Below are 134277 nucleotides of genomic sequence, written 5' to 3' on the forward strand. Positions count from 1 at the left end.
GCTTCTCAAACAATGGAAAAAGCTGCTACATGCTTCTATTTTCATCTGATTAAGGACAGAGTGCTTTGTTTCCCACACACAGAGATATGAATATTCTGTCCCCAAATAGCCCAACAACCCGAGCTGCAAAATGACTCCGTGTTCGAAGAGGCTAATGCAGAAAAAGCCAATAATAGACAAACTTTATGTGCTGGGTTTGCGTGGCAAGGTTTTGGTAATGGTGGGGGCTACAGGGGTGGCTTCTGTGAGAAGCTGCCAGAAGCTTCCCCCGTGTCCGATGGAGCCAAGGCCAGCGGCTCCAAGATGAACCCGCCGCTGGCCAAGGCCGAGCCCATCAGGGACGGTGGTGGCACCTCTGGGATAACGTATTTAGGGGGGAAAGAACCCAACAAACAGCAACTTCAGCCAGAGAGAGGGGTGAGACTGTGTGAGAGAAACGCCTCTGCCGCCACCAAGGTCAGTGCAGAAGGAGGGAGCAGATTCCCCGGCAGCCGTGCCCTGCACCCAGGGAGCTCCCGGGGGAGCAGATGCCCACCCGCACCCGGGGAGGGCCCCACGCCGGAGCAGGGGGATGTGCCCGAAGGAGGCTGCGACCCCGTGGGAAGCCGGCGCCGGAGCAGGCTCCGGGCAGGACCTGCGGCCCCGTGAGGAGAGGAGCCCCGGCTGGAGCGGGTTTGCTGGCAGGAACGGTGACCCCACGGGGCACCCACGCTGGAGCAGCCTGTTCCGAAGGGCCCCGTGGAAGGGACCCACGCTGGAGCCGCTCGGGAAGAGCTGCAGCTGGAGAAGTTCGTGGAGGATTGTCTGCTGTGAGAGGGACCCACGCTGGAGCAGGGGAAGAGTGTGAGGAGTCCTCCCCCTGAGGAGGAAGGAGCAGCAGAAACAGCCTGTGGGGAACTGACCACAACCCCCGTCCCCTGGGGGGGAGGCGGCAAAGAAATGGTGAGCAAAGCTGAGCCCGGGAAGAAGAGAGGGGTGGGGGGAAGGTGTTTTAAGATTTAGGGGGTTATTTCTACTCATTATCCTCATTTCTTCTCATTATCCTACTGTGATTCGATTGATAGTAAACAAATTTCCCTAAGCTGAGCCTGTTTTGCCCATGACAGTAATGGCTGGAAGATCTCCCAGTCCTTATCTCAATCCACGAGCCTCTTGTTATATTTTTCCTCCCCTGTCCAGCTGAGGAGAGGCCGAGCTGCTTTGGGGGGCACCTACCTCCAGCCAGGCTCAGCCCAGCACAGTTTACCACCCAGAGGCGACGGCAGGTTGCATTAGCATGCAGCAGCGCTTGCTTGCCACAACCCACATGTGATGGAGGAAGCTCAAAGCAGCTCAGGAGCTAATGGATTAGCGTAATTCTGCCAGTGGCATTATTGTACATCACACCTGAAATGCAATCTGCCTCTGTCGCTGGCAATTCAGTGCCAAGCACGGGCGAGCAGCGTTTGCTCCCCGGCCACGTCACATCCCTCCGCAGGGTCCCCTCATGTTACACCGACTCCACACGTTGTGCTGAGTTCAAAAACTGGTGTTCCCACAAGGATGGAAATCAATGGCTCTTATTTATAAATATAATTAGCTCAGTATGTTAATGAAGTTCTCTCTGCTGGTCTGGGAGGTTTTTGCTGTGGACTCGCAGCCAGAAGAGGTGGTGATGCAAAGAGCTAGTGAGCACCAACAAGTTGCCCTGTACCCCAAAGGGGAGAGGAGACACTCTTCCCAGGACTAAAACCCACTAAAAATTCACCAGTACTCCTGAAGTTATAAAACCCTGTAAGTCTCACACTTCAGCCTGACACAATGACAGTCAGCACAATTTACAGGGGAAGCAGTAAATGAAATAAGATGATCTGCAGAGTTTATTCGCTACTGCTTTTCTCATAAAACACAGTTTAAATTTCATTTCACCTGTGTTCTTGCTTAAATGAAGCCTCGTCTTCAGCTCCGATCTAGCTAACATCCCTTTTTCCACTTATTTTTTACTACTTTAAACATTTCTCTCACCTTCACTTATGTGATGCCAGTAAAAATGCTGGAGAAGCACCTTCAGGGAAAACTTTTCTCCACTAAAACAGGTTGATATGAATCAACCAGAAGCTTCAGAAAGTTCTGCAGGAGCTTACCTGCACCCCACCTTTGCTGGAGTCCCATCAGGAGAAGGTTTAATCAGAAACTCACTCAAAAACCACTACAGTTTTATGGATGAGTTCTCAAACACCTGGGGCATGGGTGGTCATGAGCAGGGCTGGGTTGCACCAAGCAGAGGATGTGTAGGGAAGAAACCCTGTGTCCCAGGACACACAATCCAGAATTGTTTTGCTGGAAACATCCAGGTGAAATGGGGTTTTGCTCCCCATGGCCACGACCTGGTTCCCACATTGCAAGATGCACTATGCAAATCCACTCCGGACCCACCAGACCCAAAATCCTTCACTTGTGCTCCCTCTCTTTGCCTTTATGACCACTTACACCACCACCTGTTGGTTCAGCCTCATCCTTCCGGTGGGACCGTCTTTCTCACACCACATCTCTGCTAGTGATCTTACAGGTGTAGCGCTGTCTACAGAGAGTCGTTAGCAAACAGCCCTAATTACTGCACAGATGCCACATGCCACCTGAGGCTAGCTACAAAAAAAAATATCCCAGCAGCAGCCAAAGTGGGCAGGGCACGCTCCCAAAGACAGCTCAGCTTTTGCAAGCAGGAGGCTACAACTAGGACTGTGTTTGTTCCCCAAAATTGGGACATGCAGCACTCTGGGGAAAACCGCTCTTTGCCAGGGAAGGGAGAAAAGAAAGGAAAAAGAGAATTGCTACAGAGGAACAGCTCCCTGGGTGTTTGGAGGCTCAGGCCTGGGACTGCCTTCCTCTGCCTGCATGGATGGCAGAACCAGCTGCTTCGTCTCTTCTCCCATCGCTAAAATCCCTTCCCCACTAGAAATCCCACCCTTCCCCCAAGTCACTGCTCCAATTCCCCCTCATTTCCCCATGGGGACCCTTGTCCATTCATGCAGGTCACCTCCATCCCCCCACCCAAGCAGTGATGGTCACCCACCTATCACCTCCTCCCCACATAACCATCTCCCTTTAACACCCCACTTCTCTACAAGCCACACCTACACCATGCCTGGATTTATTGCATTTTTCACCTCCTGCTTGCAAACTTCAGCCCAAACTTGAAGTCCATCCAAGCAAGACCCTAACACAGCACTGATGTGCCTCTTACTGTTATTTGCAGTGTTTCTTTGCTTTATAGCAACACAAATAAGGCCTTTTATCTCATTTGCAGCCACACTGGTACCCTTAATGCTGAGCCAGCCCTGCCTGGAGCATGCACCTCCTGCCTTGGATTAATCATCGGTTTATTGACAAACATATACACATTTCATTTGTTCTGCATCACTCTTCTATCTGTTGTTTGATGGCAACCCGGGGGTTAACTGCTTGGAGCTCTGCACTTGCAGGTGCAAGCAGATGCACCTCCATGCAAGCAAGAAACATCAGGACACTGTGCAGCCACGTGTAGGTCCACGTCCTTCAAAGCAGTGCTCAGAAACCCTCCTCCAGCCCTTGAGGAACTGCTTTGGGAGAACGTCACGACTGCTGTCCCCTGCCCAGGGGTGTCTCCATGTCTGAGCTACAAATCAGCATTAATTATTTCTTTGGAGCCTTTCTAAGAGTTTGGAGTAGCACCTAAATCCCTTGGGAAATGCATCCTCTTGAGAAAGCCCACCAGCCCTGGGTGGCTGCAGGATGGTGTCCACTCCTGGGATGTTGTCAGGATTTTGCACCTTTAATTGTCTTTTAATATAACCAGGAAAGTTCAGGTAGAAGTTTTTTTGCTTCTTAGGTGTTTTTTGTTTTTCTAACACACACATTTGTTTCAAAAAAATCAAGATCTTCTGCAGAAAGCCAGTTTTTCCAGGAAAAAAAAAAAAAGGAGAGATCATCAGGAGCTCCACACAGCCCTGACCCCAAGCTCTTGTTGGTTTTCTTTACTGCAAGTGCTGAATAAACCCAGTCTTGCTGGATATCATCTTACCTAACCTGTCGTAGCTGTGACCAATATTCAGTAGCTGCATAAAACACCGGCCTTTTTCAGAAAGGTCTTACTTGTGCTGGAAAAAACCTGAATTTTCTGGTCCATCTGTCATCATCTACTGCACAAATAATAAATATTGGATTTTCATAAAGTCAGAATCCTGCAACAAATGAATGTCCTAAAGTCCAAGGTTTATCCTCAGTGGCCTAGAAACAAAATGCATCAGTGAGCTGGCCTTGCTGGAAACATCTGCAGTATTCAGAAAGCCTCAGAAAAAAAAGTTACTGAGACGCCACAGCTGAATCCACAATACTGGGTGGATTTACTGCCCCTCAGTATAAAGAGAAGCACCTGGATTTACAGTTCCAGTTATGACAAGTCATCTAAGAAGCAGCTTCTGATGTTTTAGTAGTCCAGAAGTTTTCAACTTTCCAGCAAAACATAAAGCAGATGCTTCCTAGGGGAAAGCAAATTATTTAATAGGAAATTAGATCTTTCCATTAAGAAATGTTCAGTGGACGTTGGGCCTGCCTTAACTGGTTAACGTGAGTTTCAGCTGAAACCCCATGCCCAGACAAATTATTCCTTTTGAAAAGACTCACCGTGAGGCTCCTATCTGTAATACCATACCAACACACATTTCATTAATGCCTCCTCCACAGAGGAGGTTATTTCAACCATTAGGTACAAGCATCGTAAATACCTGATGAATTTTTACTTACCTCCAGGAACTCAGAAAACGTTCCTTTCATAATATTTCTATCCCTTTATTTTCCTTCTTTTTATTTGTGTGGTAGGAAAAAATACACAGCTGAGCTGTATTATTTGTTATTACCAAACAAGACATTCAGACTATGCATTTGTATCACTACTCTGTTAGCCAAGCTAACCCCAAGAGCTAGAAAACCTGCTGGCAGCCTGCCGTGGGTTCAGTAGGGAAAAATTTGTCCAAGACAAAAAGAATATTAACATGACAAAAGTAGGTATTTTTTGCTTAAAATCATAGGCGGGGTGAGAAGTGCAGAGGCTGGAGCAATGCACACAGAGTTCCCACACAGAAATACTCAAACGGAACAGGGTTGCTTTAAACAGCCTGCTCCATTTTTTCTTTTTTTTTTATGAGAAAAAAGAAAAAAGCATCTGCTTCATTCAAAGATCCTATAGCACAGGACAACCAACTTTCGCACCTCCACTGCTAATCCCATGCCCGGACTGACAAAGTGCTTCAAGACCCTAAGTTATACCTCCAACACATGCTACAAAGCAAATTATTTCAGGAAATCCAGCTGCTCCCTATTTACTCCTCAGCGCATGCTCTGCTTGAGGCCAGTGCCTGGTTTCTGTGCAGAGGAATAAAAGAAAGGAGCAAAGGGCAGCCTGCGTTCACGGGATGCAGCTGAACTTTTGGAAATGTTTTACCTTACTTTCACCCGCCGATTCAGCTCTTAATAACAGGCTTGTCTTGCAATCCATCCCGCTTAACAGAGTTGCTGAAGCCAGAGGTACAGAGCGCTGGAGAACTTACTGGGCGCCATAACATTAAATGGCTGTGGGAGAACTGGTGCGGCTGCAGATAAATCCCCCAGCAGCCTGGAGGAAGGGTTTGCATGGCAGCCTGTGATGGATGAACCCCAGGGGCACAGGAACAGGACAGTGCAGTGGTTGCTCTGCTCTTTGCAGGGGCAGGTACAAATCCAGTGGGTACATCCAAAGCTTCTGGGGGTTGGGGAAGAAAGATCTGGAGAAATACGAAATTACTTGAGGATGATTTGTTAAGTTTTACTTATGATGGCCGAGAACAGAGTAGTGGAAAAACAGAAAAGGAGTTTGTAAAAGATTTAAAAGAGAGCCAGACCTGTGAATACATATTTTAGAAGACTCTCTAATAAAAACCAGAATGCCTTGAGATGTAGCATTAAAAAAACCCCACACAACCTTTAAGCAGTTTCTTGGGGAGATGAGTATGATGCCAGGAGAAGTAATCCGTATATACCAAGGGCTAAAAATCCCAGAAAGACAAATAAAGCCTCAGGGATAGTTTGAGCTGAAAAGAAGCAGAGTTTTGGTTCATCCATGCCCATCTGTGAGTTCAGACACTGGGCACTTGCACTTGCCTGTGTCCTGAAGAGGAAACCCAGGGCAGAGTTTGGGGCACCCCTGGACAGCCCCACACCAGCCTTCATCATCAAGGCCCCTACCTCCAACACTGCTCTGGGACCTCTTCCTCCACCTGGCAGGTGTTGAGCCCAGACGTCTCTTCTCTGGAGAGGATATTTCAGAGGTGGCAGGAGATGTGCTCTCTTTGCTGCTGCTCCACTTTGCAAAAAGCACTTATACACCCATTTGAACAGAGAGCAATCTTTGCTCTGACTTGCCAAGGAGCTTCCTCAGCACCACAAACACATGCACCGTTTCTCACCCCTCTTGTCCACATTGGACCAAGGACATTTGCTTAAAAAAGTTCTCTATCCAGCAGAAGTCTGAAGGCCAACACCACCAAGCAGAGACCACCCAGCCCAAGGCCTATATACCCTTTGGGGAATGCCCAAAAAGGATGGGGCTCATTGGAAATACACGGGATGGATCAGTGCTGGTCCTTACACAGCCTGAGAGCATCTCCCCACCTGAGGCCACGCAGCCCAAAGGCAGTGGGAAAGTTTCACGCAAATCCTTTGCTCTGGCTGTGCCATGGTTGGGCTTGAACTCAGACCTCCTGCAGGACATTGCATCTCCTGACTCCCAAATGGAAACTGAAAAGTTTCTCTTCTGCCCAAAATAATTAATTCCTTTCAGTGAGGGAAAAATAAACAAATGCATCCTCATTCGGATTCAACCAGAGATTTTTCCCAGATATTTTAGTTAGAAAAGCAATTGTTCTTGCAGAACAATGTAATTGTTTACGGCTTCCAACCCTGCCAAACCAGCAAGGGGGAATGGCAGAGCTAAAGGAACGAAGGAGGGGGGGGTGACAGAAATAAAAGTGTTGCAGGATGGCAGCAGACAGCATCAAGTCAGCAGGTGCCCGGCTTTCAGAAGCTCTCATAATGCCAAGCATTGTGAGGAAAAGCCGACAGTGCTTATATTAAGAGCAGGAAGGGTTTCTTTGAATGGTGTGGAAGAGCTGTTTTTCAATTCAGGAATGGCTTTATGGAAGCTGCAGAGATTGTATAACCAAAATGCACCCTGATGGCTTAGACGTGGTCTGTCTGGTACCACTGAGCCGCATGTCGAGACACAAACTGAGAGGGAGTGATGAGAAGCATGCAGAGGAGTGGTAAGAGGATGGGCATGGATGCTGAGGAGCAAGGGAAGTGGGAAGACAAGAGCTTGTGGCCACACAAAGAAGTGAAAGATCAGTTTCAGCCCTACACCCAAGCCAGGTTTTCTCTTGGAGCCATTCAGCCTTGTCAACCACACAGCCACGGCTGGATGGGATGTTATCCCCCGACAGCAGGCAGAAGGGCTCTGCACCTTGGTGTGCTCGAGAAGCTTAAACCCTCGCTGAATTCACAGGAGAGAGATGGGGACCTCCTGGGGGAACATGACTTCTCCCCCCAAGGAGCATAAAAAGGGAGATCAGGTCTCCCTTCAAGGCTCTAGAAGGCCCAAGGGACTAGAAAGTCCAAGATTTTGGTTTCATCATCAATGACCAAGTCAGCTCCACCAAGAACTGGGATACACGAACACATTTCAGGGCACAGGTGGGAGAAAAGACTTGGTGAACAGAGTGTAAGTCTCCCTTCAAGGTACCTGAGAGCCTCGAGATATGAACAAAGGGAGAACAGACATGCAAGATGAAAATAATTCACAGATTTACCCTGTTATTGATATGGAGACAAACTGGCACTAATGTGGCAATGCAAGGATTCCTGTCTGTCCCCAAGAACTAGAGGAGCAACACAGATATATCATGCTCCATCAAAGAAATCTCTAGTATAACGTGATAATTTGGTTTGTTACAGTTTTCTTTTTAATTATCAGTGTTTTACCTGTGCTCTGCAGTCCTCTATAGGAAGCACAGAAGGGACTCTTCTTCCTGCACAGGGTGTTGTATTGGTTGGGTTTCCCAGGGGATCAGCAGTGCTGGATACAGGAGAGGGGAGCATGGGGCAGAGCAAGCCACACTGCTAGAGGAAGGGTATAAATCATGCTGCCTTATTTTCAGTTATTTTCAGTTTTTCCTAAAGCATCAACCTTAATACTGATCTCTGTCACCAGAAAGCCAAGTGCACAGTAGGCGAAGGCAAAGTCTTTCACAGCTAAATAGGCAGAAGTGCCCTAATGCATGCTCCAGCAGAGATATTGGGTCTGCTTCAGACTCACGCTGTAATATTTAAGCTTGATTCAGACATTTTTCAAGTCTGTCCAACCCTTCATTGCTCCATTACTACAGCAGAACTGTTGGACCTTTTTCTGAGAGTAACAACTTATACCCTCCTCCCTGTGGGATGGGGAGAACCCTGCTACTCTCCTGTGCATAAAGCATCCACCAGACCCCCCCAGCAGCCGTCCCCCCCCCTCCCAGGCCCGCTCTGCATGTTGCCAGCTGGCTGTTTTGCTCTCAAAACATGCTCCCAGCTGGAAAGCAGCTCGTATATCCCTGCAGACACCACTCACCCACATCCTGAGACCAAGCCCAAGACCCTTGCCCCACAGAGGGATGCTCAGCCTCACAGACTCCTTCGTTTCCCACTTTCTGGGGATTTGAGGAGTGAGCAGAAGTGGAGGCACCTCTGTTCATCTCTGCTGGTAACCCCAGGGAAGAGCGGTGCCTCTGAGCGCCTGCACTGATGCTGGATATCAATCGATCACCAGCCGGCTTCATTTACTCCTCTATCTAGTGATTTATCAAGTGGCTAGGGGACAGTTCAGAGGAAGCAAATGGATTTCATTAGTGCGGAGCTACCAATTTGGCACTTTAACAGAAAGAAAGAAGTATAGGAAAATATAAGTGGTGAATTCCCCATGAAGCTCTCATCCCACCTGCCCACAGGGCTGACAGCGCAGTGGATAATGCAACAGTCGTTGCTATGAAAGGCTGTGTCTGAAGGCTCTCATTTTTAAGAGAGCTGTTAGCACGTGAAAAGACTTGAAATTTTGGTTAATTCCTTTATTTGCAAGAGCTTATTATGATTTTTAGGAAACCCTAAAGGATGTAATAAAGAGAAGACATCTTTACTTCTGGAGTTGGCCAAAAAGTTTGGAAGGGGCCCAGCAGAGATACTGGGACTTACACAGGAATGGATGTTCCTGATGGGCCCTGGGATAATCCCATCTATAGCTTCATACCCATGAAGTGCAGAGCTAGAAGGTGGCAATAGATGCAGCCTGATATCAAGAAAAACACTGCAAGCCAGTCAGGGTGACCACCACCATCCTTCCCTGGAAGAGATGGGAATTGCTGGATCCGGGCTCATGGGAGCATGGTCCGCAGGGAGGTGGACCAGCCTTTCCGAGAGATCTCCTTGGCCATATTTTGCTGATGGCACGGTAAGCTGAAAGCCCCAGTGACCTTCTTCACTCGTATTTGGACCTTGACAAAGTTCGTCTGAAAGGGCTGGACATGACCAAGCTGGGAAGATGGGACTTGGTACTACAGAGATGTTCAGTGGACTGGCAAAGCTCACACTCCTGAAACCACTGTAATAATTAAATCCTCAAGCAGCCACTTGGATGCATAATGTAAGTGTAGGTAGATCCATCCCATCTGGATCCCCAAGGAGAAGGAAAACGGGAACTTGGCAGGGAAGTGTCTGCTTCCTCAGGCTCTCCTGCAAAAAGTGCCAAACTCGTGGCTGTGCTGATGAATTGCACAGGGGCAGCCAAACAAGTTTCTTAGTTATTTAAGCAAAGTCATTAAAAAGAGCAAATTGTATTGCAGGGGGAAAGGGCAGCTTGGATCTGCAGGGCTCTGTGGCCTCCTCCTGAGCTGCAGTGTTAGGGAGAGCAAGTTGTGTCCTTCTCCCACTGCACTTAACCCCCCTGCTCCTGTGCTCAGCCTACCTCCCTCAAACCTCTGAGAACATCCACCCAGTCACCTAGAACTATTTTTATGTGCAAAAACTCAAGAAAAAGGTGTCTAAAAACCTTCCATTATAGTTAATAAGGAACAGCTGCAAGATTCACATAGCCAAGGGGAATATTAAGGACTATTCCCAGTGCAATTTAAGTGATGCTGCAGCAATAGGAGTGACAGCACTTTTGTGGCCAGGAACAAGGAAAAAAATCATTGGAAAGTTCATAATGTCAGTGGTGAAGTGAGAACAGCCAGGAGCCAAGACTTTCCAAGCAATGAGGACATGGGTGGGAGCCAGGGATGTCTTGATAGCTCAGGGCAATAAGATTTAGAAAGACAGAACAAGGCAAATAGAGGATGGGCCATGCCTTGTTCCCTGCACACTCCTGCACTCGGTCTGTCCTTGTGGCCACAAACACATCTCCAAGAGGCCACCAGCGTCCTAAAGTTTTGCGTGGCCAGCTTAGTTTGGCATGAGCTCAGCCCCCAAATCAGTATTGTAGGGACCAAAAAGCAGGTTAGATGAACCTCCCCTACAGCCTGCAGGGATGGCTAATGTAGAGAAAGCAGAAAGGAACATGTCCACGCATGTGATAAAAATGTTTCTTCGGAGCACTTTATTCAATGCAATCATCTTTAAATTGCAGCCCAACTGACTGTGGCTGTGCAGCCTCGCAGCAGCCCGACGCACTCGCACCATTAACGCGTCCTTCCCTCCCCTGCTGTAAGGATGTTTGCGGCAGCTCTCCGCTCTCTCTTTATCTCCAGTAGCAGAGACAGGAGAGGGCACAATCCTGCCCTGCTCCCAGCAGGCTGAGACTGATGTTTCGGCTGTCCTTTCCCGCAGGGCGCTGGTCCCCAGCCGTGAGGTTAGGACACTCATAAGCCAGAGGAGGAGAGCAGCTGGTTCCCATGTGCTGACAAACCCTCCGCTGCCGTCCCCGCCACTCCCACCCTGACCTTGGTGACAGAGATGGAGAAATAATATCAATGTGCTCAACCTCCCCCTCTCTCTGCTGTTTTCACCTTGCTGCTATGGCAAGGAGCTTGTTAGCTTTAAAGGGACTTGGCCGAGGAAGTGTGAAGGACAGGAGAGACCCTGTGAAATGTTTTCCCAACTCTTTGTAACAGATGTAGTGAAATAAATGCTCAAACACACACACACACACACACACACACCCCCGCCCAGTCTCCCCATCTTGCAGACTGGATTCCTTCTGGCTTTGAAGTCTGAGCTGGTCTATGCCTGGTTCAGCACTGGTGTGCAAGGGGCTGTTTCATAAGTTTTCTCCCTTTAATTCCCTACCAATTAACAAATAATTGCTGGAGCTAATGACGATTACCTCTAGAGTGAAACCTGCTGCGTCCTGGTACTCTCCACAGGATTTCCCAAGCCCTTCTCTCACAAGTCAAGGCTACGATCTCCTCCCAGCCCCTGCTCACACACTGTCCCCTGCTCTTCCCTGCAGCAGGATCAGTTTTTCCTCCTCTCCTTCTGTTCTGGCTGCCCCAGCCAGCCCCAAAACATCCCTACCCTGTTATCCCACAAGTGCTGTAGAGACAGCATGGGCAGCACTGTCACCAGGAAATGAGGGGGCAGAAGCATCACCCCCAGCATGCTGTTTGCTATCCCAAGGGGGATGAGGCACCTCTCCAGCCCTTTAGTGATAAATTCACCTCCATGGGCAGGTTTGATCCCCTGGGGAGCCCAATCAATAAGGTTATTGGGAAATCCAGAGCGATAGCAAAGTCTTGGCTGTTATAACTCGTGTTCCCCCTTGAAGAGCCAGACCTCCAGGGTCTGGTCTCTCTAAGAGGCTGCCCTAGGTCATGGAGAGGTTTTAGCCTGGATTGCACCTCAGTGCAGAGACAAGAGGAAAAGAAAGAGAAAAACAATCCCAGGCTCCTCATCTGCTGCACAGGGGTCATTTCCCCAGGGAAACCTTTGCAAGGCAGCAGTGGTCCTGAAGATGTGCGGTCTGAGATCTAACCTTGCTCCTATTGCAGTTCAGTGCTGGCTGAATAGGAGTAGCTTTGTGTTCTAGTGAATCCAAAATTTATTTGTTTTCTGTTGTCTTCCAAAAGAAATTGTCGCTTTTCCGTTATGACCTATCTACCAGCCCTCTGTACTAAAGGTCGGTTCATTTTTTTATTGTTTTCTCATCCCAGTGAGTATTTTCATGTTCTCATGTGAGGCATAAATTCCTCAGAAGAGCTGACTCGGGTCACAGATTAGTCTCATTATTATGCATTTTATCAAATAGGGTTTATTGTGGATGGAAACTCAGTCACTGGGGTGTTTTCATGCAGTGAACTGGTTTTGCTGAGAAATTAATGAGTTTTGCTGCGTAAACTGACTCCTGAGGTTAAATTTCTCCAGCTGGATCTATACAAATCTGCCAGTACTTACAAGAGCCCTTTGAAGGCCTTCAGAGCATTAGTAATTCATTTATGTAATGCCTTTTGAGCCCAAACGGTTCTGAAACACTTTGCAAACTCCTTTCCTTAGCTGGTGGCCCAACACAGGAAGTGTTGGTGGCCCACTGAGCCACTCTGAAGGCACCCTACGTCCAGGGGATGCTCCTCCAGACACGGAGGCATTTCCGATGGTGCCTACAGCTTTCCTTCCTGCCACCGCCGTGGTTCTCTGCGTGGATGGTGTTTCCTCAGCGGGAACATCAGAACCGTGGTGTGTTGACTCCAGCTGTGGCCAGTTGTGCTGCTCTGGCTGATGCAGCTTGGCATACACAGGTTAGGGTAGTCACCTGCTCCCTGATCAAATGTAGATCCAAAAGCTCTTAGATCATGTAATAAAATTTCCTTCTTATATTCCTGGGGACAGAAATGTCCACTCCTGAAGAACGTGCATGAAACCATAAGACAGAGCTGTGATTCCACCTGTGTGCTCCCATCCCTGCAGAGCTGTGCTGTGACTGACCCACCATGTCCCAGTGTGTATAAAAGCAATGTCCAGCTGTCCAGCTATAGGTCTCATTTTTCTGCATTAAATTCATCCGGATTTCCAGCAAAGCTGCAGTAATCATGATGAATATCAGGGAAATTCAGTAAAGAAACACTTCATAAATCAAGACAATTTAAAAAACATTAACATTCAAAGCATATATAACCCCGATTTTACAACACGCTCTGTTTTTTTGGTTGTTTGTTTGCATGCACCCTGAAGACAACAGCTATGCACCAAGGACATTAATTTTCGTTATAAAGCTCCAGGCAGTGAATCAATTTTACCTGGGTTATGCTCAGCTCCAAAACAGGAACAACAGAGCAAACTCTAACTGTTGCACGGGCGGGTGGTAGAGAGCTACCCAGCTCTCTGCCATCCCATCGCAAAGCCCCTCACCATAAATACTTTTCTCCCCTCAAAGGTGCAGGTCTCTCATGACCTGCTTTATACCCATTTATGCTTCAAGAAGCTGCTTTCAGCTCTTTAGGGGCTTAAACCCTTGTTTTGCAAAGAGTTTTTCTGTCTTTGGTATAGCACTGGTTGTTAGTGCAAATCCAGCCGTGCAAGGTGAGAGAGCTTCTTCCAGAGGTGTTGGTGGCCTTGGCTGGAGCACACTGAGCTGAGAAGAGCCTGTGGCTTTTGCATCTGTTTGACTTGTCCCACAGCCCAGAATTCAACCCTGTGAACAGCCGAGGCAGTTTGGGCTAATAAATCAGAAATAAACCAGTTCATGTATCCTAAGATATAAAAGGCAGAGGTGAGTTAAAGATGTTTAGGCATGACTATGTGTGAGGACGGACAAAATCATCATAACAACAGGCAAAACCAATGTTCTGGAGAAGGAAGGGAGGAAAGAACTTATATGAGGTTGCACCAAAAGCTTGTGATTTTGCCCCATTTCTAGAGCACCCACTACTTTCTTGGGATCCTGGTGATAAGGGGGAGAGAGCAGGGACTTGTTTCAGAAAGTGCCATGGTAATAATTCTCTTCAGTTGTGCCACTAAGGAGAGGAAACCCCACCGAATGTCTGGCCTGGCACTGGAGCTGAACCCATCCCTCCCACCGGGCTGCTGGTTCACAGCTTTGACACCAGTCTCAGGAAACAAGCCTGGTTCTTGAAATCCCAGTTTCCAGGATCTCACCATTTCATGGGAACATCAGCACTCATTTTTACTTTAAGCAGGTTTCCAGCTTTCCTGGAGTCGGGAGAGAAAAAAACCACATTGAAACAGCGCTCAAGGCTTCGATCTAACGAAGGAATAAAAGGGACCTGACATTCCCATTTGAAAATCTCATGTTTTTCAAGTACATCTTGATCCAGGGATCTGAGCTCGTGATCTCTGCTTGCCCATGGACGCTGGTACAGTGGGAGTGGAGCAACCCTGAGAGAGATGGGATGGAGCTGGTCCTGCAGCCCACGGTGGGTGGGGGCTACTCTTGTTCCCAAGAACCAGTGCTCGTCCCCTCTCTAAGCACAGGAGGAAAAAAACCCTAAAAATCAAGGACTGAATTTCCATTCCCGGGAATTAAATATTTCTTCAAAGGCACTCAGCTCATGGCCTCAGTAATACAGCGTAAACATGCAAATCCCAGGAAAAGCCTCCCCAAGCAGCATGCAGAGCTTTCATACCCTCTCAAACCCATCTGTTTTTAAAGGAAAGCGCTGCTAAAGCACGCACATCTACTGAGCCCAGGGAACTGCCTCTCCAGGTGATCAAACCCATCTCCCGGCCGGGACCAAAGCAAATCACACTGAACAAGACAAGTGCAGATGGCAGCTTTATAATGAAGCTGATGTTCCTATGATAAAACAGTGAGGGCACATCAAGGGGCATTCAGCAAGCCCCAAGGATGGTTCCCAAGCTCGCAGCATCTTGGCATAGCTGCTGAAGGAGTGTTGCTGTCTCCATGCTCCTGGTGAAGCTGGTGGCAAATTTTTTCTTCCCAAAGCATGGTCTGACTGCAGGGAAACAGCTTTTTCCATTTTTATCTGGTCCAGGCCAGTGCCGATATATTGCACAAGACTTTTGCTGGCCTGGAAATACTGCAAAAGTGTGGTGCTGTGGAAAAATGCCTCTCTTGACCCCACGGTGCAGATTTGGTGGCTTGTTCCCATGTGCTGCTCTGCTGGCAGCCCCACCTGGGTGTGAAACACGAAAGCAAGGGCAGGGGTGCTTCACTGTAGGTAGGAAGAGGTAAGGGAAGTAGGCAGGACATGGAAGAGCCCAAATTACACCATCTAATTGAGAAGGACCCCCTGTCATATCACTCCAATTCACCCGTGCACCCTGTTCACTGTGAGCTCCCCCAGTGTCCTGCTTTCTGCTTTGCTCCAACATAAGAGACCTGAAATGAGCTTGAAGCAGTGGAAAATCAACATATAAAGCTGATGATTTATTCTGTCAATGTTCGAACCGATTACTGGGGAGAAAGAAAAAAAAAAAAAAAAGCTGGGATTACAGTCTTAATAAGGGCAAGCGCTTATTCTGGTATCTCTTATTCTCTTTGTAACAGTCGTGCTGGTGGAGCTCTTAGGGAGTTACACCAATACTGGCCTTACAGCTTTATCCCCCACAGCAGCATTAGCAATCCCAGTGGCTGTATTAAGTGAAAATCTCTCTTGCTGATGGCAGGGCTCAACCATGTGCTGATCTCTGACTACAGAAAGCTGCCCATGCATGGCGTGAGGAGGAAAACACATCTGCTGCCAACAAGGTATTGCATCCTTATTAATAACCCCCAGGATCTTCCCCTGGTTGCAACTGGCAGTGCTTGAGGAAGAGAAACTCCAGAGAGCTGCAGCAGGTCCCGGAGCTGCCAGGTGTTGGTCCCATCGATGCAAAAGCCCACCAAGCTGCAATACAGCCCTTGCAATTTTTTAGTCAGCTTGCAGCTCTCTTGGGGACAGGACTTATGTTCAGGCTCTGCAGTTTTGGGTAAATTACGGTGGCAGATGATGGAGGTGCTGGGATGGCTCTGCCTTCCTCCAGCTCTGCCCCACTCCAGCACCACCACACCCAGCACCCCTGCAGCCAGCCCTGCACCCACTCGTACGTCACATTTGGGTGCTCGTGACCCACTTGTGAGTCGAAGGAGAAGCCACCACTGCGCAGGACAGCCCAGCTCACCAAGGCGCCTCAGCACCAGGACAAACAGGCAGCTGCCAGTGGGCTGCGATGCTCCCACCCCCTTTCATCAGCGTGGTCCTGCAATTATCCCACTCTTTCCATGACAATAGCCAAGTCCCCGCCAGTGCACATGACATTTTCTAGCAATTCGCGCTTGGCCGAGTTGAACGGTTTACTAAAAATCAAGATATATGAATATCTACCGCCTTCGCTTCGTCCCCTAATTTAGCAATTCTATCAAAAATGTAATTAAGTTTGTCTAGCATGATTTGTTCTTAATAAACCTGAGCTGCTTGCAGTTCTGCTATTCTCTTGGTGTTTATAGCTATTAATATTTGCCCAGCAAATTTGCTGGGATTTGAAATAAGATTCATATAAACTTGTATATATTATCTAATTAATAAACAATACTAATACACAAGTAGAAGTAAATGAGCAGTGCCCAGCGCTCACGCTTTGCTAGTTAATTAATTCTGCCACCATTTCTGCAGGAGCAGGCTCAGCTCCCCAGCGCAGCCACGCGGATGCTGGCAGGGAGGCTCCAACATAGTCCTCGGGCCAAGAAGGGATGAAGTCAGAGGACATCAAAGCTGCTTTCATGCCCCAGACCAAATCCCCCCCATGTGCCCTTGGTCCATGGAAGCAGGCATAGCCTGGGGAAAAGGAGAAGAGGGGGGATGTCCCCAGCAACCCTCCTCCTGGCTCTGTCACCCTGTGGGTGGCTGGTCGGGGGACTCCCCGAGCCACCGGGCAACCCCATACCATCTCCTCTGTCAGCCTTGTCCTCCCCATCTCCTGCTCTGCCATAGCCCCTCTTGTTGGGACCATGAGCATTGCCCGCCCTGCTCTTCTCTCTGCTAGATTAAAGCAACTTTTAAGACTCGTGTTTTCACTGTGAAGATAATTAAGCACCTCAGTGAGATTATTAACAATCCTCTTTTTTTTGTGACACCAAACAGTCTTTGGCCCAAACACTTTTAGGAAGTGCCCTGTGGAAGTTAATTTCCTGTGGATGTGTGTCTGTTTTCTGTCCCATATCTCACATGGGGACATGATCCCATACTCTGGATTCCTGGGTCTTCTCCTGCACCATTGCATACCCAAAACATTAGGGTCCCTCCATCTTCTGCCATGCAAAAAAAGTTTCCTTGAGCATCTTTGGAGCTGCAGCAGCCAGAAGAATATTTATAGAGAAATCAAACACATTGATGGCCAAAAGGCTCTTGTCTATACAAATGATTAGCTCAATAATACATTAAAATAAATGTCAGTCTTAGGTCACTGCATATTGTGAGGAGAAATGACACAAGCCAGTTGCCCCCATCACCTCTGCATGATTCTTATCACACCCTTTAAATAATCTCCAGAGAAGAGTTTAAAAGAAAGGCAGGGATGGCTGAAAATTTAAATCAAACAACTTCTTTTGATGGAAAATTGGGATTTCAGCAGGATGAAAATGCTCACAGAAAACAGAAAGAGAAAAAAAAAAAAAAGAAAAAAAGAAATTGAACAAAATACAGGAGAAGATCTTGGTTTCTTGGAAGTGCTTTTATTTTCTTTTCCAGTTAAAAATGCACATTTTCTGCAGACATCATCCACATCCAGCCTGGTGCTTGCTAGAGGCTTCAGACATGCCCAGCCTGAGATGGGGAAGGGGATGCTGCACCCAGTTGTATAGGCTGTGGGTGACTGGTTTATAGCACAACGTAGATGTTTACAATTTATAATGGTGTTCCAATTATGGACTGGGAAAGAGCCTGGAATTGAGCCTGTCTCCATTATTTATGGGCAGTGTAATCCTAACCCAATAGATACCTCTCACAAAGAAAGCTAACATTTTTCACTGGAGCACTGAAAGCAATACTTCATGCTAATAGAGTCTGTTATCAGAGGGAAATAAGGCTGCACAGCCAGCTCGCTGGCTCCCCAGAGAAGAGCATCTTAAAGCGCAGGAATGCAGAGGCCTTGATCAAAAAGCAACAGGCTGCTAAAAAATGGAGATCTGCTTTTTGGGTGCACCCAAGAAAGCAAAAGATGGGACTGGGAGGAGGAGCAGGGATGTCCACCTCCCACTGGGTGCAGGGATGGAGACGGAGGAGAATTGGGCAAGATCCTCATCCTTCCCGTGTGAACAGTGTCCCTCCTCTTCCCTTGTGCCCCATGGGGCTCAGCTGGGAGTATCTGCATTTGGAGATTGTTTTGCACCTCTGTGACACCCCAGTTTTATCCAGAGCTTGCTACCTCTTTCTCCAAGAGGAGCTAGCCCTCAGGCAGCAGGGACAAGGGATGTTCAGGCTAGTTGAACTAGGACACAGTGCCAGGTGGTTCCTGGGACACTTAGGACACCCAAAATGTGAGACACCACCTGACTGCCTTTTCCTTGCCTATAAGGGAGGACTTGCCTGCTGGATGCTGACACCAGGTCTCACAACACTACTTGCAGACTCTCGGGAGAGCTGCTCCAAAGCCCGCAGGTCTCAGCCACATTTCAGGGGCAGCAAACCTTGTCTTGGTCTGTGTCTGCACAGAGCGCTCCATGGCAGACTCCTCTAAGCATCCTTGTCCAGGATGCACAGGCTGAGAGGCCTCTAGCACGGTGACTAATGTATATATAAAATATAGTTTTGGCTCATTAAAGTCCACTGGGAGATAAATTATTGAATAAACCCTCTCCACTCTCCTCAAATATCTCCCCCCACTCTTCTCCCAAGGGTGCACGCTGGGATGTGAGAATAGCAGCGGTAGTGGGGCAGTCATCTTCATTTCAATCTTGATGACCTTGATTTTGCATGACAACCTGCATACTTAATTAATTAAGAAAAAAACCCTCCGTTCCTTCTAAAAGGCCATTATTTTAATTTTGACAGGTAATTACAAGAGAAGAAATGATAAATCTTCCTGAACACTGTTTGTCTTTAGCAGAGGCATTAATTATGGATGTTTTAAAGCTGAGGCTGGATGTAGCTGAAGACATGTCAATGAATGAAGAAGTGCTTGAGACCACCTTGAGTATGACTCCTGATGGGTAGCCCCATCACTGCATTTCTTCCCACACTGTAGGAAGGATTGTGCTCTTCTGAAGCTCCATAGCGGGAGCAAGGAATTGAAACAGCTAAATAAAATTCACTAGAGAAACTCATAACGGCATGACACACTTGGCCTCTGGAACTCATTGCCATCATATATCATCTGACAGCATTTAAAAAGGGATCACCATTTTATGCAGATAATAAGAAAATCCAGAGTTATATCAAAGAAAAAAAAAAGAGAACCAAGATATTCTTGAACAGTGAAAATAAGAGATCCGGATTTCTCATGCATTAGTGTGCTCAGTCCCTTAAATGTGCACCTCACAGTCATCTCAGCTCGTGCCCATGTCCTGCAGAGGAAGAGGAGACCACCACCTTGCTGGCTGGAGAACCAGCCACTTCCAAACTCACCATCTAATGGCCAGGTGCTGCCCACCTTCCTCCTGGGCAAGGCGTTAATCTGGGTCCCTCTTCTCTGTTCAACCCACGACCCCCACAAAGGCTGTAGGATCTCCACCAGCCCTCAGACCACACTGTGGACAGAGATGAGACATTGTTGTCCTTGTGCCCCCATGTCCCGAGGGTTGCCTAAATGCTGGCATGCCAGCAAAGATGGTGCTTTTTTAGGCTGCCATGGCTGAGTTATTATTTGCTTATCACATCACCTGCTGCAGTTCTAAAAGGTGATTCATTTCGGTAGGTGATGAACCCAAGCCATCAAAACACCAGAGGCAGCCAGAAAAGTGCTTTCACTCAGACCTCACGTGGAAATAGCAGCTTCAATGAGCCCAGTTCAGCCTCGCTTCTGGTCATGAGCCAGACCAGCCGCTAACATGCAGGTAACATGGCGGGGTCCAATTAAACAGTCATTAGCATTTTCTGAGGCATGAAAGGCATTTACATCCCCCAGCTGAAGAGCTCCACACACAGCTGCCGCGCTGCTGGTGGGCAGGATGTGTTGCAGGGCGCTGTGATGGGGCTGTGGGAGGATGCAAAGAGTCTTGGTTCCACCAGAAACACAGATGGCTCCGAAAACATCCTCCTGTACCACTGCCCCTTCCTGGCAAAATATTAGATCAGTAGAGATCAAATTCCCTCTTCTTGGTTTCTATTTCAGCTTTACAATTTTTTCAGCCCACAGAAAAAGGGCTTATCCTCTCCACATGTTGATCCAAGGAGCACCCCTGTGCTGGGACTCCCTGGGAGGAAAGTCCACACTCTGCTCCCACTCCATGGGACAAAGCCCATCCCACATCCGAGCCCAGCAAGGAGGTGCAGCCGGACGGAGCAGCAGGTGGTGGGATACTGGGGACAGCCGCTCGGAGAAGGGGTCCAGCCAAGGAGATGACGCTCTTCCATCCCACTCTCACTCCTGACCTTTTGGCTTTAAATGATTTCCTGCCTGGCTATATGAATAAGCAAAGGCACTTAGTACATCTGTAAGTGTCATTAGCAGGGTAATTTGCACACACTGTAGTTGTAACTATCATTAAGAGGGTGATTTGCAAAGAGCAGCAATAAGTCAATTAGAGTTGACGTGATATTAAAACCAGTGCCTGTCCGCAGAGGGTGGCTGACAAGTGGGTTGGACCCCTCGATGGTGGCTACCTCCTGCTCTTTCCAACCTGCCCGTAAAGTCCAGATTAAACAGAAGGATTTAGGTGATGTTTAGCTACCCAAGCTGGCAACCGCTCCCGCAATTAGTCAGTGCTAGACTAAAGCATGTGGCGGGGCCCTGAGTGCTCCAGGGGAGCGTTGGCGCAGGAATAAAGGACCCAGCAGCATCCCATTTCCATCGACTTACTGAGAGGGGCTTGGGTGGGGGAGCTGGTGGACCACGCGCAGGCAGGAGCCCACGGCACACTGCCACAGGCGCCTTACACCAGGGTTTGCCCCAGCTGCACTTTAGAGGAGGATTTATCTCATCCTGGAAAAAGCTGCATTCAGCTGAGAGAAGCCAGCTTTTGCAGGCTGACAACACATCTGGGTGCAGATCAGGCAAATCCAGGCTGATGGAAGGTGCAATGTGGCACCGTAACACGGTGCTCTCACCCCTTTCAGACCCCTCCCTGAGCTGTGGTCTCAGCCTGTCTGCAGACTCATGCGGCTGCCTTTGTGTCCCATTACCACAGAGGGTTTTTCCCCTGGTAAGGAGTGCTGGACTCCCATTTTTGCTGGAAAGCTGAACTCCCCATCGCCCCAGATGAGAGGCTGCTGCCCTCCAGCCACCCCCAGCCCCCCTGCCCCTCCATGTGCTCTGTGGAAGTGCAGGTTTCCACCCTATTTTTCCATGCTTTTCTTGCCAAATGGCAGACATAACATTAAGACATCACAGGAGCCCCCAGAAGGCTGGACTGGAGCCAGGCTCCCACATTAAACACAAACCTTGTCGATGAATAACCTACGAGGTACAAAAGGCTCCATAGCCCAGCTGTCAGGCACATGCATCTCTTTAGCGTTTGACTTTGCCCAAAGGAAAAATCCAAAATTCACTGCAAACCACCGTGAAGGTTTTACACATGCCCAAGATGAGCCCATCCCGAGTACCTAAAGATGTTCCCTGGGGACACGTCCTGCCCTCACAGGTATTACTACACTGATGGACATGCCGCCCAGGGGAGCATCTCTGGATGCTTGTTCTAAGCCATAATCACACTGGAGTCACTTTATTGTTCTTTGAACAGCCTCAGACAGAAGCAAAGAATAAATCCAAATTATTAAACCTCTTAATCACTTCTTGTCACCAAGCACAGAGAGAAGGGTTGAGGGTGTAAGCACCATCAGTGGTGGAGCCAGACAAGAAACACTGCTGTGGGGCTGAGCAAGGGTGAAGACTCACAACTGTCAGTCACCTCTGTGCTGAACACTCACCTGGGTGACCACACCAAGCCTTTCAGGGGCTTTTTGGTCCCCACCTCACTTGAGCTTTTCATTCTAGTGCCTCCCTCCGCCACAAGTAGTGTGGGGACAAGTGTTCCTCTCCTGTGCAGGGACGTTACAAGGATAAGTGCAGTGAAGCCTGTGAGATGGTGAGGCACATTACTATGGTAACAGGAGTACCACATACCTGAGACAGACCTGGAGGAGAATGCCTCAATAGAAAGAGCAGAGTGGTGCAGAAGAATGGGAGACTTATTCTAACCCTTGCCAGCTGGGAGCAGGCACCATGCTGTCATCCAGGCCGATGAGCGCGGACACTCAGAGATAAAACAGAGATGGGAGAGGCAGATCAGCTCTGCTGGGAGCCTCCTCCCTGCTCAGGAGAGACAGATGGACACGGGACCACCTGCAGCACCCACTGGCTAGGAAACCAGGAAAAAAGCCAGCAAGTTGGCCAACACTTAAGGAGATGATGTCCCCAAGGTCATCGACTGCAGAGCACATAAACTAGCCTGGGCACCACGTCTGTGGCAGGGAAGAAGAATAAGGCAAAGGTGTGGTGAGGGAAGGATGGTTAGAGACCCATGGGTACCTTGGAGGGTCTGGGGACGATAAGGCTTGTCTCTGGCATGGAGACAACTGCAGACACATCCCATGGTTCCTATTCCCACCTTACTCCTCATTCCTCCTGCCACAGATTCTCAGGCACACCCGATTTTCAATCATCGAGACCAACCTTCTCAGCACTACAGGCCACTTCATCTCCCCCAGTTCCCCAATAACTTCTGTGGGAACGAAACATCTCTCAAACCATCCAGTCTCTGCAGGAAACCCCACCTCTTCCTTAAGAGGTTTGCTCACATGGTTAATCACCCTGCCTGCTTGAAGCACAAGCCTCATTTCTCATCCAATTCTCTCCCAGCCACCACTTTTATCTTGTACCCTTATTCCACTGGATGTTTTTCTCTTCCAGAGATGCTCACACTGGAATAAAGCCACCTCACAGTCTTCTTTCTGAGGAGCTGAATAGCACAAACTGTTTTTTCCCCTATCAGACATTTTCTCCTGTTCACATATCACTAAAAAAAATAGTGTAAAAGGACCTTCCTGCATTGCTCCCAAAAGGTGATGCTTAATAAGTTGTTTTTATTCTCCTCACCTACACAAAAATTGCTCACACAGGTGCTTCAGGGCTTGCAAAAGGGACATTTTTATCATTTAGTCATTGAAGGTTTTCAAATCCCTTAATTATATGCAATTCATAGCATTTTGAAGAAGCTGAACAGCATCGGCAACTTCAGTAACAATTGACACAAAAGCATCTTCCAAGTGTCTCTTTTATGCGGTTTTGCCCATAATCATGGCAGAGAGATAAAGTTCTGTAATTTATTTCCACTAATATAGTCAGGCAGCAATTGATGTTTTTTATGAGGGTGAATATGTCTGTGGGATGTACTAATGTTTATAGGCTGGTAAATTTGATTTATATGGAATCGTCAGTGTTGCTATTGGTAAAGGCCTAGTGTTTCTAGGAGAGTTAATATGATTTGCATTGATGAGATTAATACCAATTAAGTGCTCCCAGATTTGCAGAATGCAGCTGACTCATGATTTCCACCAGCTCTCACCCCAGCAGGTGAAAGGGAGGTTTGCTTTGCAGGCAGCGAGCGGGTGTGTGACCCCAAGAAGCACAAACCTCAAAGGATTTGGTTGCTCTTGCTGGTCCCAGCTCTAGAAATAACAGGTCTGCTCTTGCAGGAGGGGGTGCTGGCTCCACTCGGCTCCTGCTCCCCTCATCTAAGGCAATGTAATGGAGTGGGAAGAGCACAGCCTGGACATGCACACCACAGCGTAGGGGCAGGAGCATCCTCTGGATGTGTCCGCTCACTCCTCCAGGTACAGGGACCCTGCGAGCCAGGGGAAGATGCAGAAGGGACTTCATGGCTCCAGCAGCTCTGTCTGTGCGTACCAACTGTCCGATCGTAATGGTGTTTCAGTGCCCTCTTGTGCCCAAGCACAGAGGGTTTATAGAAGGGCTGAGCCCAGAGAGATGCTGATGCAAAGGTCTCCTCGGTGGTTTTGGGAAGAGGGATCAACCGGGATCAACCCCCCCTGATCCTGATCTAATGCCTGAAATCTGTGAAGAGATAAAAACACATAAAAATTAGGCTTAATACTTTTAAATACCAGGTGCCTTGGATCACAAAGGAGGTCACCCATAGCTGGCAAGGCAGGGGGGACTTGGGGTGACTCCCTGTGGAGACGGCATGTCAATGGAAGCCCATCGCTGCTGCAGAGGCATGGGAAGAAGTGGTGGGGCTGGAAATGATGCCGGGGATCTGCCAGGAGAGCCAGCTCACCTGCTAGCATGGGTGCAGCTTCCCAGCATGCTGTACCCAGGATTTTCGGCATTAACAGGCCATCTTCAGCCAATTCTGCTGCTGCTTCCTTCCCTCTCAAAAGCATCTTGGCTCAGCTAGAAAACACGGGATTTGTCCCAGCTCTGTCACACAATACCAAATGCCACATGAGACACCCACCCTTCCAAGCCCAGCCTTTGTCACCTGACCCATAGGGATGGAGGGGACTGAGAGGGATTGTCCCCAGCCTCCAAGCAACACAGCCTATCCTGAGCCCATCACACAACCTTTTAGCGGTGGATGGAGTTTGACAGGCTCCAGAGTGAGCCTGAAAGCTTACAGCCGCCAAACAACAACAGTACAGTGAGATGACAAACTCAATCTCATTACAGCTCAGAGAAGGTTAAACAGGAGCCGTCTTGCCAGCATTGCTTTAACTCCTCCTGACAAGAAACCTTCCCTACGCAGGTACATAATTTAAAACCTGAGTTATCTGGCTGATAACTCAAAGTTTAATCATGTGCCTTATGTGAGGTGTCAGGCAGAGTTGTGTCACAGGCTGGACCCAGATGGGGCTGGGATAGACCAGGGTAGGCACAGGCTTGCAAAGACTCTTGGTCAAATGAAGATTTTGCAGCAGCCAGCCTGAGAATGACATGAAAAGCAGACAATTTCCTTCCAAAAGAAGAAACACAGCTGCTCAGGTGGAGGGAGGGATGTCCTCTGAGCTTGGCATCTGCTTGCCCCAGGACCAGCATCCACACCACTAGGAGACTTCCACCAGCAATTAGCTCAAGCTGTGGAGCCCTGAGATGTTGAGGGGCAGCATGAAGCCAGTGGTCCTACAGCTGGGAGGGGAAATCATCCCTAGTGATGTCACCCTGCCAGCAAGGGAAAACCAGGGGCTGTCCATGGAGCCGTGGGCTGCGGTTGCAGCTGCCCTGGAAGCAGCAGGGTGATGGATGGCTGAGATCACATCCAACACATCTGCAAGACACAACGTGGTAACAGCCGGAGGCTGCTGGCGGGATGAAGCATTTCAGGGTTGTATCTGGTGGTGGTGGTGCAGTCCCACACATGGTGAAAGTGGGCTTGGTATCTCGAGCTCTCTGCTGTGAAATGTCCCTATCCCCCAAGTGTCTGCATCTCACGAACCGAAGCCATCTCCATCCCACTATCTCCAATAGCTTGTTGCTGTTGTGGGCTCTTGGTAGCCACTACTGCCTGGGAAGGAGTCTGACGTATGGAGAACACATCCACAGCTTGCACCAGACCAACTACTTCAATCCCCCAGGAAATAAAACCTAACAGCGGTGGAATCTGCAAATGCCAGATTTTGGCTGGTGATTCTCTGGTGGTTCCCCTTGGTCCTTTCTCTGGAGCACAGAATTTTTCTGAGATCTCCACAGCCACCTTGGCCCCGGGGGCTCTGTGCCTTTCCTTGACGTGGTCAAGGCTGCTCATCAAATGATATTGGTCCCTGCTGCCTCCTCCGCCACCCGTGACTGTCCATCTGGGACATTTTTCCATCTCCTGTGAGTGTTACAGTGACAAGCTAAATATCTCCTTTCCATCCCCAAAGTATGAATTGGCCACTGGCATGGATTTGCAATTTATATGTTAATTGTATCTGCCTCCAGGGACTGCGCTGACCTCCAGAAAGGGAGGTATAATTGAAAAATATGCAAAGGATACTCCTGACTTTTCATCCAGAGAGGAAGTTTCCCCTGGTCCATGCAGACAGCTGAGAACAAGCAACCTTTCCAGAGAGGCACTGAGCCTCACCTCTGCTGATGAATGGGGTCTTGCTAATTAGGTTCAGACTGTGCCACATAATAGAAGAAGCAGCCTAGCTGACAAAGAGAAAGTCCTTTAATCGGCATCCTCTGGGCTTTGACCCCTGTGCTAATGATCTGGCACATGGTGGGATGCTGGAAAAGTTCAAAATTTTCAGAGGAACTCCAGGAAAGTAATCTTTGGGGTCTCTATACTTCCAAAAATGTCACGAGGAGATTAAAAACAGCATCCAGCTAAGTAGAGCAGATGGTGTGGTGCCTGGCGTTCCTGGGTGCTCCAGACTTTCTGCATTAAGGGAAAAAGGAAAGTAGGAATTTTCCCAATCACCTGCAGATCTCTGGAGATGGACTGAATCAGAGAGGTACTGCTAAAGCTGCCAAAGCTCCCAGACAACAGAATGATTGCAAAGATGCACCCACTAGGGACTGGAAACACCCATGGAGATGTTTCTGCACAGCCTGGCTCTGCTTTCCTGCTGTGATTTATTGGCAACCTCTGCCCCATGCAGAGAAATCTCCTACCAGCAGCAGCAGGACCAGGCAGGTTGGGACGGAGCATTTCCCACTGCAACAGGGGTGGGAAAATTGGGGAGAAGGGAAAAGAAGCAACTTGCTGAAGGACATTCAGTAAACCAGGGATGGGAGGAGTACGCGGTGTCCTGGCTGCTGACCTGTGCTTGTCCTCAAGTCTTGGGAACCTCCAATGCACTCACAGTCAGACAACAGGAACAAAAATGCAGCTGGGAAAGCAATAAAGCCCTAATGCTCACAATCCTTGCCTTCTTTCTCCGAAAGCCCATCGCTTCTGCAAGGGCCCTGCGGCATCGCAGCAGGATGCCTTGTACCTACCGACTGCATTGCAGAGCACACACGCAGGCAAATTCAATTGCTGTTGTGCTGGCATTTCTTCATCTTAAGCCTTTTGTTTATCTACCATATTTCCAGAAGTTTATTTGGGTTTAGGAGCATCTCCTACATTTCAGCAAAAGAAAAAAAGCAGGTGAGGAATCACTGGTTTAGATTTCTTTGCTATCTATGAGTAGGGAAAGCAGATCTGCACCCTGGAGAATGGTTTTCCTGTGGAAAAGGAAACTGGTGCCCAGCACAGCCCACTCTGAAACAAAGCAGGAAAATCATCTCAACAATTGCACGGATGAATGGCAGAGCCCCGTGTGTCCTCCACAGGAATGAACACCCATGTCGCTGCTGTCCCACGGAGTGGAGAAGCCACCAGGAATGACACTGGGACAAAGTCCTGCTGAGGACTTAAGCCCTGTAAGATGCAAAGGGCTGAAATGAGCCTTTTCTGACTCATTAAGATGTAGGAATTCTGCTGAGGGGAAGGTCTTCAGTGACAGCTGCAATGAAAAGAGGCATCACTATCACCTTTGGATGGGTTTCGCCTCTGCCTGGTGCCTGGTGAAGCCGCTGGAGTGGAAAGACAACATCACTACTACTACCCATCACCAGACAGGGACTACACAGAACTCAGATTGCCCCCAAAATCCTAGAAACCTCCCCAGAACCACTGGCAAACTTGCTGGGATGGCAGAGAACAACTAAATCTGCAACCCAGGGAGGAGGGAGTCCCCATCCCTGGGGGGGTTTAAGGGCTGTTGGGATGAGCTGTGGGGGATGTGGGGTAGGGGAGAACTTTGTAGAGTCGGGCTGAGGGTTGGACTCGATGATCCCGAGGGGCTTTTCCAATGAATTATTCTGTGTAATTTTGTGATGCGAGCCCAGAGATCAACTCATCAGGCAAGTAACTCCTGGGCATGGAGCACAGTCCCCGAGCACCTCTCGCTGCCCTGTGCCACCACTGAGAAACCTCCGTGCTGGAGCAATATTTCAAACTTTTGTGGGATTTCCTGAAGGGTTATTAGCAGCTCTACCACTGGAGCAGGGTTTTGTGTTCTGCTTAATGAATTGTCAGTGCTCTGAAGGGCAGATACGTGTTTTAATGATGGTTTAAAGCTGCAGTGGAAACACACAGGTGGGGAGGGAGAACCAGCTGCTTTGGAAACCCAGGTGAGGGCTGTCCCCAGCATCAACTGCCCCAAAACTTCATTTCATCCCCATTTCATCCAGGCAGGGGGGTCCACCTCTGGCACAGAGTCAAAGAGCAGAGATGCCTATGTAATATAACAGGAAAAATTGCTTTTTCGGTGCTTTGCTCCATCTAGTGCCCATGAAGTGAGGCTTGAAGGGGACACGGGTGTCAGTGGTACCTTTAGGAGCCCTTTCAGGAACCTGCCCCCAGGGAAACCACCTTGTCCCATGGACCTTCACCCCTGGTGTTGTGGCCCCCCCTGCTCTCTCGTGGGGGGGTGGTAGCCCTGGCTTGTGTAGTCTCTGCAGAGGAATGACCCTGCTCCCAGCTCCACCGGATGAATAATAAACTAAAAATATACCCAGACACACTGGTGCAGCTCCACATCCCCAGCACGGGGGATCATAGCAGCCGCAGAAGGCAAGCCGGCAAGACACGGGGTAGCTTAAGGATGCAGCAGGTTCCTCTGGAGAGCCCCGTGCCCCCCAGTTCAGAGCCAGCACCCACATCCCCATGCTGAGAGGTGCCCTGGGTAGCCCTGCCCCTACCCCTGTTCATTGTGTCTCATGTCCATGGATGTAGCCCCCCCAAACCAAGGAGTTGTGGCATTTTTAGGCCACCCTGTGATCAGCCGTGGGGTGCCCCACACTGCTGCAGGTGGGAGCTGCAGGAAGACCCCATCCCCCTTGGGGGAATCTGCTTAGCAAACTTCTACTTTATTACTCCTAATCGAATGCCAGAAGATAAGAAGTCTCCTTTGCATCTCATCTATGGGATGGGTGAGCATCACCTTCCCCCTCACAGCACGTCCTCTGCTGCTTCTTGTTCCTAAAAATGAACTTAGGACAGCAAGAGTCAGGGATGCTCCATGGTCTGGTCCTGGTCCAGCACCCAACATGCACATGGGAGACAGGAGCACCCCACAGCACCCCACGGTTTCTGCAAACAGCTTGCGAGGAGAAAGCAGGCAGAGCTCTGCTCTCATCCCAGTCCCTGCACGGGCAGGCAGACTGGTTGAACTGGGCACAAGCAGGCACCCTGCCACCCCAGGGCTGGGGCAGGTCACTGAGGGACGGGGCTCGGAGCTTGTGTCCTGCCTGGCCAGAAAAAAGGGGTGGCAAAGAGGGAAGGGGGGGTGCGTCTGTCTGAGCAAGAGGGTCGGCGGCCACAAGGTGACTATTCTGGTGGTGGAAATGGAGCAGCAAGCAGGCAGAGAGGAAAAAAGGCAAAAAGGATGTAAAGAGAAGAAAATAGGACTGAGTCAGCTGCAGCTGAGGGCCTCGGAGCCAGAGCTGGGGAGAAAGGAAAAGAGGGGCAGCTAACTTGTCCCATCTTAGGTGGGCTCTGCCTGACTGAGAGGTGGCACTCAAGGCTGCAAGGGCCAGGGCACCACCCAAGGTAGGGGGGACAGGGACCGTGACAGGTCCAGGGATGCATCACCCAGCTCTGGGCCATGACCCCGGTCAGGGTGGGGGGCAGCGGGGGCCGGCCGGGAGGTGTGAGCGGTGGTTGCAGCCCTTGGCGCAGGGCAGGCGGCCGTGGGGCTGCGTGCTGATGTGCTGGCGCGGTGGACGGTGACTCGGAGCGCTGCAGGAACCTGCAACTCACCCCAAGGGACGTGCAGAGCCCAGGGCCGAGACTGCCTGAAGCCTTTGACACATGGGCAGCACCAGCCAAGGGAAAACTGCAGACACTGAGAGGTTTGCCCAGCCCGCAGGCACCTCAGTGGGTTGGAGCCAGTGCCTGGGCACTCACAGGGCGTCTGTGCTGGGGGAGGACGGGGGACACTGGCCCTGCACACCCCCTGCAAGCTGGGCACTGCATGGGCTCCCTGGGGGCCAGGGGACATCTGGCAGCCTCCACACAAGCAGGGGAGTTTGCAGTGAGGCGAAGAGATCTTCAGCGTCCTGGCAGCCATGGGGCGTCTGCTCCAGGACCCTGAAGGCTTCTGGGGGGCATCGATCGCCCTGGCAACTGCAGTCCTCCTTGCACCCAGACCAGAGGCTTCTCTGACCAAAGTTTCAGAGGGGCTGGAATGTCATAGAATCCCCAAATCATCTGGGTTGGAAAAGCCGTTGAAGCTCCTCCAGCAACCACGAACCTCACCCTGACCGTTCCCAACTCCACCAGATCCCTCAGCGCTGGCTCAGCCCGACTCTTCAACCCCCCCAGGGATGGGGACTCCCCCCCTGCCCTGGGCAGCCCATTCCAACGCCCAACAGCCCCTTCTGCACAGAAATCCTTCCTCAGAGCCAGCCTGACCCTGCCCTGGGCAGCTTGAGGCCATTCCCTCGGGGCCTGGCGCTGGGGCCTTGGCTCCAGAGACTCATCCCCCCTCTCTTCTCCCTCCTGGCAGGGAGTTGCAGAGGGCCAGGAGGTCTCCCCTCAGCCTCCTCTTCTCCAGACTGAACCCCCCCAGTTCCCTCAGCCTCTCCCCCGCAGACCTGTGCTCCAGACCCTGCACCAGCTTTGCTGCCCTTCTCTGGCCACGCTCGAGTCATTCACTGACTGTCCCAACGGCTTCCCCACGAGCCGGTGTGCTGGGCGGCTGTTGAGGGGCTCCCTGTGCGCCTTTGAGGCCCTGCTGGCAGGCCTGGGCTGGGTCCTGCTCTGAGCCTTGGGGGACACTCCCCCTGGGCACCCCGAGAAGGTGCCCCATGCACCCACTGTCACTGCACCACTGTACCAAGGAGCATCTTTTCTCTCACCATCCCAGACCCGCTGCCTGCTGGAACTCAGAGAGAGAAACTCTGCTCAGGGGGAAGGAGGACTGAGGGGAAACCCTGGTGTCCCTGCTCCACCAGCTCTTACCTCTGCCTCGGGGGCCCTTCACAGCCCTCTGGCACTGCCAGACTCTCCCATCCTGCTTCTGCTCCTTCCCCAGCTCCCGCAGCATCTTCTTCTCCCAGCTCTGGTGGAGGGTTTGCAGGATGGCCTTCAGGGGCTTCTGGAAATTGGGCAGAGACAGCCCCAGGCACAAGGGGGTTGTTGCCAGACCCTGCAGCGGCTCTGTCTGCCCCTGGGGAGGCTTTGGGTCTGCATCCGGGAAGCATCAGAAGCGACGATGCTGGGAAAGGGATGTTAACACAGAGCTCCTGCTGCTCCCCAGGGGAGTGACCCCTCCGTGGGGCTGTCACCTCCCTCTTCCCAGCCACCAGCAGCTCTGAGACTGCCAGGTTCAGAGCACACCAGTGACAACAGGGCCGTGGTACGGATACAAACCACCACATGACAGCAAACAGAGAAAGATTTTTCCTTGCTCATCCCCACCACAAGCACCAGGAGCTACAGAGGCAGCTCAGGACAGGGCAGAACTGTCGTTCCCCGAGCGTGGTATAACACATCTCTGCTGGGCACACAGAGACAAGTTTTGGCAGAGATTTATAAACCAAGCTCTGCGTGGCAGCCAGAGGTCCTGTAAAGACCCCCAAGCCTGCTTTGGGCTGTGAAAACGGCAGTGTTGACCTCTGAAATGCTCGTGAGAAGTTAGCAAGAGGCACAAACCAGGGATAGTAACTGCCAGCACGTCCCTTCTGCTGCTTCCGCACCCCGGGGCTGGGCCAGGGCAGGTGTGAGAGGCCTCATGATGGTGATCTCCTCCGCTAGCAGAAAACAGAGCGGGGATTAGGAACACGCACAGAAATGACAATGTTTCTCCTTCCCAGCTCCCCTCTGTGCAGGACACCACAGATAAAACCTCCACAGGAGCCTCCTCTGCTTCAGCACAAGACCAGTCCCTGCCTCGAGCCAGCAGCGTCCCTGCAAAACCCCAGGATGATCCCCAGCTCCAGGTGCTTCTCTCCGAGCATCCCGTCCTGGCTGCCCGGGGGTGATGCCGACCCGTGACGCTGCGGAAGGGCCCCATGACCCACGCTGAGGCCGGCCCGGCCACTCCTCCTGGTGGAGGGAGCTGGGACACGGCTGCGGTGGCTGAGCCGACCTGTCCCTGCAGGACAAGGAGAGGGGTTACACCCCGGCCCTGCCCGAAGCCCCACGAAGGGATGTCGCAGTCACCGCCGCGGTCCCAAGGCGCAGCGGCGCGGGGGGGCTGTTGCTCAAGGAGCTCCGGCCGCACAGGCGGGCTGCGGGGCCAAAGCCCACCCGGGGCCGCTGCTGCGGGGCCGCACGCAGGGAGGTGGCCGGTGGCTGCCCAGCACCGCGCCGGGGGCTCCGCTCCGGCCTCCCTGCGCCTGCCAGGGAGGGACTGGGGGTCACACCAGTGCGGGCCACAGCCCCGCACCGGGCCCTGCCCCGGGTCCTTCCCAGCCCCACACGTGGCCCTGCCCCAAGGCGGGGCGGGGCAGTGGGCGGGGCAGTGGGCGGGGCGAGCCGCCGGAGCCGGCGCTGTGGCGCCCCCTGGCGGTCCCGCCGCGGAGCCGGCGCTGCCCCCCGCCACCGCCGCGGGGCTCCCCTGGGTCCTTCCGCCCCCCCGCCGCGTGCGACCGCCTGCACACGCGTGTGTCAGCGCCCCCCGCCCTGCACGGCCGGGGGAACACAGAGAGAGAGAGAGAGAGAGAGAGAGAGAGAGACTGACACACACTCACACACACACACTCACACACACACACTGACACACACACACTGACACACACACACACGCACTGACACAGACACACACTCACACACTTGCACACATTCACACTCACACACTGACACACACACACACACTCACACCCACGCGCTCACGCTCCGCCACTGGGAGGCGGGGCCAAGATTGGGGCGGAGCCTATGGGGCGGGGTCGCGGCGCGGGGGGCGGGGCGTGCCGGGGGAGGGGCCAGCGGGCGCCGCGCGCTGACTCCGTCTCCGGGCGCCGCCGCCGTTTCCGAGTAAACACCGCGGGCGGGGGCCGCCCCCCCGCCATGGCCGGCCGCGGCGCCTTCCCGCTCAGCCCGCTGCCCCCCACCGCCGCCCCGCCGCCCCCGGGGCCCGGCCCCGCCATCCTGCGGGGCCCCAGCCCGGCTCCGGCCGCTGCCGCCGCCCCGGGCTACCGGCCCATGGGCCCGGCCGCCGCGCAGTACCAGGTGAGGCGGCCTCGGGGCGAGGGGGGGTGGGGGGGGCGGTGTGAGGGGCGAGGGGGGGGTCGTGGAGGCCCCCTCGGGGCCCCGCCGCCCGGGCCGGAGCCGCTGGGGGGTGGAGGGCGCTGGGCCGGCCGTTGGGGCCTTCCCCGCGCCCGCGGGCCCGCGGCGGGTCGGGGCAGCGGCAGCCCGGCCGCCCGCTCCTGCCGTCACCCCGGGGCGTCCCTGCCCGGAGCCCAGCCTCGCCCGGGACCGCCGGCTGAAAGCCCGGGCACTCTTACTTTCCTGCCATTTTTAGCCGGGACACCTCCACGCTCTCCGTTCCCCCCCGCTCTCTCGCTTTCCGCTCTCTCCAAAACCTCCATAAAAGTTCCGGCACCGCCGCCGAGCCCGTCCCCTCGCTCCACTGCCCCCGGCATCCGGCGGGACCCCGGCGGGCACCGGAGCGGAGGAGGCTGAGCCGCCGGCTCCGCAGCCATTTCCCGTCTCACGGAGCTGCCCCGAAACCCGTTTATCTGCGTCTCCGGCAAAAGCGGAGGTGGCCGTTGGGTGCTGCAGGTGCTTCTCTTTAAGAAGCAGCCGAGGAGCTGGTTAAGCGGCGGACAGGCGCTTCCTAACGTTGAGGGAAAGTAAATCTGAACAGGCAGCAGCCCTCAGAGAGCAAATTACTCGCTTTCCAGCCTGAACACTTCTTATAAAAAGTACATGCTGACACACACTCAAGTTTCTGCCTCCCCCTTGCACACGCAGCTTGTCAGTTGGCTCTTAGGCGCGGGGTTGTTATTTTGGTGAGTAGGTTTTGGGTGTAAAGCAGAGGCTTCCAGGCAGGCTTGAAATGGAGGAGCCCAGTTGTGCAACACGTTCTCATCTGCCGCTGATCGCCTTCTCCAGAGCTGCCGCCTTACTTGCGTGAATTAAAACTTGAGAAATAAATCAAGCCGAGGGAATTTCCAGCTTGTAGGCTTCATTAATAGAAGATGAGGAAATAACTTCCCACTGCAGCCTTAAAAACGCCAAAAAGCCTGGCGCTGAAAGCTGAGATGGCGCAGCCGAGGCTGGTCCGGGCGTGAATCGATGGTAACTTGACTCGGAGGCGTTTCAGGCCGAGCGGGCGCTCGATCGCTTGCCCTGACCTTCCATGCGGCGGGTTGCAAAATCTGGTTGAGAGCCGCTCGCTGCTGGGGGGTAAAGGAGATAACATATGCTTGCTTTTTTCTCCTGCTGCTGAGCGTAAAGCTGTGGCGGTGGCAGGTGTTGGGAGCGCACGGTGATGTACGCAGAGTGTTTGTCACCACGGGACCTGGCACCGGCGAGCCAGCGCAGGAGTTGGCTGGGTCGGCAGGGCCGGTGGCAAGTGCTGTGCCTCGCGTCTGGCCACTAGCTGCGTCTGGCTGGCAGCATGCTGGCTGTGGGAAGGGAGCGCAGGCATGGGCCAGAGGGTCTGCCCTTTGTTTTGCAATTCCCAGGCTGGGGAAGGCAGCCCCTCCCCTCCTGGTGGCCATCCCTGCCATACCAGAGGATTCCTCCGCTCAGTTATGCCCTGGCTTAATGAAGAACTTCATTAGTTGGGCACTAGGAGACACAACAGGCCTCAGCCATGCCAGCAAGTGCTTAGGAGCTCTTTAATCACTGGATTATTAAACATATGCTCATCCTCTTGACATCCTTGCATGCCTGCTGGTTATTTACTGGCAGCTCAAGCAGAGAATTCAAGAAGATAACTCCTCTTAGGACCCTTTTGGGACTCTTTTGGGATCTGATGCCGGAGCAGGAAGGAGAGGGTTTTTTCCAGGAGGAGGATGATCAGCTGAGCTGTTAGGCTGCTTGGTGGTGGGTCTGCAGGCAGAGCCCCCATCCCAGTCTCTGTCCTGTGCTGGCGGCAGCACGGGTGCCAAGGCTGCATCCTAGCCCCCAGCGTCCAGGTTGTGCTGGCCGATGTAAATTCAGTGAGAGGGAACTTTTCTTTTGTTTATTCAGGTGCCAGTTTCAGACTTAGGAGAGTTTTTTTTCCAAAGTTATCAGGTTGATGCTGTGGCAGGGAGCAGGCTTGGCTCTGTGTGGTGGAGATCACGCTGTGATCTGGCATCAGAGCTACCCCGTGCTGATGCCTCGCTGGTGCACAGAGGTGGCAAAAAGCAGCATTTGTTAGGTGCCCCATTAAAAGGGTTTTATTGGTACTTGCTAGTGAAAAGGGGCCTGGCTTTCATGGGACAGGAGGGCTGCTGCAGTCCAAGCAGCTCCTAACCCTGAAAGCAGCTGCGGCTCGGTGATCCCGTCCCTGGGCGGGTGGCAGTGTGAAGGACAGAGGAGTTGTGCTTTGTGGAGAAACCCGTGGAGGAGCTGGAGCAGTGTGGGCTGCTGGTATGGAGCCAGGTGAAAGACGGGGTGGCCTGGACATGTTGGAGAGGGTGTAGTGTGGTACAGGAGAGATCCACCCAGTCTTCTTGGGAGCAGAAGAAAACAGTGTTCCTGCTCCTTGGGTGATTGGGGTTGGCTCAAAGGGGGCCTGGGGACAACAGCCAGGGCTGGAGCTGGACCAGGAAGCTGCACAGAAAGCTGTGATGCTGCTTGGGCTGGGTGACCCCACCCTTCCCAAGGGAGATGGTTTCCAAGGCAGGTTTCATCATAGACTGAGCCTCGACTTAAGTGATGATACAAAGCAGATGGACGCTGTTCTCTTGGAACACGAGGGGGGAAGGCAGCAATGGAGACCATGGCACCCTTTGTATCTCTTGGAGAAATGTGACAGTGAAGTTCCAAGTGGACAACATCTTCAGAACTTGCTGTTGAAGGCCCTCACTCCGTCTTCCTCCACAGGACCTTCTCGGGAGCCATTCCCTGGGCAGTTTAGTACCGCCAGAGGCAGTTGTTTTATGCCAGGCACCTATCTCTGCTCCTCCCATGTGTGCCTCCACACTGTGTTAGCAGCTGCTGGAGTTTCTCTTTCAAGATGGAACCCAGCACCTTTGTTCCTTGTTCCTGCTTGCATTAGTGCCTGTGTTATGATTTGAGTCCTTGTGACCTTTCCTTTCTCTGACCTGTAACATCTGCGGCTTCAGATGTGAGGCTGCAGACAGGCAGGTTTTATCTTGACCCAGACGTCTCCACTGGTGCTTGAAATGTTGCCAGCACGTGTCCTAAATCTGCCCAGTGTCTTTGCCTGTCGCTTTGCCCTTCTCTCTTTGAATTACTACTTCCTCATCTACGGTTTTTAGCTGAGAAGCAATCTGACTCCTGGAGCTCCTCCTGCATCAAAATGCGGCAGGTCTTCCAAATTTGACGAGCTGTGTTGGGGCAGTTTGGGGGCTTGCTGGGAGCAAGGAGCTGCGTGAGAGCTTGCAGAGTGCAACAGCACCTCAATAACACCACCACCTCTCGGATGAAGATCTCTGCCAGCATGAACTCAGGCTCTTCCTGGCATCTTCCCAAGAGGGACTTGCTCACAGATAAGACTGAACAAAGAGGGGGTGAAAAACACCCTTTTGGGGTGTGCTGGGTGGGGAGGCTCAGTTGGTCCCGATCCATGCAAAGCCCTGGGTTGAGCAGTGGCTTTAGGCAGCTGAGCTTTCCTTGAGACCAGCCTGGCATGGAGCTCAAATCCTGTTTAAACAGGGTTTGGGTCTGCGTCTGTCTTATTGGGAAGCGCTGCCTCCCGGGCAGGCGGGGAGGAACTTGCAGGAAGAGCTGGCGTCTGTCCAGGGCTCTGCTCCCAAAGCCCCGGGCGAGGACGCATGTGGGTTCTCGTTCCCTGACTGTTAGTGTGTACAAAGTTGGATCGCGCCTTTCTGGATGGAGCAAACCAGGACGGGTGTCAGGAAGAGCCTTTCCCCCTCACTGGGGAGATGCAAGGAAGGGCTGTGGTCTTAGAAGGAAGATCAAGAGGCTCTCGAGCTGTTTCCTGAACTGCTGCTTTTCTTCAAGCTCGCTCTCCAGCTCAACTCCTTCTTGCAGATCCATCCTGCGATTTATTGCTCCTCTTGTTTCTCATTTCTGCTACCAGCCTCCGATTTCTGGCCTGCCCTTCCTCAAGAAGGGGCCTTTGGCAGGCAGGGAGGCTGCTGTCATGCCAATGAATGTCCATCAGGCTGTTTTCCAGCCTCCCGTTGGATTCAACTGAAACTGACTCTCAACAGAGCTCCCCAAACGCAAGTGGCCTGTGCATTGACCTGGGATGAACCACTAAACCACAGCCAGCCCCATTCGTTCCTTCAGCTTTGGCAGGGAACAGAAACAAGCTGTTTTCTGTCCCGTTTCCAAACGGCTCTGCTCGCTCTCCGCGGGGAAGGCTGGACAAGGTCCAGCTTGTTCCTCAGAGCTGAGCTTGCAAGGTTTGCCCTTTGTCCACCCCACTGGCAGGGGCGGCGGGGCAGGGAGGGGGGGGGCGAGGAGGTACCAGGAGGGGATGGGGCAGCAGTGCTGCCCTGGGTGAAGAGGGATGGACAAGGGTGTTAGGAATGAGCTAAGGAAGTCCTCCTTGGTTTGAGCTGGTGTAATAAAATTTTCTGGATTTAAGCCCTCTTGCATCGTGCTAATTTCCAGAGCTTCTGAACGGGGATGGAGGCAGGCTTCACCCCACCGGGGCTGTAATGCTGCTTCGTGGCTTAGCTGGAGATTTAAGGCTGCAACATGCTTGCGTGAGTTGGGTCTTAGGAAGCTGCAGCCTTCGGCAGGAGGCGAGGGGGGCGAGGCAGTCGCTGGTTGACACAAGGCAGAGGCAGGCCCTGCTTTGCCAAGAGGCTTCTCCATTAGCGCTTTACAAATCTTGAGGGGAAACTGAGGGGAAAAATAATCCACATGAAGGATTCTGCCTTCCCTTTTTTTGTTCATCCAAGTGGTCAGATGCGAGTCCCTGGTGGGCTGGAACTCACCCCCCGGCAGCTTAGCTGTGGCTGATGGTTCTCAAATGTTTGTGGAGGTGACGTTAAAGTCTTAAGTATGACAGATCTGTTCATCCTTGCGCTGAATCTCTCTCTGCTGACAGAATTGTCTCTGCTTCTTGCAACTGAGCAGTCTCTCGCCCTCCAAAGAGCAGATGGACACGTGGGAGACCTTGCACAAGGTGTTCCTGCTGAAGTGGAGCTGTCAAAGACTCTCGGCTGGCTTCAGCCGGCCTTCAAATCTCATTTCAGAGATAGATCAGAAATGTGACCCATGGAGTGACAAAGGGAGGTAGGAGATACCTCAGGGCACGATGGTGGTAAGAGCTGCCCTGGCTGAAGGATGGCAGCTGGTCATTGCCTCTTAGCCCAGGCAGGCTGCTGACAGTGTTGCGCTGTTGGCGTGTGCAGGGAAGGGGTTGAATTGTCATACACTGTCATGTAGGGAACCTCCCTGACCTTCAGACCAGTTTCCCTGTGACACTGATCTCCTGTGTGGGCTCGAGAAACACCCAGGGGCAGAGGTTTCCCCAAAAGCCATCTGTCTTCTCCACGTTCCCAGTGGCTTTCGGGAGCTGTAGGTGGCTGTTTGCAGCCTCAGCACTACACAGATTTTCTTGGGGCTCCCAAATTTCTGATGAAGTTTTGCAACTTCTTCTCATGGCTTATCTGCTCTCCAGAAGCCCTTGCAGGTGAAACAGCACGGTTGTGGGAGCACAGTCCTCCTGTAGCCACACTGTACTGGCAAACAGTATTTACTCTGTACCTGTGTGTTTTAATTTTATAAAGGGTGTGGATCTTGGTGCTGCCTCTCCTCCCAGCCCTGCCATGGAGGATTTCTTGATAAACCCGGAGAAACTGGGTTCTTGCCTTGTGATTGTTGGCAAAAGAGGAGGTGCTGCTGGCCGCGGCCGGCTCTTGGCGATGTCTGTGCAGTCCTGCTTGTCACGAGGAATTGCGCAAACGTGGCCGATCAAAAGGAGAGAAACATCTGGGGGCTGTTAGGAGGGAGAAGCAGACTCCTGCCTTGTAGCAAGGGCAGGTTAGCGAGCCCAGGCTCTGGAGGTGCTGCTTCAAAGGAAGGCTGAGCAAACGTGGAGGCAGTATTTGGTTGTGTAACGGGCTCAGCTCGCTCTTTGTCTGTGTGTTTTTGAATCTTGACGTGTGGCACTGATCCTGCAACCCGCTGCTGCTTGACTTTGCAGCCGCAGTGTGCTTCTCCATGCGGTGCTTGGGATGTTTTCAGGATCTCCCACTTGCAGAGACACCTGTGGCCTTGGGCTCCGGAGTGGGAGCAACTCAAGCTCTTGATTTTGTGTTTACCGGCTTTTCAGGGAGGAGTTGAGTGTGTTTTGGCTCCAGCTGCCATCAAACCAACCCCCCCACGACAGCTCCGAGCCTGCCTGTAAAAGCTGCAAAGGTGGTCTTGTGCTCCCAGCTCACCCCTGCCTGGGGTTTGCACTGAAATTAATGCCCGTATGCAGATAAGCTTGTAAGTTCGTGGTGTTGCCTTGCTGGGCTCCTTTGGGATAACGAGGTGGCTTCGTTAGCGCTCTTCCGCAGCATGGCCGTGTGCCCTGGCAGGGCGGTGGGAGGGGGGCCGTGGGGGATGTCCTGGCACGTTGAGGAGCCTGCGGCAGGGGAGAAATGTTGCTCTGCTGGCTTGGTGGCTCTCCCAGCCTCCAATCTTGGCAACAGGGAGCTTGAGGATCAAAGGATCCTGTTGGCTCGGCGGGCCGGTGAAGCAGGCTGGAGCACGTAGGGGCAGCCAGTGGGTTGTGGGGTGCTGTGACCCATTGTTGAGGGCACTGGGGGGATGTGTGGGGCGTAGACCTGGTGGCATCTGCGAGCCAGCAGTGTGGGTGCTAGCTTGCAAACCGCTCTGCTCCAAGGGATGCAGAGGGGCTGCGAGTGCTGCCCTGGGTCGGGACCCCTTGCAGGAGTGGTTAGGTGTTGCTTTGTGGGTTGTAAATGCCCTTTCTGGGCCCCCGGAGGGGGAAGGATGGGAGCTGGCGCGCTGGAAGGGGATGAGCTCTTGCCTCCATCCCCTGCGCCTGGCGCTCGGCTGCCTGCCTGCCTGCCAGCCTCAGGACCAGTGCCGATAGAAAGTGGGATTGCCCCGCTCCCCTCCCAGGCCTTGCGCCTGCCAGCACTGCTGCTTTCCGGAGAGGAACCCACGGCACAGCCCTGCCGCAGCCCCTGCTGTCCCCAGGGTGAAGGCTTTGCAGCCGATGACCCTCGTGATGGGACCTTGTGATGCTCCAGGTCCTGTGGCATGCTGGTGGCTCCGGGCCACAGTGGCTTCGGCTTTGTGCCGGCTGGCAGCCCCGGGCTTCCCCTGCGGTCAGTGGCTTCTGCTGGTCCTGGTTCTGCTTTTTTGTCACTCTTCCTGCAGCAAGGAAGGCTGCAGCTCCTGATGTCCTTCTCCCTGGCCTGCACCTCGGGGTATGGCCTTGGGAATCTCTCCTGGGGAAAAAGCGAGAGGGCGGGTGGCATCTGCTGGCCCCCAGCCACGTTCAAGCCCCCTCGCAGGGCAGTGTCTAATGCTCACACTTTCTCCTTTTCCCCACTAGCGCCCCGGGATGCCGCCTGGCAGCCGGATGCCCATGGCAGGGCTGCAGGTGGGACCACCAGGAGCCCCCCCATATGGAGCAGCCTCCCCGATGAGACCCGGCCTGCCGCAGTCCATGATGGACCCCTTCAGGAAGCGCCTGCTGACCCCCCAGGCGCAGCCACCGCTGGCCACCCAGAGGAGAGGGTAAGGGGCTGGCACCCTCCTGCGCTGGGATGGGCACCCACAGCAGGCTGGAGGGGGACGGTTTGACCCGCTGGGTCCCGGTTGTGCTTTGCCACAGACGCCCACGGCTGCCTGCCCTGCTGCAGAGGGGCGAGCTGGGGACAGAGATCACACAGCTTGCAGCTTCCCTGCGCTCTGAGCTCCATGCCAGTGACTGAAAAGCCTCATTGCACGCGTTTGTGCTTGCCAGAGACCCCAGCACCAGCTCCTCAGGGTCTTTCCGCTTCTCACAGGGGTTTGTGCTGGCTCTGGCGGGCACAGGGCTGGCAGGTTGCAGAGACGCTCCCTGGAGCTGCAGTCTCAGTAGGATGGTTTGTGGGGCTGGTCTCATTGAGCCATGGGGCTCTGCCAGCAGCTCCTTGCTTGTTTACAACGCTGCTAATCCCTTTACTCTGTGTCTGTTTTCCACAAGGGCTTCTTGATTACTGGAAGCTGTTTCTCAGGGCAGAGTCCCTTGGCCCCAGTGGACGCTCAGGTCCCGTTCCCTGCCCTGGCTGTGTGGCAGGGCTCACTTGGCTCCGTGATCCCTCCGCAGGGCATCACAGCCCCTGCACAGCAGCTGCACATCCCTTCGCTGCCCCAGAACCAGCTAGGGATTAAGGACAAGGGGCAGCTTGCCACTGAGCAAGGACGTCAGTGGCCAGATAAGGCTGCGGCTCCGCTCCCGGGGGCAGGCTGCGTGGGATCAGCCGTGCTCGGCTGGTCGAGCATCCCTGCTCCCGGCTGGCTGCGGATCAAGGGATTGGGAACTGCCAGCTGCTAATGGGGTGGCCAAACCCTGCAGGGCAGGAAGCATTTAATACAGCAAGAAGAGCTCAAGAGAAGCGCTCTGACCACCCCACCCCCCCTTAACTAGGGCTGCCCTCCCGAGGTGTCCTCCTGCTGGAGCAGCCCTGGGGCAGCTGCTGTACCTTGGACACCTCGTGACGGCAGCATGGACGCCCACATTTGCTGCCCTGCTGCTTCACACGCTGCCAAGGGAAAGGGACTTCCCTTTGCCCACTGGACTCTGCCCCAGCTTTTACATGTGCAGCAAATGGGAGGAGAGTGTTTTCCCATTTATCCAGGCATTGAGTGTGAATTTAATGGGGCGTCAGGGTGGGCTCAGGCTGACAGGGGCTGGGGGGGTCAGGAGCCTGCAGGATGAAGTGGAGGAGGACAGCCCAGGGCTCTGTTGTCTGACGGGGTACTACAAGCTCGGAGAGAGCTGAAATGGCTCTTGAGCGAGGCTGCAGCTGTGCTGTGGCTCTCAAGGCCTCTCTGCTTCCTCTGCCCATGACGATTTCAGCCCCACTGTGGCAAGGTTGGTTTGGTTTGAGCTGTTTCTAAGTGAGCTCCTGGAACTGGGCTTTGGTTTGTAGCGCTGGGAGAATTTGATGGCCACTTCGTTCCTGAATTTCCTCTCTGGCTGTCCTGCAGCCTCAGCTTTGCCTTGTACTACCTTCTCCTTGCTCCTGCCCTGTGGCACCTTTAGTGAGCAGCAGCAGTGAAGAAAACTGAAGCCAGGGACTGGATTTTCTTCCCTGGTGATAGGCTGTAGACATCCAACACCTTCCCCTGTGGAGTCATCTTGGCTTGCGCACAGGGATATATTCTCTTACCCATTTGCTTTCTGGCAGTGATCCAAGGTCTTGTGGTCTAGATGCTCCTACAGCCTTTCTTCGCTCCCCTCCTGCGAGTCCAGAGTCCCTGTCACACAGAGCAGCCCCAAAGGGGACCTGTCCCCCCAGACCTGTTCACTGCAGCAGGAGCCTTGAGCATGCAGCAGCCTCCCACTGGGCGGGCAGCAAGATGTCCTGTGAGAGCTGAAATGTCACTTTTTTTTTTTTTTTGCCCATGTCTGTGCTTTTTGCAGGGTGAAAAGGAGGAAGATGGCTGACAAGGTTCTGCCACAGAGGGTGAGTGCTGCCTCGGTGTGTGGTGAAGGAGCTGAACTGCTGGGGGGAGGTGGTGCATCCGTGCTGCCTTCCCAGTGCAGCTGGGGTGATGAGGTCCCTACAAGGAGGAGGATCTCACTGGGCCACATCCTGCCCGCTGAGCATTGCTGCATAGTCCCAAACTGACCTGGAAGATTTCTGTCTCTTCCTTGGGGGTGGCAGGAGGTTTGGGGTGTGCATAAGTTGGACAAGAAAGACTTTGAGCAGGCAAGGAGGAGCAGTGCCTTGGGGTGGGGACCCCAAGAGAGGACCCTAAGCCTCTCCTAGGAGGTCCCTCTTGACAGTCCAGGGTTAAATTACCTACCTGTGATGCCAGGCAGGCTGCTGGGCACGGTGACTGAGGTCTGCAGTACAGCTCTGTGATTTGGGGAGAGCTTTGCAGGGCTGTAGCCTTTGTTTAAAATGACAGATTGATGCTGTTGTGCTGGACTCATCACTTGGTGACTCCTTGGCGTGTCAGCCCAACACCAGTAGTGTTGCTGGCGCTGGTGTGGGGGGATGCAGCCCCTCCCCAGCACGGATTATTGCTGTTTGACAGATCCGGGAACTGGTCCCAGAGTCCCAGGCCTACATGGACCTTCTCGCCTTTGAGCGCAAGCTGGACCAAACCATCGCTCGGAAGAGGATGGAGATTCAGGAGGCCATTAAGAAGCCGCTGACGGTGCGTGGCAGCCCTGGCTGGGAGGGCGAGCAGCCAGGTGGGGGGGAGCTATGAAGAAGTGGGTGATGCTGTGGGTGCTGGCAGTCACCCTCTCACCCTGAGCATCATCGCCCCCCGCCCCCCCCCCCCCCCCGTTTCCCTATTCCACAGCAAAAGCGGAAGCTGAGGATTTACATCTCCAACACTTTCACCCCAGCCAAAGAAGAAGGGGAGGGTGGTGAGCGTGTGGCCTCCTGGGAGCTACGTGTGGAGGGCAAACTGCTGGAGGACGTAAGGATACGGGCTGGGATGAGCTGGTGCTCAGAGCTGAGGGCCGGGCAGGGGGGCACAGGGCCCTCTGCTTCCTGAGTGCTGGCGGCTATATTGGGGCTGGGGCCCTCCCTGGCTGGTGGGGTCAGGCCAAGTCTGTCCACTCTGTTTTGCAGCCGAGCAAGCAGAAGAGGAAGTTCTCTTCCTTTTTCAAGAGCCTCGTCATCGAGCTGGACAAAGAGCTGTATGGACCAGACAACCATCTGGTGGAGGTGAGACGGGAGCGCTGCGGGGCTGGCTCTGCACCCTGGGAAGGGTGGGGGGGAGCTGTTGGCCCAGCGGGGACGGGGGGTGGCCCTGCCCCTTACCCTGTGGGTGCTTGGCTCCCCAGCCCAGTGCCTGTCCTACTGCCAGTGGGGGCTGAGCGAGGGGCTGTTGGGTGCTGTGGAGCGGTGCCAAGCCCTGCGTGGGGGACCACACAGCCGAGCTTTCCAGGCTTGAGTTTACAGCTGTGCTTTCTTCCTTGGCTGGTGAGATGTCTCCTGGCAGCGACTGCTGCCTGCTCGGCTCTTAACCCCCTCACACCCACAAGTACACAGCTGGAGCTGAGAGGTGTGGGGCTGCAGCGAGGACGTGGCTCTGAGGCGCAGCTTGAGCAGTCCCAGGTCCCACAGATTTGCAAAAGCGAGGCCAGGGGTGGGTGGTGATACCACAGAAAAGCTCATCTCTGCATCCCAGCGCCAGGTGGGAAGGAGGGTCTGCCTGCTGCCCCTCAGCCTGCTGCCTGGCTGGAAGGTCCCCAGGGAGATTAAAGCACTGCCTGTGAGTGGGATCAGACCTTTTTGGGTGCTCCTGCCAGGAGCAGGCTTTCACTGCACCCACCTCATGCTTTTCCCCCTGGGAAATGTTTATTTCTGTGGTGGGGTGAATCCCCTTTACATACAGGATAGTTTGTGCACAGCTCTGATGCGCATTCCCCGCCGTGGCTGACAGGATTGATCCCACAGTGACTCCAGGAGCTGTCTGAGCTCTTCACATCAAGTGCTCAGGGCTGTAACTCCCCCAGCCCATCCCAACTCCCGGCCACCTCTGGGCTGAGCACATCAGCCTGTATCTGTTGGACTGGGTGGGCTCTCGGCTGAAGCACCCCCCAGGGTCAGACTCCCAGGCCCTGCCTGGGGTGAGGTCCAGGCTCTCTGCCTCTGTCAGACCCCCAGCACATGAGCTCTCTGTGCCTGGCTGTGGACACAAAGTCACGGTCCTGGAGCTGACCGGTGTCCCCTTGGTGTCTTGTAGTGGCACCGGCTGCCCACAACCCAGGAGACCGACGGCTTCCAAGTGAAGCGTCCCGGTGATGTCAATGTGAAATGCACTCTGCTGCTCATGCTGGATCACCAGGTAGGGGCCCCGGGGCCGTGCGGGTGCTGGCCATGCCCTTCCTCCAGCACACCTCGTGTGTGTGGGGCACTCCGAGGAGGGGCAATGGGCTTGGGCTGGGGAAGGGCCTTGTATGAGGCTGTTGGGGGGCTGTGGGGGTAGGAAAGAGCACCAAGAGCTCCAGGCACAGACCCTACAGACTGTGGTGACCCAAGGACACTGAGCTCAGAGGAAAGGCCCGTCTGAGGGCCGGGCAGACCCTCTTCATTCACCCTCCGTGTCCCTGCAGCCACCACAGTACAAACTGGACCCTCGCCTGGCTCGCCTGCTCGGGGTGCACACCCAGACCCGCGCCAGCATCATGCAGGCACTCTGGCTCTACATCAAACACAACAAGCTGCAGGACAGTCACGAGAAGGAGTACATCAACTGCAACCGCTACTTCCGCCAGGTCAGCCCTTGCCCCGCGGCACCAGCACGCTTTGCTGGGAGCAGAGCACCCTTCCCACCCCCAGGAGGGCCAGAAAAACCATCTTTTCTGCCTCACAACACACTCCAGTCTGCCCGGGCTCAATTTATGCCCCTTCCCCAGGTTCTGGCTTGCATCCGTCAGCTTGCTACGCACAAACTAGGGCTGGCGGGTTTCCCTACCTGGCCCTTTGTGGCTGGTGGAAGGAGGTCCTGCCACAGGCAGCAACCACTCTGCTTTGCCCCTCCAGATCTTTAACTGCGTCCGCATGCGCTTCTCTGAGATCCCCATGAAGCTGGCGGGGCTCCTGCAGCACCCAGACCCCATCATCATCAACCACACCATCAGGTAGGGGGGAGGGCTCCAGCCCAAAGCAACAGTGAGCACAAATCACTTGGGAGGGGAAGAATCAACCAAACAAATACGGGGGGTTCTTGGGGCAGTCACTGGGGTGCTCGTGTGGCTGTTGGGGGAGTTGACCACCCCTACGGCAGCATGGTGGAGGATGAGGATGTCTTACTCCCCCGTCCCCAACACCCCGTCATCTCCCCCGCAGCGTGGACCCCAATGACCAGAAGAAGACGGCCTGCTACGACATCGACGTGGAGGTGGATGATCCCCTGAAAGCTCAGATGAGCAACTTCTTGGCTTCCACCACCAACCAGCAGGAGATCGCCTCCCTGGACGCCAAGGTGGGGGGAGCCCTGTGAGGCGGGGGGGTGCCGCCCTGCCCTGCAGCAGGGCCTCAGCCAGGGCGGCACGTAGAGGCTGTACCACATGGTGGGGGGAGCTTGGTGTCCTGTTCTGGGGGCACACAGACACAGCTGCCTCTCACACCTCGTCACCGCCTTAGATTCATGAGACCATCGAATCCATCAACCAGCTGAAGACGCAGCGCGATTTCATGCTGAGCTTCAGCAACAACCCGCAGGATTTCATCCAGGAGTGGATCAAATCCCAGAGGAGGGACCTCAAGGTAAAACCCTGGGGTTGGGCAGAGCGAGGGGCTGCAGGGGGAAGGGGGGGGTGTGACCTTGGCCCTCACCCTGTGTCTTACTCAGATCATAACAGACGTGATCGGGAACCCCGAGGAGGAGCGGCGGGCCGAGTTCTACCAGCAGCCCTGGGCGCAGGAGGCTGTGGGCAGACACATCTTTGCCAAGGTGGGCTCCGGGCTGTGCCTGTGGGGTGCTGCAGCAGGTTGGGACGGTGTGGGGGTGTCCTTGGGGCCACCCCTCTCCCTGCCTGAGTGCCCTCGTCTCCTCCAGGTCCAGCAGCGTCGGCAGGAACTGGAACAAGTGCTCGGGATCCGCCTGACCTAAGGGGCCGGCGGGGGCTCGGGAGCTCCTTCTCCTCTCCCTGCCTCCTGAGCCTGACGGTACTTCTTACTGGAATCAAATACAGCACTTGCACAAACCCGACGTGCCTGGAGGGATTCGGAGCCACTAGCACCCCTGGGCTCCCCTCAGCCGGGAAGCTCTAGCCCCAGGCAGAGCACAGCGGAGGGTCCCCCAGTTTCCCACACCCCCCCCACCCCTTTCTGCTGCGTTAACGCATCCTGCTTTTGCATCGTGCTGTTCACCTCTTTCCCCCCCAGCACTGACCCCAGCCCTGCTGCTCGCTCCCCTCCTCTGGCCAAAAGCCCTCCTGGAGTTGCTGCCCAGCAGGGAGAAGCTGCCTGCGCTGCCCGGGAGCCCTGCCTGCCCTCCCTGAGCCCAGCCGCCGCGAAGGCAGGCCCGGCCCTGCCCCTCTTCAACCAAAGTTTTGTCATTCCAAACGCCAGCCCCCCCAAATCCCCGCTGGTGCCCGACGTTTTGCACTATTTTTGTGAACAGGTTTTATAAAAAAAAAGGAAGCGTTTTGTACAGTGGGTTTGTATTTGATTAATATATTGAGTTCCTCTTACTGCACTCATTGCCTCAATCTATGCAGTGGTTTGTGGTGTTCTCAGAGGGCGGCTTGGCCCAAGCTCTTCTTTTTATACGTAACCAAGTTTTTTAGCGTTAAGTTTTTGACAATCAGTTGATTACTCCACCCTCCCCTACATAATTAGCGACTCATTGTGAATGATATGAGGTCTCAGGGGGGCAGAGGGGGTAAGCTCTGCCCCCAGGAGCCTGCAGGCAGAGGGGTCAGTGGGGCACCGAGAGAACTGGAGATACTGGAGAGGGAGGGGACCACAGCGCTGGGGCTGGGGACAGTGCCACCACCGCTGAGGTGCCTTAACCCCACTGGCCCCCTGCCTGCAGGCTGCTTGTGGCCCGGCTGGAGCTGCTCTGCCTCTCTGTGTAGTCACAGGCAGAGGGGGGGGGGGCGTTTACATATTCCCAGGGTGTACGGCTCAGGGGTGCCTGCTCTGCCTCTTGTGTAACCATTTTTTGTCTATTTTGGATATTTTCTAATAAAACCAGTTAGCGGCAGCTCTGTGTGTGTGTGCTGGAGTCCTGCAGCCCCTCTCCCCAAATCAGCGCCCAGGCATGGCCATAGCAGCACTTTATTAGAGACAACGCAGCCCGAGGAGCAGCCCCAGCCTCACTGTTACTTCCACAGCTTCTTGATGGACATGTTCTTCTCACTGTCCTTCTGCATCACCTGGGCAGGGAGGAGCAGACCCTTGGTTCCTATTTGGGTGCTAACCACCCTCCCCCCCCCAGGACCAAGCTTCAGCCCTGCCCAGGGAAGGCACTGCAGCCTCCCATCACCTCCCCAGCCCCTTCCACATCACTCAGGTGGTGACCACACCCTTAACACCATTGTTTGTCCCCAGAGCTGCCCCCCTCCCCTTCAAGCATGGCAGCTCCCAGCACAGTTTGTGCCATGGAAGAATCCACCAGCAACCCCCCCACTTCACCTCCCCCATGGCACTTACCTTGGCAACGGCCATTTCAAAGTCTTCCTGTGTGACGTGCACCCTCCTCTCCCTCAGCGCATACATGCCAGCTTCTGTGCACACCCCCTGCGACGGACAGGGACGTCACCCACCGCTGGCCCCTCCGCCAGCCCAGGTGCTGCCGCAGGGGCCCCGGCTCACCTTGACTTCAGCGCCCGACGCCCCCGGCATCAGCTCCGCGATCTTCCGCAGGTTGATGCCTCGCGTCAGGTTCATTTTCCGGGAGTGGATCTTGAGGATGTCCAGACGGGCCTGGAGGAGAGTGGCAGCAAAGTGGGCGTTGGAATTGCTGCCAGCCAGGGCTGGGGACAGCAGGGGACCAAGGGAGAGCCAGGGCCCAGCACAGGGCACCCCACCTACCTCCTCGTTGGGAGGGGGAAACTCAATCTTCCTGTCGATGCGGCCGGGTCGCAGCAGAGCTGAGTCCAGGATGTCAATCCGGTTCGTGGCCATGATCACCTGCATGGGGAGAATAACTGTCCCCACTCCGGGCACCCTGCTGCCACCACAGGGGTGGTGGGATCCTGCCCCAGCCCCCTCCTACCTTGATGTTCTTGGTGGCCTCAAAGCCATCGAGCTGGTTGAGGAGCTCCAGCATCGTGCGCTGCACCTCGCTGTCCCCACCAGAGCCGCCCTCCAGGCGGGAGGAGCCGATGGAGTCGATCTCGTCCATGAAGATGATGGAGGGAGCGTGTTCCCGGGCCATCACGAACAGCTCCCGCACCATACGGGCACCTGCGGGGAGCAGAGGGCTGAGGCCTGGCACCATGCACAGCTCAGCCGCAGTGCTTCCATCTGCCCCGGACACCACATGAGAGGCCAGTCCTGAGGCCACCCAGCACCACCACAGCCCTCACTGGGGCTCTGACACAAGCAGCTGCCTCCCTCCACACCCTTCTACCTTCACCAATGAACTTCTGCACCAGCTCGGAGCCCGAGACGCGGATGAAGGTGCAGTCGGTGTGGTGGGCCACAGCCCTGGCCAGCAAGGTCTTGCCTGTGCCAGGGGGTCCGTAGAGCAACACGCCCTGCAACAGCCACATGGATGCCTCAGCACCCCTGTCTGTAGCTGCACCCCGACAGGAGACATGGGGAGCACCCAGTGGTGACACAGGCAGCATCACAGTGGCACCACAGAACCCCCAAATACTGACTCCAACCACAGGCCTACAGCAGCAGCACTTGCCTTGGGCTGGGCAATCCCCAGCGCCTCAAAAAGCTCTGGGTGCTTGACCGGCAGCTCGATTACTTCCTTGATCTCCTTTATCTGCTTGTCCAAGCCCCCAATCATCTCGTAAGTGGAATCTGGAACCTTCTCCACCATCATCAGGGACACGAGAGGGTCCACTTTGTTAGGCAGGATCTTGTGCAGCGTGTAGCTGTCATTGCGCAGGGCCACGCGACAGTTCGGGGTCACCTGCAGCAAGAGCAGAAGGGAGCTCAGCATCCCCGCTGCAGGGACGGGGCAGGCAGCGCCAGGCTGCCCCGAGGGAGCGGTCACATCCCCTCCCACAGCTCCAGCACACTCACGTCATTAATGTCGATGTTCTTGTCCACATCCACCACAAATTTCCCCTCCGGATGTACCTGGAAAACAGCAGTTGCCACCATGAGAATTATTTCCCTGAGAAGTCTCATCGTGTGCCCAATACCCACACCAGCTGGAGGAAGGAGCCAGAGAACTCAGTCACCACCAGACACCCTGCGGCCCCCAGGAAGCCCTAAGCCAGGTGCCTCCCACCCTCCTGGGGAAGGTTTGGGCCCAGGAGAGCTGTTGCAAAGTGTTCCTCTGCAGAAAGAACTCTCACTTTGTGTGTTTTGGTTGTTACACCTGCCTAGAGCTCATGCTCACACTTGCTCCAACCCCCATGGGCCAAAGGGAGGATCTGCCAGACCCCACCCCTGCCCCAGCCCCAGTCAGCCTCAGGACAGCTCAGCCTCGTACCTTGACAAGCACTTTCTTCTTGTCCATGGCTCTCACCACTTCTCCCACGTAGGAGCCCTGTTCCTGCAGAAGCTGCAGCTCCTCCCGCAGCAGGCGCACTGCAGAGAGGGAGACATCAGTGCCAGAAGCAGGCACCTGTGCCCTGACACTCTGCCCACAACGGATTGGCAGCACTTGCCACAGTGGCTGTCAACTGGGCCAGGAGCCACCAGCCCAGCAGGCAGGACCAGCCCTAGAGAGGAAGATGAGAGGAGCTGAGCTGTACCTTTAGCGTTCAACTCATTTCTCTGCGCTTGCAGGCGCCGCAGGTTCTGGCTCTTCTCATTCACGATGAGCTGTTGGGAAAAAAGCTCTGCTGAGGCCTCGGTGTCCTGTGCAGCACTTATATGAACACAGGGTGGGCACCAGCACAACAGCCTTTGTGGGACAGGGACCTGGAAGGGGACAGCCCCTCCCAGCAGGACATGGCCTGCCACACACCACAGCCAAGGGCTGGGCAACACACATGCAGCAGCACTGACAGCTCACAGGACTGAAACTCATCTCGTACACCCCCACCACCCAAAGGCTGGGTCCTGCTTGCAGATACCACCCTGGGGAAGTGCTTCCTCCCAAACAGGGAACCTACAACATAGGAAAAGCTGTAGGTGCTCTTCAGGCAAGCGCAGGCACAAGGAAACAGCCACATAGTCTCAAGTAGAACCACAGGGGGCAAGTCAGCTGGGCATCTCCTGTGCAGCTGGGACTGGCTCACCTGCAGCTCCTCGATCTTGGACAGATAGTACTGCCGGAGCCCTGTGCCGCCTTTCCCATCATCCATCTCCATCTGTGAGAGAGCAGAGCTCAGCAGCATTGGCCTTAGCCCCGAGGGACGCCCCATTCCACCTGGAGTCTCGAAGTCCACCTCTACCCCCCAGCCAATCTTCGTGCTGCCCCTCCGGTCCCAACTGCCCCCTCCAGCCTCCCTGGGTCACGTCCTGAGTCCCCGCTGTCCCTCCAACCCATCTTCTGCCTCCCCGGGCCGGTGCCTAACAGCACCCTCGAAGCTTCCGTTCCCCTGCGAGTCTCGCCATCCCCACACACATACCGCTTCCCACTACCCCTCCTAGAGCTTCGTCCCTCATCCCCCAAGGCCTGACCCAGGCCCCGGACGGCCTCCGCCACCTCAGGGAGGCTGAGGCAAGACCCGCCGAGTCACGGCGCCCGCCAGGCCCCGACCAGATCCGCTCCCAGCAGCGCCCCACGGCAGCACGGCGCGACCCGGGCGCGACCCGAGCACCCCCCGGCCGGCGACCGCGGCCGGCGACCGCACTCCGGCCCGGCCCGGCCCGGCCTCACCTGCTCGGGCCCGTCCACCGCCATCTTCTCCGCCGGCATCGGGACCCCAGCGCCTCTCCTGCCGGCACTAAAGATGGCCGCCACTCTCCTTCCGCCGCCCGCCCCCGCGCGCAGGACGTGATGGCGTCACTTCCTCTCCCCGTCGCGCCATCACGACACAGGCGCCGAACACCCCCTCGCCCCTGGCCACGGAAGGCGCATGCGCAGTGCGGCGCCAGCCTGGTAGGAACGCGCATGCGCAATTTGGGCTCGCCTGGGTTGCAGCCTTGCCGCCATCTTGGTGCGGTCAAAGGTGATTTTTCCGTATCACAAAGCACCAGAGGTGCACGGACAGGCCGTAGAGGGTTCTACGAGGGGATTCGGTATTGTTCTACTTCTCCCTACCGCGGCATCCGTCCTGGCACGGCGGCGGGGACGCGCCACTCCCAAGATGGCGGCGGCGGCGAACGGAAGCGGAAGTTGGTCGGCTCGCGCGGGGCACGCCGGGAAGGTGGTGTGGGCACGCGGCGGCGGCGGGACCGGGATCGGGACCGGGACCGGATTGTGCGTGTGTGCGTGTGGCGGGGACAGCGGTGCGGCTGCGGCCTGGGCTGCGGAAGGGGGCGGTGGGGTGTCAGGGCTGAGGGGACCTCGAGCCGGGGTAGGTCAGAAGGTTTCGGGGGAAAAGCGGGGCCGGGATGCGCCTCGGGGGGACACGGCGGCCGGGGAACGCTGAGGGGACGCTGGATTTGGTCTGTGGAGGTCGTGGGGGTCACCGGACCGTCCCTCCGCTCCGCCGCGCCCGAGCTCACCCCGTCTGTTCCCCTCAGGTCCGTGCCGGCGGCTGACAGCAGGTCCCGACCCCGCGGAGGGCCCCACCCGGCGCCGCCATGGGCAAGAAAAGCAAATTGGGCAAGAGCCGGCGGGACAAGTTCTACCACCTGGCCAAGGAGACGGGTGAGGGGCTTGCCTGCTCGCTGCGGGGCACGGGGGGCTGCAGTCCTGGTAACCCATAACCCCGGTAATCCACGACCTGCGGCTCTTCCTCCCACAGGCTTTCGCTCCCGCTCCTCCTTCAAGCTTTTGCAGCTCAATAGGAAGTTCCAGTTCCTGCAGAAGGCCCGGGCGCTGCTGGACCTGTGTGCAGCCCCTGGCGGGTGGTGAGTGGTGTGAGGGCCCCAAGTCACAGCCCGGTGCCACCAGCTGCCCCGGGACACTGTAGTAAAGTGACGTGTGTTTTCTGTTGTTGTGTCTCTGCCCTCCATGCCAAAGCTGATCCCTAACTCCCGGCAGCACAGTTTAAGGCTGGAGGCTCTCCTAGGATCCTGCTGTAGCTTCATTCCTCTCTGTTTTTTCCAGGCTGCAGGTGGCTTCCAAGTTCATGCCAGTTTCCAGCTTGATCATTGGTGAGTGATGGGACATGGCAGGAGCAAACTGGGGGCAGGGCCCTCCACCACATCTCAGGATGTGGTCAGAGAAAGGGGATCCTGGACTGGGGATCCTGGTATGAGGAGAGGGCAGGAGGGGAAGCCCTGTGGGATGGGCTGGAGCCCAGTTTTGAGGGGTTGCAGTGTACATATGTCTTCCTTACACTAGGAGTGGATTTGGTCCCTATCAAGCCTATTCCCAACGTGGTGACGCTGCAGGAGGACATCACCAGTGAGAAGTGCCGCCAGGTACAAACCTGCCTCCCCTGCCCCCGGCGTCACATGCCCGGCTGGCTCTGAGCGGGTCTGTCTGCGATGGGAGCAGGCTTCACCCCACCCACTCAGCTGGGGTTTGCTCTGGGGTGGGACAGAGTCAGAGCTGAGCTGTCATGGATGGGGGATGCTTCTCCTTGATTGCTGCCGAGGGGTCAGTGAGAAAAAAGCACGTGTGTATCCCTCAGGCCCTGCGCAAGGAGCTGCAGACGTGGAAGGTGGACGTGGTGCTGAACGACGGAGCGCCCAACGTGGGAGCCAGCTGGGTGCATGATGCTTACTCCCAAGGTGGGGCCTGCCTGGGGCCAGCATGTGGTTTTGGAGGGGTATGAGGAGCTCATCTCATACCCCAGCAGGGCAGGGTGGCAGTGGTATGCACTGTGGGACAGGGAGCTGGGCAGTGGGGACAGTGACGACTGCTGACTGCTCTTCTCCTCTGCTCCAGCCAACCTGACACTTATGGCCCTGAAACTGGCCTGTGAATTCCTCTGCAAGGGTGGCTGGTTCATCACCAAGGTTTTTCGTTCCCGGGACTACCAGCCGCTCCTCTGGATCTTCCAGCAATTCTTCCAGAAGGTCCAGGCCACCAAACCCCAAGCCTCCCGCAACGAGTCTGCTGAGATCTTCGTGGTGTGCCAGGGTAAGTGGCTGGTGGGACCTGCAACTGCTGGAATAGGGTTGGGAAAAACCTACTGAAAGCTCCTATTTCTCCATCCCAGGTTATCAGGCTCCAGACAAAATCGACAGCAAGTTCTTTGACCCAAAATACGCTTTCAAGGAGGTGGAGGTTCAGACTAAGTCTGTTAGTGAGCTGATCAGCAAAAAGAAGCCAAAGGTATGAGTAATCCCAAACATACAATAAAGGGTCTGGGAGCTGGAGCCAAAGAGATTGTAATAAGCAAAGTTGCTCAGGAAAATGAAAGGTCTGGGGACGCAAAGTGGCGTAAGAGACAGTTTTGGAGAGGTTTACAGCCTTAGAGAGTGGTACAGTAATAGAGAAACGGTGATACAAGTTGTGAGGCTGGGCATAGATCAGTAAAATCCTCCTTACAATGGCTGGCCACTGGATTTGTGTGTCTTTAGAACACGGGACAGTAAAGGTCATGTAAAGTGGCCTCAGCTGGGCATGGAGCTGACACAAACCACCTGTCACTGTCACCATTCTGAGGCTGAGGTGGGACTGGGAGACATGGGAGCTGTTGGGTTGGGGCTGGTAACTTGCTCTCATCCCTAAGTCGTGTGGGCACGTTTAGTGAACGCTACAGCAAGACATGAGTTATGTGACATTAATCTTTTTGGCGTGTTGAAGGCGCTTGTATGTGCCCTGCCACGGCTCATACAGCTCTTTCCTCCTGCAGGCAGAAGGCTACGCAGATGGTGACACAACCCTCTACCACCGCTTCACCCTGATGGACTTCATCAAAGCTCCCAACCCTGTGGACTTCCTCTCCAAGGCCAATGAGGTGAGTGCTTGGAGTGAGGGGGACCTTGGAGGCCCCCGAGATGTCCCGAGGAGCACAGAGCAATGAAAGGAGGGAGCCAGGTGCCCCCCAGAATGGCCCCATTCTTGCTCTTGCAAAGGGGAGGTGAGGCAGGAGCCTGCCTGGAGTTTAGCCAGTTATTCTCCTTGTGTTTTATAAGTTGATTATTCTTACCAAAGAAAGGAATTTAACATACATGCTTAATTTACTTTCCTTTGCGCCATCTAGATCACACTGGGGGATGGTGAACTGGAGAATCACAGTTCCACCACGGAGGAGCTGCGTCAGTGCTGCAAGGACATCCGCGTGCTGGGACGCAAAGAGCTCAGGTACTGGGGGCAACTGGGACAGGGCGCTGTGAAGGGCCCAGTGGGTATTTCTAACGATCTGCCTTCCCGCACAGAGCCTTGCTGAACTGGAGGACCAAGTTGCGGCGTTTTTTGGCCAAAAAGCTGAAAGAGCAGGCAAAGGAGCTGGATATCAAGTAGGAACCACGGGGTTGCCTTAGAGCGCCAGCACAGTGGGATGGGCGTGTGACCACGAGAGATGGTTTGAGCTCTTTCCTTTTGGCAGCCTGAGCTCTGGTGAAGAGGAGGAAGGCAAAGAGGAGGAAAAGAAGGAGAAGAAAACCTTGCCAAGAGCTGCAGATGATGAAGTGGGGAAAGAAGAAGAGGAGGAGGTAGAGCTGGCATTGGCGGAGATGAAGGCCAAGGAGCTGGCGGAGTTAAAGAGGTAAAAAGATTTCACGTGAGGAGAGATGGGGGAGCACTGGGGCAGCAGAGCACAGCGGGGCTCATGGGGAGAGAGTGGGGTAGTGTCAGAGCCTGTCCCTCTGCTGATGGTGGGGGCGGGTGGTGGGTCTGGGCTCTTCGGGGTTGTCTAACCCTCTGGGCAGGTGAAGCATCTGTTCCCAGCTGGCATTGGCACCCCCTTATCCCAGGGTTGGGGACCCCTCAGAGAGGATGACAGTGCTGCTGAAGGAGGCCTGGCTCTGATGTGGCAGTGGATGAGCTACTGGGATGTGTGTGTGGGGAGGGGGGGCAATGTAGCCTCGTTCCTTTGCCTCCTTCAGAAAGAAGAAGAAGATCCTGAAGGAACAGCGGAAACAGCGTGAGCGTGTAGAGCTGAAGATGGACCTCCCTGGTGTCTCCATCGCCGATGATGGTGACACCAGCATGTTCTCCCTCCGGACTATCCACCAGACTCCGGTGTGTGGGGCAGGGGGAGGCCAGGCTCCCAGAGTCACCGGGGCCAGGACTGCAGTGCCCACACGGCTGACAAACTGTGGCCTGTGACTCATCTCACTTGCATTGCAGCTGCTGAACGAGGTGACCCGAGGGGACATGGCATCGGCAGATGCCCTTCTGGAGATAGGACCCGGGGATGATGACATTTATGTCTCAGATCAAGAAGAAGAGGACGATGTGTCCCTGGCCAGTGATCTGGACCCGGAGGAGCTGCTTGAGATAGAGGCCCGTCAGCGCCGGCTGGAGCGGGAAAAGCGAGAGCAGGGTGCAAAGAGGTGAGAGCTGGGAGAGGCCTCGCTGGGACAGAGGCTTCCATTGGAGCAGCTCCAGGGTCCGGCAGTGGGCACACCACATCCTGGCTGGGGGGGCATTGATTCTGCTGCTCTTTGTCACAGGGTGAAGTTTAAGCAGAAGGAAGAGGAAGAGGAAGGGGAGGAAGAGGAGAATCCCCTGCTGGTGCCCCTGGAGGAGAAGTCGGTGCTGGAGGAACGGCAGACCAGCCTGTGGTTCGGGAAGGTGAGTCCCACCAGGCTGGAAATGACAGGGCAGCCTCGGCCCCAGCAGCTCCATAGGCCGCCTGCCGTGGCACCCCTGACCCGCTGCTCCCCATCCCCAGGACGCCTTCGCTGGCATCGAGGATGACGCGGATGAGGACCTGGAGCTGCGGCAGTCACAGATGTTGGCTGAGAGACAGCGCGAGTCTCAGAGAGGTTAGTGGGGGCTGCATCGCTGGGGGGGACACTGGGGGACAGCCCCATGGCCCGCTCTGGGGCACTGGATCGGACCATGGTGGGGCTGCTACTCCGAGCAGGACCGGAGGTCTCCAGAGGTTGTTTCCAGCCTGTATCGTTCCATAGTTAACGAGCTGGTGTTGGTGTAGTGTTAATGATCTGCACCTCTAGAGAAGTGGTCTGCAGTGGGCTCTGCCTCAACCCTTTCTCACCCCGTGGTTCCTGTTCCCCAGAGAAAGCAACAAGGAAAGGGCAGAAGGTGGTACCCCAGGAGGAAGCTCCAGCTGAGCCCCTGCCTGCCACAGACACAGGCCCCAACGCTGGCAAAGCGCAGGATGAGCAGAGCAGCGATGATGACAGCAGCAGCGACGAGGAGAGGTGAGGGCTGGGAGGGGAGCGGTCTTGATGTTCTCCCCCAGCTCTGCAGTCCTGGCGAGCTGGGAGCTGAAGACCCCAGCCCTGATCACTCCCCTCCACAGGCCACTGACACCGGTGGGGAGGAAGCGGGGCCGTGTCGAGCCGGGTGGCTTCGAGGTGGTGCCCATTGAGAACCCAGGTAAGGGGGAGAGTGCTCTCTGTGCCCATGGGCACCCAGTAAGTCCCTCTTTAGGGACAGGAGGCAGGGTCAGGCCATGTTTACCCAGGCTGGTGGGGCTGCTTGCTGCTCCCTGGGTCTCAGCCTGATTGAAGGTAGGCCAATCTTTAATCTGTCCGTACACTGCAGTGAAAAGAGCCCGTGTCCTGGATGCAGAGGGCCTGGCGCTCGGCTCCGTCATCGCCACGTCCAAAAAAGCCACACGGGACTTGATTGATGATTCCTTCAACAGGTACTTGCAGCTGTGGTTGTTGGAGGGGGAGCAGCGTTTGGTCCCCCAGCAGGAGACAGGCCAGGGGGGTGGCAGATGTATTGGTGTGGGGAGCCCGTGTCCCACTCACAACTCACCTGAGTGCTCCCCAGATATTCCTTCAACGAGGACGAGGGAGAGCTGCCGGAGTGGTTCACAGAGGAGGAGAAGCAGCACCGGCGCAAGCAGATACCCGTGGACCGGCAGACGGTTGAGGCGTATCGGCAGCGCTGGCGGGAAATCAACGCCCGCCCCATCAAGAAGGTGGCGGAGGCCAAGGCCCGCAAGAAGCGGCGGGTGAGTGGGGCTGTGGATGTGACCGGGTGCTTTGTCCCCCCTCCCAGGTGCTTTGTCCCTCCTCCCATCCCCCTTGTCCCTCACCCTCGCTGTCTCCATAGATGCTGAAGAAGATGGAGCAGATGAAGAAGAAAGCAGAGGCCGTCGTGAGCACGGTGGACATCTCGGAGCGGGAGAAGGTGGCCCAGCTGCGGCGGTGAGCTGAGATCCAGATCCCTTGTGTTGTGCTGGGCTGGTCCGCGATGGCGTGGCCCTGCAGCCACGACACGGGGACAGCTCCTGCGCGTAACCCAGCAAAGACTGGACCCGGTGTAGGCTGAGGGGGGTGGCAGAGACAGCGAGGGAGCCCTGTCTTTGGGCATGGAGGCCCAGCAGAATGCTGGGACCCAATATTGGTCTTTGGCTACATCTCACCTTTTGCCATTCTCCTGCAGCATCTACAAGAAGGCTGGGTTGGCCAAGGAGAAGCGGCAGGTCACCTACTTGGTGGCTAAGAAAGGCGTAGGACCCCGGGTGCGCCGTCCTCCCGGCGTCAAGGGCCAGTTCAAGGTTGTCGACAGCCGCCTGAAGAAGGACGTGAGGGCTCAGAAGCGCAAAGAACAGAAGAAAAAACGCCACAAGTGATGTGAGACCAGCTCCATCCTCATCGAGAGACTCAGCTGGGGGCACAGGCAGTGCTGGCTCATGTCCTCTTACCACGGCCCTGGAAGCCAGCATGGGGACAGGGCTGTGACTTAGACACACGGTGCTGTTCTGTGCCTTGATGTGACATTGTCTCCTGTTCTCTGCTGGGGCAGGGAGGGTTTATTTGGCCTCGGCACTGCAGCATCAACTCCCTTCCTGCACTTGCTGCATGGCTGCATCTCCCAGTCTCTCACTGTTGCTGGCTCTTCTGGGAAACTTGCTCTCCAGGGATGACACGAGCACCCTCACCAGCCCTCGCTGTCCCCAGAGAAGTTGTGGCTTACGGAATGGCTCCCTGGGCCGTACTTGTCACCGAGGTCTCAGGACAGTGGCTGCTGAGCGCTGAGGCAGGCAGGTGTTGGTGACCTGCACAGAGCAGCTCCTGGGTTACAGCAGAATTAAACCGTGTTCCGAGGCAGCGTCGGGAGGTGTTGTGTGTCCTGTCGAGGTGAGTGGCCTGCGTGGCCAGCAGCCCTGTCCCCTCCTGCACCGCTTGTCAGGCAGATAGGGCTGGTGGGGATGGGTTTTGTGCTTGGGGTGTCCGCCTGCCTCTGCCTGCTTGATTTGTCTCTGGCGGAGCAGCTGCACCCCGATGGACTCGCCCGGCAGGCAGCCAGCCTGACATCCCCCCTCCCTGCCCCACCAACCCATTCCAGAGCAGCCACTCATCCCCGCCGCCCCTCCATCATACCCTGCCAGGTGTGGGACACTGCAAGTTTAAGAAAGACCAAGAGAAAAGATGCAATTGAGCAAATGTATTTATTTGGACCCAGGGCAGGGGCTGCGGGACTGCAGCTTCACTCCATCAACAATCACCTGACTCTTGTGATAGGATTGTGGAGATATCCCCAGGTCCCTCCTGGTGACAGGGGTCCCATGTTAGAGCCAGAGAGGGGACTGGGGTAGCACCGTGACTCCCAGGGAGAGCAAGAAGGGGCGATGGTGGTTGGGGACCTGCTGGGTGAGGGACAGTTGGTCTGATGGGAGGGAAGAGCTCTTGGGAAATGGGGGCGTTTAGTCTAGAGGAGGCTGAGGGGAGACCTCCTGGGCCTCTACAACTCCCTGACAGGAGGGTGCAGAGAGGGGGGATGAGTCTCTGGAGCCAAGGCCCCAGCGCCAGGCCCCGAGGGAATGGCCTCAAGCTGCCCAGGGCAGGGTCAGGCTGGCTCTGAGGAAGGATTTCTGTGCAGAAGGGGCTGTTGGGCGTTGGAATGGGCTGCCCAGGGCAGGGGGGGAGTCCCCGGGATCCCTGGAGGGGTTGAAGAGTCGGGCTGAGCCAGCGCTGAGGGATCTGGGGGAGTTGGGAACGGTCAGGGTGAGGGTCATGGTTGGGCTGGAGGAGCTTCAAGGGCTTTTCCAACCCGGATGATTCTGGGATTCTGTTGGTGCTGGTGCAGGGCCCTGGGGAGGGGAGAGGCCAGATGTGGTGCCGCAGAGCTCCCTGGGGGTGTGGGGGGCGATGCACTGGGGTGTCCCTGTGAAGCCACCACTTGTCTCCTCAGCTGAGGTCAAGTACCTGGGGCAGGGGCTTGCAGAGCAGCACGTCTCTGCCCCGGGGGTCTGCGTCAGCCCCTTGGCCGTGGCTCCGTTGTGTCCTGCTGGGCTGGGAGCTGCGCTGCAGGGAGAAGTGGCCGAGTCCCGAGCGACCCGGGCTGTGCTGGGTGCGGGTGGGGCTCTGAGCGTCTCTGGGCCACGTCCAAACTTCATGGAGGGTCGGGGCCAGGGCCAGGGTGGGAGCAGAGACCATCGGCTGTTCTGGTCCTCGGTGGTGGAGGGAGTTGGGGTGAGTGGAGGGCACCAGCTGCCAGGCTTCAGGCTGTGCTAGAAGTTTTCCTGCTCCTGACTGTCAGCCTCTTCAACAACAAATAAGGGGGTTCTGTGAGAGAAGAGTCCCTCTGCCCCCCCAGCCACACTCAGCTGCCCCTGTCCCTCCAGCTGAGCTCCATCCCTCAGAGCTCAGTCTCATCCCTGTGTGACTCCCAACCTACAGAGAGGAGCTCTGCAGGGGCAGAGGAGGGGAGCCAGGGCTCATGGGGGTCTGAGCCCCTCAAAGAGGCACAGCTCCTCTCTGCACCCCAGAGCCTGGAGGATGGGTTCCCCTGACCTCTGTCCCCCCAAAGTCTGGCCAGCCAGTCCCCACGGATCCCTGGGGCTCCTGGTGGGGCTTCATCCCCACTCTCTGCCCTCCATCCCCTGGGTCCAGGGGCTCAGCACAGCCCAAGTTGGCCCTTCAGGGTCAGAGGGTGCCCGTCTCGGTCCCGATGTTGGGGTGACCCCTCTGCCCTCTCAGGCTCGGCCCCTACCTGAGCTGCAAGGGGCACTGTAGGCAGCATCTGTGCGGTCACCTGCAATGGGAAGGATGGTGACTAATGGGCTCAGAGTGAGCTGCTCCCGTTAATGAGCCAAAGCTCATCAGTGTGAACTGAAAGCTCAGCCTGGCCCCCCCACTCCACAAGCCATGAGGGTTGCAAGGGGTGGCAGCAGGGCCAGACACCCCGGGGCCACATCCCTGGCAGGGCTCACCCGTCTCGTAGTAGTCGTAGAGCGTCACGGTGGCCGGCTGGAGGTTCCTCACTGGGAAATCCTGCGTGGTGGTGAATGAGAAGGTCTCTTCCTCCTTTGTCAACTGTGGAAATGGCCCAAGGGTGAGGTGCAACCATCTGTGATGGGGAGGGATCCCCACGCCCCTGCACGCGGGGTCCTGCTCCTGTCCCCGTGCCCCATCTCACCTGGTCCAGGTAAATGGTCACCTGGTCGGGCTGCACCTCCACCTTCTTGACCAGCTTCTGCCTCTTCAGCTGGAGGGACACAGCTCAGGATGGGCAACAGCAGCTTGGTGGGTGCCCCAGCTGGGGCCAACACCTGGGGTGGGTGCCCCAGCAGGGCAGAGGGGGCCCCAGGGGCAGGGGGGGACTTCTCACCTCCACCATGGAGCTCTTGTCGGGGATGTAACCAGAGGGCAGCTTGGCCTCGATGACAACCATGTTGGTGGTGGGACGCTCCCCGGTGTACCTGCAAGGGCAGAGCCCCGGGGTGGGGTTGGGGTCTGCCCACCCTCCTTGGCTGCTCCCAGCCCCCCTAAACGCAGGGGGCAGCCCCAGGCCGTACCGTGCCCGTAGGAGGAGGCGGAAGCGGGTGCTGGCGTCCCCCGTGCACTCCCGGGGCTCTGTCTCCACGCGGAGGTCGAACGCCCCCACGCTCGGAGGGGGTGGCACGTTATAGCGCAGGGTCACCTGGGGTGACACAGGAGGGTTAGGGCCACCGAGCGGGCTCCACACAAGGATGGGGACCCTGGGCCGTACCCACCTGCACCAGGGCACAGCCCTGCCCGCGGGCTCGCACCCCGTACGTCCCCGGCAGCTCGTGCAGAGCCGCCCGCTGCAGCACCAGCCGGTTGCTGTTGTGCAGCACAAAGTCCTGCGCGGTGCCCGTCGGCGATGTCACTGTCACCGTGAAGTCCCCGTTGCTGCTGTACGTCAGGGCGGCATAGTTGGCCAGGGCTTGTAGGGCCACGACAGTGTCCTGGGTGTGGAGAAAGCACAGAGCCAGGGTCACCCCTAACTGCAGATGCAGGGAGGGGAGGCTTTGGCGGAGCCCCCTGGACCATGGTGCTGGTACCTGCGTGGAGGCGAAGCCCCCGTAGGGGTTTTGCTGCTTGCTGAGCCAGCGGACGATTTGGGAAGCAGTTCCCAGGTCAGCAGAGGACAACTGGGGCTGGGAGAGGTAGGCCAGGAGGACGTAGGCGGTCATCTCCACCTCCGCTGGTGCGGCGGCAGCCCAGGTGGGCTGTGAGGGTGGCAGAGCCTTCTCCTTCCTCTGCCAGTAGAGCTGCCCCTCTGGGAGAAAAGGGGGTGGGAGCTCAACCCCCCCTGCTCCGGGGGTGTCTGGGGGTAGCATGGGGTGACCAGGGTAGAGGATGGCATTGCCCAGAAGTGCCCCTTCCAGTGATGGGTGGTACCTGCACTGACGCTGTGCTGGGCCAGGCTCTGCAGCTGGGCTTGCTGCTGCTCCCTGCGCCCTGCCAGCCCGAAGACGTAGGCGAGCAGCGCCTGAGTGTAGGGGTTGTCCGTGGCTGAAGCCTCCAGGCACTGCAGGGCTGAGCTCACCATCGTGTCCTGGCATGGGACCAGAGTCAGGAACAAGCCCATGGGCATGGACATCGCTCAGAGACCTCAGTTCTGCCCAGTAAGACCAGTTGCGCCCAGGTCGAGCTAGGGGGCGGCATGGAACCGACAGACCCCCTGCCCCAGCACCCTTCCCACCCCACCAGCCCCACCAGGGATGCTGGGGTCATCCTCACCTTCGGCGACAGCCCCAGCTCCAGTATTGCAGCCGTGACATAAGCCGACAGTGAGAGCGTGTCCGAGACACCACCCTGCAAAGGGCACAGCGGGAGACAGGTCGGGCATACGGTGCCATCAGCACAGGGACTCCCCCACTGCCTCCCCATCGGGGACATGCTGGGGCCAACCTGGCCCTAGTTGTGTGTCCCCATGTCCCACCCCACCGACCCACCTGCAGGGCGTTGTTGAAGAGCTTTCCCACACTGCGGAAGCAGCCCGTCTGCTGCTGCTGCTTCTGCAGCCAGCGCAGTGCATCTGTGATGTGCCGCTCCTCGATGGCCACGTAGGCTCTGGCTTGTCCGAAGGACTTGAGGACAAACGCTGTCAGCCTACGAGTCAGAGGGACATCAAAAGGATGGGTGCCTGAAGCTGGGGTGTGCTTGGTGGCAGAAGGACCCCCTAAGCACAGCTGGTCCCCGCAGGGGTGCCACTGCACAGCCTGCCCGAGCCCTGTGTGGTCCCTCACCAGGTATTGCCACTGGGATCGCTCTTCCCGAAGGCGCTGTAAGAGCCATCATCATGTTTATAGAGCAGCTCTCGCTGGTACCCTGTGGGGAGGAGGTGGGGATGAGTCTTTACATCATGGTTTGACCAGGAGATCCCAGAGGCAGCCTAGAACCCAGACCCACCCCGGGGTGCAGGTAGAAAATGGGGAGGGGGGATATGGGGCAGTTGTGTCCCTCAGCAGCAGGGCAGGGTGGGACAGGGAAAGGAGGGGACCGGGAATGCTCACCGCTCTGCAGGAAGCCCTGTGCCTTGGCGCGGATGTCGGGGTGCAGCTGCCCGCTCTTCTCCAGGTACTGCTGGATGTAGATGTTGGGGGCAAAGCGAACCATGTTCTGCTCCCCACAGCCGTAGGGCATGGCCAGGAGGTGGTCCAGGTTCTGGAGAGCGTTGCCCATGATGTCACCTATCCCAGGGGGATATGAGAAGCACCGTCATCAGCTGTGTCCCCTGTGCCCCTCCCATCTCAGCTCCAGGTGGTCTCACCTCCTGCTGAGCTTGGGCCATGGAGCTCTGCACGCTCCCTGCCCGAGGTGGTCCCCTGTCCCCTGCCTGTCCCTTACCCATCACGGTGATGTGGGCTCGCTGGGAGCCCTCCAGGATGTTTGCAGGAACCTCCAAGGAGATTTCTTCAGTGACTGTGGGGATGGAGGGCAATGACAGTGAGGATGCCCATTTCCTGCTGGCCCTGCCCCATGGCGCCCTTGCCCACTCCCTTCCTGCTCTGACCCTCCACAGGCTCAAGGCTGGGTTGCAGCATCTTAGCTGGGATCCCCTAGGGACCCTGGTCCTTGACTTCTGTGGCCTGGTGGCCCTTGTGACCAGTGGCCAAGCATCCTGCCCCATGTTCCCACAGCACTGCCAGACACCCCCAGCCGATCCTACCTTCCTGGCAGAGCAGGGAGTTGTGCGCCTTCTCCACCAGGATGCCCCCGGGCTGTGGGGAAGCAGCACCAGAATAGGTCAGGAGAAGGGACCAGCCGTGTTCCCCTGTCCCACAGGGTCACGCCTGCAGCCCAGGCGTGGAGCTGGGTGCTGTTCCGCTCCTGGTCCTCCCACTGCACCCCAAGGGCTGCTTGGACCCTGTACCCAAACCTAACCCGCATTCCTCCTCCATAACCCATCTGACCTGCACCAGCAAGGGCTTTATCATGGTGTCCACACGCCCCTGAGCCGGCACCACGGGCATCTCGTTGCCACAGAGCTCCTTGGAGCTGAGGGCCTCGGTGCTGATGGTGATGTTCACCTCTCCTGTGAATGCAAGCAGGGCACTCAGTCCCCATGGAGCCCCCCAGCCTGCACCGCAGCCCCATGGGCTTGCATCGCCCCTGGGGCTTTGTGTGGGGCTGGTTGGAACCAGATGGAGGTCACCAGGCTGAGGAACAGTGCTGTGAGGCAATAGGGAGCATGAAGGAAGAGCAGAGGAGAGCTTCCCAGGTAGCACTGCATTTGCTCCTGTCCTCCTTGCCCACCCCATCCTCTGAAGGGATCCCCAAGCAGCAGGGCAGGAGGGTCCTGCTGTGGTCCTGGTGCTCTGTACCCAGGCTGGTGGCTCGCACGCTCCACCGGAATGTCCTCGCTTCGTCTGCACAGATACAACCACCGTACAGCTCATCCGCGCTCGGCGACACCTCCAGCTCCGCTGACTCCACCAACGTCACCTGAACCTGCCAGACCACAGCCAGGGCTCCATCAGCCCCCGCCAGACCCCAGCCCCAGGGCCCCCTCCCCAGCCCCACTCACCCGCAGGCACTGCCGCAGGTAGTTGAAGACGGTGGCCACAAGGGTGAAGGCTTCATGGCGGACCACGGCGTAGGGCAGCGCCAGCTCCACGAAGAAGGGCTTGAAGGCCGTGAGGGTGGTGGCAGGGGCCAGCCCCAAGCCCAGCGGGGATGTGCAGAACATCCCGGCTTCCCACTTGGTGATGGCATCGGGCACTGTCACCGCCACCTCTGCAGAGCCCCCCTCCCTGTGGGATGGAGAACATCTTAAGGCCATCCCACCACGGTCACCCACAGCTGGTGCCATCCCCAGCTGGACTAGCTCTCTCCCTGTGGGAGAAGGACTCATCCTGACATCCTCAACTTCCCTCCATGCAGGAGGAATGCCCTGGGGACCATCCTCACTCACCCCACAGGGATCAGGTCCCACAGCCACGTCTCTGGGAAATATGTCCGGGGTGCTGGTGGCTCTTCCTGGACATCGGCAACAGGGATACCAGGGCTCATTACTTTCAGGACATCAAGTCGTCCAGGCAAATCGGTGACATATAACTTGGCACCTGGAAAAGGCAAAGCAGAAATTAGGATCCACAGGTCTCTGCATCTCAGCTGTACATTGCCTGCAGGCAGCGTGAAGGTGGCCAAAATCCTTTTTGAATCCTCCTCAATCCCTTTGATGTCGAGTAGATTTTCAGGATGGCTCCAAATCCCCCTGAGGACACTGGGCACCAGTTCTTTGCTTTTTTCTCCTGAGAGGGCTCAGCAGAGTGAGCAAACCAAGGGCTGTGCTGACCTCTGGGACCTTGGGAAAGCCGCATCTCAGGCAAGCCGAATATCTTTTTGCAAACATCACTGGTCTTGGCATTGGTGAAAAGTTTCAGTGCTGCGTTCTGTGAAAAAGAAAAGAGGTTGAAACCCAGCAGGAGGAATATCCCCATCCCAGCAGTAAATAGTCACAGGGCTGCAGAAGATGACAAGTGGAGAAGCACCAGAGCCTGGCATTCGTGGGAAAGGGAAAGGGAAACTTTGCCATGAGTGTGGCTTTCATGGGACAGTGCTGTGGTTTCCCAGGACCCTGAGCAAACCACAGCTCCTGGATGAAGAGGAACCAGGAGGCACAGGCAGGCAGGGCCTTTACCTGAAATAACTTGTAGGTGTCCATCCGGGAACTCCTCTGAAAAGGGGATGGTATGTGACGCCTTACTGGAGGGAGAATGTAGTCTTGCTGACTCACTACAAGTGGGCTGACAGGAAAGTCATAGTCGATGGGATAGTCCCAGGGAAATGCTGGACAGGGTGGTGGGTCCTGAATGCTTCTAGGGTAGTCAAATTCGGGGAGTACTTTGTAGACCTGGGAATAAACATGTGTGATAGGTACAAAACCAGCCAGGCACCTACCCCTGCCCAGGATCAGGACTGCCAAGGAGCCAACATGGCACCACGTCTCTGTAGGGGAGGTCCAAGCCAATGTCATCTCTTCCCATCCCCGGCTGGTCCCCAGGACTGCAGAAGGGGCCCTGGGCCCTACCATCACTCACCGCCTCTGTGCTGAGCTCGGCCTCAGGCTTCAAGAGCAGCACACTGCGGTCCACGGCACGGACAGCACACAGGGATCCCGGGGCAGCCTCCAGCTTCAGCTGCAGTGCCGAGCCAGGCAGAGCCCTGTCCTCTGAAAAAGCCATCTTCACCTGGGGAGGGACAGGGATGTCAGGTGGCAAGGGCAGGAGGGGGAGCCAGATCCCATGCAGGAGCAGCTCCAAGCCATGGACATGGAGGTCTCTTCTTGACAAGGATAAAATCAGGCTTGAGGGTCTGGGGATTAGGGCATGGGTTAAGGAGACTGTGCCACTGTGATACATCCAGAGCAGGATGGACTTCAGGGCATCAAGCTATGGACAAGACATGGTGTGTTTCCCCCATCTCCAGCAGCCTCCACTCACCGTGTTGGGGAAGCACTTGTCTACCTTGAGCTCGGTGCTGTCGGCCACCATCTCGCTGTCAGGCAGCACCACGTAGCCCAGCACCTTGGCCCTGGGTGCCAGCTCAGGGCCAATGGGCAGCTCCAGGCTGAAGGATCCTCTCAGCCCTGGGCCATGGGAAATGGAGGGGAGATAAGGACCAGGCACAGAGAGCAGAGCCCTGCACAGCCCGTCCATGCCTCGGGACCTACCAGCCTCTGCAGGCAGCTCTTTCCTGAGGACAGTGGCAATGGTCCCCTTGGCCAGGACCTGCAGAGGGGGAGATGGGAACAACTAAAATGATGCTTTGTGAGGAACCAAAATGCCCTGATGGAGGATGGACCCAGGAGTGAAGGTGTTGGGATGGGTTTTGACCTTGCCCAGTCTCCAGCCCCCACGATGTCTCCCACTGGCATTCAGGTCCAACAGTGCCAGCAGACACCTCTTCTATCAGGCACAGGCCTCTCAGTCTAGCCAGGACAAGACTACTCATTGTCTTGTCCTCAGGGACGCTACCACAACTGTGTGTAGATGTGGATCGTCACACACAACCGCCCTAACGGCCACTGCCCAACCTCCCTAGTCTGGGGCTCACCAGGAAGACCACATCCAGGCTCTCCAGCTCAGTCCCCAAGGCCTCCTTGCTGAAGATGTAGTCCACCCAGAGCTGCTGGGACTGGCCACAGGGCAGCTCCCTCTTTAGCTGGCGGATCTGCAGGAAGCTCCTGCTTGCCGAGAAGAAGGGCCTGAGATACGCATGGGCATTTTCATAGGTGACTGTCGAGCCATCGTTCTGGGTGTGAGCTGTCTCATTGACTTGACCCTGAGCAATGGAGGAAGAAGTCAGAATGGTGAAGCTCTTCAGCAGGCCATGAGGTACTGGTCCTGGTGCCAGCCGTCACTGGTGCAGGCTTGGAGAGGTGCCCAGCCCTGTACTAGTGGAGAAGGCAGCACAGGTACCCCCGATGGGTGGGCCACTTACATGCAGGGAGACCGTGCCACTCCATCCAGAAGTCTCCAGCTCAAAGGAGGCTCTCCCTGATCTGTCTGTCAGGAAGGTCTGTCTTGTATCTTTTCCTTGCTGGCTAACGATGAGCAAGAGCTGCTTCTGTGGCAGCACGGCACCATCAGCTCCCTTCAGCAGCATCTGCACCAGGAGGGAAGGGGAGATGCCCCAGGCTGGGCTGCAGCCGTGGGGCAGAGGGCAGGGGTGGGATAGCAGGGCTGGGGGTCAGAGGGAGAAGGACTGGGTGCAGCAGGGTGCAAGGACCCCCCCCCATTACCGTCCCAGTGCAGGGAATCCCAGGCTTGTAGAAATCATTGATGTTTTCAAAAGTGACAGTGAAAATTTCAGGTAAAATCTTGCAGCTCTTGGTGTTTTTCAGCTCCAGCCCTGTGAAGAGGGAGTGGGGAGCTAAGGGTCTTGTGGGGACACAGGGCACAGCTTAGCTGCTGCCAGCTGTCCTGTCACAGCGCAGAAAAGTTCCTGGACATTTTAGGCTTTCCCTCAGCAGCTGGCAGCTTTGAGCACAGTCTGTACCTCCTAGAAGAGGAGCAAAATCTCTACAGCATGTTTTAGACCTAAAACCAAGGTGCAGCTGGCTGCAGAGACTTCAGAAAAGATGCTCCACCAAAGCACCATGATGCAGGGCCACCTCAGTGCCAGTGGGCCTGGGACAACCCCTGGTCTTTTTTTCTGAAGCCAAGCCACTGGCAGTCATTTCTGGTGGGTGAGGTGGATTATCTCACAGAACAAAGCCACGTCACCAGACTGGGTGAAACTACTGCCTTGTGTCGACTCTCTGCCAGCCGTAGCTTCAGGCAAGCTGTTGGATCTTGGAAAGGTGGTTTTGCCTCCCAACCATTTCTCTGGTCAGAATTAGGAGTATGGCCTGGTTGACCTAGCTCATATCCCTGCCTGAACCCAGTCCCTGCACACATGCACCTCTAAACCACAGCGTTGCTTTTGGGCTTCCCTGGAGAAGGCCGATACACCTGTGCCACATGCATTTGAGTGCACACGGGAATGAACACAAAGCCGCACACGAGCAGCAGTGCCCCTGCCCAAGCAGGAGAACGCCGCCATCCCTACCTGTACCATCCTCCACCAATGACGCCTGGACTTGGATTTGCTTCTGATATCTAGAGTTGGTCAGGTTGAAGGCACTCAACAAAACCTCTGTTGAAAAGCAGCCATTCTTCTCAGTCTGGAGTGAGAGAGTCAACCCCGTTAGCAGCAGTCCTGGGAAGGGGGGAAGGGGCTGTCCCAGCAGCACCCATGCTCCCCAGCTGTGCTCACCTGCCCGCTAACCTCGATGCAGTTCATCTTCTTCTCAGGGGCATCATAAAGGCTGTACACGTACCAGATGTGCCTGGAGGGCTGGCACAAGCTGGCCTGGACCTTCCCCTGGACAGGCTTCCCGTAGGTGTACCTGTCGGGTGGAGGGAGGTGAGGGTGGGCCTGATAGACCACATCACGTTGGATCTCCCCATGCCTCCCTCTTCCTGGCACAGCCTGTTTCAGGCTCACCGTCCACAAATCTCCATCTGAAACTTCTTGTCCTTCTCCAGCACCACAGCAGGGAGGTCAATGGTCATCTCAAACTTGGGCAGCACTGATGGAGAAGCAGAAGGAGAGAGTGTAGTTGCTCCCAGGACAAGGACAATGGTGCCTTGGGGGCCAGGGGGGCCAGGACATGCTGCCCACAGCAACATGCCGAGGTGGGACTCCCACCCACCGTGCACCTCTTGGTCCCACGTACCATATTCCTCCACGCTGAAGGAGTGGCTCTTCCCCTCCGCCTCAATGATGTACGTGCCCAGAGCGGGCTCTGCAGCCAGCGGGAGGGACAGGTCCACGATGCCCTGCCGTGGGCTCACCTCCTGCCACTGCGCGATGCGGTTCCCGCTGGGATCCTGCACACAGGGACATGTGGTGTCAGCACCCTGGGCATCCCAGCACCCCACACTAAAACAGCCCGTGGCTGTGTTATACTTCTCCTCTCCCAGGCATGGTGCCTTCCCAAGCCCACACCGCCCAGGAGCCTCCCTCCATCTCTCAGACTGACCTTCAGGAAGACAAGGGGCAGCTGCAAAGCAAAGGGAACATGGTTAGTGGAGAAATTCAAAGCCCTCCTTGTGGTCTCACCAGGGTGGGGGACATTTATGGAACTGTGGATGGAGTACAGTGAGGGTTATTTATGGGATGCTGTGGACTTCCAACACTTCAATTAGCTTTGGGATTGATTCTGAGCCTGTGGGCTGCTCTAGCTGGGATGAGCTGAGGGCACTGCCAGCATGGCATGGAGAGGTGGCATCTCCTAGTGCCTTCACAAGAAACCAGCAACCATTTAATCTGGGAACCTCCTGTGCTTCCAGAGGCACAAATGATTGCTTGAGGGGCCAAAGACTGAACTTGGATGTAATCCTGGTGTCTGACTTGGTGATATCAACAGCACTTTCCCTGCTTCCCACATGTCATTGCTACATCCCTAACTGAAATTTAAGTGGGTACATTCCCATGTCAAACATGTAATTCTGCTTTGTCTTTCCTTAGCCTGCTGAAGCCTATGTGAATGCCACAGGGCATCCCTGTCCCTGGGAAGCACAGCCACCCAGGCAGAGCTGGCTGGGGCAGGATTCCCAAGAAGGAAGGCGCTCGCTGACTCCCACACCTCTCTCATGGCTTGCAGAGACTGTAGGAGGGCAGTGCAGAGGAGCCCTGTTGCCTCCCCCCTTCCCCAGCCCCGCTCTCACCTTCTTAGTGCTGGGCGCGAAGTCTTTATCCAAAGAGACAATTCGAAACTTCACTGTAAAGAGCAAATAGGGATGCAGAAGTGTTGTGGTTTAACCCCAGCCAGCAACTAAACACCATGCAGCCTCTCACTCACTCCTCCCCACTCCCAGTAGGATGGGGAGGAGAATTGAAAAAAAAGTAAAACTCATGGGTTGAGATAAGAACAGTTTCCTGACTAAATAAAGTAAAATATAATAATAACAATAACAATTAAAGATAATAATAATTGTAATGAAAAGGAATATAATAAAAAAGAGAGGAATAAAAGACAAGCGATGCACAATGCACTTGCTCCCCACCTGCTGACTGATGCCTGAGCAGGGATCAGCCCCTCCCAGCCAACTCCCCCCAGTTTCTGTACTGGGCATGACGCCCTATGGTATGGAATAGCCCTTCGGCTAGTTCAGGTCAGCTCTCCTGGCCACGCTCCCTCCCTGAAAAATTCTTAACTCAGGATAAGCACTACTTAGCAACAACTAAAACATCTGTGTGTTATCAACATTATTCCATCACTAAATCCCAAACACAGCACTGTGCCAGCTACTAGGAAGAAAATTAACTGTGTCCCAGCTGAAACCAAGACAAGGAGTGGGTGCATCTGCAGAGAGGGGGGTTCCCCATGGGGAAGGTGGATGGAAATCCACCCTGAGCCCTGCAGTGGGGCACTTCCCCCCAAGCAACACGGCCTCCAGCACTGCCAGCGTGTCCTGGCATTGCCCTGGACCAGTGCTGGGGGTCCCAGTGCATCCCAGGATGAGCTGTCCTGTTTCCATGCAGCATAGGAGCAAGGCTGAGCCTCCTACAGCCCTCTCCCACCAGGTCCTTCAGCCCAGAGCAGGGTGGTCCATCCTGCCCACCTCACCTTGCTGTCCAGGCTTGTAGACAGCCTTGTCTGTCTGTATGAAGATCCCAGGCTCTAGGGCTCTCAACATCACCTTCTTTGTCTTGGAGACATCCAGGGAATCTCCCTGGATTGAGACACGCAGGTCTACGATTTCCTCCTTCCCTTTGGTGGGAGCTGGAGCCTGCAGGGGAAACACCAGGCACTGAGTGAGGACAGAGGGATATGCCATGGCCAGGATGCTCTGCTCACTCTGACTGACCCAGAGCAATCCTCACCCACAGGGACACCTTCCTCAAGCCAGGGCCTTGGAAGAAATATCCCCCCAACACCCTGTGCCAGTCTGCAGGTCTGCTACCAGGGGATTATTTCAGCTTCCAAATAACTGGGCTGAGCCTGGAGTTGTTTTGCCTGCATGGGGAATGAGATGGGGAAGGCACACTTGCTCCCAGCCCCATGTGGAACTAGAGCTCCATGCTCAGGAGACCTGGGGGAAACTGCTCTACCTGGAGGCAGCATGGTGTCCAGGAGAGCCCCCTCCACCCTTACGGCTGTGCATGGGGTGGCACTCACGGGGAAGGTGATGTTCAAGTACAGTTGAGGCTCCTGGACCATCCTCTCCAGCAGAGTGATGTCATGGGTCCTGTCTTTTCTCTGGAGCTGGACAGTCACCTGGACAGGCTCATGGAGGCCACTGAGATGGACCCACAGCATTGCTGTGTGTGGGTGGTAGATCACAGCTGGGGATGTGACCACGTAACTCCTGTCAAGGACAAATGCTGACATGAGAAGTGTGGCGATGAGGCATATCCCGGTACAGACCCACGGAGGACTTGAAGAGCTCCTGGGCACACAGAAACCTGTGCTGGGGTGCAGGGCCACCTCCTCCAGCCTCCCCGCTCTGCTTCTGGGCTCCCCTTGACTTCTCAACTCAGCAAAGCAAAGGCTCTGCTCACAAAACTGCAACTGAATCAGCACCTGAAATAAACCATCCCAGAACCACCAGCCCCAGCAGCCCCTGAGTGCCAAGTCCTCGATGCTCATGAGCAGGGACAACCCACCAACATAAGCATTTCCATCCTGGGCAACAATGCCATGCATGGGAAAGGTTAGCTCCCACTACGTACTGCTAAAGAAACAAGACTAAATACCCTCCCAGCAGGCACAGACAGACAGACACAGAGAGGGCTTACTGTGCTGCAGATGCCCCAGCTGCGAGGTGCAGGATGAGGAGCAGCAGGACGGGAAGGGCAGCTTGGGACCTCATGTCTCCAGCTGTAACCAGAAGTCAGGGACAGCCGCAGCCTCCTTCTCCAGGTGTTGAACTGCTGTAGACCTGCGTCTGCTCTGCTCCTGGCTCTGAAATGAGATCTTTGCTTTCCATCCAGTGAGCAAACAAGGGGTGGCAGAAGAATCCAGCATGGACCTGCAGATATAGCCAAGACAATGTTTACCATCTGCCCACAGCCTCCTGGGTTCAAGGCTCTGACAGGCTTTTGCAATTTGAGGAAAGGTTCCCATAGGCGATGGAGGTTCCAAACCAGGGGGCAGGATCCACCTACACACTGATTTGCTGGGAAATGATGGCAGGAGGGAGTGGGAATGAGTTCCCCAAACGAAAGTGGGCAGCACATCATGAGAACAGGCTGTGAGTTCATGGCGATTTCCAAGAAGGGCTTGTCTCCAGGTATTTCAAATTTAGCCAGACAGTAGGCATTTGGGCTGATCACAGGTCTTGGTCTGTCTTCTTGCCCAGTTGCCTCCAATTTCATCAAATCAGTGGGCCCAGGAACAGGACAGCCTTGTCCTGTCATGCCAGCTCCTCCCACTCTCATTCTTCTGTGTACCGTGCTGGGGGATGGGCTGAGCTTCCTCTTTCTGTCCTGGTGGGAATTTTGGGAAGCTGAGGCAGCTCCGCAACAGCCACATGGTGTCCTGGGCACATCCCCTGCTCTGGGGTTTTGCAGTCCCCTTCCGTTTGGGGCCATGGGGAGAGGCAGAGGGAGTGCTGTGGGAAGCCGTGGATGGGGCTGACCTCTTTCCCAGGGGCTCTCAGATGAGCACAGCTGCTGTCCCCATGCTTGCCGTGCTTGAGTATTGCTGGATACAGCCCTGGGCTCACCTCCCTGCCCTTCAGGAGCAGCCCCACATGGTGTCGGTGTCTGGAGGAGGCTGGTGCCACCACTCGCATGGACACGAGGCAGGAGCACGGCCCCAAGCCCATCCTGCGCCCCAGGATGTGGGCACAGGTCAGTGCCCCGACAGGCATCCTGGGGACTGATCGATGTGACAAGGAGCTCGGGGCCATTGGCACACCGAGCCCCGCGTGGGCCGGGACAGGGTGCAGTGGGGGCCATGAGCAGCATGGCCAAGGGGAGATGGATTCAGGAGTGGAGGGGACCTGCCTCTCCTGTGGGGCTGCTGAGGGGAAACATTTCATGGAGGGTTTGTCATTTGGTGCTGCTCGTCACTTTGGAGCAGAAGCCAGAGTGAGTTGTCCCCCAGCCCCTCCTGACCAGGCACCACCGACCCCACGTTGTGCTGTTTCTCCTGCTGCCTTGTGTCCCATGCAAGGAATGCTCTCTCTGGGTTGGTCTCAGCTTTTTATTCAGGAAAGCAAAGTGAAGGGATGGCCCCTCTTACACTTCATTAAGGCAGACAGGAGTGCTGAGCCCCTAACACAAAGTGCGGTTTGGGACACAGGGCTGGCTTTGGTGAGGGATGGGGGGAAAGAGCCTGAAGCAAGGGAGCTTTCTTGCAAGAAAAATATCTTGCTACTCCTACTTCCCTTACTCCATTGGCATTCTTCTTCATTTCTCAGCCGGGCTGAGCAGGGACAGGGACAGGGCTGCACTCAGGGCCGCCCTGAGCATCCTCTCCATGCCCAGCCATCAGGCACACACTGATCTCCCAAGGCTTTTTGTCAGCGCAGGGTCAGCTCACCCACCTCGGTCCCCTTTCCGAGGGACTGCACTGGCATTGGCTCAAGGGAAACCATGACTCCAGGGTGGGCAGTAAAGCCGTTGCTCCCTGGGCAGCCCCAGCCCCCACGGGCTGTCAGGGCTGCTGGGGAGTGGGGCTGGGTTTCAGAGTCCTTGTCTCCACCATGTTGCTGCAGGCTCCTGCCAGGACAGATGAAGGGGACGAAGGGATGGGAAAACGCTGCCAGGCCTCGAGTCCGTGGCTGTCTGGAGGGGTACGACGGGGTCAGGAGCAGAGGGATAGCCAGGAAGCTGCAGTTTTCCTTCATGTGGGTCTTGGACGCTTTAAAACCGGGAATACAGCACGTATGAGATGGGGGTCAGAGTCAGCCTGCCCTTCTCCGTGCCAGAAACTGCTCCCCCTCTGACAGGTGCCCCCCTGGAACCCGTCCCCACCAGCAGCCCATGGGCTCTAATGGGCCAGAAGAGCTCAGGGCCACGCGGGCCAAGCCGGGCTGTCCTTGGAGCCGCCCCGTGCACAGTGTCGTGAGGGGAGCAAACAGAACATCCCACAGCCAGCGGCCGCAAATCTACCAATCTCCCCCCAAAAGTGAAGGGAAGGCACCATCCCACTGGTGGTACCTAAGCATGGACACAGACTCTCCCCTCGCTGCAGGTGCTGGTGCTCTCTCCACACCTTGCGGCACCCACAGGCACCGTCCAGCCTGGCCGAGGGACGGGGAGAAGCTCTGCCCCGCTCCAGGGGTGACAGCTGTGGGGTCAGCTCTGCTCCTGCTGCGAGGACGGTGCGAGCCCACTGCCTTGCTCGGCTCACCTGCACCATCAGGAGTTTTGTCTCAGTGTCCACATGCCCCTGGGCTGGCACCACGGGCATCTCAGTGCCGCAGAGCTTCTCGGAGCGCAGGGCATTGGCGATGACGGTGACATTCACCTTCCCTGCAGGGGCAGAAGGGGGATGTTGTTGTGACACTGCCTCAGGGGCTGGCTCTAGCTCAGAGCCATCCTGGGGAGACCGGGAAGGAGGAGGGTGCAATGGGACTGAATAAATGGAGGGATGAGACTGGAGACTGGGGAATGGAAAGGGGAGAGAGGGGAGGGGGAACTGGCAGGGGGAGAACAGGATCAGAAAAGCAGTGACAAACAAGAGGTTTGCAAGGAGTCTCACTGCTGGGCTCTCCTCCTCTCTCCCCAGCCCTTTGCCATCCCCTCTGTACCCAGGCGGGTGGCCTTCACGCCCCACCGGAATGTCCTCGCTTCGTCTGCACAGATACAACCACCGTACAGCTCATCCGCGCTCGGCGACACCTCCAGCTCCGCTGACTCCACCAACGTCACCTGAACCTGCCAGACCACAGCCAGGGCTCCATCAGCCCCCACCAGACCCCAGCCCCAGGGCCCCCTCCCCAGCCCCACTCACCCGCAGGCACTGCCGCAGGTGGTTTAAGACGGTGGCCACAAGGCTGAAGGGCTCGTGGCGGACCACGGCGTAGGGCAGCGCCAGCTCCACGAAGAAGGGCTTGAAGGCCGTGAGGGCGGTGGCAGGGGCCAGCCCCAAGCCCAGCGGGGATGTGCAGAACATCCCGGCTTCCCACTTGGTGATGGCATCGGGCACCGTCACCGCCACCTCTGCAGAGCCCCCCTCCCTGCAGGGCGGTAGAAGATGGATCGACCTTGCAGGCTGAGTCTGACGGGCAGAGCCAGCAGAAAGAGCGTGTCAAACCCCTTTCTCTATGTCTGGGGACCATCGGTGGCCATCACATGCTTGGAGAAGGGCAGAGGAACCATCAGTGCCGTATCTCTTATGGCATCCCCTGCCTACAGAACAGACTGCCCCGCTCTCTCCCAGGTCAGTGCTGAGGTCCAAGGGAAGGGACTGGACATGCCTCAGTGTCACTCCTGCATACATGGACAGATCCGGAGGACTGGGATCTGCACACAGAGGTGAAGCGGATGCAATAAGGGCAGTTCCCTGACTCGAGGTCTGCTAGGGCTCCTTACTCACCCCACAGGGACCAGCTCCCATAGCCATGTCTCCAAGAAATCCATCTGCATCCCTGCATCCTGCCTGACACCCGCCTGCTCATCCTCCTCCAGTCCTGCTCCTGCAAACAGGGGCACGACTTGAATGTGCTGTCGCAAAGGATGGGAAGGGGCGGGACGTCCCCGCCTGTCCTGCTGCAGCCAGCGTGGAGGCTGTTGCAGGCTCTCTCCACTCACCTTGGGGGTATAAAGGTGTTACGTGGCTTTGTAACAGGCTGTTTGGTGCACAGCCCAGCTGAGTGTTGGTGACAATTTTCAAACCTGCGTCCTGAAACATGACACATGAGAGAGAATAAAATGACGTGAAGCCCAGAAATATACCAAAATGTCTTTCTGTCCCTCTTTGAAGCAAATAATCAACATGCACTTAAAGCCCCATGACAGAACAGAGCTCCCCAAGATCAGGACCCCCCACCACACTGTAACAGGTGTGCAGGAGAAGAATATCTGTGCCAGGGGGAGATGCAGCACCAGGGGCAGTTGGGAAAGATCTGGTGGATCTGTTCTGCCCACTCCATTCCCAAACAGCTCCGACCTCTGGGTTTGCTGCCAGTGGGAGACACGCACCCCCAAAAAATCAGGGGAGTGCCAGGCCAATCTATATCTATTGAGTACCATATATACCATAGATAGAGTATAGATTAGAATCTATACCAATCTATACTACATCCAGATTTGTGATGGGACAAGCAGAGCTTAGCCCCGTCGCTGTGAAATGCCGCTGTGCCTGGACTGACAGATGCGTTTCACAGGTCTGTCCCAGGCTGGCGGAGTGAGGGGCAGGGCATGTTACTGGGGCAGTGTTAGAACTTGTTTTGTGAGCTCAGACATGAGCTGGGTGAGGGACCAGGTGCCCCCGTCACCCTGAGTAATCCTTCCTAGGAGGACATGTGAGGTAGGGCTGGAGGGCTCATACCTTAACCAGGATGTAGGAGCCTGTCCGTTTGTCAGACACCGGTACCTCCCTGCGCCACACTCTGCGGAGGCAATTTTCCCAGCTATTCCCTGGCACATCAAAACAGCTAGTGGCTGGGGCTTGTAGTATTATAAATTCATACTCCTTTATCCAGCAGTGAAAGGAATCAGGTTCTTCAACTTCATAAGGATATCCGACATTATAAAAATTTGGGAGTAAGTCATAGACCTAAATGGAACATGTGAACTTCATGTGAGAAAGCTATGAAACACTCCTGGCCCAGCTTCAAGCCCTTTTGCCCAGGACATCACCCCATAGTTTCTGCACCTTCTTGAGCATTGCAGTGATGCTGCTCTGCTGTCAGCCTCAGCCCCTCTGCCCCATCTATCTTCTGCCTAAGATCAGGGGATGCTCCCACAAATCACACATTATTTTCAAGATTTCAACACCAGAAGACACCACAGAGAATTTCTGTGGGTCATCCTCCCCATTCAGTGATGCAGAATCTCCTCTGCAATGTCCCAAAGTCCCTGGAAGCTGGCAGAGGCTCACTGGGGCTCCCAGACACCCACATTCACCATGCAGTGGCAAGGTGCCTACCATCCTCCCGTGAAATGGGTGACAGCAGAAGGAAACTGCTGTCCCCATGGCCCAGCAGCCCAGGACCAGCCCAGCACTGAGGTTCCTCCAGACGCACCGTGATGGGGTTGAGTTTGCCCCTGGCACTGGAGGGCTGCATGCGCTGATCCTTGGCGTAGATGGCACACAGTGACCCGGGGGCAGCCTGCAGCTTCAGGGGGAGCTGGGAGCCCACCAGAGCCCTCTGCTCTGAGAAGGACAGATTCACCTGGAGAGAGGGGAAGCCTTTGGGTTAGGGGAGAGGGGAGCTGCTCCCAGGAAGGGCTCCATGCCACAGTCTGACTCCAAACACTAGCGGAGGATGGGAGTGAGGGCTGTGATCAAAACCAGGAGATGGTTTGCAAGAGTAACAAGAATGGGAGAGGAAGGAAAACCCTCTCTGAAAGGAGAGTCTGGGACAAGGCAGTCGCGGGGGATGAGGAAAGGCTCTGCTGAAGAGCGAGGCTCAGTGCCCACATCTCCCCACCAAGCCCGGCAGGAACTGCCTTGACTTTGTCAGCTTCTGCTCACCGTGTTGGGGAAGCACTTGTCCACCTTGAGCTCGGTGCTGTCGGCCACCATCTCGCTGTCAGGCAGCACCACGTAGCCCAGCACCTTGGCCCTGGGTGCCAGCTCAGGGCCAATGGGCAGCTCCAGGCTGAAGGATCCTCTCAGCCCTGGGCCATGGGAAAGGAGGGGAGATAAGGACCAGGCACAGAGAGCAGAGCCCTGCACAGCCCGTCCATGCCTCGGGACCTACCAGCCTCTGCAGGCAGCTCTTTCCTGAGGACAGTGGCAATGGTCCCCTTGGCCAGGACCTGCAGAGGAGAGATGGGAACAACAAAACCGATCCTGAGCAGGGACATGGCAGAAGCAGATCAGGGAGGGCATGGAGGATGCTCAGGGAGATGCTGTTAGAGTCGCATCCTGCAGGAGGGATGGAACTGGTACCCCAAGACCAGAGAGCACCAGGCTCCATCCCTGAGTCCTGAAGCCAAGAGCAGCTGCCCAGGGCTGGCTGGAAATGGCTTCTGCTGGAGGGGAAGGCTTAACCCCACACCCCGGTTAGCCTGATTGTCCTCCCCTGAGCTCTGCCCTGCAGGCAGTGTCCCATCTCTCCCCAGCTGAAGGCTCACCAGGAACACCACATCCAGTTTCTGCAGCTCTATCCCCATGGCCTTCTCCTCAAACAAATACTCCACTCTGAGCTGCTGGGGCTGGCCGCAGGGCAGCGTCTTTCCCACCTTGTGGATCTTCAGGAAACTTTTGCTGTCCGAAGGGAAGGGATACAGGTAGCCAGGAACACTTCGGACATCCTGGAGCTCACCCTGAGAGGCAAAAATCAAGACTCTTATTGGCAAAGATCAGCTCAGCAGCAGAGCACAGTAGGGGTACAAAGCCACTTTGCAGCTGTGACTGCCACGCACTTTACTGTGACATCCCTGCAGGAACAGCCAAGACAGACAATCCAGATGCACTCAGCACCCAAAAACCAGAGCTGTGTCCCATTATCGGCTTTTCCAAGGACCCTCCAAGGGGTCGCCAGTGAATGGCAAGAGGAGGCAGGCATGGCTAAGCAGCATGTGTGGGCAGATGGTAGGAACTGGAAAAGCATCCCACAACTATCTCTTGTGCCCAGATGGTGGAGGCAGAAAGGATCCTAAAATTCATCAGTGGAGTGTAAAAACAGTAAGGCAGAGAGAAGGAATAAGAGGAAGATCTTGCAGAATGCATCCAAAGTGAGAGTAGCCCCTTTTCCCAGTGCAGGAGGAGCAGGAAGGGTGCCGGGGTCTGTAGGGTCAGACAGGCAATCAAGGTATCAAGCAGGGCTGATAAAGACATGGAACGATTTAGCATAGAATGCTGCGGGTGCAAAGAGACCAAATGGGGTCAAGGGGAAGCTGGAAGATTTTGTGTAAGAAAACTTCTGTGAACTTTACCAAATCCAGGGTGCCTGAGGGGTGTGGGACAAGGGTCACTTACGCGCATGGAGACAACGCCACTCCAGCCAGAGGTGTCCAGCTCAAAGGAGGCTCTCCCCGATCTGTCTGTGACCAGGGTGTTATTTTGCCTTTCTCCTCTTGCTTCAACCACAAGCAGGAACTCCTCCTCCTCCAGGGCAGAGCCATCGGCTCCCTTCAGCAGCATCTGCACCAGGAGGGAAGGGGAGATGCCCCGGGCTGGGCTGCAGCCGTGGGGCAGAGGGCAGGGGTGGGATAGCAGTGCTGGGGGTCAGAGGGAGCAGGACGGGGTGCAGCAGGGTGCAGGGGAGCAATGTGAGGTGCAGGGACACACACCACCATCCCCACCCCCCATCCCCATTACCGTCCCAGTGCAGGGAATCCCAGGCTTGTAGAATTTATCAATGTTTTCAAAGGTGACTGAGGCCGTTTCATAGTTAATCGTACACTTTTTCGTCACTTTATGCCTCATCCCTGCAGAGAGGAGGGGGACATGTGAGAGGTACTTAGTAAATCGTCCTGGTGATTCCCCCCCAGGAACGATGGCTCAGAGAATCTCAAAGACACACCGTTACGCATTTGCTCCCCACTGTTGTCTTTGCAAGTGGCCATATGAGACAAAGCTGTCCCCCTGCAGGCGGTGGTCATGGGCAGGTTTGCACAGTGCAAAAATCAAACTCCTTGGGCAACAAATGCAAAAACAATCCTTGGGTATGATTGGAGCACTAGTGAGAGCAGGACTACTCTCAGCCAAGATCCGTGTTCTACCAAATTACCAAGCTCTACCCCAAAATTCCCCTCTAAATGGCTGCAAGGAAATCGAAAAAGCCCCTCACACCTGCACTGTGATGAAATTGGGCTTTTTTACTTGACCCTAAGGATGTGTCTCACAAGGCCTCCTTGGCAGATAGAGACTACCTGTATCTAGATTGAAAGTCAGAAAGTCTCAATAAGAAAAATAATGACCCTGGTAACTCTCCAGGTGCTAATCAAACACACTAACTAGTCTCAGGGAGGCGGAGAGTGGGGAAGGAGAGATAGATGATGGAGGGATATCTGGGGGTGGGATGTTGTAAGGGGAAGAAACTCCTGATCAGCCTTCAGGAGCTAAAAGATTGCTCCAGCATTGGTGGCCACATCCTCTAGTGCCACCACACCAGGACATCACCGGCTGGCTGCCAGCACGGCTGCACTCACCAGTCCCCTCCTCCAGCATCGTGGCAGAGGCATAGAGCCGTCTCTCATATTTGAAGCTCCTGGTCAGGTTGAAGGAAGATAATGGCACCTCAGAGGAGAAGCAGCCGTTCGTCCCCGTCTGAAGGAAAGAGTCACCCACGTTAGCAGCAGCCCTGTGGCCAGGCCCTTGTGTATCATCTGCTGCCATCCTTGGGCTCCCAGCTGCCACTCGCCCCGCTGCCGATGCTCTCTCCATCCTGTCCTGCAACCCTGGATCCTGCAAACTTCTCCCCCCACGGCTGATAGGACGCTCTGCCATGCAGCTGGCTGTCCCATTCCTGCCCATCCTGGCCCGAGGACCACCCCAAGAGCCTCTGCTCAGCTCCTCTGCCCTCTTTGGGATGACTCCAGGATTTCAGCACTTTCACATCAGAACTGGATCATTTGGCAATGCCCAAATGATGCACCCAGCCACCATCAGCCCAGGCACCTATAGATGGGGAAACATTCCTGGGACCACAACCTGTGTGCCTTCTCCCTCTCCTGCTGCACTCACCTGGCCCCTAAACTCAGCACAGATCTTCACAGATCTCTTCCTGAAAGGACCTATTTGGGATAGGCACAGCTTGACCTCAGCCCTTCCCCAGAAAGTTTTCCCAGAAGGGTACCTGTCAGGAGGGAGGAGGAAAGGGATTAGATGGGTGGGGAGGCTGCAGGGGGAACATCACCTCGGGAGCAGTCAGCCTTGCTGCTGGGGCTGCTCTCCAACTCACCGCCCACAGACGTCCAGAGGGATCTTCTCATCCTTCACAGTCAAGACACAGGGCAGCTGGAGCAGCACCTCAAAGTGGGGCAGCCCTGGGGGAACACCAGCAGGGAATGGCACTGTGCCCGTTTCTTCCTTCAGGAGATTCTTGCCATCCCATGCGACGGCTCCCAAGTACCCCGTGGGGAGCCCAGCCTTTGTCCCCACACACCATATTCCTTCACGCTGAATGAGCTCTTCTTCCCCTCTACCTCGATGCTGTACTCGCCCAGGGCTGGCTCCACACCCAGCGGGAAGGACAGGTCCACGATGCCCTGCCGCGGGCTCACCGCCTGCCACTGCGCCACACGGTGCCCACTGGGGTCCTGCACACAGGGACACGCAGAGTCAGCCCTCGCTCGCGGGTCTGAAGATGGGGTGCGTGGCGGTGGTGGTGGGTTGACAACCTCAGGGACTCAAGTCACTCTGCATCTCCTGGCAAGCAGCAGAGGTTTTGCCCTGCCATCACACTCAGCATGGCCCTGAGGGCATCACCTCTCCAGAAGGAAAATTTCCCCCTGGGGTCTGTATTAGCTGAGCCCCAGCCTGGCTACAGCAGCCAGAGCTGGCAGGAGGACGCTCCAGCGTGGACTGGGAGCTCAGGGGTTCTCCAGTTTGGGTCAAAGTGTCTGTGGCAATAGCCACTGCTCTCTTCCTCTGTGTAACCTGTCCCTTAGCACCATCTCCCCAGAGGAACCTGTGTCTCGCAGACAGACAACAAGCTGGCCCTGACTGGGCTGGCAATGTGCACGAGGAAGCCAAGCCCTTCTCCCCGCTCCTTATCACTCAGCACCTGCAGCGGGGATGTCCCTGTCCCTGCTTCTCATCTCCCACACCAGCCGCGTGCTGGGCCCTTTGTTCCTCCTGAGGGAGCTGACAGGCCGGCACAGGGTGAGGACTCACCTGCACGGTCACCAAGGGGAGCTGCAAAGAAAGAGAGAGGAAGCGTTCAGCAAGACCAAAGCACAGAGCGCTGAGCTGTAGCTGAGCCGGGGGCTGTGCCTCTGGGGTCTGGCTTGGCCCCCACAGGGCTGGTAGCTGGGCTGGGCGCTCAGCAGGGCTCAGAGCTGCTCTCGTTGCTCGGCTCCCAGAGCCCTTGTGCTGCCTTTTCCAGGCAGCGGGACGCGAGCAGCGAGGCTGCATTGTGCGAACAGTGTTAGCTGTGCAATTGGGCCTGTCTGCACCGCGTACCGTCAGGAGTGTAACACCAGCAGGCGTTGTGGTGGTGTGTAAAAGCTACGCCCGAGAGGAGACAGGCAATAGGTGGTGCAAAGGGAATAATTCATCCCCTGCAGCAGTGCCAAAAGCCAGGGGCTGTACCCTGGGCACTCAGGCTGGGAGCGCTGGGAAGAGCTGGGTCCCATCCCCCCCACCCCACCGTCCCTGCGGTGTTTGGGGGGTTCCCTCCCCACACCCGTCTCCTCCACGCTCGGTGACACTGAAGGCTGTGCCACTGCTGCCAAGGCCGATTGTTCTGGCTGCGGGGGGATCCTATTGCCTCTGCGCCCGTCCTGTGCCCTGACCCTGCCTTACCTGCCAGTTGCGGGGAATGAAGTTTTGATCGAAACGGACAATTCGAAACTTCACTGGAGAGAGCAAAGGCAGGAGCAGAGTGAGCACCAGGGCCTGGGACCCCAACCTGGGGATCCCAAGAGCCTGTGAGCTCTTCCAGCAGCTCCTGCCCCTCACCAGTTTGTCCAGGCTTGTAGACATCCTTGTCTGTCTGCACCAAGGTCCCCAGCTCCAGGGTTTTCACCAGTACTTTCCTCTGCTCAGAGACCTCCAGGGAACCTCCCCGGATGGAGACGTGAAGATGCGCAACCTCACTGACCCTTTTAGGAGGGCTAGAAACCTGGCCCGGAGAAACAGCAGAGATGGTTGCAAAGCCTTTATGTTGGATGCCAGTGGGACATCCTACCTGTACCCCATCGCCACCATCCCATTGCCCCATGAAGTCACCAGGGGACTGGTAACATGGGCAGATGATGCAGATAAAGCCCACAAGGTCTCTGTACATTGCCCCATGTCTCCCCACTCTCCAGCTCACTCCTTGCCCATCCAGAATGGACCCCAGGTCCCCTCCCAGTTCCACCAGCCCAGCTCTGGCAGTGGGTAGGGGATGGATAGCCCTTCCTGAGGTCTTTAGCTCTGCCATGGGGGCAGGACTCACGTTGGAGAAGCGGGGCCAGTTCAGCTGGAGGATATCGCTGTGCTGCTCTTCCAGGGTGATGTTGGGGACGCTGTGGCTGCTTGCCAGGTGGAGGGTCACGCGCACGGGCTCGTCCAGGTCCATGAGGTGCACATGCACTTTGCCCGTGTACGGGTAGTAGAACACGGAGGGGAAGAGCACCGTGTAGTGTCTGGGGAGGGGACACATCGGCAGAAGAGGAGACCAGGGAGACCCCACCAAATCCCAGGGCTCCCCTCCACGCCAGACTCTCAAGGCGGGAGGTACTCGGGGTTTTTTCCAGCAGGGCTATGCCACCCAGCCTTCCCCCCATCCACCCAGGGAGGCTGGCCAGTGCACAGGGCAGAGCGCAGCCCCCTCTGCCTAAGCACCTTGGGGAAGAACCGAGGGGATGATCTGCAGAGGGAGGGAAGGCTCTGCTCACCCACCAGCTTGGGTGTGAGGTTGCACCTACACCACAGCAGCCTGGAGACACCAAGCCCTGGTACAAAGTCCTCCATGGGGACAGCCCACCACCCCGAGCACTTCCATCCTGAGCAGCGACCACAGTCTCAGCAAGGATTGTCACAGCACTGAGACAAAGCGTCATCCCACCGGGCGTGGACAGGCAGACATGGGGAGGGCTTACGGCTTTGCAGATGCTCCAGCTGTGAGGGGTAGGATGCAAAGCAGCAGGCAGGGCAGGACAGCTGCAGGCACCATGCTTGAAGAAGCTGTGGAAGCAAGGTGGTCCCAGAACCCCCGTGATGAGTTTTCTTCCTCTCCTCAAGGTTTCACCCCCGCTCTGGCAGCAAGCAAAAGCCAGCAAGGTCTCTGCTGGGCCCCAGCCACCCAGCTCGGACAATGTTTAACTACCAGACCTAGACTTTGCTGGGTTCAAGGCTCTAGGCAGCCAAACCACACCCATGGTGGTGGGCACATGGTGGGACCGCTGAGCCAGCTCAGAGCTGACAGACTAAGCCACACGTAGGGAGCCCTGGCAGGAAGGGAGGGAATGGAGGGGCTTTGTGGGAAATGAGATCCTCCATGTGCAGGCTGCCCTTGACCATCTGCACGTGACGGTTCCTGACCTGCTGAGTTGCTACTCATGGGAAACCTCTTTTCTCTTGCTAATATCTTTGCCTAGTGGTATCTGTCTGGGTGGACAATGGCCACCGATTTGTAGAGTTTCCTCCTCAACGAGCCAGCCACTCCCAAGGGCAGGAACAATGCCAAATCAGAGCGCTTCACCCTTGTTTGGCCAGGGTTTGCCACGGTTCCTTATTTGAATCTGGGAGGTGAAGCCTGCCCACCCTGCTCCCAGCACTGGGGACAGGCACACACTGCATTTCTCCCTGCCCTGCTGTCACCCAGGGGTGGCTGGGACAGGAGCTGCTCAGCTGGGAAGGAGCCAGCAGATGCCCAAAGCCTTTCCTGGGAGCAGGGAACAGGCCAGGGAAGATGGTAGCTGGTGGATGGGTCTGGTGGTGCCGTGGTCTGGAAGCCACAGATCAGTCCATCCTGCTCCAGGTAGGCATAATGCAGACACCTCTGCCCTGTGAGGGTTTGGGGCTTTAATGGATGCTCTTGCTGTGCACATAGTGCTTGTCCCTGAAGCAGGGACAGGTCTACCTCGGGGGCAGACCTAGCCTACGCCAGCCTAACTCTCACCCTGTCACAAGCTCCTCACACCACCCCGCGCTGCACCCATGGAGAAGCTGTGGTGTCCATAGGAATGCTAAACATGCAGCAAGGCAGGCACCCCGTGTGGCCCTAAGGAGATGGATCCCCCTGCCCGTGCTCCCCTCAGCACCCGAGGCGCAGGCAGGACACCGTGCACACACACTGCCAGGTGTGGACTCTTTAATCTTGCACCTTTGTCTCAGAGTTCTTCATCATGGATGCTCTTCTCATGTGTCCATATCCCCTGTAGCCCCTGGACCTCCTGCCCGCCCCCACAAGCCACTTGCTGTGCTCTGAGCCCCTCCCCAGAGCTGGCTGTAGCCGAACAGCATTGCCAGCTTGCAGGAGCCTCTGGAAGAAGCAAGGCAGCAAGCCCACGGGTGAACCCCCAGCGAGCTGCGCAGTCAGGGGTGGAAAGTGGTGCAGTGAAGCCCCAGCCCTGCCTGGCACATCCCTCCCCCCCGCCCCCAGTGTGCAGGCAGGAGCCATCCAGGCAGAGGGGGCTGGCGACCCCAGGGCCAGACACAGCTCTGGGTTTGGGGGCACAGGGGATGCACAGCCATAGCAGGGGGGTTCTGGGGCACCTTGCACTGGTGTTGGGGTGCTGCCTAGTCACCGTCCCACACTGCTCTGCTTCCCCTTGCACCGGGGCACCGTTGTGCTCTGGCAGGTCTGGTGGAAACATCCGCAGGGGACAAGGAGATGTCACAGCCCAGCCGCTGGCTGTGCCACCTGCCTTACACCCCCGAGTGCCTCAGGGTCCCTCTGCCTAATTGCTGGTCGTGGTCGTGTCCTCCTCGCACCGTGAGCTGCCCGTCCCCCTGCCAGCACTGGCCCCAGCACAGCGCGGCAGCGGAGGCTGCTCCGCGTGCTGGTCCCCACGGTGATTTGCAGACATCTCAGCGAGGGCATCAGCCATGGCCTGGCGGACAGTCTCTGTCAGTTCAGGGACATCCTTTGGGCTCAGCCCCTGGGTTTCTACCCTGGGGAGGATCTGGATTGTGCATGTTCCTGGAGGGAGAGAGAGGGGAAAGGCCGGGGATTCTGTTAGACAATCCCAGCAGGAACCAGCTCTTCCCATCAGCTGCCTCCACCACCAGCTGCCGCCGCACACCTCAGTGTCTCGCAAAGAGACCTCCAAGTACCACGAGCCTCATCTCCAGCACAGCCCTGCTTTCTGGCAACAGGGCTTCTTGTCCGTCACTTACCAGAGGTGAATCTCTTTTCCTTGGAGCTGAAGAAGTCCCAGTATGGGGAGATCACGATGGGGAAAATGGGAACCTGTAGGAGATGGAGGGTCAGGGACGTCTTTCATGCAGACACCCTCCCCAGCTGGGACTCCAGCTCCTGCCATGCTTCAGCAGGTCCCCGTCCCCTCCCTGGGTCCTGCACGGCAGGGTGCCTGTGCCTGGGGACTGCAGACCCCCAAAGTCCCTAATGTCCCCCAGTCCGCTGCCCCAGGGTGCACGCCCACCCAGCTCCATCGAGGACAAGTGGAGGGGGAGCCTGCACTCAGCCTCACCTGAGCCTGCACAGCCAAGTAGAAAGCCCCGCGCTTGAAGGGCAACATAGATTGGTTCTGGTTCCTGGTGCCTTCAGGGAAAATCAGCACTCGGAGCTGCACAGGACAGGGAGAGACATGAACATGGAGCCCAACCAGAGCATCCTGGGACCTGCTATGTGAGTCCTCCCCACACCCCCCTTGCCCTATCGATGTTTGCTCCCCAACTCCCCCCCCCCCGCTGCCAGCCCCCCCTCACATTTTCACGCCGCATGGTCGCAGTGGTTGCAAACTATCACAAAGGGCTCCTTGTTGTTCAGATGCTCAGAGCCCCGCACCTGCATCTTGATGCCACAGAAGAGTTTGAGGGGCAGGATAGCAGCACGCAGGAGCCTAGGGCAGAGGAACACATGTGGGGAGCAGATTGACACAGAGGGGGCTGCTGGATTTTTTCCAGTCCTTCACAGTCCCTCAGGGAGCAAGGTGCAAGATGGGCCAGGCTAGATCTGGTCTACGTGAGCAAATAGCGTGTCCCGAGGTGTCTCTGTGTTCAGGCTCAGTGATGCTTTGCTTTTCTAAGCACATTTGTAGCCTGCGTAGCTCAGAGCTAACCTTGAAACCATCCCTGAGGTGAGACCAGCGGCTGTCTCAGTAGTGGAATGTCTGCATTGGAGCCGCTGCTGAAGAGCAGCCAGCACAAGGTGGTGGCAGAATAACCCAAACCAACAGGCTTTTTGATGTCTGGGGATGATGGGAGAGCAAGAAGAGAAGGGATAGGATGTCTGCCTGCAGCCACGGTGCAAATCATCCCATCCCAAGGAGGACAACTGCCTCTGGCCAGGTGAGCCCTCCTGGTGACAGGGGTCCCATGTTAGAGCCAGGGAGGGGACTGGGGTACACCATGACTCCCAGGGAGAGCAAGAAGGGGCGATGGTGGTTGGGGACCTGCTGGGTGAGGGACAGTTGGTCTGACGGGGGGGAAGAGCTCTTGGGAATTGGGGGTGTTTAGTCTAGAGAAGACATTGAGTGGACACCTCATCACTCTCTAATACTCCCTGCCAGGAGGGGGCAGAGAGGGGGGATGAGTCTCTGGAGCCAAGGCCCCAGCGCCAGGCCCCGAGGGAATGGCCTCAAGCTGCCCAGGGCAGGGTCAGGCTGGCTCTGAGGAAGGATTTCTGTGCAGAAGGGGCTGTTGGGCGTTGGAATGGGCTGCCCAGGGCAGGGGGGGAGTCCCCGGGATCCCTGGGGGGGTTGAAGAGTCGGGCTGAGCCAGCGCTGAGGGATCTGGGGGAGTTGGGAACGGTCAGGGTGAGGGTCATGGTTGGGCTGGAGGAGCTGCAAGGGCTTTTCCAACCCGGATGATTCTGGGATTCTGTTGGTGCTGGTGCAGGGCCCTGGGGAGGGGAGAGGCCAGATGTGGTGCCGCAGAGCTCCCTGGGGGTGTGGGGGGCGATGCACTGGGGTGTCCCTGTGAAGCCACCACTTGTCTCCTCAGCTGAGGTCAAGTACCTGGGGCAGGGGCTTGCAGAGCAGCACGTCTCTGCCCGGGGGTCTGCTTCAGCCCCTTGGCCGTGGCTCCATTGTGTCCTGCTGGGCTGGGAGCTGCGCTGCAGGGAGAAGCGGCCGAGTCCCGAGCGACCCGGGCTGTGCTGGGTGCGGGTGGGGCTCTGAGCGTCTCTGGGCCACGTCCAGACCTCATGGAGGGTCGGGGCCAGGTTGGGAGCAGAGACCGTCGGCTGTTCTGGTCCCCGGTGGTTGTACGGGGACTGTATGTCTCAAGCATTGCTGTTGCACCACCACCACGTCCTGGCCTCAGTGTACCCTGGACATGGAGGAGTACGCTCTGGAGAAGAGGAACTGTCCCAGACAAAACCATGACATGCGCCTGAAGTTAAATCGGGGTGCAGAAGATGCAGGCTGGCACGACCACCGTGAATGCCGGGGCATGTGCGCATGGAGGACCACGAGACAATGAGCCCTGTGGAAATGGGTGGACTGATTGGAGAAATCTGGGACAATTAACGACTGCGTACGCCTCTCTTTGGACTCTACCTCCTTTTTCTCACCCTCTCCCTCATCCTAGTCATCGTTTTTGGAGCTTGGAGAACAAACACCTGCACCAGAACTGAGCCAACGGTACATCGCTGGATTCGTGCTGGTGGTAATTAATCTTGCTGCATTTTACTGTTTTCTTGCTTAGGGATTCTGACCCTTCCTTTTTCTTTCTGTCCCATCACTATTATCAGTTGTATGCAAAATAATGTTCACAACGTTGTCCGGCATCTGACCTCTCTGTGTCTTAGTCTCGCTCTTGGGATTGTTTAAGAACCCTCCCTGATACCGGATCAGGACAGTGGTGGAGGGAGTTGGGGTGAGTGGAGGGCACCAGCTGCCAGGCTTCAGGCTGTGCTAGAAGTTTTCCTGCTCCTGACTGTCAGCCTCTTCAACAACAAATATGGGGGTTCTGTGAGAGAAGAGTCCCTCTGCCCCCCCAGCCACACTCGGCTTCCCCTGTCCCTCCAGCTGAGCTCCATCCCTGATGTCACCGTCAACATGAACTCCCCATTGGTGCCGTATGTCAGCGCAGCATATTTGTCCAGGGCTTGCGGGGCCACCACGATGTCCTGACATGGAGGAAGCACAGAACCAGGGTCACTCTAACTGCAGATGCAGGGAGGGGAGGTTCTGGAGAAGACTGAGGAGCAGCAGAAGAGGCAGAGCAGCTGGGGACCTCATGTCTGCAGCTGCAAGCAGACATCAGGGACAGACAGAGCCTCCTTCTCCAGGTGTTGAATTGCTGTAGACCTGCGTCTGCTCTGCTCCAGGCTCTGAAATGAGATCTTTGCTTTCCATCCAGTGAGCAAACAAGGGGTGGCAGAAGAAACCAGTGTGGACCTTCAGATATAGCCAAGACACTGTTTACCATCTGCCCACAGCCTCCTGGGTTCAAGGCACTGACAGGCTTTTGCAATTTGAGGAAAACCGCGGATGGGGCTGACCTCTTTCCCAGGGGCTCTCAGATGAGCACAGCTGCTGTCCCCATGCTTGCCGTGCTTGAGTATTGCTGGATACAGCCCTGGGCTCACCTCCCTGCCCTTCAGGAGCAGCCCCATATGGTGTCTGTGTCTGGAGGAGGCTGGTGCCACCACTCGCATGGACACGAGGCAGGAGCACGGCCCCAAGCCCATCCTGCGCCCCAGGATGTGGGCACAGGTCAGTGCCCCGACAGGCATCCCGGGGACTGATCGATGTGACAAGGAGCTCGGGGCCATTGGCACACCGAGCCCCGCGTGGGCCGGGACAGGGTGCAGTGGGGGCCATGAGCAGCATGGCCAAGGGGAGATGGATTCAGGAGTGGAGGGGACCTGCCTCTCCTGTGGGGCTGCTGAGGGGAAACGTTTCATGGAGGGTTTGTCATTTGGTGCTGCTCGTCACTTTGGAGCAGAAGCCAGAGTGAGTTGTCCCCCAGCCCCTCCTGACCAGGCACCACCGACCCCACGTTGTGCTGTTTCTCCTGCTGCCTTGTGTCCCATGCAAGGAATGCTCTCTCTGGGTTGGTCTCAGCTTTTTATTCAGGAAAGCAAAGTGAAGGGATGGCCCCTCTTACACTTCATTAAGGCAGACAGGAGTGCTGAGCCCCTAACACAAAGTGCGGTTTGGGACACAGGGCTGGCTTTGGTCAGGGATGGGGGGAAAGAGCCTGAAGCAAGGGAGCTTTCTTGCAAGAAAAATATCTTGCTACTCCTACTTCCCTTACTCCATTGGCATTCTTCTTCATTTCTCAGCCGGGCTGAGCAGGGACAGGGACAGGGCTGCACTCAGGGCCGCCCTGAGCATCCTCTCCATGCCCAGCCATCAGGCACACACTGATCTCCCAAGGCTTTTTGTCAGCGCAGGGTCAGCTCACCCACCTCGGTCCCCTTTCCGAGGGACTGCACTGGCATTGGCTCAAGGGAAACCATGACTCCAGGGTGGGCAGTAAAGCCGTTGCTCCCTGGGCAGCCCCAGCCCCCACGGGCTGTCAGGGCTGCTGGGGAGTGGGGCTGGGTTTCAGAGTCCTTGTCTCCACCATGTTGCTGCAGGCTCCTGCCGGGACAGATGAAGGGGACGAAGGGATGGGAAAACGCTGCCAGGCCTCGAGTCCGTGGCTGTCTGGAGGGGTACGACGGGGTCAGGAGCAGAGGGATAGCCAGGAAGCTGCAGTTTTCCTTCATGTGGGTCTTGGACGCTTTAAAACCGGGAATACAGCACGTATGAGATGGGGGTCAGAGTCAGCCTGCCCTTCTCCGTGCCAGAAACTGCTCCCCCTCTGACAGGTGCCCCCCTGGAACCCGTCCCCACCAGCAGCCCATGGGCTCTAATGGGCCAGAAGAGCTCAGGGCCACGCGGGCCAAGCCGGGCTGTCCTTGGAGCCGCCCCGTGCACAGTGTCGTGAGGGGAGCAAACAGAACATCCCACAGCCAGTGGCCGCAAATCTACCAATCTCCCCCCAAAAGTGAAGGGAAGGCACCATCCCACTGGTGGTACCTAAGCATGGACACAGACTCTCCCCTCGCTGCAGGTGCTGGTGCTCTCTCCACACCTTGCGGCACCCACAGGCACCGTCCAGCCTGGCCGAGGGACGGGGAGAAGCTCTGCCCCGCTCCAGGGGTGACAGCTGTGGGGTCAGCTCTGCTCCTGCTGCGAGGACGGTGCGAGCCCACTGCCTTGCTCGGCTCACCTGCACCATCAGGAGTTTTGTCTCAGTGTCCACATGCCCCTGGGCTGGCACCACGGGCATCTCAGTGCCGCAGAGCTTCTCGGAGCGCAGGGCATTGGCGATGACGGTGACATTCACCTTCCCTGCAGGGGCAGAAGGGGGATGTTGTTGTGACACTGCCTCAGGGGCTGGCTCTAGCTCAGAGCCATCCTGGGGAGGCCGGGAAGGAGGAGGGTGCAATGGGACTGAATAAATGGAGGGATGAGACTGGAGACTGGGGAAGGGAAAGGGGAGAGAGGGGAGGGGGAACTGGCAGGGGGAGAACAGGATCAGAAAAGCAGTGACAAACAAGAAGTTTGCAAGGAGTCTCACTGCTGGGCTCTCCTCCTCTCTCCCCAGCCCTTTGCCATCCCCTCTGTACCCAGGCGGGTGGCCTTCACGCCCCACCAGAAGGTCCTCGCTTCGTCTGCACAGATACAACCACCGTACAGCTCATCCGCGCTCGGCGACACCTCCAGCTCCGCTGACTCCACCAACGTCACCTGAACCTGCCAGACCACAGCCAGGGCTCCATCAGCCCCCGCCAGACCCCAGCCCCAGGGCCCCCTCCCCAGCCCCACTCACCCGCAGGCACTGCCGCAGGTGGTTTAAGACGGTGGCCACAAGGCTGAAGGGCTCGTGGCGGACCACGGCGTAGGGCAGCGCCAGCTCCACGAAGAAGGGCTTGAAGGCCGTGAGGGCGGTGGCAGGGGCCAGCCCCAAGCCCAGCGGGGATGTGCAGAACATCCCGGCTTCCCACTTGGTGATGGCATCGGGCACCGTCACCGCCACCTCTGCAGAGCCCCCCTCCCTGCAGGGCGGTAGAAGATGGATCGACCTTGCAGGCTGAGTCTGACGGGCAGAGCCAGCAGAAAGAGCGTGTCAAACCCCTTTCTCTATGTCTGGGGACCATCGGTGGCCATCACATGCTTGGAGAAGGGCAGAGGAACCATCAGTGCCGTATCTCTTATGGCATCCCCTGCCTACAGAACAGACTGCCCCGCTCTCTCCCAGGTCAGTGCTGAGGTCCAAGGGAAGGGACTGGACATGCCTCAGTGTCACTCCTGCATACATGGACAGATCCGGAGGACTGGGATCTGCACACAGAGGTGAAGCGGATGCAATAAGGGCAGTTCCCTGACTCGAGGTCTGCTAGGGCTCCTTACTCACCCCACAGGGACCAGCTCCCATAGCCATGTCTCCAAGAAATCCATCTGCATCCCTGCATCCTGCCTGACACCCGCCTGCTCATCCTCCTCCAGTCCTGCTCCTGCAAACAGGGGCACGACTTGAATGTGCTGTCGCAAAGGATGGGAAGGGGCGGGATGTCCCCGCCTGTCCTGCTCAGCCAGCGTGGAGGCTGTTGCAGGCTCTCTCCACTCACCTTGGGGGTATGAAGGTGTTACGTGGCTTTGTAACAGGCTGTTTGGTGCACAGCCCAGCTGAGTGTTGGTGACAATTTTCAAACCTGCGTCCTGAAACATGACACATGAGAGAGAATAACACAACATGAAGCCCAGAAATATACCAAAATGTCTTTCTGTCCCTCTTTGAAGCAAATAATCAACATGCACTTAAAGCCCCAAGACAGAACAGAGCTCCCCAAGATCAGGACCCCCCACCACACTGTAACAGGTGTGCAGGAGAAGAATATCTGTGCCAGGGGGAGATGCTGCACCAGGGGCAGTTGGGAAAGATCTGGTGGATCTGTTCTGCCCACTCCATTCCCAAACAGCTCCGACCTCTGGGTTTGCTGCCAGTGGGAGACACGCACCCCCAAAAAATCAGGGGAGTGCCAGGCCAATCCGTACGCTTTACTCCACACCCAGATTTGTGATGGGACAAGCAGAGCTTAGCCCCGTCGCTGTGAAATGCCGCTGTGCCTGGACTGACAGATGCGTTTCACAGGTCTGTCCCAGGCTGGCGGAGTGAGGGGCAGGGCATGTTACTGGGGCAGTGTTAGAACTTGTTTTGTGAGCTCAGACATGAGCTGGGTGAGGGACCAGGTGCCCCCGTCACCCTGAGTAATCCTTCCTAGGAGGGCATGTGAGGTAGGGCTGGAGGGCTCATACCTTAACCAGGATGTAGGAGCCTGTCCGTTTGTCAGACACCGGTACCTCCCTGCGCCACACTCTGCGGAGGCAGTTTACCCAGCTATTCCCTGGCACATCAAAACAGCTAATAGATGCAAGGCCTGATGTTACGTTTGCGAGCTCATTCATCCCACAGCTAAATGAATCAGGTTCTTTAACTTCAGAAGGATAGCTGACTTCAGAAATCATTGGAAGCATGCTATAGACCTAAACGGAACATGTGAACTTTGGGTGAGAAAGCTATGAAACATTGCTGGCCCAGCTTTAAGCCCTTTTGCCCCAGACATCACCCCATAGTTTCTGCACCTCCTTGAGCATCGCAGTGATGCTGCTCTGCTGCCAGCCCCAGTCACTCTACCCCATCTCTCTTCTGCCTGAAAGCAGGGGATGCTTCCCAGCAACCACACCCTATTTTCAAGTTTGCCACCCCAGGAGGCAGCACAGAGAAATTCTGTGGGTCATCCTCCCCATTCACAATGCAGAATCTCCTCTGCAATGTCCCAAAGTTCCTGGAAGCTGGCAGAGGCTCACTGGGCTCTTCCAGACACCCCCCATTCATCCTGCAGGTAGGGACCTGCATTCAGGACTGCAAGGTGCCTACCATCCTCCCCTGAAATGGGTGACAGCAGAAGGAAACTGCTGTCCCCATGGCCCAGCAGCCCAGGACCAGCCCAGCACTGAGGTTCCTCCAGACGCACCGTGATGGGGTTGAGTTTGCCCCTGGCACTGGAGGGCTGCATGCGCTGATCCTTGGCGTAGATGGCACACAGTGACCCGGGGGCAGCCTGCAGCTTCAGGGGGAGCTGGGAGCCCACCAGAGCCCTCTGCTCTGAGAAGGACAGATTCACCTGGAGAGAGGGGAAGCCTTTGGGTTAGGGGAGAGGGGAGCTGCTCCCAGGAAGGGCTCCATGCCACAGTCTGACTCCAAACACTAGCGGAGGATGGGAGTGAGGGCTGTGATCAAAACCAGGAGATGGTTTGCAAGAGTAACAAGAATGGGAGAGGAAGGAAAACCCTCTCTGAAAGGAGAGTCTGGGACAAGGCAGTCGCGGGGGATGAGGAAAGGCTCTGCTGAAGAGCGAGGCTCAGTGCCCACATCTCCCCACCAAGCCCGGCAGGAACTGCCTTGACTTTGTCAGCTTCTGCTCACCGTGTTGGGGAAGCACTTGTCCACCTTGAGCTCGGTGCTGTCGGCCACCATCTCGCTGTCAGGCAGCACCACGTAGCCCAGCACCTTGGCCCTGGGTGCCAGCTCAGGGCCAATGGGCAGCTCCAGGCTGAAGGATCCTCTCAGCCCTGGGCCATGGGAAAGGAGGGGAGATAAGGACCAGGCACAGAGAGCAGAGCCCTGCACAGCCCGTCCATGCCTCGGGACCTACCAGCCTCTGCAGGCAGCTCTTTCCTGAGGACAGTGGCAATGGTCCCCTTGGCCAGGACCTGCAGAGGAGAGATGGGAACAACAAAACCGATCCTGAGCAGGGACATGGCAGAAGCAGATCAGGGAGGGCATGGAGGATGCTCAGGGAGATGCTGTTAGAGTCGCATCCTGCAGGAGGGATGGAACTGGTACCCCAAGACCAGAGAGCACCAGGCTCCATCCCTGAGTCCTGAAGCCAAGAGCAGCTGCCCAGGGCTGGCTGGAAATGGCTTCTGCTGGAGGGGAAGGCTTAACCCCACACCCCGGTTAGCCTGATTCTCCTCCCCTGAGCTCTGCCCTGCAGGCAGTGTCCCATCTCTCCCCAGCTGAAGGCTCACCAGGAACACCACATCCAGTTTCTGCAGCTCTATCCCCATGGCCTTCTCCTCAAACAAATACTCCACTCTGAGCTGCAGGGGCTGGCCGCAGGGCAGCGTCTTTCCCACCCTGTGGATCTTCAGGAAACTTTTGATGTCCGAAGGGAAGGGATACAGGTAGCCAGGAACACTTCGGACATCCTGGAGCTCACCCTGAGAGGCAAAAATCAAGACTCTTAATGGCAAAGATCAGCTCAGCAGCAGAGCACAGTAGGGGTACAAAGCCACTTTGCAGCTGTGACTGCCACGCACTTTACTGTGACATCCCTGCAGGAACAGCCAAGACAGACAATCCAGATGCACTCAGCACCCAAAAACCAGAGCTGTGTCCCATTATCGGCTTTTCCAAGGACCCTCCAAGGGGTCGCCAGTGGATGGCAAGAGGAGGCAGGCATGGCTAAGCAGCATGTGTGGGCAGATGGTAGGAACTGGAAAAGCATCCCACAACTATCTCTTGTGCCCAGATGGTGGAGGCAGAAAGGATCCTAAAATTCACCAGTGGAGTGTAAAAACAGTAAGGCAGAGAGAAGGAATAAGAGGAAGATCTTGCAGAATGCATCCAAAGTGAGAGTAGCCCCTTTTCCCAGTGCAGGAGGAGCAGGAAGGGTGCCGGGGTCTGTAGGGTCAGACAGGCAATCAAGGTATCAAACAGGGCTGATAAAGACATGGAACGATTTAGCATAGAATGCTGCGGGTGCAAAGAGACCAAATGGGGTCAAGGGGAAGCTGGAAGATTTTGTGTAAGAAAACTTCTGTGAACTTTACCAAATCCAGGGTGCCTGAGGGGTGTGGGACAAGGGTCACTTACGCGCATGGAGACAACGCCACTCCAGCCAGAGGTGTCCAGCTCAAAGGAGGCTCTCCCCGATCTGTCTGTGACCAGGGTGTTATTTTGCCTTTCTCCTCTTGCTTCAACCACAAGCAGGAACTCCTCCTCCTCCAGGGCAGAGCCATCGGCTCCCTTCAGCAGCATCTGCACCAGGAGGGAAGGGGAGATGCCCCGGGCTGGGCTGCAGCCGTGGGGCAGAGGGCAGGGGTGGGATAGCAGTGCTGGGGGTCAGAGGGAGCAGGACGGGGTGCAGCAGGGTGCAGGGGAGCAATGTGAGGTGCAGGGACACACACCACCATCCCCCACCCCCCATCCCCATTACCGTCCCAGTGCAGGGAATCCCAGGCTTGTAGAATTTATCAATGTTTTCAAAGGTGACTGAGGCCGTTTCATAGTTAATCGTACACTTTTTCGTCACTTTATGCCTCATCCCTGCAGAGAGGAGGGGGACATGTGAGAGGTACTTAGTAAATCGTCCTGGTGATTCCCCCCCAGGAACGATGGCTCAGAGAATCTCAAAGACACACCGTTACGCATTTGCTCCCCACTGTTGTCTTTGCAAGTGGCCATATGAGACAAAGCTGTCCCCCTGCAGGCGGTGGTCATGGGCAGGTTTGCACAGTGCAAAAATCAAACTCCTTGGGCAACAAATGCAAAAACAATCCTTGGGTGTGATTGGAGCACTAGTGAGAGCAGGACTACTCTCAGCCAAGATCCGTGTTCTACCAAATTACCAAGCTCTACCCCAAAATTCCCCTCTAAATGGCTGCAAGGAAATCGAAAAAGCCCCTCACACCTGCACTGTGATGAAATTGGGCTTTTTTACTTGACCCTAAGGATGTGTCTCACAAGGCCTCCTTGGCAGATAGAGACTACCTGTATCTAGATTGAAAGTCAGAAAGTCTCAATAAGAAAAATAATGACCCTGGTAACTCTCCAGGTGCTAATCAAACACACTAACTAGTCTCAGGGAGGCGGAGAGTGGGGAAGGAGAGATAGATGATGGAGGGATATCTGGGGGTGGGATGTTGTAAGGGGAAGAAACTCCTGATCAGCCTTCAGGAGCTAAAAGATTGCTCCAGCATTGGTGGCCACATCCTCTAGTGCCACCACACCAGGACATCACCGGCTGGCTGCCAGCACGGCTGCACTCACCAGTCCCCTCCTCCAGCATCGTGGCAGAGGCATAGAGCCGTCTCTCATATTTGAAGCTGCTGGTCAGGTTGAAGGAAGATAATGGCACCTCAGAGGAGAAGCAGCCGTTCGTCCCCGTCTGAAGGAAAGAGTCACCCACGTTAGCAGCAGCCCTGTGGCCAGGCCCTTGTGTGTCATCTGCTGCCATCCTTGGGCTCCCAGCTGCCACTCGCCCCGCTGCCGATGCTCTCTCCATCCTGTCCTGCAACCCTGGATCCTGCAAACTTCTCCCCCCACGGCTGATAGGACGCTCTGCCATGCAGCTGGCTGTCCCATTCCTGCCCATCCTGGCCCGAGGACCACCCCAAGAGCCTCTGCTCAGCTCCTCTGCCCTCTTTGGGATGACTCCAGGATTTCAGCACTTTCACATCAGAACTGGATCATTTGGCAATGCCCAAATGATGCACCCAGCCACCATCAGCCCAGGCACCTATAGATGGGGAAACATTCCTGGGACCACAACCTGTGTGCCTTCTCCCTCTCCTGCTGCACTCACCTGGCCCCTAAACTCAGCACAGATCTTCACAGATCTCTTCCTGAAAGGACCTATTTCGGATAGGCACAGCTTGACCTCAGCCCTTCCCCAGAAAGTTTTCCCAGAAGGGTACCTGTCAGGAGGGAGGAGGAAAGGGATTAGATGGGTGGGGATGCTGCAGGGGGAACATCACCTCGGGAGCAGTCAGCCTTGCTGCTGGGGCTGCTCTCCAACTCACCGCCCACAGACGTCCAGAGGGATCTTCTCATCCTTCACAGTCAAGACACAGGGCAGCTGGAGCAGCACCTCAAAGTGGGGCAGCCCTGGGGGAACACCAGCAGGGAATGGCACTGTGCCCGTTTCTTCCTTCAGGAGATTCTTGCCATCCCATGCGACGGCTCCCAAGTACCCCGTGGGGAGCCCAGCCTTTGTCCCCACACACCATATTCCTTCACGCTGAATGAGCTCTTCTTCCCCTCTACCTCGATGCTGTACTCGCCCAGGGCTGGCTCCACACCCAGCGGGAAGGACAGGTCCACGATGCCCTGCCGCGGGCTCACCGCCTGCCACTGCGCCACACGGTGCCCACTGGGGTCCTGCACACAGGGACACGCAGAGTCAGCCCTCGCTCGCGGGTCTGAAGATGGGGTGCGTGGTGGTGGTGGTGGGTTGACAACCTCAGGGACTCAAGTCACTCTGCATCTCCTGGCAAGCAGCAGAGGTTTTGCCCTGCCATCACACTCAGCATGGCCCTGAGGGCATCACCTCTCCAGAAGGAAAATTTCCCCCTGGGGTCTGTATTAGCTGAGCCCCAGCCTGGCTACAGCAGCCAGAGCTGGCAGGAGGACGCTCCAGCGTGGACTGGGAGCTCAGGGGTTCTCCAGTTTGGGTCAAAGTGTCTGTGGCAATAGCCACTGCTCTCTTCCTCTGTGTAACCTGTCCCTTAGCACCATCTCCCCAGAGGAACCTGTGTCTCGCAGACAGACAACAAGCTGGCCCTGACTGGGCTGGCAATGTGCACGAGGAAGCCAAGCCCTTCTCCCCGCTCCTTATCACTCAGCACCTGCAGCGGGGATGTCCCTGTCCCTGCTTCTCATCTCCCACACCAGCCGCGTGCTGGGCCCTTTGTTCCTCCTGAGGGAGCTGACAGGCCGGCACAGGGTGAGGACTCACCTGCACGGTCACCAAGGGGAGCTGCAAAGAAAGAGAGAGGAAGCGTTCAGCAAGACCAAAGCACAGAGCGCTGAGCTGTAGCTGAGCCGGGGGCTGTGCCTCTGGGGTCTGGCTTGGCCCCCACAGGGCTGGTAGCTGGGCTGGGCGCTCAGCAGGGCTCAGAGCTGCTCTCGTTGCTCGGCTCCCAGAGCCCTTGTGCTGCCTTTTCCAGGCAGCGGGACGCGAGCAGCGAGGCTGCATTGTGCGAACAGCGTTAGCTGTGCAATTGGGCCTGTCTGCACCGCGTACCGTCAGGAGTGTAACACCAGCAGGCGTTGTGGTGGTGTGTAAAAGCTACGCCCGAGAGGAGACAGTCAATAGGTGGTGCAAAGGGAATAATTCATCCCCTGCAGCAGTGCCAAAAGCCAGGGGCTGTACCCTGGGCACTCAGGCTGGGAGCGCTGGGAAGAGCTGGGTCCCATCCCCCCCACCCCACCGTCCCTGCGGTGTTTGGGGGGTTCCCTCCCCACACCCGTCTCCTCCACGCTCGGTGACACTGAAGGCTGTGCCACTGCTGCCAAGGCCGATTGTTCTGGCTGCGGGGGGATCCTATTGCCTCTGCGCCCGTCCTGTGCCCTGACCCTGCCTTACCTGCCAGTTGCGGGGAATGAAGTTTTGATCGAAACGGACAATTCGAAACTTCACTGGAGAGAGCAAAGGCAGGAGCAGAGTGAGCACCAGGGCCTGGGACCCCAACCTGGGGATCCCAAGAGCCTGTGAGCTCTTCCAGCAGCTCCTGCCCCTCACCAGTTTGTCCAGGCTTGTAGACATCCTTGTCTGTCTGCACCAAGGTCCCCAGCTCCAGGGTTTTCACCAGTACTTTCCTCTGCTCAGAGACCTCCAGGGAACCTCCCCGGATGGAGACGTGAAGATGCGCAACCTCACTGACCCTTTTAGGAGGGCTAGAAACCTGGCCCGGAGAAACAGCAGAGATGGTTGCAAAGCCTTTATGTTGGATGCCAGTGGGACATCCTACCTGTACCCCATCGCCACCATCCCATTGCCCCATGAAGTCACCAGGGGACTGGTAACATGGGCAGATGATGCAGATAAAGCCCACAAGGTCTCTGTACATTGCCCCATGTCTCCCCACTCTCCAGCTCACTCCTTGCCCATCCAGAATGGACCCCAGGTCCCCTCCCAGTTCCACCAGCCCAGCTCTGGCAGTGGGTAGGGGATGGATAGCCCTTCCTGAGGTCTTTAGCTCTGCCATGGGGGCAGGACTCACGTTGGAGAAGCGGGGCCAGTTCAGCTGGAGGATATCGCTGTGCTGCTCTTCCAGGGTGATGTTGGGGACGCTGTGGCTGCTTGCCAGGTGGAGGGTCACGCGCACGGGCTCGTCCAGGTCCATGAGGTGCACATGCACTTTGCCCGTGTACGGGTAGTAGAACACGGAGGGGAAGAGCACCGTGTAGTGTCTGGGGAGGGGACACATCGGCAGAAGAGGAGACCAGGGAGACCCCACCAAATCCCAGGGCTCCCCTCCACGCCAGACTCTCAAGGCGGGAGGTACTCGGGGTTTTTTCCAGCAGGGCTATGCCACCCAGCCTTCCCCCCATCCACCCAGGGAGGCTGGCCAGTGCACAGGGCAGAGCGCAGCCCCCTCTGCCTAAGCACCTTGGGGAAGAACCGAGGGGATGATCTGCAGAGGGAGGGAAGGCTCTGCTCACCCACCAGCTTGGGTGTGAGGTTGCACCTACACCACAGCAGCCTGGAGACACCAAGCCCTGGTACAAAGTCCTCCATGGGGACAGCCCACCACCCCGAGCACTTCCATCCTGAGCAGCGACCACAGTCTCAGCAAGGATTGTCACAGCACTGAGACAAAGCGTCATCCCACCGGGCGTGGACAGGCAGACATGGGGAGGGCTTACGGCTTTGCAGATGCTCCAGCTGTGAGGGGTAGGATGCAAAGCAGCAGGCAGGGCAGGACAGCTGCAGGCACCATGCTTGAAGAAGCTGTGGAAGCAAGGTGGTCCCAGAACCCCCGTGATGAGTTTTCTTCCTCTCCTCAAGGTTTCACCCCCGCTCTGGCAGCAAGCAAAAGCCAGCAAGGTCTCTGCTGGGCCCCAGCCACCCAGCTCGGACAATGTTTAACTACCAGACCTAGACTTTGCTGGGTTCAAGGCTCTAGGCAGCCAAACCACACCCATGGTGGTGGGCACATGGTGGGACCGCTGAGCCAGCTCAGAGCTGACAGACTAAGCCACACGTAGGGAGCCCTGGCAGGAAGGGAGGGAATGGAGGGGCTTTGTGGGAAATGAGATCCTCCATGTGCAGGCTGCCCTTGACCATCTGCACGTGACGGTTCCTGACCTGCTGAGTTGCTACTCATGGGAAACCTCTTTTCTCTTGCTAATATCTTTGCCTAGTGGTATCTGTCTGGGTGGACAATGGCCACCGATTTGTAGAGTTTCCTCCTCAACGAGCCAGCCACTCCCAAGGGCAGGAACAATGCCAAATCAGAGCGCTTCACCCTTGTTTGGCCAGGGTTTGCCACGGTTCCTTATTTGAATCTGGGAGGTGAAGCCTGCCCACCCTGCTCCCAGCACTGGGGACAGGCACACACTGCATTTCTCCCTGCCCTGCTGTCACCCAGGGGTGGCTGGGACAGGAGCTGCTCAGCTGGGAAGGAGCCAGCAGATGCCCAAAGCCTTTCCTGGGAGCAGGGAACAGGCCAGGGAAGATGGTAGCTGGTGGATGGGTCTGGTGGTGCCGTGGTCTGGAAGCCACAGATCAGTCCATCCTGCTCCAGGTAGGCATAATGCAGACACCTCTGCCCTGTGAGGGTTTGGGGCTTTAATGGATGCTCTTGCTGTGCACATAGTGCTTGTCCCTGAAGCAGGGACAGGTCTACCTCGGGGGCAGACCTAGCCTACGCCAGCCTAACTCTCACCCTGTCACAAGCTCCTCACACCACCCCGCGCTGCACCCATGGAGAAGCTGTGGTGTCCATAGGAATGCTAAACATGCAGCAAGGCAGGCACCCCGTGTGGCCCTAAGGAGATGGATCCCCCTGCCCGTGCTCCCCTCAGCACCCGAGGCGCAGGCAGGACACCGTGCACACACACTGCCAGGTGTGGACTCTTTAATCTTGCACCTTTGTCTCAGAGTTCTTCATCATGGATGCTCTTCTCATGTGTCCATATCCCCTGTAGCCCCTGGACCTCCTGCCCGCCCCCACAAGCCACTTGCTGTGCTCTGAGCCCCTCCCCAGAGCTGGCTGTAGCCGAACAGCATTGCCAGCTTGCAGGAGCCTCTGGAAGAAGCAAGGCAGCAAGCCCACGGGTGAACCCCCAGCGAGCTGCGCAGTCAGGGGTGGAAAGTGGTGCAGTGAAGCCCCAGCCCTGCCTGGCACATCCCTCCCCCCCGCCCCCAGTGTGCAGGCAGGAGCCATCCAGGCAGAGGGGGCTGGCGACCCCAGGGCCAGACACAGCTCTGGGTTTGGGGGCACAGGGGATGCACAGCCATAGCAGGGGGGTTCTGGGGCACCTTGCACTGGTGTTGGGGTGCTGCCTAGTCACCGTCCCACACTGCTCTGCTTCCCCTTGCACCGGGGCACCGTTGTGCTCTGGCAGGTCTGGTGGAAACATCCGCAGGGGACAAGGAGATGTCACAGCCCAGCCGCTGGCTGTGCCACCTGCCTTACACCCCCGAGTGCCTCAGGGTCCCTCTGCCTAATTGCTGGTCGTGGTCGTGTCCTCCTCGCACCGTGAGCTGCCCGTCCCCCTGCCAGCACTGGCCCCAGCACAGCGCGGCAGCGGAGGCTGCTCCGCGTGCTGGTCCCCACGGTGATTTGCAGACATCTCAGCGAGGGCATCAGCCATGGCCTGGCGGACAGTCTCTGTCAGTTCAGGGACATCCTTTGGGCTCAGCCCCTGGGTTTCTACCCTGGGGAGGATCTGGATTGTGCATGTTCCTGGAGGGAGAGAGAGGGGAAAGGCCGGGGATTCTGTTAGACAATCCCAGCAGGAACCAGCTCTTCCCATCAGCTGCCTCCACCACCAGCTGCCGCCGCACACCTCAGTGTCTCGCAAAGAGACCTCCAAGTACCACGAGCCTCATCTCCAGCACAGCCCTGCTTTCTGGCAACAGGGCTTCTTGTCCGTCACTTACCAGAGGTGAATCTCTTTTCCTTGGAGCTGAAGAAGTCCCAGTATGGGGAGATCACGATGGGGAAAATGGGAACCTGTAGGAGATGGAGGGTCAGGGACGTCTTTCATGCAGACACCCTCCCCAGCTGGGACTCCAGCTCCTGCCATGCTTCAGCAGGTCCCCGTCCCCTCCCTGGGTCCTGCACGGCAGGGTGCCTGTGCCTGGGGACTGCAGACCCCCAAAGTCCCTAATGTCCCCCAGTCCGCTGCCCCAGGGTGCACGCCCACCCAGCTCCATCGAGGACAAGTGGAGGGGGAGCCTGCACTCAGCCTCACCTGAGCCTGCACAGCCAAGTGGAAAGCCCCGCGCTTGAAGGGCAACATAGATTGGTTCTGGTTCCTGGTGCCTTCAGGGAAAATCAGCACTCGGAGCTGCACAGCACAGGGAGAGACATGAACATGGAGCCCAACCAGAGCATCCTGGGACCTGCTATGTGAGTCCTCCCCACACCCCCCTTGCCCTATCGATGTTTGCTCCCCAACTCCCCCCCCCCCGCTGCCAGCCCCCCCTCACATTTTCACGCCGCATGGTCGCAGTGGTTGCAAACTATCACAAAGGGCTCCTTGTTGTTCAGATGCTCAGAGCCCCGCACCTGCATCTTGATGCCACAGAAGAGTTTGAGGGGCAGGATAGCAGCACGCAGGAGCCTAGGGCAGAGGAACACATGTGGGGAGCAGATTGACACAGAGGGGGCTGCTGGATTTTTTCCAGTCCTTCACAGTCCCTCAGGGAGCAAGGTGCAAGATGGGCCAGGCTAGATCTGGTCTACGTGAGCAAATAGCGTGTCCCGAGGTGTCTCTGTGTTCAGGCTCAGTGATGCTTTGCTTTTCTAAGCACATTTGTAGCCTGCGTAGCTCAGAGCTAACCTTGAAACCATCCCTGAGGTGAGACCAGCGGCTGTCTCAGTAGTGGAATGTCTGCATTGGAGCCGCTGCTGAAGAGCAGCCAGCACAAGGTGGTGGCAGAATAACCCAAACCAACAGGCTTTTTGATGTCTGGGGATGATGGGAGAGCAAGAAGAGAAGGGATAGGATGTCTGCCTGCAGCCACGGTGCAAATCATCCCATCCCAAGGAGGACAACTGCCTCTGGCCAGGTGAGCCCTCCTGGTGACAGGGGTCCCATGTTAGAGCCAGGGAGGGGACTGGGGTACACCATGACTCCCAGGGAGAGCAAGAAGGGGCGATGGTGGTTGGGGACCTGCTGGGTGAGGGACAGTTGGTCTGACGGGGGGGAAGAGCTCTTGGGAATTGGGGGTGTTTAGTCTAGAGAAGACATTGAGTGGACACCTCATCACTCTCTAATACTCCCTGCCAGGAGGGGGCAGAGAGGGGGGATGAGTCTCTGGAGCCAAGGCCCCAGCGCCAGGCCCCGAGGGAATGGCCTCAAGCTGCCCAGGGCAGGGTCAGGCTGGCTCTGAGGAAGGATTTCTGTGCAGAAGGGGCTGTTGGGCGTTGGAATGGGCTGCCCAGGGCAGGGGGGGAGTCCCCGGGATCCCTGGGGGGGTTGAAGAGTCGGGCTGAGCCAGCGCTGAGGGATCTGGGGGAGTTGGGAACGGTCAGGGTGAGGGTCATGGTTGGGCTGGAGGAGCTGCAAGGGCTTTTCCAACCCGGATGATTCTGGGATTCTGTTGGTGCTGGTGCAGGGCCCTGGGGAGGGGAGAGGCCAGATGTGGTGCCGCAGAGCTCCCTGGGGGTGTGGGGGGCGATGCACTGGGGTGTCCCTGTGAAGCCACCACTTGTCTCCTCAGCTGAGGTCAAGTACCTGGGGCAGGGGCTTGCAGAGCAGCACGTCTCTGCCCGGGGGTCTGCTTCAGCCCCTTGGCCGTGGCTCCATTGTGTCCTGCTGGGCTGGGAGCTGCGCTGCAGGGAGAAGCGGCCGAGTCCCGAGCGACCCGGGCTGTGCTGGGTGCGGGTGGGGCTCTGAGCGTCTCTGGGCCACGTCCAGACCTCATGGAGGGTCGGGGCCAGGTTGGGAGCAGAGACCGTCGGCTGTTCTGGTCCCCGGTGGTTGTACGGGGACTGTATGTCTCAAGCATTGCTGTTGCACCACCACCACGTCCTGGCCTCAGTGTACCCTGGACATGGAGGAGTACGCTCTGGAGAAGAGGAACTGTCCCAGACAAAACCATGACATGCGCCTGAAGTTAAATCGGGGTGCAGAAGATGCAGGCTGGCACGACCACCGTGAATGCCGGGGCATGTGCGCATGGAGGACCACGAGACAATGAGCCCTGTGGAAATGGGTGGACTGATTGGAGAAATCTGGGACAATTAACGACTGCGTACGCCTCTCTTTGGACTCTACCTCCTTTTTCTCACCCTCTCCCTCATCCTAGTCATCGTTTTTGGAGCTTGGAGAACAAACACCTGCACCAGAACTGAGCCAACGGTACATCGCTGGATTCGTGCTGGTGGTAATTAATCTTGCTGCATTTTACTGTTTTCTTGCTTAGGGATTCTGACCCTTCCTTTTTCTTTCTGTCCCATCACTATTATCAGTTGTATGCAAAATAATGTTCACAACGTTGTCCGGCATCTGACCTCTCTGTGTCTTAGTCTCGCTCTTGGGATTGTTTAAGAACCCTCCCTGATACCGGATCAGGACAGTGGTGGAGGGAGCTGGGGTGAGTGGAGGGCACCAGCTGCCAGGCTTCAGGCTGTGCTAGAAGTTTTCCTGCTCCTGACTGTCAGCCTCTTCAACAACAAATATGGGGGTTCTGTGAGAGAAGAGTCCCTCTGCCCCCCCAGCCACACTCGGCTTCCCCTGTCCCTCCAGCTGAGCTCCATCCCTGATGTCACCGTCAACATGAACTCCCCATTGGTGCCGTATGTCAGCGCAGCATATTTGTCCAGGGCTTGCGGGGCCACCACGATGTCCTGACATGGAGGAAGCACAGAACCAGGGTCACTCTAACTGCAGATGCAGGGAGGGGAGGTTCTGGAGAAGACTGAAGAGCAGCAGAAGAGGCAGAGCAGCTGGGGACCTCATGTCTGCAGCTGCAAGCAGACATCAGGGACAGACACAGCCTCCTTCTCCAGGTGTTGAATTGCTGTAGACCTGCGTCTGCTCTGCTCCAGGCTCTGAAATGAGATCTTTGCTTTCCATCCAGTGAGCAAACAAGGGGTGGCAGAAGAATCCAGTGTGGACCTGCAGATATAGCCAAGACACTGTTTACCATCTGCCCACAGCCTCCTGGGTTCAAGGCACTGACAGGCTTTTGCAATTTGAGGAAAACCGCGGATGGGGCTGACCTCTTTCCCAGGGGCTCTCAAATGAGCACAGCTGCTGTCCCCATGCTTGCCGTGCTTGAGTATTGCTGGATACAGCCCTGGGCTCACCTCCCTGCCCTTCAGGAGCAGCCCCATATGGTGTCGGTGTCTGGAGGAGGCTGGTGCCACCACTCGCATGGACACGAGGCAGGAGCACGGCCCCAAGCCCATCCTGCGCCCCAGGATGTGGGCACAGGTCAGTGCCCCGACAGGCATCCTGGGGACTGATCGATGTGACAAGGAGCTCGGGGCCATTGGCACACCGAGCCCCGCGTGGGCCGGGACAGGGTGCAGTGGGGGCCATGAGCAGCATGGCCAAGGGGAGATGGATTCAGGAGTGGAGGGGACCTGCCTCTCCTGTGGGGCTGCTGAGGGGAAACGTTTCATGGAGGGTTTGTCATTTGGTGCTGCTCGTCACTTTGGAGCAGAAGCCAGAGTGAGTTGTCCCCCAGCCCCTCCTGACCAGGCACCACCGACCCCACGTTGTGCTGTTTCTCCTGCTGCCTTGTGTCCCATGCAAGGAATGCTCTCTCTGGGTTGGTCTCAGCTTTTTATTCAGGAAAGCAAAGTGAAGGGATGGCCCCTCTTACACTTCATTAAGGCAGACAGGAGTGCTGAGCCCCTAACACAAAGTGCGGTTTGGGACACAGGGCTGGCTTTGGTCAGGGATGGGGGGAAAGAGCCTGAAGCAAGGGAGCTTTCTTGCAAGAAAAACATTTTGCTACTCCTGCTTCCCTTACCCCATTGGCATTCTTCTTCATTTCTCAGCCGGGCTGAGCAGGGACAGGGACAGGGCTGCACTCAGGGCCGCCCTGAGCATCCTCTCCATGCCCAGCCATCAGGCACACACTGATCTCCCAAGGCTTTTTGTCAGCGCAGGGTCAGCTCACCCACCCCGGTCCCCTTTCCGAGGGACTGCACTGGCATTGGCTCAAGGGAAACCATGACTCCAGGGTGGGCAGTAAAGCCGTTGCTCCCTGGGCAGCCCCAGCCCCCACGGGCTGTCAGGGCTGCTGGGGAGTGGGGCTGGGTTTCAGAGTCCTTGTCTCCACCATGTTGCTGCAGGCTCCTGCCGGGACAGATGAAGGGGACGAAGGGATGGGAAAACGCTGCCAGGCCTCGAGTCCGTGGCTGTCTGGAGGGGTACGACGGGGTCAGGAGCAGAGGGATAGCCAGGAAGCTGCAGTTTTCCTTCATGTGGGTCTTGGACGCTTTAAAACCGGGAATACAGCACGTATGAGATGGGGGTCAGAGTCAGCCTGCCCTCCTCCGTGCCAGAAACTGCTCCCCCTCTCTGACAGGTGCCCCCCTGGAACCCGTCCCCACCAGCAGCCCATGGGCTCTAATGGGCCAGAAGAGCTCAGGGCCACGCGGGCCAAGCCGGGCTGTCCTTGGAGCCGCCCCGTGCACAGTGTCGTGAGGGGAGCAAACAGAACATCCCACAGCCAGCGGCCGCAAATCTACCAATCTCCCCCCAAAAGTGAAGGGAAGGCACCATCCCACTGGTGGTACCTAAGCATGGACACAGACTCTCCCCTCGCTGCAGGTGCTGGTGCTCTCTCCACACCTTGCGGCACCCACAGGCACCGTCCAGCCTGGCCGAGGGACGGGGAGAAGCTCTGCCCCGCTCCAGGGGTGACAGCTGTGGGGTCAGCTCTGCTCCTGCTGCGAGGACGGTGCGAGCCCACTGCCTTGCTCGGCTCACCTGCACCATCAGGAGTTTTGTCTCAGTGTCCACATGCCCCTGGGCTGGCACCACGGGCATCTCAGTGCCGCAGAGCTTCTCGGAGCGCAGGGCATTGGCGATGACGGTGACATTCACCTTCCCTGCAGGGGCAGAAGGGGGATGTTGTTGTGACACTGCCTCAGGGGCTGGCTCTAGCTCAGAGCCATCCTGGGGAGACCGGGAAGGAGGAGGGTGCAATGGGACTGAATAAATGGAGGGATGAGACTGGAGACTGGGGAAGGGAAAGGGGAGAGAGGGGAGGGGGAACTGGCAGGGGGAGAACAGGATCAGAAAAGCAGTGACAAACAAGAAGTTTGCAAGGAGTCTCACTGCTGGGCTCTCCTCCTCTCTCCCCAGCCCTTTGCCATCCCCTCTGTACCCAGGCGGGTGGCCTTCACGCCCCACCGGAATGTCCTCGCTTCGTCTGCACAGATACAACCACCGTACAGCTCATCCGCGCTCGGCGACACCTCCAGCTCCGCTGACTCCACCAACGTCACCTGAACCTGCCAGACCACAGCCAGGGCTCCATCAGCCCCCGCCAGACCCCAGCCCCAGGGCCCCCTCCCCAGCCCCACTCACCCGCAGGCACTGCCGCAGGTGGTTTAAGACGGTGGCCACAAGGCTGAAGGGCTCGTGGCGGACCACGGCGTAGGGCAGCACCAGCTCCACGAAGAAGGGCTTGAAGGCCGTGAGGGTGGTGGCAGGGGCCAGCCCCAAGCCCAGCGGGGATGTGCAGAACATCCCGGCTTCCCACTTGGTGATGGCATCGGGCACCGTCACCGCCACCTCTGCAGAGCCCCCCTCCCTGCAGGGCGGTAGAAGATGGATCGACCTTGCAGGCTGAGTCTGACGGGCAGAGCCAGCAGAAAGAGCGTGTCAAACCCCTTTCTCTATGTCTGGGGACCATCGGTGGCCATCACATGCTTGGAGAAGGGCAGAGGAACCATCAGTGCCGTATCTCTTATGGCATCCCCTGCCTACAGAACAGACTGCCCCGCTCTCTCCCAGGTCAGTGCTGAGGTCCAAGGGAAGGGACTGGACATGCCTCAGTGTCACTCCTGCATACATGGACAGATCCGGAGGACTGGGATCTGCACACAGAGGTGAAGCGGATGCAATAAGGGCAGTTCCCTGACTCGAGGTCTGCTAGGGCTCCTTACTCACCCCACAGGGACCAGCTCCCATAGCCATGTCTCCAAGAAATCCATCTGCATCCCTGCATCCTGCCTGACACCCGCCTGCTCATCCTCCTCCAGTCCTGCTCCTGCAAACAGGGGCACGACTTGAATGTGCTGTCGCAAAGGATGGGAAGGGGCGGGACGTCCCCGCCTGTCCTGCTGCAGCCAGCGTGGAGGCTGTTGCAGGTTCTCTCCACTCACCTTGGGGGTATGAAGGTGTTACGTGGCTTTGTAACAGGCTGTTTGGTGCACAGCCCAGCTGAGTGTTGGTGACAATTTTCAAACCTGCGTCCTGAAACATGACACATGAGAGAGAATAACACAACATGAAGCCCAGAAATATACCAAAATGTCTTTCTGTCCCTCTTTGAAGCAAATAATCAACATGCACTTAAAGCCCCAAGACAGAACAGAGCTCCCCAAGATCAGGACCCCCCACCACACTGTAACAGGTGTGCGGGAGAAGAATATCTGTGCCAGGGGGAGATGCAGCACCAGGGGCAGTTGGGAAAGATCTGGTGGATCTGTTCTGCCCACTCCATTCCCAAACAGCTCCGACCTCTGGGTTTGCTGCCAGTGGGAGACACGCACCCCCAAAAAATCAGGGGAGTGCCAGGCCAATCTATATGCTTTACTCCACACCCAGATTTGTGATGGGACAAGCAGAGCTTAGCCCCGTCGCTGTGAAATGCCGCTGTGCCTGGACTGACAGATGCGTTTCACAGGTCTGTCCCAGGCTGGCGGAGTGAGGGGCAGGGCATGTTACTGGGGCAGTGTTAGAACTTGTTTTGTGAGCTCAGACATGAGCTGGGTGAGGGACCAGGTGCCCCCGTCACCCTGAGTAATCCTTCCTAGGAGGGCATGTGAGGTAGGGCTGGAGGGCTCATACCTTAACCAGGATGTAGGAGCCTGTCCGTTTGTCAGACACCGGTACCTCCCTGCGCCACACTCTGCGGAGGCAGTTTACCCAGCTATTCCCTGGCACATCAAAACAGCTAGTGGCTGGAAGGCCTGCTATCCCATCCTGGAAGTCATTCATCCCACAGCTAAATGAATCAGGTTCTTTAACTTCAGAAGGATAGCTGACTTCATAAATATTTGGGAGTAAGTCATAGACCTAAACGGAACATGTGAACTTCATGTGAGAAAGCTATGAAAAACTCCTGGCCCATCTTCAAGCCCTTTTGCCCCGGACATCACCCCATAATTTCTGAACATCCTCGAGCATCGCAGTGATGCTGCTCTGCTGCCAGCCCCAGCCCCTCTATCCCATCCATCTTTTCCCAGAGCAGGGATTGTTTCCCACCAATCACACCCTGTTTTCAAGGTTGCCACCCCAGGAGGCAGCACAGCGAAGTTCTATGGCTCATCTTCCTCATTCAGCGATGCAGAATCTCCCCTGCAATATCCCACATTCCTGGGCGTTGGCAGAGGCTCACTGAGCTCGTCCAGACACCCACGTTCATCCTGCAGGTAGGGACCTGCATTCAGGACTGCAAGGTGCCTACCATCCTCCCCTGAAATGGGTGACAGCAGAAGGAAACTGCTGTCCCCATGGCCCAGCAGCCCAGGACCAGCCCAGCACTGAGGTTCCTCCAGACGCACCGTGATGGGGTTGAGTTTGCCCCTGGCACTGGAGGGCTGCATGCGCTGATCCTTGGCGTAGATGGCACACAGTGACCCGGGGGCAGCCTGCAGCTTCAGGGGGAGCTGGGAGCCCACCAGAGCCCTCTGCTCTGAGAAGGACAGATTCACCTGGAGAGAGGGGAAGCCTTTGGGTTAGGGGAGAGGGGAGCTGCTCCCAGGAAGGGCTCCATGCCACAGTCTGACTCCAAACACTAGCGGAGGATGGGAGTGAGGGCTGTGATCAAAACCAGGAGATGGTTTGTAAGAGTAACAAGAATGGGAGAGGAAGGAAAACCCTCTCTGAAAGGAGAGTCTGGGACAAGGCAGTCGCGGGGGATGAGGAAAGGCTCTGCTGAAGAGCGAGGCTCAGTGCCCACATCTCCCCACCAAGCCCGGCAGGAACTGCCTTGACTTTGTCAGCTTCTGCTCACCGTGTTGGGGAAGCACTTGTCCACCTTGAGCTCGGTGCTGTCGGCCACCATCTCGCTGTCAGGCAGCACCACGTAGCCCAGCACCTTGGCCCTGGGTGCCAGCTCAGGGCCAATGGGCAGCTCCAGGCTGAAGGATCCTCTCAGCCCTGGGCCATGGGAAAGGAGGGGAGATAAGGACCAGGCACAGAGAGCAGAGCCCTGCACAGCCCGTCCATGCCTCGGGACCTACCAGCCTCTGCAGGCAGCTCTTTCCTGAGGACAGTGGCAATGGTCCCCTTGGCCAGGACCTGCAGAGGAGAGATGGGAACAACAAAACCGATCCTGAGCAGGGACATGGCAGAAGCAGATCAGGGAGGGCATGGAGGATGCTCAGGGAGATGCTGTTAGAGTCGCATCCTGCAGGAGGGATGGAACTGGTACCCCAAGACCAGAGAGCACCAGGCTCCATCCCTGAGTCCTGAAGCCAAGAGCAGCTGCCCAGGGCTGGCTGGAAATGGCTTCTGCTGGAGGGGAAGGCTTAACCCCACACCCCGGTTAGCCTGATTCTCCTCCCCTGAGCTCTGCCCTGCAGGCAGTGTCCCATCTCTCCCCAGCTGAAGGCTCACCAGGAACACCACATCCAGTTTCTGCAGCTCTATCCCCATGGCCTTCTCCTCAAACAAATACTCCACTCTGAGCTGCTGGGGCTGGCCGCAGGGCAGCGTCTTTCCCACCTTGTGGATCTTCAGGAAACTTTTGATGTCCGAAGGGAAGGGATACAGGTAGCCAGGAAAACTTCGGTAATAGAGATACTGTTTTCTTTCATGCTCTGAGACTGGAGGGTTATCCTTGAGCTCACCCTGAGAGGCAAAAATCAAGACTCTTATTGGCAAAGATCAGCTCAGCAGCAGAGCACAGTAGGGGTACAAAGCCACTTTGCAGCTGTGACTGCCACGCACTTTACTGTGACATCCCTGCAGGAACAGCCAAGACAGACAATCCAGATGCACTCAGCACCCAAAAACCAGAGCTGTGTCCCATTATCGGCTTTTCCAAGGACCCTCCAAGGGGTCGCCAGTGGATGGCAAGAGGAGGCAGGCATGGCTAAGCAGCATGTGTGGGCAGATGGTAGGAACTGGAAAAGCATCCCACAACTATCTCTTGTGCCCAGATGGTGGAGGCAGAAAGGATCCTAAAATTCATCAGTGGAGTGTAAAAACAGTAAGGCAGAGAGAAGGAATAAGAGGAAGATCTTGCAGAATGCATCCAAAGTGAGAGTAGCCCCTTTTCCCAGTGCAGGAGGAGCAGGAAGGGTGCCGGGGTCTGTAGGGTCAGACAGGCAATCAAGGTATCAAACAGGGCTGATAAAGACATGGAACGATTTAGCATAGAATGCTGCGGGTGCAAAGAGACCAAATGGGGTCAAGGGGAAGCTGGAAGATTTTGTGTAAGAAAACTTCTGTGAACTTTACCAAATCCAGGGTGCCTGAGGGGTGTGGGACAAGGGTCACTTACGCGCATGGAGACAACGCCACTCCAGCCAGAGGTGTCCAGCTCAAAGGAGGCTCTCCCCGATCTGTCTGTGACCAGGGTGTTATTTTGCCTTTCTCCTCTTGCTTCAACCACAAGCAGGAACTCCTCCTCCTCCAGGGCAGAGCCATCGGCTCCCTTCAGCAGCATCTGCACCAGGAGGGAAGGGGAGATGCCCCGGGCTGGGCTGCAGCCGTGGGGCAGAGGGCAGGGGTGGGATAGCAGTGCTGGGGGTCAGAGGGAGCAGGACGGGGTGCAGCAGGGTGCAGGGGAGCAATGTGAGGTGCAGGGACACACACCACCATCCCCCACCCCCCATCCCCATTACCGTCCCAGTGCAGGGAATCCCAGGCTTGTAGAATTTATCAATGTTTTCAAAGGTGACTGAGGCCGTTTCATAGTTAATCGTACACTTTTTCGTCACTTTATGCCTCATCCCTGCAGAGAGGAGGGGGACATGTGAGAGGTACTTAGTAAATCGTCCTGGTGATTCCCCCCCAGGAACGATGGCTCAGAGAATCTCAAAGACACACCGTTACGCATTTGCTCCCCACTGTTGTCTTTGCAAGTGGCCATATGAGACAAAGCTGTCCCCCTGCAGGCGGTGGTCATGGGCAGGTTTGCACAGTGCAAAAATCAAACTCCTTGGGCAACAAATGCAAAAACAATCCTTGGGTATGATTGGAGCACTAGTGAGAGCAGGACTACTCTCAGCCAAGATCCGTGTTCTACCAAATTACCAAGCTCTACCCCAAAATTCCCCTCTAAATGGCTGCAAGGAAATCAAAAAAGCCCCTCACACCTGCACTGTGATGAAATTGGGCTTTTTTACTTGACCCTAAGGATGTGTCTGTGATCTGTAACTAGATTGAAAGTAAGAAAGAACCAATAAGAAAAATAATTACCCTGGTAGCTCTCCAGGTGCTAATCAAACACACTAACTAGTCTCAGGGAGGCAGAGATTGGGGAAGGAGAGATAGATGCTGGAGGAATATCTGGGGTGGGATGTTGTAAGGGGAAGAAACTCCTGATCGGCCTTCAGGACCTAAAGGATTTCTCCAGCAGTCAGGAGTAGAGGAAAAATTATACCAAAGCAAGTAAGGGCACAGAGCAGCTGATGGTTGTGCGTGGGAAGAACAGAGATCCTGGAGACACATGAGCAGAGTGGTTGTGCCACGTCCTCTAATGCCACCACACCAGGACATCACCGGCTGGCTGCCAGCACGGCTGCACTCACCAGTCCCCTCCTCCAGCATCATTGCATCAGCAGAAAGCCAACTCCCATATTTGAAGCTGGTGGTCAGGTTGAAGGTAGACAATGGCACTTCAGTGGAGAAGCAGCCGTTCGTCCCCGTCTGAAGGAAAGAGTCACCCACGTTAGCAGCAGCCCTGTGGCCAGGCCCTTGTGTGTCATCTGCTGCCATCCTTGGGCTCCCAGCTGCCACTCGCCCCGCTGCCAATGCTCTCTCCATCCTGTCCTGCAACCCTGGATCCTGCAAACTTCTCCCCCCACGGCTGATAGGACGCTCTGCCATGCAGCTGGCTGTCCCATTCCTGCCCATCCTGGCCCGAGGACCACCCCAAGAGCCTCTGCTCAGCTCCTCTGCCCTCTTTGGGATGACTCCAGGATTTCAGCACTTTCACATCAGAACTGGATCATTTGGCAATGCCCAAATGATGCACCCAGCCACCATCAGCCCAGGCACCTATAGATGGGGAAACATTCCTGGGACCACAACCTGTGTGCCTTCTCCCTCTCCTGCTGCACTCACCTGGCCCCTAAACTCAGCACAGATCGTTATATAACTATACGGGTAAAAATATATTTGGGACTGGCACAGCTTGATCTCAGCCCTTCCTTGGAAGGGTTTCCCAGACGGGTACCTGTCAGGAGGGAGGAGGAAAGGGATTAGATGGGTGGGGATGCTGCAGGGGGAACATCACCTCGGGAGCAGTCAGCCTTGCTGCTGGGGCTGCTCTCCAACTCACCGCCCACAGACGTCCAGAGGGATCTTCTCATCCTTCACAGTCAAGACACAGGGCAGCTGGAGCAGCACCTCAAAGTGGGGCAGCCCTGGGGGAACACCAGCAGGGAATGGCACTGTGCCCGTTTCTTCCTTCAGGAGATTCTTGCCATCCCATGCGACGGCTCCCAAGTACCCCGTGGGGAGCCCAGCCTTTGTCCCCACACACCATATTCCTTCACGCTGAATGAGCTCTTCTTCCCCTCTACCTCGATGCTGTACTCGCCCAGGGCTGGCTCCACACCCAGCGGGAAGGACAGGTCCACGATGCCCTGCCGCGGGCTCACCGCCTGCCACTGCGCCACACGGTGCCCACTGGGGTCCTGCACACAGGGACACGCAGAGTCAGCCCTCGCTCGCGGGTCTGAAGATGGGGTGCGTGGCGGTGGTGGTGGGTTGACAACCTCAGGGACTCAAGTCACTCTGCATCTCCTGGCAAGCAGCAGAGGTTTTGCCCTGCCATCACACTCAGCATGGCCCTGAGGGCATCACCTCTCCAGAAGGAAAATTTCCCCCTGGGGTCTGTATTAGCTGAGCCCCAGCCTGGCTACAGCAGCCAGAGCTGGCAGGAGGACGCTCCAGCGTGGACTGGGAGCTCAGGGGTTCTCCAGTTTGGGTCAAAGTGTCTGTGGCAATAGCCACTGCTCTCTTCCTCTGTGTAACCTGTCCCTTAGCACCATCTCCCCAGAGGAACCTGTGTCTCGCAGACAGACAACAAGCTGGCCCTGACTGGGCTGGCAATGTGCACGAGGAAGCCAAGCCCTTCTCCCCGCTCCTTATCACTCAGCACCTGCAGCGGGGATGTCCCTGTCCCTGCTTCTCATCTCCCACACCAGCCGCGTGCTGGGCCCTTTGTTCCTCCTGAGGGAGCTGACAGGCCGGCACAGGGTGAGGACTCACCTGCACGGTCACCAAGGGGAGCTGCAAAGAAAGAGAGAGGAAGCGTTCAGCAAGACCAAAGCACAGAGCGCTGAGCTGTAGCTGAGCCGGGGGCTGTGCCTCTGGGGTCTGGCTTGGCCCCCACAGGGCTGGTAGCTGGGCTGGGCGCTCAGCAGGGCTCAGAGCTGCTCTCGTTGCTCGGCTCCCAGAGCCCTTGTGCTGCCTTTTCCAGGCAGCGGGACGCGAGCAGCGAGGCTGCATTGTGCGAACAGCGTTAGCTGTGCAATTGGGCCTGTCTGCACCGCGTACCGTCAGGAGTGTAACACCAGCAGGCATTGTGGTGGTGTGTAAAAGCTACGCCCGAGAGGAGACAGGCAATAGATGGTGCAAAGGGAATAATTCATCCCCTGCAGCAGTGCCAAAAGCCAGGGGCTGTACCCTGGGCACTCAGGCTGGGAGCGCTGGGAAGAGCTGGGTCCCATCCCCCCCACCCCACCGTCCCTGCGGTGTTTGGGGGGTTCCCTCCCCACACCCGTCTCCTCCACGCTCGGTGACACTGAAGGCTGTGCCACTGCTGCCAAGGCCGATTGTTCTGGCTGCGGGGGGATCCTATTGCCTCTGCGCCCGTCCTGTGCCCTGACCCTGCCTTACCTGCCAGTTGCGGGGAATGAAGTTTTGATCGAAACGGACAATTCGAAACTTCACTGGAGAGAGCAAAGGCAGGAGCAGAGTGAGCACCAGGGCCTGGGACCCCAACCTGGGGATCCCAAGAGCCTGTGAGCTCTTCCAGCAGCTCCTGCCCCTCACCAGTTTGTCCAGGCTTGTAGACATCCTTGTCTGTCTGCACCAAGGTCCCCAGCTCCAGGGTTTTCACCAGTACTTTCCTCTGCTCAGAGACCTCCAGGGAACCTCCCCGGATGGAGACGTGAAGATGCGCAACCTCACTGACCCTTTTAGGAGGGCTAGAAACCTGGCCCGGAGAAACAGCAGAGATGGTTGCAAAGCCTTTATGTTGGATGCCAGTGGGACATCCTACCTGTACCCCATCGCCACCATCCCATTGCCCCATGAAGTCACCAGGGGACTGGTAACATGGGCAGATGATGCAGATAAAGCCCACAAGGTCTCTGTACATTGCCCCATGTCTCCCCACTCTCCAGCTCACTCCTTGCCCATCCAGAATGGACCCCAGGTCCCCTCCCAGTTCCACCAGCCCAGCTCTGGCAGTGGGTAGGGGATGGATAGCCCTTCCTGAGGTCTTTAGCTCTGCCATGGGGGCAGGACTCACGTTGGAGAAGCGGGGCCAGTTCAGCTGGAGGATATCGCTGTGCTGCTCTTCCAGGGTGATGTTGGGGACGCTGTGGCTGCTTGCCAGGTGGAGGGTCACGCGCACGGGCTCGTCCAGGTCCATGAGGTGCACATGCACTTTGCCCGTGTACGGGTAGTAGAACACGGAGGGGAAGAGCACCGTGTAGTGTCTGGGGAGGGGACACATCGGCAGAAGAGGAGACCAGGGAGACCCCACCAAATCCCAGGGCTCCCCTCCACGCCAGACTCTCAAGGCGGGAGGTACTCGGGGTTTTTTCCAGCAGGGCTATGCCACCCAGCCTTCCCCCCATCCACCCAGGGAGGCTGGCCAGTGCACAGGGCAGAGCGCAGCCCCCTCTGCCTAAGCACCTTGGGGAAGAACCGAGGGGATGATCTGCAGAGGGAGGGAAGGCTCTGCTCACCCACCAGCTTGGGTGTGAGGTTGCACCTACACCACAGCAGCCTGGAGACACCAAGCCCTGGTACAAAGTCCTCCATGGGGACAGCCCACCACCCCGAGCACTTCCATCCTGAGCAGCGACCACAGTCTCAGCAAGGATTGTCACAGCACTGAGACAAAGCGTCATCCCACCGGGCGTGGACAGGCAGACATGGGGAGGGCTTACGGCTTTGCAGATGCTCCAGCTGTGAGGGGTAGGATGCAAAGCAGCAGGCAGGGCAGGACAGCTGCAGGCACCATGCTTGAAGAAGCTGTGGAAGCAAGGTGGTCCCAGAACCCCCGTGATGAGTTTTCTTCCTCTCCTCAAGGTTTCACCCCCGCTCTGGCAGCAAGCAAAAGCCAGCAAGGTCTCTGCTGGGCCCCAGCCACCCAGCTCGGACAATGTTTAACTACCAGACCTAGACTTTGCTGGGTTCAAGGCTCTAGGCAGCCAAACCACACCCATGGTGGTGGGCACATGGTGGGACCGCTGAGCCAGCTCAGAGCTGACAGACTAAGCCACACGTAGGGAGCCCTGGCAGGAAGGGAGGGAATGGAGGGGCTTTGTGGGAAATGAGATCCTCCATGTGCAGGCTGCCCTTGACCATCTGCACGTGACGGTTCCTGACCTGCTGAGTTGCTACTCATGGGAAACCTCTTTTCTCTTGCTAATATCTTTGCCTAGTGGTATCTGTCTGGGTGGACAATGGCCACCGATTTGTAGAGTTTCCTCCTCAACGAGCCAGCCACTCCCAAGGGCAGGAACAATGCCAAATCAGAGCGCTTCACCCTTGTTTGGCCAGGGTTTGCCACGGTTCCTTATTTGAATCTGGGAGGTGAAGCCTGCCCACCCTGCTCCCAGCACTGGGGACAGGCACACACTGCATTTCTCCCTGCCCTGCTGTCACCCAGGGGTGGCTGGGACAGGAGCTGCTCAGCTGGGAAGGAGCCAGCAGATGCCCAAAGCCTTTCCTGGGAGCAGGGAACAGGCCAGGGAAGATGGTAGCTGGTGGATGGGTCTGGTGGTGCCGTGGTCTGGAAGCCACAGATCAGTCCATCCTGCTCCAGGTAGGCATAATGCAGACACCTCTGCCCTGTGAGGGTTTGGGGCTTTAATGGATGCTCTTGCTGTGCACATAGTGCTTGTCCCTGAAGCAGGGACAGGTCTACCTCGGGGGCAGACCTAGCCTACGCCAGCCTAACTCTCACCCTGTCACAAGCTCCTCACACCACCCCGCGCTGCACCCATGGAGAAGCTGTGGTGTCCATAGGAATGCTAAACATGCAGCAAGGCAGGCACCCCGTGTGGCCCTAAGGAGATGGATCCCCCTGCCCGTGCTCCCCTCAGCACCCGAGGCGCAGGCAGGACACCGTGCACACACACTGCCAGGTGTGGACTCTTTAATCTTGCACCTTTGTCTCAGAGTTCTTCATCATGGATGCTCTTCTCATGTGTCCATATCCCCTGTAGCCCCTGGACCTCCTGCCCGCCCCCACAAGCCACTTGCTGTGCTCTGAGCCCCTCCCCAGAGCTGGCTGTAGCCGAACAGCATTGCCAGCTTGCAGGAGCCTCTGGAAGAAGCAAGGCAGCAAGCCCACGGGTGAACCCCCAGCGAGCTGCGCAGTCAGGGGTGGAAAGTGGTGCAGTGAAGCCCCAGCCCTGCCTGGCACATCCCTCCCCCCCGCCCCCAGTGTGCAGGCAGGAGCCATCCAGGCAGAGGGGGCTGGCGACCCCAGGGCCAGACACAGCTCTGGGTTTGGGGGCACAGGGGATGCACAGCCATAGCAGGGGGGTTCTGGGGCACCTTGCACTGGTGTTGGGGTGCTGCCTAGTCACCGTCCCACACTGCTCTGCTTCCCCTTGCACCGGGGCACCGTTGTGCTCTGGCAGGTCTGGTGGAAACATCCGCAGGGGACAAGGAGATGTCACAGCCCAGCCGCTGGCTGTGCCACCTGCCTTACACCCCCGAGTGCCTCAGGGTCCCTCTGCCTAATTGCTGGTCGTGGTCGTGTCCTCCTCGCACCGTGAGCTGCCCGTCCCCCTGCCAGCACTGGCCCCAGCACAGCGCGGCAGCGGAGGCTGCTCCGCGTGCTGGTCCCCACGGTGATTTGCAGACATCTCAGCGAGGGCATCAGCCATGGCCTGGCGGACAGTCTCTGTCAGTTCAGGGACATCCTTTGGGCTCAGCCCCTGGGTTTCTACCCTGGGGAGGATCTGGATTGTGCATGTTCCTGGAGGGAGAGAGAGGGGAAAGGCCGGGGATTCTGTTAGACAATCCCAGCAGGAACCAGCTCTTCCCATCAGCTGCCTCCACCACCAGCTGCCGCCGCACACCTCAGTGTCTCGCAAAGAGACCTCCAAGTACCACGAGCCTCATCTCCAGCACAGCCCTGCTTTCTGGCAACAGGGCTTCTTGTCCGTCACTTACCAGAGGTGAATCTCTTTTCCTCGGAGCTGAAGAAGTCCCAGTATGGGGAGATCACGATGGGGAAAATGGGAACCTGTAGGAGATGGAGGGTCAGGGACGTCTTTCATGCAGACACCCTCCCCAGCTGGGACTCCAGCTCCTGCCATGCTTCAGCAGGTCCCCGTCCCCTCCCTGGGTCCTGCACGGCAGGGTGCCTGTGCCTGGGGACTGCAGACCCCCAAAGTCCCTAATGTCCCCCAGTCCGCTGCCCCAGGGTGCACGCCCACCCAGCTCCATCGAGGACAAGTGGAGGGGGAGCCTGCACTCAGCCTCACCTGAGCCTGCACAGCCAAGTGGAAAGCCCCGCGCTTGAAGGGCAACATAGATTGGTTCTGGTTCCTGGTGCCTTCAGGGAAAATCAGCACTCGGAGCTGCACAGGACAGGGAGAGACATGAACATGGAGCCCAACCAGAGCATCCTGGGACCTGCTATGTGAGTCCTCCCCACACCCCCCTTGCCCTATCGATGTTTGCTCCCCAACTCCCCCCCGCTGCCAGCCCCCCCTCACATTTTCACGCCGCATGGTCCTGGCCGTCTGAGAGATGACATCGATTGCATCTTCTCTTTTGTGGCGGTCGATGAAGATGATGCCACTGAGCCAGCAGGCCCACCCCACGGTGCCCATGTACATGAGCTCCTTCTTGGCAATGGGCACACAGCGGTCAGGAATGATCTCAACCATGCCTGGAAGATGGATGGGAGAGGAAAGGATCCATCCCAGCCCAGTGACACCCAGAACCAACCAGCCTTGTGGCTGTAGTGACCTGGTATCATCTTCCATTGTCCCAACCCTCTCTCTGCAGCACATCCATAGCCCTGAGCTCCTGTCCCACCAGCTCTTCTGGCCTATGCCTACCACACTGCCCTGTACAAATCCTGGCACCGGCCACACTGGAATCCCCCCCAGGGTGAGCTGGGTCCACCCCTGCAGCACCCCACAGGCTGCCCACGCTGTGTTGAGCCCGCCTCTTCCTTGCACATACCCAGGAGGTCAAGGGAAGCTTGGTGGTTGCAAACTATCACAAAGGGCTCCTTGTTGTTCAGATGCTCAGAGCCCCGCACCTGCATCTTGATGCCACAGAAGAGTTTGAGGGGCAGGATAGCAGCACGCAGGAGCCTAGGGCAGAGGAACACATGTGGGGAGCAGATTGACACAGAGGGGGCTGCTGGATTTTTTCCAGTCCTTCACAGTCCCTCAGGGAGCAAGGTGCAAGATGGGCCAGGCTAGATCTGGTCTACGTGAGCAAATAGCGTGTCCCGAGGTGTCTCTGTGTTCAGGCTCAGTGATGCTTTGCTTTTCTAAGCACATTTGTAGCCTGCGTAGCTCAGAGCTAACCTTGAAACCATCCCTGAGGTGAGACCAGCGGCTGTCTCAGTAGTGGAATGTCTGCATTGGAGCCGCTGCTGAAGAGCAGCCAGCACAAGGTGGTGGCAGAATAACCCAAACCAACAGGCTTTTTGATGTCTGGGGATGATGGGAGAGCAAGAAGAGAAGGGATAGGATGTCTGCCTGCAGCCACGGTGCAAATCATCCCATCCCAAGGAGGACAACTGCCTCTGGCCAGGTGAGCCCTCCTGGTGACAGGGGTCCCATGTTAGAGCCAGGGAGGGGACTGGGGTACACCATGACTCCCAGGGAGAGCAAGAAGGGGCGATGGTGGTTGGGGACCTGCTGGGTGAGGGACAGTTGGTCTGACGGGGGGGAAGAGCTCTTGGGAACTGGGGGTGTTTAGTCTAGAGAAGACGTTGAGTGGACACCTCATCACTCTCTAATACTCCCTGCCAGGAGGGGGCAGAGAGGGGGGATGAGTCTCTGGAGCCAAGGCCCCAGCGCCAGGCCCCGAGGGAATGGCCTCAAGCTGCCCAGGGCAGGGTCAGGCTGGCTCTGAGGAAGGATTTCTGTGCAGAAGGGGCTGTTGGGCGTTGGAATGGGCTGCCCAGGGCAGGGGGGAGTCCCCGGGATCCCTGGGGGGGTTGAAGAGTCGGGCTGAGCCAGCGCTGAGGGATCTGGGGGAGTTGGGAACGGTCAGGGTGAGGTTCATGGTTGGGCTGGAGGAGCTGCAAGGGCTTTTCCAACCCAGATGATTCTGGGATTCTGTTGGTGCTGGTGCAGGGCCCTGGGGAGGGGAGAGGCCAGATGTGGTGCCGCAGAGCTCCCTGGGGGTGTGGGGGGCGATGCACTGGGGTGTCCCTGTGAAGCCACCACTTGTCTCCTCAGCTGAGGTCAAGTACCTGGGGCAGGGGCTTGCAGAGCAGCACGTCTCTGCACGGGGGTCCGCGCCAGCCCCTTGGCCGTGGCTCCATTGTGTCCTGCTGGGCTGGGAGCTGCGCTGCAGGGAGAAGCGGCCGAGTCCCGAGCGACCCGGGCTGTGCTGGGTGCGGGTGGGGCTCTGAGCGTCTCTGGGCCACGTCCAGACCTCATGGAGGGTCGGGGCCAGGTTGGGAGCAGAGACCGTCGGCTGTTCTGGTCCCCGGTGGTTGTACGGGGACTGTATGTCTCAAGCATTGCTGTTGCACCACCACCACGTCCTGGCCTCAGTGTACCCTGGACATGGAGGAGTACGCTCTGGAGAAGAGGAACTGTCCCAGACAAAACCATGACATGCGCCTGAAGTTAAATCGGGGTGCAGAAGATGCAGGCTGGCACGACCACCGTGAATGCCGGGGCATGTGCGCATGGAGGACCACGAGACAATGAGCCCTGTGGAAATGGGTGGACTGATTGGAGAAATCTGGGACAATTAACGACTGCGTACGCCTCTCTTTGGACTCTACCTCCTTTTTCTCACCCTCTCCCTCATCCTAGTCATCGTTTTTGGAGCTTGGAGAACAAACACCTGCACCAGAACTGAGCCAACGGTACATCGCTGGATTCGTGCTGGTGGTAATTAATCTTGCTGCATTTTACTGTTTTCTTGCTTAGGGATTCTGACCCTTCCTTTTTCTTTCTGTCCCATCACTATTATCAGTTGTATGCAAAATAATGTTCACAACGTTGTCCGGCATCTGACCTCTCTGTGTCTTAGTCTCGCTCTTGGGATTGTTTAAGAACCCTCCCTGATACCGGATCAGGACAGTGGTGGAGGGAGCTGGGGTGAGTGGAGGGCACCAGCTGCCAGGCTTCAGGCTGTGCTAGAAGTTTTCCTGCTCCTGACTGTCAGCCTCTTCAACAACAAATATGGGGGTTCTGTGAGAGAAGAGTCCCTCTGCCCCCCCAGCCACACTCGGCTTCCCCTGTCCCTCCAGCTGAGCTCCATCCCTGATGTCACCGTCAACATGGACTTCCCATTGGTGCCGTATGTCAGCGCAGCATATTTGTCCAGGGCTTGCGGGGCCACCACGATGTCCTGACATGGAGGAAGCACAGAACCAGGGTCACTCTAACTGCAGATGCAGGGAGGGGAGGTTCTGGAGAAGACTGAGGAGCAGCAGAAGAGGCAGAGCAGCTGGGGACCTCATGTCTGCAGCTGCAAGCAGACATCAGGGACAGACAGAGCCTCCTTCTCCAGGTGTTGAATTGCTGTAGACCTGCGTCTGCTCTGCTCCAGGCTCTGAAATGAGATCTTTGCTTTCCATCCAGTGAGCAAACAAGGGGTGGCAGAAGAAACCAGTGTGGACCTTCAGATATAGCCAAGACACTGTTTACCATCTGCCCACAGCCTCCTGGGTTCAAGGCACTGACAGGCTTTTGCAATTTGAGGAAAACCGCGGATGGGGCTGACCTCTTTCCCAGGGGCTCTCAGATGAGCACAGCTGCTGTCCCCATGCTTGCCGTGCTTGAGTATTGCTGGATACAGCCCTGGGCTCACCTCCCTGCCCTTCAGGAGCAGCCCCACATGGTGTCGGTGTCTGGAGGAGGCTGGTGCCACCACTCGCATGGACACGAGGCAGGAGCACGGCCCCAAGCCCATCCTGCGCCCCAGGATGTGGGCACAGGTCAGTGCCCCGACAGGCATCCCGGGGACTGATCGATGTGACAAGGAGCTCGGGGCCATTGGCACACCGAGCCCCGCGTGGGCCGGGACAGGGTGCAGTGGGGGCCATGAGCAGCATGGCCAAGGGGAGATGGATTCAGGAGTGGAGGGGACCTGCCTCTCCTGTGGGGCTGCTGAGGGGAAACATTTCATGGAGGGTTTGTCATTTGGTGCTGCCCGTCACTTTGGAGCAGAAGCCAGAGTGAGTTGTCCCCCAGCCCCTCCTGACCAGGCACCACCGACCCCACGTTGTGCTGTTTCTCCTGCTGCCTTGTGTCCCATGCAAGGAATGCTCTCTCTGGGTTGGTCTCAGCTTTTTATTCAGGAAAGCAAAGTGAAGGGATGGCCCCTCTTACACTTCATTAAGGCAGACAGGAGTGCTGAGCCCCTAACACAAAGTGCGGTTTGGGACACAGGGCTGGCTTTGGTCAGGGATGGGGGGAAAGAGCCTGAAGCAAGGGAGCTTTCTTGCAAGAAAAATATCTTGCTACTCCTACTTCCCTTACCCCATTGGCATTCTTCTTCATTTCTCAGCCGGGCTGAGCAGGGACAGGGACAGGGCTGCACTCAGGGCCGCCCTGAGCATCCTCTCCATGCCCAGCCATCAGGCACACACTGATCTCCCAAGGCTTTTTGTCAGCGCAGGGTCAGCTCACCCACCTCGGTCCCCTTTCCGAGGGACTGCACTGGCATTGGCTCAAGGGAAACCATGACTCCAGGGTGGGCAGTAAAGCCGTTGCTCCCTGGGCAGCCCCAGCCCCCACGGGCTGTCAGGGCTGCTGGGGAGTGGGGCTGGGTTTCAGAGTCCTTGTCTCCACCATGTTGCTGCAGGCTCCTGCCGGGACAGATGAAGGGGACGAAGGGATGGGAAAACGCTGCCAGGCCTCGAGTCCGTGGCTGTCTGGAGGGGTACGACGGGGTCAGGAGCAGAGGGATAGCCAGGAAGCTGCAGTTTTCCTTCATGTGGGTCTTGGACGCTTTAAAACCGGGAATACAGCACGTATGAGATGGGGGTCAGAGTCAGCCTGCCCTTCTCCGTGCCAGAAACTGCTCCCCCTCTCTGACAGGTGCCCCCCTGGAACCCGTCCCCACCAGCAGCCCATGGGCTCTAATGGGCCAGAAGAGCTCAGGGCCACGCGGGCCAAGCCGGGCTGTCCTTGGAGCCGCCCCGTGCACAGTGTCGTGAGGGGAGCAAACAGAACATCCCACAGCCAGCGGCCGCAAATCTACCAATCTCCCCCCAAAAGTGAAGGGAAGGCACCATCCCACTGGTGGTACCTAAGCATGGACACAGACTCTCCCCTCGCTGCAGGTGCTGGTGCTCTCTCCACACCTTGCGGCACCCACAGGCACCGTCCAGCCTGGCCGAGGGACGGGGAGAAGCTCTGCCCCGCTCCAGGGGTGACAGCTGTGGGGTCAGCTCTGCTCCTGCTGCGAGGACGGTGCGAGCCCACTGCCTTGCTCGGCTCACCTGCACCATCAGGAGTTTTGTCTCAGTGTCCACATGCCCCTGGGCTGGCACCACGGGCATCTCAGTGCCGCAGAGCTTCTCGGAGCGCAGGGCATTGGCGATGACGGTGACATTCACCTTCCCTGCAGGGGCAGAAGGGGGATGTTGTTGTGACACTGCCTCAGGGGCTGGCTCTAGCTCAGAGCCATCCTGGGGAGACCGGGAAGGAGGAGGGTGCAATGGGACTGAATAAATGGAGGGATGAGACTGGAGACTGGGGAAGGGAAAGGGGAGAGAAGGGAGGGGGAACTGGCAGGGGGAGAACAGGATCAGAAAAGCAGTGACAAACAAGAAGTTTGCAAGGAGTCTCACTGCTGGGCTCTCCTCCTCTCTCCCCAGCCCTTTGCCATCCCCTCTGTACCCAGGCGGGTGGCCTTCACGCCCCACCGGAATGTCCTCGCTTCGTCTGCACAGATACAACCACCGTACAGCTCATCCGCGCTCGGCGACACCTCCAGCTCCGCTGACTCCACCAACGTCACCTGAACCTGCCAGACCACAGCCAGGGCTCCATCAGCCCCCGCCAGACCCCAGCCCCAGGGCCCCCTCCCCAGCCCCACTCACCCGCAGGCACTGCCGCAGGTGGTTTAAGACGGTGGCCACAAGGCTGAAGGGCTCGTGGCGGACCACGGCGTAGGGCAGCGCCAGCTCCACGAAGAAGGGCTTGAAGGCCGTGAGGGCGGTGGCAGGGGCCAGCCCCAAGCCCAGCGGGGATGTGCAGAACATCCCGGCTTCCCACTTGGTGATGGCATCGGGCACCGTCACCGCCACCTCTGCAGAGCCCCCCTCCCTGCAGGGCGGTAGAAGATGGATCGACCTTGCAGGCTGAGTCTGACGGGCAGAGCCAGCAGAAAGAGCGTGTCAAACCCCTTTCTCTATGTCTGGGGACCATCGGTGGCCATCACATGCTTGGAGAAGGGCAGAGGAACCATCAGTGCCGTATCTCTTATGGCATCCCCTGCCTACAGAACAGACTGCCCCGCTCTCTCCCAGGTCAGTGCTGAGGTCCAAGGGAAGGGACTGGACATGCCTCAGTGTCACTCCTGCATACATGGACAGATCCGGAGGACTGGGATCTGCACACAGAGGTGAAGCGGATGCAATAAGGGCAGTTCCCTGACTCGAGGTCTGCTAGGGCTCCTTACTCACCCCACAGGGACCAGCTCCCATAGCCATGTCTCCAAGAAATCCATCTGCATCCCTGCATCCTGCCTGACACCCGCCTGCTCATCCTCCTCCAGTCCTGCTCCTGCAAACAGGGGCACGACTTGAATGTGCTGTCGCAAAGGATGGGAAGGGGCGGGACGTCCCCGCCTGTCCTGCTGCAGCCAGCGTGGAGGCTGTTGCAGGCTCTCTCCACTCACCTTGGGGGTATAAAGGTGTTACGTGGCTTTGTAACAGGCTGTTTGGTGCACAGCCCAGCTGAGTGTTGGTGACAATTTTCAAACCTGCATCCTGAAACATGACACATGAGAGAGAATAAAATGACGTGAAGCCCAGAAATATACCAAAAAGTCTTTCTGTCCCTCTTTGAAGCAAATAATCAACATGCACTTAAAGCCCCATGACAGAACAGAGCTCCCCAAGATCAGGACCCCCCACCACACTGTAACAGGTGTGCAGGAGAAGAATATCTGTGCCAGGGGGAGATGCAGCACCAGGGGCAGTTGGGAAAGATCTGGTGGATCTGTTCTGCCCACTCCATTCCCAAACAGCTCCGACCTCTGGGTTTGCTGCCAGTGGGAGACACGCACCCCCAAAAAATCAGGGGAGTGCCAGGCCAATCCGTACGCTTTACTCCACACCCAGATTTGTGATGGGACAAGCAGAGCTTAGCCCCGTCGCTGTGAAATGCCGCTGTGCCTGGACTGACAGATGCGTTTCACAGGTCTGTCCCAGGCTGGCGGAGTGAGGGGCAGGGCATGTTACTGGGGCAGTGTTAGAACTTGTTTTGTGAGCTCAGACATGAGCTGGGTGAGGGACCAGGTGCCCCCGTCACCCTGAGTAATCCTTCCTAGGAGGGCATGTGAGGTAGGGCTGGAGGGCTCATACCTTAACCAGGATGTAATGTAGGAGCCTGTCCGTTTGTCAGACACCGGTACCTCCCTGCGCCACACTCTGCGGAGGCAGTTTACCCAGCTATTCCCTGGCACATCAAAACAGCTAATAGATGCAAGGCCTGATGTTACGTTTGCGAGCTCATTCAACCCACAGCTAAATGAATCAGGTTCTTTAACTTCAGAAGGATAGCTGACTTCAGAAATCATTGGAAGCATGCTATAGACCTAAACGGAACATGTGAACTTTGGGTGAGAAAGCTATGAAACATTGCTGGCCCAGCTTTAAGCCCTTTTGCCCCAGACATCACCCCATAGTTTCTGCACCTCCTTGAGCATCGCAGTGATGCTGCTCTGCTGCCAGCCCCAGTCACTCTACCCCATCTCTCTTCTGCCTGAAAGCAGGGGATGCTTCCCAGCAACCACACCCTATTTTCAAGTTTGCCACCCCAGGAGGCAGCACAGAGAAATTCTGTGGGTCATCCTCCCCATTCACAATGCAGAATCTCCTCTGCAATGTCCCAAAGTTCCTGGAAGCTGGCAGAGGCTCACTGGGCTCTTCCAGACACCCCCCATTCATCCTGCAGGTAGGGACCTGCATTCAGGACTGCAAGGTGCCTACCATCCTCCCCTGAAATGGGTGACAGCAGAAGGAAACTGCTGTCCCCATGGCCCAGCAGCCCAGGACCAGCCCAGCACTGAGGTTCCTCCAGACGCACCGTGATGGGGTTGAGTTTGCCCCTGGCACTGGAGGGCTGCATGCGCTGATCCTTGGCGTAGATGGCACACAGTGACCCGGGGGCAGCCTGCAGCTTCAGGGGGAGCTGGGAGCCCACCAGAGCCCTCTGCTCTGAGAAGGACAGATTCACCTGGAGAGAGGGGAAGCCTTTGGGTTAGGGGAGAGGGGAGCTGCTCCCAGGAAGGGCTCCATGCCACAGTCTGACTCCAAACACTAGCGGAGGATGGGAGTGAGGGCTGTGATCAAAACCAGGAGATGGTTTGCAAGAGTAACAAGAATGGGAGAGGAAGGAAAACCCTCTCTGAAAGGAGAGTCTGGGACAAGGCAGTCGCGGGGGATGAGGAAAGGCTCTGCTGAAGAGCGAGGCTCAGTGCCCACATCTCCCCACCAAGCCCGGCAGGAACTGCCTTGACTTTGTCAGCTTCTGCTCACCGTGTTGGGGAAGCACTTGTCCACCTTGAGCTCGGTGCTGTCGGCCACCATCTCGCTGTCAGGCAGCACCACGTAGCCCAGCACCTTGGCCCTGGGTGCCAGCTCAGGGCCAATGGGCAGCTCCAGGCTGAAGGATCCTCTCAGCCCTGGGCCATGGGAAAGGAGGGGAGATAAGGACCAGGCACAGAGAGCAGAGCCCTGCACAGCCCGTCCATGCCTCGGGACCTACCAGCCTCTGCAGGCAGCTCTTTCCTGAGGACAGTGGCAATGGTCCCCTTGGCCAGGACCTGCAGAGGAGCGATGGGAACAACAAAACCGATCCTGAGCAGGGACATGGCAGAAGCAGATCAGGGAGGGTATGGAGGATGCTCAGGGAGATGCTGTTAGAGTCGCATCCTGCAGGAGGGATGGAACTGGTACCCCAAGACCAGAGAGCACCAGGCTCCATCCCTGAGTCCTGAAGCCAAGAGCAGCTGCCCAGGGCTGGCTGGAAATGGCTTCTGCTGGAGGGGAAGGCTTAACCCCACACCCCGGTTAGCCTGATTCTCCTCCCCTGAGCTCTGCCCTGCAGGCAGTGTCCCATCTCTCCCCAGCTGAAGGCTCACCAGGAACACCACATCCAGTTTCTGCAGCTCTATCCCCATGGCCTTCTCCTCAAACAAATACTCCACTCTGAGCTGCTGGGGCTGGCCGCAGGGCAGCGTCTTTCCCACCTTGTGGATCTTCAGGAAACTTTTGCTGTCCGAAGGGAAGGGATACAGGTAGCCAGGAACACTTCGGACATCCTGGAGCTCACCCTGAGAGGCAAAAATCAAGACTCTTATTGGCAAAGATCAGCTCAGCAGCAGAGCACAGTAGGGGTACAAAGCCACTTTGCAGCTGTGACTGCCACGCACTTTACTGTGACATCCCTGCAGGAACAGCCAAGACAGACAATCCAGATGCACTCTGCACCCAAAAACCAGAGCTGTGTCCCATTATCGGCTTTTCCAAGGACCCTCCAAGGGGTCGCCAGTGGATGGCAAGAGGAGGCAGGCATGGCTAAGCAGCATGTGTGGGCAGATGGTAGGAACTGGAAAAGCATCCCACAACTATCTCTTGTGCCCAGATGGTGGAGGCAGAAAGGATCCTAAAATTCATCAGTGGAGTGTAAAAACAGTAAGGCAGAGAGAAGGAATAAGAGGAAGATCTTGCAGAATGCATCCAAAGTGAGAGTAGCCCCTTTTCCCAGTGCAGGAGGAGCAGGAAGGGTGCCGGGGTCTGTAGGGTCAGACAGGCAATCAAGGTATCAAACAGGGCTGATAAAGACATGGAACGATTTAGCATAGAATGCTGCGGGTGCAAAGAGACCAAATGGGGTCAAGGGGAAGCTGGAAGATTTTGTGTAAGAAAACTTCTGTGAACTTTACCAAATCCAGGGTGCCTGAGGGGTGTGGGACAAGGGTCACTTACGCGCATGGAGACAACGCCACTCCAGCCAGAGGTGTCCAGCTCAAAGGAGGCTCTCCCCGATCTGTCTGTGACCAGGGTGTTATTTTGCCTTTCTCCTCTTGCTTCAACCACAAGCAGGAACTCCTCCTCCTCCAGGGCAGAGCCATCGGCTCCCTTCAGCAGCATCTGCACCAGGAGGGAAGGGGAGATGCCCCGGGCTGGGCTGCAGCCGTGGGGCAGAGGGCAGGGGTGGGATAGCAGTGCTGGGGGTCAGAGGGAGCAGGACGGGGTGCAGCAGGGTGCAGGGGAGCAATGTGAGGTGCAGGGACACACACCACCATCCCCCACCCCCCATCCCCATTACCGTCCCAGTGCAGGGAATCCCAGGCTTGTAGAATTTATCAATGTTTTCAAAGGTGACTGAGGCCGTTTCATAGTTAATCGTACACTTTTTCGTCACTTTATGCCTCATCCCTGCAGAGAGGAGGGGGACATGTGAGAGGTACTTAGTAAATCGTCCTGGTGATTCCCCCCCAGGAACGATGGCTCAGAGAATCTCAAAGACACACCGTTACGCATTTGCTCCCCACTGTTGTCTTTGCAAGTGGCCATATGAGACAAAGCTGTCCCCCTGCAGGCGGTGGTCATGGGCAGGTTTGCACAGTGCAAAAATCAAACTCCTTGGGCAACAAATGCAAAAACAATCCTTGGGTATGATTGGAGCACTAGTGAGAGCAGGACTACTCTCAGCCAAGATCCGTGTTCTACCAAATTACCAAGCTCTACCCCAAAATTCCCCTCTAAATGGCTGCAAGGAAATTGAAAAGCCCCCTCACACCTGCACTGTGATGAAATTGGGCTTTTTTACTTGACCCTAAGGATGTGTCTCACAAGGCCTCCTTGGCAGATAGAGACTACCTGTATCTAGATTGAAAGTCAGAAAGTCTCAATAAGAAAAATAATGACCCTGGTAACTCTCCAGGTGCTAATCAAACACACTAACTAGTCTCAGGGAGGCGGAGAGTGGGGAAGGAGAGATAGATGATGGAGGGATATCTGGGGGTGGGATGTTGTAAGGGGAAGAAACTCCTGATCAGCCTTCAGGAGCTAAAAGATTGCTCCAGCATTGGTGGCCACATCCTCTAGTGCCACCACACCAGGACATCACCGGCTGGCTGCCAGCACGGCTGCACTCACCAGTCCCCTCCTCCAGCATCGTGGCAGAGGCATAGAGCCGTCTCTCATATTTGAAGCTGCTGGTCAGGTTGAAGGAAGATAATGGCACCTCAGAGGAGAAGCAGCCGTTCGTCCCCGTCTGAAGGAAAGAGTCACCCACGTTAGCAGCAGCCCTGTGGCCAGGCCCTTGTGTGTCATCTGCTGCCATCCTTGGGCTCCCAGCTGCCACTCGCCCCGCTGCCGATGCTCTCTCCATCCTGTCCTGCAACCCTGGATCCTGCAAACTTCTCCCCCCACGGCTGATAGGACGCTCTGCCATGCAGCTGGCTGTCCCATTCCTGCCCATCCTGGCCCGAGGACCACCCCAAGAGCCTCTGCTCAGCTCCTCTGCCCTCTTTGGGATGACTCCAGGATTTCAGCACTTTCACATCAGAACTGGATCATTTGGCAATGCCCAAATGATGCACCCAGCCACCATCAGCCCAGGCACCTATAGATGGGGAAACATTCCTGGGACCACAACCTGTGTGCCTTCTCCCTCTCCTGCTGCACTCACCTGGCCCCTAAACTCAGCACAGATCTTCACAGATCTCTTCCTGAAAGGACCTATTTGGGATAGGCACAGCTTGACCTCAGCCCTTCCCCAGAAAGTTTTCCCAGAAGGGTACCTGTCAGGAGGGAGGAGGAAAGGGATTAGATGGGTGGGGATGCTGCAGGGGGAACATCACCTCGGGAGCAGTCAGCCTTGCTGCTGGGGCTGCTCTCCAACTCACCGCCCACAGACGTCCAGAGGGATCTTCTCATCCTTCACAGTCAAGACACAGGGCAGCTGGAGCAGCACCTCAAAGTGGGGCAGCCCTGGGGGAACACCAGCAGGGAATGGCACTGTGCCCGTTTCTTCCTTCAGGAGATTCTTGCCATCCCATGCGATGGCTCCCAAGTACCCCGTGGGGAGCCCAGCCTTTGTCCCCACACACCATATTCCTTCACGCTGAATGAGCTCTTCTTCCCCTCTACCTCGATGTTGTACTCGCCCAGGGCTGGCTCCACACCCAGCGGGAAGGACAGGTCCACGATGCCCTGCCGCGGGCTCACCGCCTGCCACTGCGCCACACGGTGCCCACTGGGGTCCTGCACACAGGGACACGCAGAGTCAGCCCTCGCTCGCGGCTCTGAAGATGGGGTGCGTGGCGGTGGTGGTGGGTTGACAACCTCAGGGACTCAAGTCACTCTGCATCTCCTGGCAAGCAGCAGAGGTTTTGCCCTGCCATCACACTCAGCATGGCCCTGAGGGCATCACCTCTCCAGAAGGAAAATTTCCCCCTGGGGTCTGTATTAGCTGAGCCCCAGCCTGGCTACAGCAGCCAGAGCTGGCAGGAGGACGCTCCAGCGTGGACTGGGAGCTCAGGGGTTCTCCAGTTTGGGTCAAAGTGTCTGTGGCAATAGCCACTGCTCTCTTCCTCTGTGTAACCTGTCCCTTAGCACCATCTCCCCAGAGGAACCTGTGTCTCGCAGACAGACAACAAGCTGGCCCTGACTGGGCTGGCAATGTGCACGAGGAAGCCAAGCCCTTCTCCCCGCTCCTTATCACTCAGCACCTGCAGCGGGGATGTCCCTGTCCCTGCTTCTCATCTCCCACACCAGCCGCGTGCTGGGCCCTTTGTTCCTCCTGAGGGAGCTGACAGGCCGGCACAGGGTGAGGACTCACCTGCACGGTCACCAAGGGGAGCTGCAAAGAAAGAGAGAGGAAGCGTTCAGCAAGACCAAAGCACAGAGCGCTGAGCTGTAGCTGAGCCGGGGGCTGTGCCTCTGGGGTCTGGCTTGGCCCCCACAGGGCTGGTAGCTGGGC

At 56.7% G+C, this 134277-nt stretch overlaps 9 protein-coding genes, 1 long non-coding RNA gene and 2 pseudogenes across 12 annotated transcripts; 2 read left to right on the forward strand and 10 right to left on the reverse strand.

The window, feature by feature from the left end:
- Positions 1-33023: 33023 nt before the first annotated feature.
- On the forward strand, positions 33024-48067 carry SMARCD2 (SWI/SNF related BAF chromatin remodeling complex subunit D2). Its single transcript, XM_074926460.1, has 13 exons — positions 33024-33286; positions 40731-40915; positions 42810-42852; positions 43430-43552; positions 43703-43822; positions 43978-44073; positions 45098-45199; positions 45468-45629; positions 45898-45995; positions 46204-46339; positions 46501-46623; positions 46709-46810; positions 46916-48067. Exons 1-13 carry the CDS (start codon positions 33125-33127, stop codon positions 46967-46969), a joined length of 1506 nt encoding a protein of 501 aa, XP_074782561.1. The 5' UTR covers positions 33024-33124; the 3' UTR covers positions 46970-48067.
- A 58-nt stretch (positions 48068-48125) lies between these two features.
- PSMC5 (proteasome 26S subunit, ATPase 5) lies at positions 48126-51944 on the reverse strand. Its single transcript, XM_074926461.1, has 12 exons — positions 51821-51944; positions 51237-51308; positions 50748-50817; positions 50483-50580; positions 50068-50124; positions 49724-49954; positions 49439-49565; positions 49082-49272; positions 48898-48996; positions 48679-48789; positions 48517-48603; positions 48126-48239 (listed from the first exon to the last, which is right to left on the reverse strand). The coding sequence occupies exons 1-12, from the start codon at positions 51857-51859 to the stop codon at positions 48186-48188; spliced, it is 1236 nt and encodes a 411-aa protein (XP_074782562.1). The 5' UTR covers positions 51860-51944; the 3' UTR covers positions 48126-48185.
- A 356-nt stretch (positions 51945-52300) lies between these two features.
- Positions 52301-59426, forward strand: FTSJ3 (FtsJ RNA 2'-O-methyltransferase 3). 3 transcript variants are annotated; one of them, XM_074927059.1, is made up of 22 exons: positions 52301-52363; positions 52630-52756; positions 52854-52959; positions 53159-53205; positions 53396-53475; positions 53688-53787; positions 53945-54139; positions 54219-54334; positions 54858-54962; positions 55209-55309; positions 55384-55464; positions 55554-55712; positions 56053-56188; positions 56297-56502; positions 56623-56743; positions 56844-56937; positions 57192-57336; positions 57438-57514; positions 57683-57785; positions 57917-58100; positions 58202-58296; positions 58535-59426. In XM_074927059.1, the coding sequence occupies exons 2-22, from the start codon at positions 52690-52692 to the stop codon at positions 58722-58724; spliced, it is 2508 nt and encodes an 835-aa protein (XP_074783160.1). In that variant the 5' UTR covers positions 52301-52363; positions 52630-52689; the 3' UTR covers positions 58725-59426. The 3 variants fall into 3 exon arrangements, with proteins under 3 accessions (XP_074783160.1, XP_074783159.1, XP_074783161.1); XM_074927058.1 differs by having other exon boundaries at positions 52302-52371; XM_074927060.1 differs by having other exon boundaries at positions 52316-52392.
- A 98-nt stretch (positions 59427-59524) lies between these two features.
- On the reverse strand, positions 59525-73331 carry LOC141970443 (alpha-2-macroglobulin-like protein 1). The gene is given in 37 exon segments (XM_074927057.1): positions 59525-60637; positions 61088-61129; positions 61308-61410; positions 61514-61582; positions 61706-61796; positions 61893-62017; positions 62091-62306; positions 62403-62620; positions 62743-62899; positions 63085-63159; positions 63300-63456; positions 63594-63675; positions 63861-64037; positions 64195-64269; positions 64517-64568; positions 64761-64882; positions 65172-65298; positions 65375-65600; positions 65762-65912; positions 66146-66242; positions 66491-66521; positions 66627-66703; positions 66891-67040; positions 67293-67438; positions 67523-67580; positions 67906-68133; positions 68293-68457; positions 68594-68703; positions 69403-69517; positions 69610-69742; positions 69841-69925; positions 70073-70226; positions 70379-70399; positions 71067-71119; positions 71969-72131; positions 72521-72710; positions 73141-73331. Coding segments are annotated over 37 exon segments (4464 nt in total). The 3' UTR covers positions 59525-60605.
- A 1283-nt stretch (positions 73332-74614) lies between these two features.
- LOC141970501 (alpha-2-macroglobulin-like protein 1) lies at positions 74615-79045 on the reverse strand. Its single transcript, XM_074927155.1, has 9 exons — positions 78995-79045; positions 78543-78692; positions 77846-78073; positions 77107-77197; positions 76892-76991; positions 76307-76532; positions 76104-76230; positions 75704-75825; positions 74615-75211 (listed from the first exon to the last, which is right to left on the reverse strand). The coding sequence occupies exons 1-9, from the start codon at positions 79043-79045 to the stop codon at positions 75194-75196; spliced, it is 1113 nt and encodes a 370-aa protein (XP_074783256.1). The 3' UTR covers positions 74615-75193.
- A 7979-nt stretch (positions 79046-87024) lies between these two features.
- On the reverse strand, positions 87025-90944 carry LOC141970502 (1-acyl-sn-glycerol-3-phosphate acyltransferase alpha-like; annotated as a pseudogene).
- Positions 90945-91348: 404 nt separating this feature from the next.
- Positions 91349-93655, reverse strand: PIP (prolactin induced protein). Its single transcript, XM_074926912.1, has 4 exons — positions 93080-93655; positions 92877-93003; positions 92477-92598; positions 91349-91984 (listed from the first exon to the last, which is right to left on the reverse strand). The coding sequence occupies exons 1-4, from the start codon at positions 93239-93241 to the stop codon at positions 91967-91969; spliced, it is 429 nt and encodes a 142-aa protein (XP_074783013.1). The 5' UTR covers positions 93242-93655; the 3' UTR covers positions 91349-91966.
- Positions 93656-103768: 10113 nt separating this feature from the next.
- Positions 103769-107688, reverse strand: LOC141970503 (1-acyl-sn-glycerol-3-phosphate acyltransferase alpha-like; annotated as a pseudogene).
- A 484-nt stretch (positions 107689-108172) lies between these two features.
- LOC141970442 (uncharacterized) lies at positions 108173-109833 on the reverse strand. The gene is made up of 3 exons (XR_012635186.1): positions 109623-109833; positions 109223-109344; positions 108173-108728 (listed from the first exon to the last, which is right to left on the reverse strand). It is a non-coding gene; the product is annotated as an uncharacterized LOC141970442 (long non-coding RNA).
- Positions 109834-109848: 15 nt separating this feature from the next.
- Positions 109849-112502, reverse strand: LOC141970504 (alpha-2-macroglobulin-like protein 1). The gene is made up of 7 exons (XM_074927156.1): positions 112482-112502; positions 112030-112179; positions 111314-111541; positions 110626-110716; positions 110411-110510; positions 109966-110051; positions 109849-109868 (listed from the first exon to the last, which is right to left on the reverse strand). The coding sequence occupies exons 2-7, from the start codon at positions 112069-112071 to the stop codon at positions 109849-109851; spliced, it is 567 nt and encodes a 188-aa protein (XP_074783257.1). The 5' UTR covers positions 112072-112179; positions 112482-112502.
- An 8128-nt stretch (positions 112503-120630) lies between these two features.
- LOC141970505 (1-acyl-sn-glycerol-3-phosphate acyltransferase alpha-like) lies at positions 120631-125020 on the reverse strand. The gene is made up of 8 exons (XM_074927158.1): positions 124919-125020; positions 124379-124456; positions 123527-123654; positions 122093-122226; positions 121618-121793; positions 121384-121479; positions 121070-121142; positions 120631-120872 (listed from the first exon to the last, which is right to left on the reverse strand). Exons 1-8 carry the CDS (start codon positions 125018-125020, stop codon positions 120631-120633), a joined length of 1029 nt encoding a protein of 342 aa, XP_074783259.1.
- Positions 125021-125687: 667 nt separating this feature from the next.
- LOC141970373 (alpha-2-macroglobulin-like protein 1) lies at positions 125688-128076 on the reverse strand. Its single transcript, XM_074926940.1, has 6 exons — positions 127958-128076; positions 127743-127842; positions 127158-127383; positions 126955-127081; positions 126555-126676; positions 125688-126060 (listed from the first exon to the last, which is right to left on the reverse strand). Exons 1-6 carry the CDS (start codon positions 128055-128057, stop codon positions 126043-126045), a joined length of 693 nt encoding a protein of 230 aa, XP_074783041.1. The 5' UTR covers positions 128058-128076; the 3' UTR covers positions 125688-126042.
- Positions 128077-134277: the final 6201 nt, after the last annotated feature.

This window comes from Athene noctua, chromosome 25 (assembly GCF_965140245.1).
Source record: "Athene noctua chromosome 25, bAthNoc1.hap1.1, whole genome shotgun sequence".
NCBI classification, from domain to species: domain Eukaryota; kingdom Metazoa; phylum Chordata; class Aves; order Strigiformes; family Strigidae; genus Athene; species Athene noctua.

Excerpts from the sequence above, each read along its gene's own strand:
- SMARCD2 (XM_074926460.1), top strand. The coding sequence starts at position 33,125 with ATGGCCGGCCGCGGCGCCTTCCCGCTCAGCCCGCTGCCCCCCACCGCC. Across the intron at positions 42,853-43,429 it reads ACAAGGTTCTGCCACAGAGG|ATCCGGGAACTGGTCCCAGA; the intron begins GTGAGTGCTGCC and ends GCTGTTTGACAG. Across the intron at positions 45,630-45,897 it reads GCAACCGCTACTTCCGCCAG|ATCTTTAACTGCGTCCGCAT; the intron begins GTCAGCCCTTGC and ends TTGCCCCTCCAG.
- PSMC5 (XM_074926461.1), bottom strand. The coding sequence starts at position 51,859 with ATGCCGGCGGAGAAGATGGCGGTGGACGGGCCCGAGCAG. Across the intron at positions 50,581-50,747 it reads AAATGAGTTGAACGCTAAAG|TGCGCCTGCTGCGGGAGGAG; the intron begins GTACAGCTCAGC and ends CCCTCTCTGCAG. Across the intron at positions 48,240-48,516 it reads TTGAAATGGCCGTTGCCAAG|GTGATGCAGAAGGACAGTGA; the intron begins GTAAGTGCCATG and ends CTCCCTGCCCAG.
- FTSJ3 (XM_074927059.1), top strand. The coding sequence starts at position 52,690 with ATGGGCAAGAAAAGCAAATTGGGCAAGAGCCGGCGGGACAAGTTCTAC. Across the intron at positions 56,503-56,622 it reads CGAGAGCAGGGTGCAAAGAG|GGTGAAGTTTAAGCAGAAGG; the intron begins GTGAGAGCTGGG and ends TCTTTGTCACAG. Across the intron at positions 56,938-57,191 it reads ACAGCGCGAGTCTCAGAGAG|AGAAAGCAACAAGGAAAGGG; the intron begins GTTAGTGGGGGC and ends CCTGTTCCCCAG.
- LOC141970501 (XM_074927155.1), bottom strand. The coding sequence starts at position 79,045 with ATGGTGGCCGACAGCACCGAGCTCAAGGTGGACAAGTGCTTCCCCAAC. Across the intron at positions 78,693-78,994 it reads ACAAGTGCTTCCCCAACACG|GTGAATCTGTCCTTCTCAGA; the intron begins GTGAGCAGAAGC and ends CCCTCTCTCCAG. Across the intron at positions 77,198-77,845 it reads GCTCCTACATCCTGGTTAAG|GACGCAGGTTTGAAAATTGT; the intron begins GTATGAGCCCTC and ends GTCATGTTTCAG.
- PIP (XM_074926912.1), bottom strand. The coding sequence starts at position 93,241 with ATGTTCTGCACATCCCCGCTGGGCTTGGGGCTGGCCCCTGCCACCGCC. Across the intron at positions 93,004-93,079 it reads ACCTGCGGCAGTGCCTGCGG|GTTCAGGTGACGTTGGTGGA; the intron begins GTGAGTGGGGCT and ends GTGGTCTGGCAG. Across the intron at positions 92,599-92,876 it reads CGTGAAGGCCACCCGCCTGG|GGAAGGTGAATGTCACCGTC; the intron begins GTACAGAGGGGA and ends CTGCCCCTGCAG.
- LOC141970504 (XM_074927156.1), bottom strand. The coding sequence starts at position 112,071 with ATGCAGCCCTCCAGTGCCAGGGGCAAACTCAACCCCATCACG. Across the intron at positions 111,542-112,029 it reads GCAAACTCAACCCCATCACG|GTCTATGACTTACTCCCAAA; the intron begins GTGCGTCTGGAG and ends TGTTCCGTTTAG. Across the intron at positions 110,052-110,410 it reads TGGGAGCTGGTCCCTGTGGG|GGAGGGGGGCTCTGCAGAGG; the intron begins GTGAGTAAGGAG and ends ACCGCCCTGCAG.
- LOC141970505 (XM_074927158.1), bottom strand. The coding sequence starts at position 125,020 with ATGGGCTTGGGGCCGTGCTCCTGCCTCGTGTCCATGCGAGTGGTGGCA. Across the intron at positions 123,655-124,378 it reads ATGGGAAGTCCATGTTGACG|GGTACACTGAGGCCAGGACG; the intron begins GTGACATCAGGG and ends CTCCATGTCCAG. Across the intron at positions 121,143-121,383 it reads ACTTGGCTGTGCAGGCTCAG|GTTCCCATTTTCCCCATCGT; the intron begins GTGAGGCTGAGT and ends CATCTCCTACAG.
- LOC141970373 (XM_074926940.1), bottom strand. The coding sequence starts at position 128,057 with ATGTTTCAGGATGCAGGTTTGAAAATTGTCACCAACACTCAGCTGGGC. Across the intron at positions 127,843-127,957 it reads AACACCTTTATACCCCCAAG|GAGCAGGACTGGAGGAGGAT; the intron begins GTGAGTGGAGAG and ends CCCTGTTTGCAG. Across the intron at positions 127,384-127,742 it reads TGGGAGCTGGTCCCTGTGGG|GGAGGGGGGCTCTGCAGAGG; the intron begins GTGAGTAAGGAG and ends ACCGCCCTGCAG.